At 38.9% G+C, this 121896-nt stretch overlaps 2 protein-coding genes across 3 annotated transcripts; one reads left to right on the top strand and one right to left on the bottom strand.

The window, feature by feature from the left end:
- Window positions 1–1308: 1308 nt before the first annotated feature.
- Window positions 1309–7902, bottom strand: ubl7b (ubiquitin-like 7b (bone marrow stromal cell-derived)). Of its 2 annotated transcripts, none has more exons than XM_063465326.1 (11): window positions 7840–7902; window positions 7237–7438; window positions 7031–7150; window positions 6853–6938; window positions 3358–3442; window positions 3212–3269; window positions 2991–3124; window positions 2771–2820; window positions 2483–2659; window positions 2185–2298; window positions 1309–2011 (listed from the first exon to the last, which is right to left on the bottom strand). In XM_063465326.1, the coding sequence occupies exons 2-11, from the start codon at window positions 7409–7411 to the stop codon at window positions 1871–1873; spliced, it is 1140 nt and encodes a 379-aa protein (XP_063321396.1). In that variant the 5' UTR covers window positions 7412–7438; window positions 7840–7902; the 3' UTR covers window positions 1309–1870. The 2 variants fall into 2 exon arrangements, with proteins under 2 accessions (XP_063321396.1, XP_063321335.1); XM_063465265.1 differs by lacking the exon at window positions 7840–7902 and adding an exon at window positions 7627–7736.
- Window positions 7903–11629: 3727 nt separating this feature from the next.
- Window positions 11630–78843, top strand: cd276 (CD276 molecule). Its single transcript, XM_063465142.1, has 8 exons — window positions 11630–11860; window positions 16791–16886; window positions 27551–27901; window positions 29383–29679; window positions 55004–55141; window positions 58629–58673; window positions 65801–65839; window positions 77941–78843. Exons 2-7 carry the CDS (start codon window positions 16841–16843, stop codon window positions 65821–65823), a joined length of 900 nt encoding a protein of 299 aa, XP_063321212.1. The 5' UTR covers window positions 11630–11860; window positions 16791–16840; the 3' UTR covers window positions 65824–65839; window positions 77941–78843.
- The last annotated feature ends 43053 nt before the right edge of the window (window positions 78844–121896 follow it).

Genomic DNA, 121896 nt, shown 5'->3' with positions numbered 1-121896 from the left:
TTTATTATACTTATACTATATATATATATATATTTATATATTTATATATATATATATATTTATATATATATATATTTAGATGGAAAGGTGAAAACAGAGTCGACAGGTACCAACAGTCTCTATAGTGTTTTATAATTTCAGGCAAGGTGCTAAGGGATTACACAGTCAATACTACTCTCACAGCTGCCAACAAAGGGGACTTAAATATGGTGTGTAATAACATGTTTTCCATACCGTATGTGTGGCAGCATTTCGCACACCATCGAGCATCTCCATGACAACTTCTCATAGTGCCATTTGCCACAGTAAACTGTTCAGAATAGTATGGCAGCTGTGCTTTAGATACAGTAGTATGCACTCAAAACACCAGTATATATAATATGAACTGAATTTATTCTGCAGCTAAAACACCAAAAAGCCACATCTACTCTGTTGGCTTCAAATTAAACAATTCTTTCTGAAAGACTGAAACTGTCTCCTTTTTAATATGCAAGAAAGGCAATGGCACTTTTATTCACCATTGTTCTTTTGAACCTGTGACACCATTTCCTTCAGCACAATAGAAATGCTTTATTTTTAAAATACCCTTGGAGGCAGTTGGAGGTGGAAATTGCCCGCAGGTGTGCGTGCATATAAAATGGTAATGGGGACAGACAGACACAAAGCGCTGTTTGGGTGCTGTGCTCATGAAAGGCCAATCCACTGATTGAGCTGTCACATTCACAGATGCCGTAATAAAACTAAGCAGGGCAATTACTGTAGATGGAGAACGGTAGGTAGCAGAAGAAGAGGGGGTGGAAGGGTGTATGTGTGTACGTGTTTGGGGGGGGTTAACAATATGTCCTCCCCTTAAATACCCCAACGGGAGACAACAAAACAAAGCAAATGTATCCGTCTGTAATAATGCTGGGGGAAAAAGGGGGCTTAACTAATGTAACAATTCTCCAACAAGCACAGGAACATCAGAGAATGCTAATAAAGCTTTCACCTTATCTGTGCAACTTTCTCTTTTATGCTGATGTCTGTCTAGGCGCATTGTGCTCCTTTGAAAGAAATGAAGGCACACAACTTCAAACACAAACCATTTACCAAGAAATGTTCAGCAAAAAACTGATCAAACCCAAGACTTTAAATTAATAGGGGGGGGGGTAAAGGGCAGCAAGTGTGCTAAGATGATAATCAGGCAACTCTCCACAGTACTAAACTACTGCATTGCCATCTAGTGTACACAAAGGGGAATAGCATATGCAGGCAGGATAATGTAAATACAGAATAAGTGTTACGTGCATTAAATGGAACTTCTGGAGCTGAAATAAAAGAAGATTTTATTTAACACATTTATATGAAACAACAACTTGAAAATTGATCTTTTATAGAGGTGTGGGAAATGTTAAAAATCTACAATGGGCCATATGCCTGTGCATACCTTCAAGTCATTAGGCAGAAAAGAAACCAAATAAAAAATTGTTAATTTTAGTCATTACAAAATTAAATCAACATTTAAACCTGACGAGTCAATTAATTCTATTAATGATGGTATATATGGTAGTAAAGAAAATATAGCCAATACCTTTTTAAATGAACTTTGAGTTGTATTCCTTAAGGTTTTAATACTGCAAACAACAAACTATAAATCTGGCATGGACAATGCTTGAATGGTAATTATGAATAAGTTTATTAGAAGATTTGTCTCATCAATAAGAAACAAAATGGCCTGTGGAGATGAGCTGAATTGCTTCTGTTCTGTATTGGGAAACGTTAAGAAATCCTTACACTGTCACTCATAATTTGCTCTATTGTTTCTGGGCAGCAGGGTGACCAGCTTTTTTAAGCTCTCTTTTCTATAAAAGGCTGTCCGTGGGGTATGGGCTCAGAGTCCTTGGCCTCCGGCAAATATGAGCTCGAGGGCAGCCTGGATGTCACCATCTGTGGCCTGTAGCGCCCTCAGCATCAGCTCCTCATCCTGGATCCCCATATCTCTGAGCTGCTGCATCTGGGACTGCCAGCGGCCCTAGCAAAACAAAAACATGTTCAAGGCCTAATCTTTTATCCACACATAGCCCTGTCTAAACAAGCTTGCAGCTGGACTACATACCTAAGCCAATACCCAATGAGGAAAATGGCAGTTATATTATTATTTTCTCCATAAACTGAACACATGTGGGATTTATTCAGTTAGTTCACCTGCAGAGCAGACATGTTGGTGGCTTGCAGAGCTTGCTGTAGTGCTTGGCTGAAAAGATCGTTACTGACTGGTGTCCCTGCTGGCATGGGGGCTATGCCACTGGAGGGGTCCGACTTAATCAAAGACAGGATGAGAAATAAAAGCAAGCAATGATGTAGGGAGTGTTGGGAATAATGCTTTTGTAATTTTTTTTTAATGTGTAACATTATAATCTTAAGTAAATTCTGCATAAATTTACTGTTTTAAAGATTTATGCATGTTTTTGAATATCTATCTCAAAATGGAAATAACCCTCACTTGGCTTGCCGTTGTCGGAGTGACAGCGCTGCTATCAGGAGTGCTAGCAAGGGCCAGTGCAGTTGCCAGCTCACTCTGTGTAATAGGTCTCGGTCCTGTTGCTCCACTATGGCTCAGGGACACTGGACGCATTCCTGCCGAGACTCCGCCTCTGTTAGAGGGGCCTGCTGGGCTACTCTGTCACACATATTTAGGCACACCAAGTGACGTTATGGCTATTAACAACATTAAACATCACACAGCATCAGTGTTTCTATACATGATCTTTGCAGTTTGGTATTGACGTACAGACTGGAATTCATCCTCATCATCTGACATGCCCTCAAACATGAAGCCTCCTGCCAAGAAACACAAAAAGATTTGTCTGATTAATAACCTGGACATTCACTTAAAAGAAGCACGCACAATATTGTTAAAAGGAAGAAAAAGCACAATGAATTTTAGATGATTTCGCAGTTGGAACTACTTTATCAATATGCTCCTCCTTCAGTTCAGTTGTATTGCTTACCCGGCATATCACTGTATGAACTGGTTGATACATTGCGAGAAGAGCTGGCACTGGACTGAGCGGGCATACTGCCTGCCACAGAATGCAGGACCAGGATGATGGCATTGACAAGGGCCGGATGTGAACTGATTAACCTATGAGAGACAGACAACCATCCACCGCACTGTACATGAATATTATGCGTCATAACAGAGCTGAAATCAGAGGAAAGCCATACTCACCCATCCAGCATGTTGGGGTCTGTAAACTGTACAAAGAGATCTTTATCCTGGAGCACTCCTGAGTGTGGATTTAAGGAAATTGTTACTATTTGCATGGTACAACAAAACCCGCTTAAAGATGTTCATCAAACTCAGAATGACCTTACCTAGAGCAACTGGATCTGACCTGAGTCCAGGTGTGGCTACAATAATCTGATCCAGAGACTCTTTGTTTGTCAGCATTTTATAGACCTATGAGAGGGGAAAAGACAATAAATATAGTAGCAAAAGAAGAAGAAGTGGTGATGTAGCAGCAGCTGCAGTAACAGCTGTGGTATTTACTAGTGTTTTCTTACGATAACATATGAAACTTCTGCCTCTCTGTTAGGGTTAGGGTTAGCTTTGTTTCTTTGATCGCAAACTCCTCGGAGACCATCAAGAGTTAAGTAACCAAACTTGGCACAAGGGTACATCTTACGACCCTCGAGTTTATAATCTATATCAGATATGATAAGATCATCCTGTTGCCTAGCAACCAACTAGCAAGCTAAAATGAGTAATTTGTAGTATTATTCATGATATATTATGATGCCATCAAGTGTCTTGGCAGCCACTGTTACGGGTTCGAAATTGAGGACGAGAGTAAAACAATGATGGTCCAGAAGAGGTCGGTCAAACAATTGATTTTAATGAATGCACGCAGCGTGGAGAGGTGCAAACTGCAAAACATCAGTTGTACATCTCTGCCCAAAATACACTCTAGATTGCTTTTATAACATCAGGGTATTGTAACGCCCCTTCTTGCGTTTACAAGCACATAATTTGCATGTAGAGAACATTCATGTATTTTAAGAGATAACTGCAGACACAGAAGTTCCCCTTGTGGCATACTCTTCCGAATATGGTGATGATCTAAGGCCTTTGAGGTCCCCATGGACTGGACATCCTTTCGTCACCTGTCACTAAGCAAACTCAAATACCACAAGAAGCTGAGTACATTCAGGCCTTTGCTCAGCTACTATTTTACTGTAACAATATACTCAGGCTCTGAGTTATGATATATATATATTAACTCAATCATTTTAAAGTAGTTATAACTGCACCTGTAATAAACATGTTAATATTTGATTATGATAACCCCTATAATATAACTTATAACATAATGCCAGCAGCTTCAATAAACACTTTGATGAAATGATAATTAATGTAATGTTAAGGATGATGGTTAGATACAGTTCAGCAGTGACCTAATTTCTTTAAATATTACACCACCAAGCAATGAGCTAAAATATCCTGTTTTTAGCCACATGAAAGCATCTTATTGTTTTATTTTCATGCCAGTAACATCTCATTTATAGCCTCAAAAGTTGAATTATACATGTCTAGCAACCAGTTAGCAATTGGCTAAAATGACCCATTTTTAGCATATAATAATAATAATAATGGATTGCATTTATATAGTGCTTTTCTAGGCACCCAAAGTGCTTTACAATTCCACTATTCATTCACTCTTAAATTCACACACTGGTGGAGGCAAGCTACAGTTGTAGCCACAGCTGCCCTGGGGCAGACTGACAGAAGCGAGGCTGCCATATCGTGCCATCGGCCCCTCTGGCCAACACCAGTAGGCGATAGGGTAAAGTGTCTTGCCCAAGGACACAACGACCAGGACAGAGAGCCCGGGGATCAAACCAGCAACCTTCCGGTTACAGATGAGTCGTAAAAAGTGAAATAAAAAAAAAAATCAGGTTAATAGATGTTAACCTAATTTTTTTTTTTTATTTCACTTTTCTCGTGGCAATGCAGTCTATCAGTATGCCAAAAAGTAAAAACAGGCCAAGCAATACTGTAGCATGGGCAAGTACTAGTTGTTCAAATACATTATATATAATGTAAATGACAAGTTGAGGATGATAGCAATGATGTTTGTGGGCCATAACACAGCACCCAAAGCATGTGAACTAACAAGTACCTCGGATTATATACATCTACAGGACCTGCTGTATCATCTGACCTGACTTTTATGAGCTACACTATATGGACCAAAGAACTGGGGTACACACTTCATAACTCTTTACTCCCTGAAAGGTTACTAGAAGTAACCCTTGAACTTGTTTTTCTGAAGTGAATGGCTTCTGCCATATGTCAGGCCTGCTTAAAGAACAAGATTACTGGGTTTGGTCTCTGCCTGTGCAGCTTGGAAAAACCCAGAAACAATTCCAATGGATGTTAAACAACATCTCTTTTAAAAAAAAAAAATTCTGGGGTGTCAAAAAACTCATCATTAAGGGTACAGGGAGGTCATCAAATGCCGTCTTTATGGGGGAAAGATTTAATAATTGAATAAGGTGCCCCTGGAGCTCCAGTAGACCAGGGCCAAGCAGCTCCTGTAATGCATATGTGGCACACTGGTTTTGTTCATATAGTGCACTATCAATAGCAGTGACTTATTTATACCAGTTTATGTAGAATCCACCTAGTCCAATCTTTTTTAAGCCAACATGCTGTAATGTTGCTGAGGTTGAATGCTGCAAAAGCTGCAACAGTTAAACTCATTTATGTTTAAAGCAGCTCCTAGTGGCCTGGGGTCTGTTTATTCATAGCTCCGACGTGCAACTAGGGTGATGCAGTCAGAGGTAAACACCACTGAACAAAGATGCATCCAAAGGACAGTGGAGAAGATTCCAGCTACTTGCGCCAAACTATCTCATGGTCAAGGACAAACACTTATTTGTTTACTTATTTATGTATTTATTTTAGTTTAAGGCATGACCAAAATAAAATTTAGTGCCTGTGTCAAATAACTTTATGCAAGCTGTGAAGCCACATGGCCTAAAAAGAAAAAAGAAAAATAAAGAGCTAAGCCAATGAATTATGAATGATTTTTGTTTTTCCATTCTTACAGCTGATTCATGTTTTCACTTGATAACTATTCCCTTAACTCAACACAAAACAGCATTTCGTTTCTGGAACTACACTGCTGTCTGTTCAAGGCATGTAATCACTGTAAAAATAATAATAATAATAAAAAAAGCACAAGAAGCAGCTGTGAAACCACCACAAAATATTTCCAGCTGAGTGGTTCATATTTAGGGCCAACTGTTTTAAGCATACTTGTCATTAATGAAAGAGTACGATGTCTTTCAAAAACACAAAATGTCAACACTTGTGTACTTTTCTCTGAAAGATGAACTGCCTTGTCTAATGGCAGGGCTCTGGAAAGTAAAGAAGCTAATGATAGCTTCAGGACAATACATGAAACTCAAAGTGACCTTCAGTAGTCCCATTCTACTGCATGCGTCAGTTGCAGGTGCTGAAATGAGTTTCTTATTCCGGTACTTTACTTCAAATAGAGTTAACACATCATGGACTAACACTGGAAAACCAATGTTAATTTATAACGTCATTAACTAATCTAATCTAACAGCATTCACGCCTGGCTGAAACAGCAGCTTGTTTACACATTTGCCTAACAAGCAAAAGATCTCTGATTCTTCTTTTCCTCAAACAAAATTTAGATATTAGCCAAAATGGCTGTTGTAGAGAGAGAGAAATCTCATAAGAAGTGAATGAAGGATCAAGTTCTTTTTAACACTCACTAAAATTAGCTGAAATCCTAAGCAGCTCAGGTAGCGTCAGTGTATTTCCTCTCCTCTACTCACCGAGTCCCTGTAGGCCGAGCTGAGAGAATGAAGAGCAGCATGAAACACCCTGAACTCCCTTGCTGCATTTACCCTGTTTACTGGCTCTGGAAAATACAAACACACATTCAGATTCACACGTTCAATGTCATTTACAGCTAAACACAGTTTTAAGCTTAAATGACGCATACACACAGACCTGGACTACTCTCTGGCTCTGGCCATGTCTTTTTGAGGATGTGTAAGGTGGATCCTGGCTGAATCCCACAGGCATCCAGTGTAAGGTCATCTTTAAGTTTGCGTCCACAGTGGACCAACTCTGGTAAACACAGAGAAGAGTGGTGAGATTTTCACACAGAGACATGCACAGATTTCACTGACAGCTAACGGATGATGGTGACGTACCTATTAGTTCAGGGTCTGGGATGGAGTCTGGGAACTGAGCTGCAACAAGCTGTTTCAGGGTGGCGACCCTGTATCCGCCAGGTGGAACATCACCTGGCATCATCTCCGGGAAGTGGAAGGTAGATTTGGGCTGATCAACCAGCTTCAAAGACAGATTCCATTCTGACGAGGCCATCTCTTCCTGTTTATTAACCCTACACACCTGCAATTAGTCCACAGAACACAAGCTTAACACGGTGGGGTAGACCACAACATATACACTGTTAGCTAACAATGTAATATTACAGCTTCACTCTGCTTCAGTGTGAAGATAAGGCAGGTCTTTTTGACACAAAATAAACCTTAGACCCATGATCCACAGGAGGAACTCACGACAAAATGCGCTATTACCTGACGATTACCTTTTCTACGAGGTTGTAATGAATCACGTTACCACTCAACCCGGTTAGCTGCCTAGCGTTTGCTCACGAAGCATGCCGATTTTCTAAATTAAACTTTTCATGCCGTTTAGTTTGGGTGATTTAAAACAATTCTTTAAAAATAACTGAGTCTTATAGAACTAAGAATAAAACTAAAACTCTGTATGAATAACTGCACACTCACCCTTTTGTTGTTGACACTGAATTCACTTCCTGGTTTTAGTCACGTGTCTAGGTTGCGTTTACGTCCACTGTCCAAACAAAGGAGCTTTCACTTTTCTGTGATATTCATAGATAGATATATTTTCGAAGATTTGTGATGACTCTTTAACACACACACACACACACACACACACACACACACACACACACACACACACATATATATAAAATCATTATTGGAATGGGAAATAAATGGAAAATAAATGCTAATCCAACTTAGCTCTCGGTCAGACTGTTACATCAGTATCTCTATCCCACGGCATCTGTGGGAATACGCTAATTGTAATTTCACAATTAGCGTATTCCCACATAGAATGACTTTCATATCCTACCTGTCCAAGATGGAATCAGTCCAAAATTCTCCATCCCTCAACCGATAAATCTTATATAAACCACTTTTTAAAACTACTTTGATCGCTGTAGTAGGGATTCACTTAATACCAAAATGGGCTTTCATGCTCTGAAATCAGTATTCAGAGAATTGGCATCACTTTTCATGATATGGAGATTACTAATTATAGAGATTATTAATGACTTTGTGTTAATAGCTGTGGATAGATTATATTTTATATTATATTTTCTTTGTTTTCTGATGATGCTGACTTAACTATATTGGACTGACTGTGTGTGTTAAAGTGCATACAGTATATACTGCACTGAATGGTTAATTAGTCCACTTTTACATGCAGTATTGAAAGAAGGTTTTACACAGAAACATGTAAAACTCTGAAGATTGTTTACAGGTGTGAGGAAAGTGTTTTGAGAGCCTTGCTGAGGGAACTGGTAGTGTTACCAATTGGAATAAACAATCATGCAAATATTCTAATATAAGGAATTATTAATATGTAAATTCATCGGTCACTATCTATGTCTGTTGCATAAAGCAGATTAATAATGACATTCTTCCATATCACAAAATCAGCATCAACAAAGAAAATAAAACATCTCACAAAACAGGGGTGGGCTATGGGCTATTATCACAAAGGTAAACAATACTATGAATAATAGATTATATTAAATGAGCCAATTATTTTCTATAAATCTTGATTTGATTGGTTAACATGTGCTACAACATTTAAAAGACTAGTCTGAATTACCAATAAACCGCTAGACAAGTGTAAGTGGCCACTTTGAATGAGCAATAAGTGCCCTTGGGTAGCTAATCAATTACTTTAGATGAGCAATTAACGAGTAAACATTTGTGAAAACCATAATTGACAGGAAATATGTCAGCCTGTTTCTCTGTAGCTGTACCTATCCATTACTAATCTGTCACTGAAGGAAAAGGAAGGAGGAAAGAACATGCTTTTTAAAGTTCATAAAATCAGGATTGTATTATAATGCAAATCAAATTTTGGGGAATAACTGAAAAAAAAAGTCCTACTGCTGCTACTACCATTAAATTATACACTTCTGTAATCGCCTTGTTCTCACCAGTTCTGCAATCAATGATAGACTTTATCAAAAAATTATACCCTTTATACAAAAAAAACAACCTTTATGTATTATCCCTTGCATTGCTTGTATTTGCTGCTAATATCCTACCAAATGACAATGTGCACAACTATCGACCCATTCTCAGCTTTCTTTCACTGCAGTTTCCCTCGTTGTTTAGCAGCTCTTAGGTGTCAGTGTGGGTATGGCCTATGTAGAAGTTTCTTTCTGTCTTATTTTGCTTGTTGTTTGTAGAGTTTTGTGTTTAGGTTTGCTTACACTCCTGTCTCATTGTCTTTATTTTTTAATCATCTGTGTGCTTACTCTGCTTTGTCCAATTCTCTTGGTTACCCTTATGTATATTAAAGTCTACTGTCTTCTCCTCAGCCTTTATCACCATGCATGTTTATCCTGCTAGTGTGTTTCCCACTCTTATTCTTGCATGTTTGTGGACTTTTTTCATTTCTGAATTGGATCGAAGCAACAAACAAAACATTACCTTTAGTAGCGAATGAGATCCATTCGCTACTAAAGGTGTGTTTTGTGTGTGTTTACTTTGCCTGCCTTCTCAGTCTGCATCTAGGCCCTAATTTCAAGCTTTTTGACAAATAATTTTGTTTTCTCCTGAAGGGTATACTATAAATGTAGTTCAACACAACCAAGCTTTCTTTGCCTTAGCTGGCTCGACAAAATTCAAAACCCAGCTGGATATGATGGGTATCATGACAGCGGTTATCAACTTTCTCAGTTAAGCTAGGCTTTTTGCTTCAGGCTCTGTGCTTGCTCACAAGAAAAAGTGCATTTCATGGGTTGCATAACTCTTCTTTCACACAAAATGATCCTTATGAGCGCTGACTGCTCCAATAAGAGACATGATTAGCAGATGATGATGATAAAATTGTGATGAAAAATCAATAAAGAACATCTAAAATATAACAGTAAAATACAATTCTGTTGCAAATGAGACAAAAGATTAATACTGTAGAAAATAGTTTATCTTGGGCTTTAACAATTTAACAATTTACATGAAGAGTGGTAAACATTTAATTCCAGTTTAAAAAAAAAATATATATATATATATATATATATATTTTTTTTTTTATCACTGAGCGCACTCTAAGTACCACTATCTTTTTTTTTTTTACATCTGCACATTAGAGCTCTGAAATGTCAAACTTTAATCAATTTAAAGATACATTTTCCCATCCCATAGCCCGCTGAAGAAGACGTGGAAATCACTTTAGTTTGTCAGCAGATCAAAGGGAAATTAATTTGCCAAGCCATTAATATCACTTTGTAGCACACCCCTCTGTTATTGTGTTGTTTTCTTCTGAATGTTGTGTTTTATGAAATACAGCAATGCTGTATGTGGAAAGAAAAGTCGATGACTGCATGTGGGGGGGAAAGTGTGCCAAATAATGCTTAAGTTATGGCACCATGATTGTGTCCATTTCCATATGTATTTGGCTATGGAGAAGGGTTTTCAATCAACCTAAAAGTGCTCCAGTGCAGTCCTCCACAATCTCAACTGCAGATTGCTGGATGTGGGTAGTGCTGTGTATTGGTCGAATGCTGACCTGTTCCCAGAACAGGGAAAAGAAAAAGAAGAAAACAGCAGAATCCACCAAGAATGGAAGAAGCACAAAAAACCCCATCAAAGATATTACAAAAAACTGAACATTTTATGAACATTGCAGACAGTGGCTGCAGTGGACAGTTTCCATTATTTTTATTTAGTTTTTGTCTCTGTGGCTGGCTGATGGACCAAGAACAGCAAAAGCAAGAGTATCATACTTTTGACACAACCCCTATCTGACAACAGACACTGTTTGTAGCTCTTCACAGACTGCCACAGACGCCCAGTGCACTAGCACTGCTGAACCATAATTTCCTGTTTAGGCGGCACATGGATGGTGCCAGTGTGTGGGGGGCTTTTTTCAGTGGCGTTGTTTTGAAATTGTAACCAAATTGCAAGCATCCAAAAATGATTTACAATAATTTGTGTTATCTCCGGATGAAAACAAAAACTTGCCAAGCACAATACAATTCATTCTTTCGTTATTTGTGTGTGTGTGTTTTATTTTATTTATCTATTAACCTATTAATTAAAAAAATGCACATTTTACCACATTAGGGCCACCATACCTTTTAGGACCATACGATCTGCACACACTTGGACTTGGAAGTACTCAGTCAAACCATGTATTTATCCTGAAATACGTGGCAAGAAAAGTCGATGAGTTCACGGAAAAAAGGTACGACACTAAATGGTTAACTGGGGGATGGGGGTCAGCATGACATCACTGCTGGACGAAGCAGCAAGGAGTGGTTTCTGTGAAGAGCTCCCCGTCCCAAATCAATGGAACATACCCAAACACTCAGGAAAAACGCCCTCTAGTTCTATCCAGCGTCAAAACAAAGTGTTATAGCCGTGCTTTGCTCTAAGAGGAATGAACTGCTCTGGAAAATCATACCGCCAGCGCTGAACAGAGAAAAGAGTCGCCTCCGCTGGAGGGTTGGTGGTTTTCAAGTTTCTCCCTCTTGTCATGGTAAGCATTTATACATAGTGTTTGGGGGCAAAAGCACCAGCTAACCGGCATGTTTTGTTTGTATCATAGTGAAAAAGCTAACGGGAAACTTAGGTTATTTTAAAAGACGAGCAACAGCTGGGGAGAAGGGAAACTCCACGAAGTCGGGCCAGGGAGGCGCTATGGCTGACTTACACAGGCTTAGTCTGCTCTGTTCACCGGGTCTAGAGACACGTCTAGTACAGATGTTTGTAGCTTACCTTTTAAACAAGTCGTGGGCCTACTAAGCTAGACAGTATACTCTATCAAAAATGGAGCTAAAAAGCTCATATTTATGAATTAAACGGACTGCGCCCTCGTTTGATAGAAAGTGAGCATTGCATTAAACGGTAGTTCTAAATAAAGTAACATTCATAAAGAAGCTGGTTACTACTGCAATATCTTCCTCCAGTTTCCTCATATTTTCTTTCTTTGTGTTTTTGATTGAGCTGTGGTGATGGAGGCCCGTGTTATATTACTGTTACCAGATTCAAACAAACTACATGTGGGGTAAATAGTACCCTGGTAGTACTAAAAAGTCCTACCAGACTGATAATTTGATATATCTAACCTAAAAAAAATCACACAAACAAGCGATGCAGGCTTAAGGTTTGAATATTAAGAACACATATACTTTATTTACTTTGAATACAGTTTAACACCCCTGTTATAAATTTAAATAAAGGCTAAAGTTTTTTTTGTGTGAGGTCTCTTTACACTCATATATTTCCTCCATTAACTGTTATAACTGTTACCTGCTGTTTCAGCTGCTGTTCTGGCTTCAGTACAGATCTCTTATGTGTTTTTTATGAGACTTGTATGTGTTTACTTTTGTAAACTAGAACCAAATCAGACAAATCAAATCTCAATATGTGGGGGATAAAAATAAGATAAAAACGCTTGCATGCATAAAGTGGCAAACCAGGTTATCCTAGATTACATTGGTCACCAATCTGTACTCTAAGACAGATTGGGGCTTCATATTTCTACATAGAAAGACAAGGCTTTCTCCTAATCTTTGCTTCTTAATGCAAAACTTGAAGGATAAGTTTTTCTCTAGAGTGAACTTCTTGGATGTCAAAGCAGGATGACAGTCAGGAAAGTGAGGTTGCAAGTCGGCATATTTGCTCTTTAAAGAAAACAAGCTAAGAAGGTTGGAAGCCACAAGAATGGTGCAAAGAGGATGTTGCCTGCCGTCATCCTGCAATTGTCACTTGATTGTGCAGCTGCGCTTAGCAGGCAGGTAGATCTACCCGTGGTATGCAGGAGGATGTAGAATTTATCATTCAGGATATTTCTCTATGAAAACTAATCACTGAAAAAAAAGCGAAGAGGTGGCTAGGGGATGAGCTCATTTTGTCTTTTTTACAGGTGCTCTACCTTTTTTTATTTCTTGTTTTGTTTTGTGAGAAATTATGACACTTCAAAGGTTATACTGGTATTCCTCCCCCGTGCCAATCCACATGCAGCATATATCAAGAATGCCGTAAGATAAATGTTACTCTAAACTTTGCAGGTTACTAAGAGCCAAATATTGATTTATACAGATGTATACACTTTTTTGATATTATCAGGACACCCCTGCCTCATAGCAGTCACTAAATTACATGTTGAACACTAGTATGAGACTCAAGGTGGCGCTGTAGTGAAAACTTTATATTTGGCATTTAGTAGTAAAAGTTAAACTTTCTTTACAGCTCTTTAGCCATAAGCCCCTTTTTTAAGTTTATTAAGATATGCTTTTCAGTTTGATGAGTGAATTATATATTATACTTTTATTAAATTATGCTGTAAATGATTTGACTAAAGGAATCCAGTCATTCCTAAGTGGACTCGGGTAAAATCTAGCTACTGCCTCTATATAAATTTTAGGGGCTCACTTTCTGTCTTTAAGGTTTAAAAAATGTCAGTATTGTGAGTGAGGTGAATGATGGTCCACATGATTTGAGGAGCTTGATAAAAATGCTTTATGCCAATCAGACATTTGAGTCAGAAAGGTGAGTCAAGATTTAATATCTTGGATTCAAGAGTGTAGTAGTAGTAGCAAAGAAAGAGGACCACTATAACTCAGATTACTTAAAAGAATAGAGTGATGGTACAATGAACAGGGCAAAATTGTTCATCTTAATGTTCTGTGACATCTCAAGAATCATTTCCCTTTCCCCTGACCTCAATAAGAACTTTAATAGTCCTTAACATATAATGTCAAAATGATATAAAAGGGCAATTATGACTCAAAAGCTTACAACTAATCACTAAGAGAAATTTGAGCCTTTTTTCACTGTCAAGCAAGCTTTTGAACCCCTTTCTTTTTTTCATTTATATGGTCTTATGACAGTGCTGTCAATTAACTATTATAATACCATGAAAATAATTTAAATGTCAAAACCTGAATAAAAAGCTGGCAGTACTTTTTATATATTGATGTAAGATGGTGATGGATAATATTCAACTGCAACTTCCTACAGCTAAGCTTTATTGTATTCTTATATATAGGTTGTGACATGCATGTTTAGTTAACTAAATCTTAAATTGAAAAAGGAAAGAAACAAAAGCTGGTAAGGGGTCAGCAATGTGACTCATTCAGTAAAATCTCTTTGATGGCTTCCTGATGTCTGGGCTGCACAGACTGAGTCAGACTGTGGTTTGGTGTGTTGGCAGACTACAGTTCATGCTACCATTAGGAATATATTTAGGTAAATCTGGAAAAATGCTGGCTACAATACACATCTGCTCTTTTATTCAATGAATATTTGTTCTCATTGTTGAGTCTCGCTGCTGTGAAGAATTCGGTGTCTCTAAGGTTAGAGAAATTCAGATTGTGATACAGAAAGTCTGGAGTGGAGAGCAGAGCTGTTGTGGAAAATGCGATGAAACAGCACTCTGGCCCACATCCTCTCTGCTGAAGCCATAAATGGAAACTCATGGAAAAAGCTTTGGCTAAGCCATGAGGTGGAGCTACATGATGAAATGATTCATAGCACTAAAACAAAACATTTGATCCATCAGCTGTTTTCCCATTTTGAGATGTGTTTGCACATGCAAAACATAACGCAAAGTTTCCAGAACTTCTAGATTTGTATGATCCACCAGAAACTTTTATCACTTGTGGTAAGTGGTAGGGAGTTGCCCAGCTTACAGTCATACCTGGATGTTCAGGGTTTTCATCAAAGCAGTGAATCACACTCAGTGATTGCTATAAATCCTGGATAATCCTCATTCATGTGGTATAAAAGAAAAAAACAAAGCTCTGAGCTAATTTTCTGTGTTTTCAAAGAAGTTGCATCGAGGTAGGACTACTCGGATGTGGCAAAACAGTGATGATTATTTTGGTTAGTAATTATCTAGATTATTTAAATACACCAACATTAACTTTAAAGGTTGTCTTTTTACAAGTGATTTATTCGATCTTTAAAAACTTTGGAGTGAACTTTTAATGAAAAAAGCGGATACTGTGGGAAACAGAGTCATTTGGCCCCTGCCAGCCCACAGTCTCTACTGGGATGTCAGCAGGTACAGAAAGGGGCAACAAAAGGCAGATTCGCATTGCTCAGGAGAGCTACACGATAGCCAGAGAGAAAGAGATGGAGAGCTGAGGTCAACAACTGATACTGTGGTCGTACACCTCCAAAACCAGACCAAATGAGAGACCATGGGAGACGAAAGCAGCTGCAGGCAACCGTTAAGGATCCTTCCACAGTTTCACCTACAGAAGCCTTTTAAAACTTTTGCTCCTTCTACCTAGATGTTTTTAACTCGAAGCAATGGGAGTTATCTACAGAATGTACAGTTGTGGTTAGAAGTTTACATATACTTATCATGGGCATACATTTTTTTTAAAGTAATTAAAGATGCATGCTGTGCAATCATTTCACTCTGGAAAAAGAATTGGTTCAACAAAATCATTAAAAGCCCCAAATAACCCTTATATTCATGCCCATGATAAGCACATGTAAACTTCTGACCACAAACATATATGAAAAGTTCAGTTTTCCTTGTCCAATTAAGTTATTTTTTTTAAATAATTGACTGTTTTATGTTATTAACATTGTTAACTATGTCAAAATTACTTAACGCATGTAGTATTATAATCCACAAAATACCAGTTTTCTTTCTGCTGTAATAGCCAAAATATTGTTCATCAATATTGTTTATCTCAAGAAAACATTACCTAGAGATTGTGTGTACAATAGTTGCAAAATGTAACAAAAAAATGTAACAAAGTGGTGCTTTCTAGCATCTGTGTGTTTGTGTGTTTTTTACACTGTTAACCACTAATTCATATTCTGTGGTGGTATCACATTGACTTTCTTTCTTTGGGAAAAAACAATAGAGTCTTCAGTTTTATCCAAGATGCAAAATCAGGGTTTTGTCTCAGCAAATACAGATACAAATAATGACCTTTACCAATCTAGCTGAGATAAGTATCTTATAAATATTTCATGCATGGGAGAGTGGAGGTAGACAAGGAGGAGATAGTTTTGTCTGGCTGTACTTACTCCTCACAAAGTGTTTCCCTCTGGGGAGTGGAGAGAATGATTTGGCTGTTTCCTGTCAACTTTGAAAGTCCCCATTTGTCATCACAGCTTTACTCGCTCTGAAAAGAAAGAAGCTTTCAGCAGGCCAGAGAAAGGACTGTCGTAGTCACCTTCACATGTAAGTTAGTTTGTCAGTAAAGTTTGTAAATGACAAAATTAATTTGAGACTTTCATATAGAATATATTGTCTTCTCATCTCAAATTCTCTTCACTTGGGAGAACAAGCTAAAGAACACCAAAACACATTAGTATAAGGCAACCCGTCTGGTTTCAGTAACCCTCCAATCAGCTCATCACCTTATGTTGCTATACTATTGTGTCCTTGTTATAAAAATCTTGGGGCTCCTCATATATCTGTGTCTTTTCCTCCGCAGCGCTGTGTCTGAAGAAGTTGACCTGCACTTTGAATCCATCCTGAAAGACCATGCTGTCCCTCCTGCTGTCCGCAGTGCTGGCTGTCCAAGCGATGGGTGGGTGTTGCTGCTCCCTCTGCCCTGCTATTAGATTCGAGTCACTGCGGTGGGAAATGTCACCGCTTGTTAAACAATACACCCTGCAGGGCCTATTAGTCTTTTGCCTTCAAAGGCTTCACTGGGAAAAACAACCTTTCAAATGAGGCTACTCCCAAAAAATAATGTGCCAATAGTTTAAAAGTTATAAACTGTCCCTGTTTAAACCCACATCAACTGAAATGAGTTGTCAGAGAGCAAATTCCTATTTAAACAGATGTCTGGCTAAATGAGAAAAGGGATATTTTTCACAGTAATTCTTTTGAGTTTAGTTTTAAAGGGTTACAACTTCATCATATGAGGTTATTTTGTATTTTCTTTATAATTCAGCTTGTAAAAGAGAACAGCTTTGACCTTTTCCACGCATGTGAGGAGTGGCGAGAGCTCTGGGCATAGGTAAGGTGCGCTGTGAAAAATGCTAGAAGTTGAGTTTTCCTGCCTTGACTCAAGAAGGGTGATGAGGAAGTCATCGTATTATATTTATAACACTGGGAAGCAGGGTGCTGGTGGTTGATGTTGCAACTGAGGATGCATGACTCGCATAATCAAAAGTTTCACTTCAGTAGAAATGACGCTCAAAGAAAACTTGTCATCATAAAAAAGAAACAAATAGCCTGGGCTGACGTGATGGCATCTCATGACAGTAAATAAAAGAAGGGAACGGCATATGCCGAAAGAAGTATCAACAGTGCATATATTTCAACATCAGCCCTTTCTCAGTTGGTGTGTGGCTGATGCCATGTAAATTTAAATCTCATATTGAGTACCATTCTTCTATATTAATATATAGCCTGAAGAAGAAGGACAAAATCAGATCGCAAATCCTCAAAGTTCACAAAGAACTTTTATCGTCCAAAACGCCATCATTTAAAGAGCTTTTTTTGCCTTTTCTGCTCTCCAGTTGAGCTGACACAACCTCCTATCGGCCATCAGTGGCACATTTCAATCTTGACTCAGTGGACCTAAGTGTCTTCAGTGGTTCATTAGGGACCTATTCTCTCCCAGCACAAATGGGCCTGCGGCCTGCTCATTACTGGCTGTGTAGCATCCACTGCCTAACTCGCTTCCCTCAGTGGGAGGGAAGAGGAGGAGGAGGTGTCGGGGACTGATGGAGCTCTTTAACTCACGGGTAATGGGCTATATTGTAGCTCACACAATGATTCACTTTCTGCTAACTGGAGCACTAAGTGAATTAGTTGGAGTCTAGTTTGATAGTATAGTCTGCCTATGTAACACCGTATCATATTACAAAAGTCTCATATTTTGTGGACATTATTTAAACTATTATTATCACCACTTCCTGTAGCTTTAGAGAGTTTCTGCTGGCACACACAGAAACCTACAGACTTGTGCATTTCACTGAGCATCTATTTGTATGTGTGGACGGCTGTGCTGATATGATCCAGGGTCTCCGAGGTCTCTAACTCCCTCGCTGGGATTACTTGCTGTAATCTTTGTTGTACTCAACCATGTCATTTCTTGATAATTCCTGCAAGTTCCCATATCAGCAGACGTGATTTTACTTTGTGGCCTTTGCCAAAACACTTTGTGAGAATGGTATGTTTTGGGGTAAAAAAAAGAAAAAGAAATAAGGCACATGACAGCACTGTCATCCCAGCATAGTAACATTGTCTCTGTAGCTCCCAGCTGTATCCTGACTCAGGAGTCAGATGATGGATTATTCTGAGTAAAATCTCTCCCTGATGTTACTCATACAGCACTGCACAGCTGTTGCCTCCAGAGCTAGGAAGAGCCTTGTCTGTAGGTGGATGTTGTTTTTCTCTATTTAGGAAGCAGGAGAGAGAAAAGATTGCCACCCTGCTCAGAAGTGGCTTTGACCCCTGACCTTACGTGTTACTTAGCCCAGATGAATTTTTTTTATCACGCTCATTATAACGTATTGTGGTTACAGGTGTCTGCAAATAGCAAAAAAATTGCAGATCCGTGTACAGTAATGCCTGAGCCACAACAGTTAGCTGAGTACAGTAACAGTCTTGGCTTGCAGCACACAGCAGTGTCAGCCTGTTGCAGAGCTAACAGGAGGCTGTCTAGCTAATTGCTTGTTGTTGTCATACTCTGTGTTCAGTTAGCACAGTCACTAGGCTGCCAGAGCTCGCTGTGGGCAGCTCTTAGAAACCAAACAATGAAAGAGAATCGCATCCATGCAAATGTAGAATTGAAAACCAGACACGATTTTTACTCTCAGTGATGGGAGCTGTAAGGTAATTCAAATTAACTAGCATAATTGGATAGATTGCATCTAGTAAAGTAGTCGCCAGGCACAGATTATGGCAGGGCCCCCAGAGCGTGAAAATAGCCCGCTCATGCCTTCATCTCTAGTGTACTTTTTAAAGGTCTGCTAACTATGAATACCCTCTTCCTTCCCTCCTTTTCTCTTCACAGCAATTGATTCTGCAGAGAGGGGACACTTTAGCCTGTGCACAAATTCAATTTAGGGTTATTACCCTGTATCAGTGATGTTTTTGCTAATTTGATTGTGTCCAGTAAAGTATCCTTTTAAAAACAATCGAGGACAGGCTCAACAAAGATTGGTTTCGCTGCAGTGCATACATAATGACGAGTCTCTGTTGGCTTGCCTCTGTCTCACTGTTTCCCAGCTCTTCTTTTCTTACAGTGCACTTATTGAAACAGAGTGCATTACCCAACAAGCACCTCATGATTATTTCAACAAGTCTTAAAAATGCTGGCTTGTGGATCGTTAAAAAATTGATACAGGTAATATGCCGAGATTGCAGTTCTGGAGGGGAAGAGTGGCCTGAAGCCATATGTGGGCCTGCTGTGTGTCTAGTAGGCTTTGATGAATGTGTTGAACGGATGCTGGTCTGTGCTTGGGAAGTGTCACAGCTACTACTGGCTTGCTGCGAAAGCATCCCAGCAGCTGACAGAGGGAGACCCCTGCTTGCCTGGTGTTGCGTCTGACACACGGCGGTGGTGACGTCGGGTGCTGTGGGGATAAAACTCTGCCTCTCTGTCTTTTGTCGTGATGTGTCGGATTGTTTCATGTTCAACTCCAACAACAAACACACATTAAACTGAATTTGCATGCATGATCTGCATTGTTTAGTTAAATTCTTTGGTCTGAAAAAACCAAACCACAATTGTGAGATATGCACAAGAAACTTCTTCTTTGGTAGATGTTGCACATTATAAATACTACAGCAAAATCTACTTCATAGTACATTTTAAGGTCTCATTACAATTATTGTTTTGTGGTAGGAGCCAATTTTGAGTTTCAGTTTCTTGGCTAACTGCGTGACATTTGAATCCCTTTCAGATACCTCGTAGTGACAAATATTTGAAATTATAGCCTTCCCCTGCTTTGGATTAATTTTCAGCTTCTTCAGTCACTGTTGGCGATACTAAAACATTTGAAGAGTATGAGAAATTATCAGCTCTAGATTCATCATCAAATAACAGTTCTTACTAACAATTTGTGACCTAGTGGAGCATTAACAAGTAAATGAATTAGTTTTTCACCTTTTGTAATTGGAAACAAACTGCAGCACTTATTTTTGTTAGGCTTTAAATATTAGAAATCATGTTCACTTTACTAATATCTGACCCCATGACCCTACTGCTACCTTCAGGCGCTCTCATGTACACCATCTCTTCACTAGTTTTTCTGTCTCCTGTTCATCAAAGGCTCTCTGTCCCTCCAGCTTGTAAGCCAGAGGCTTGCCTTTATCTGCCCACTGTTCTTTAGCCAACACCATCTGACTGCCGAAGTCCGTTAACGAGTTATTGACGGGATATGAGATGACATACTTCTATGAAGAAAGAAAGGCAGAAAAAACACAGGTAGAGAACAAGTAAGAGATGAATGAGAAAAAGGAAAATAGAGCAATGATAATTCCTGTTGTGATTTATGATATTTTTGAGAATAAGCTCTCGGTCCTCAGTGATTCCTATCCATATCATACTTAATATGCACATGCTCCCATCACTCAGTTAATGTTTTCCAAATGCATTTTTTTTCAAATAGGAGTGTTATGGACATGCACATCTGCTCTGACACCATGAAATCAAAAGCTAGTGTTCCCCTCAGACTTATACAGGGATTGGTAATATCATAAGAGTAATCGGTATGAAAGGGCTCGCAGATCCTTTGAGCAAAATCCTTTGATGTTCAGGTAGAGCGTAATGTGTAGAATAGAAATGTGCTGAGCTACAGTTACATTCATCAGCAGAGGGGGGCACTGTTGTAAAAGCATTTTTCTCCTGCGTCTCTCCCTGCCCAACCAAAACCCACTGTCGGTGCAGTCTGTTAGTATTGCACCTTACGTACCGGTTTGCTTTGCTGTGTCAATATTGCCCCAGCAATTTCCCCTCCAGTGCTTGTGCTTGATGTTCCTTATGTATTAAATCATATTAGCACTTGTTGTATCATGTTTCAGCAGGGCTGTACCTTTTAAACATGCACTTACTGTGTTAAACACTCATTGTGCAAATGGCTCCATTCCCTGTTACTGAATTGATGCCATTATTAGCTTTATGAAGTGGGACAGAATGGAATGAAATTAACTCTAATTGGAGCAAAGACACTTTTTTTGTAGTGCTAAAAAAATGATTATTGAACTGAGTGTTAAAATATTTTTTTTGTGGTGGACATTGATGATAAAGACTGGAGGTATCTTTGTAGATTACTGCAGAAACTCCTGATTTGAATAATGACGTGTGTGTGTGTGTGTGTGTGTGTGTGTGTGTGTCAAGGACAGTGCAAGGGGCCCAAGTAGTGATGTAGCACTGTGTATACATGTGTGTGTTTGTGTCTGTGGCTGATGGAACCTCTCTGCTCCAGAGCAACTTTGTAACAGTGTCTCCATTGTAGTGTCAGGGTACCTCATGTCCAAATCCTCTGACAGTGTGATGCTGTGGAGCTGTCAGCAGTCATACAGGTGTGGAATATCAATGTGCTGTCTGGCCTTTGGGTGTCTGTTTCTGCATGAAGTTGTCTCTCTGTCTCTATATGTGTATATGTCAGTAGGATTGTGTTTATGGACCTGGATTTTGTTTAAAACTGCATTCATACAGATAACACTGATACATTTCATCAATACTAACACTTTATGTAGCCTTTCCCTTTTCCAACAAAGCATAGTAGTGATCTACTGCAGTATACACATTTGTACAGCACTTGTTACTCCTACTGCACAATACTGTTTGTGCAAAACCTTTCAGCTCTTGTTGTTAAATCTTTGAAAGACAGCAGGAATGACATAACCATCTTTTTTTTTTTAATCTTGTAGTAACATCCATGCAAAACTGACCCTTTTTGGCATCAGCACAGTTTGTTTTTCCAAGCATTTTTTTTCCAGAAGGGATCAGATTTTGCAACGATCAACAGTTTGATTAAACTTAGGAACACTGGAACATGATGTGACTCTGAGAAGGCTAGAGATTAAAGCTAGGTGGCGTGGAGACTGAGCAGGTGGCTCATATGCCGTAAGGCTGTTGCAGATGCCTGGGTTTGAATCTGCCAAGAGCCATTTTCTGTGTGTCTTTCCTCTGTTTTCTTTCTAAGCTTTCTGGTCATAATAAAAGCTAAAACATCCCAAAAATACTTAAAGCTGATCAAAAGAGTGAATGCAACCTTTGAGACATAGTGTATTGTTGCTATTGGAAACTTTTCTCAAGTTTTCACTAATAAATTAGTTTATTTAAGTATCAAAAATTCTTCCATTTGTACATTTGAAATATAGTTGTAAAGAGATAGATTTCATGTCAGTTAGATTACAATTATGATGTGATTCACAGCAGGTAATAACAATCAACAACAATGCAAGATAAGAGTGTTATTGTCCAGGTCTTCATCTGTACTTCAGTATGTTCCAGAAAGAACATATGGTAGTAGCTTGTCCCTTGCACTCTTGCTCTACTTAAATTTTTGTTTACCTCTGTTTGTTGGAAAAGGCTTGGTTTTTATTTTAATTCTGCAGTACTATGATCTAGCAGCAGAAAACGAATGGATGCTTCGCTTTAGACCAGTAACCACTACCTAACTTGCCTCTTTTTCCTTCTCCCTGGATATATTCTGTATTGGTGCATGCTTGTCTGCAACAGGATATTCTTCTCATTTTTGCACCTTTTTAAACTGTCCTTGTCCCACACACATGTCCAAGCTCATTTGTAAGTCTGTCTTATCCTTTTCTCTCTTGCTGTATAGTGTATATGCATGGTCTTGTTTGCAGCTGAATGTGCTCGCACATTTTAGCCCTTTGTTGACTCACTTTTGGAGCTGTGGGGTAAAAAAAAATTGATGTTGAAATGAGTAAATTGCATGACGCATGTGAAGCATGTGAGTGAGTGACAGGAGGAAAGTGATGACAGGACATCTTTCCAGTTGTTGTTTTTTTTTTTTTTTAAATATATTTGGTTTTGAGCGTTTTACTTTAAATATTGCAAATTGTCTCTAATACAACTTTTTTGTCTGCTGTTTGGGCTGGACAGCTTGCCAGAGTACAAAGCTGCCAAAAGTATAAAGCTAACTCAAGCTCAATGGCACTATACTTTCCCTTCTTTCATGATATATAAAGCTGGTAGTATAAATTGTACATAGTCAGTTTTTTATTCACTCTATACAAGGAGTAAGGAGTATTTTCTGGTTTCACGAATGTCACAGCAGACTCTATTACTATATCAGTACCCTGGAAACATGGCTTTCCAATACTAGTTACTCATTCCACCGTTTAAGTATACTTGGTTAAGAGGCTCTTACTTGTTTCTTCTTATCTAATCTTCATATATCTGGTTATTTCTAACGTTAATCATTTAATCCAGATGTTGTTTGTACAGTTACATATACAGAAATACTTAAGTACATCAAGGTTAAAAAATAATTTGTTGAAAATTACACAAACTCAGCGACTGATTTTGTTTAACTGTAAATCCAGCACATAACATAACACAATAATTGAGGTGTGCACATCAGACTTGCCGAAATGAAAGCCTATTGTAATAACTAGATTGACTGTTGAAGGCCTACAGTCACAGCTCGGTAATCCAACGCGAACACATACTGCATCTGTAAATGCATGTGGGTGAACACATGCACACTCACCTGTCGGTATCTGTCAGTTTGATGCGAGGCATCTGTGGGTTTTATTTACCAACAGCCTCGTGCTTTACCCTGTGAGCAGCCCCAGTATAACAGTTCAGATTCACCTTTGCTGTCTTCTTGCATATCACACTGTCTCTCAGTCTCACAGTCAGCCTCCAAGCTCATCTCATGTGCCTAGTGAGCATGCTGTTCACTATATGAAAAACTCTGGGTAGAAGAAAACCCAGTAGCACCCATACCTTGCATGTCTCAGGAAAGCAGGATGGAAGGAGGTGTTGATAGTGACAAGGTAGTGGGTAGTCTTGAAAGTAGAGTGGAGAGCAGTGTGAAGATCACTTGCAGCCTTTTCTAGCCAGCCCTGTGCCTTGCTGCTAAGCGGGGCCCGTTGCCAGTGCTCGCAAAGGCTGTAATGAGTTTATTTCATGTCGGCTGTGAAAGTGCCCGTCTCTGTCTCGCAGGCACTCAAACAGAGCTGAGACCCATAAACACAAAGTGCAGTGTGTAAATCCCCACAGCCTGACATCTCCCAGCCTGCCCTCTATGGCTTCTGAGCATCTCTTTATCGAGAGAGAGAAGGGAGAGGTGAGATCCTCACTTACCCTCTGAGAAGACATGAATAGCCTGGAGACAATGTGCAGGGCAGCTTCCTCATGGAAGACCACAAGCACTGCAGTCTTTATCTTCTCCTGCTTATGCTTGTCTCTGCTCAGAAAGCGTGTTTTTTCGTGTCGGTAGCAGACCTCTGTGGAAACATATCAAAAAGTCAACTGTTGTACAGAAGATGATGTTTGTTGTGCAGCAGTGTTCCAAAAAGGTACAGCATCCTAGTGTAAAGTTGCATTCTCTTGGGGATGTTGTCTTTATGCTATATGAGTTGATTTCATTTAATGCATACAGCTTTATAAACCAAAGATTATTTAGGCACAGGTGAATAAAAAAACAAAACAACAATTTTGTGCTTTTGTATATGTTTTACATGCATTGCTGCCATTATATTCCAAATCATTTTTTTAGAGGGCAATCCAATATCTCTTTTTTTGTATTTAAATATATGTTGTCTTTCTGCTGTTTGCACGTAAACGTATAAATGATTTTGGTTGTAAGCAGCAGCAGATCAAAAACCGCGTGTGCTCATTCGCTTTGGCTTGTGGTGCTTCACCTCTGACGAATAGGACATCAGATGTGCGTTTTCCATGACGTCAACCGGCCTAGCTTGCCCTCCTCTCCTGTCCAATCCCCTCCCCTTGATGCAATGCAAAATTCCCCCCTTGTGTTCTCTTTCCAAACCCAAGTCGGTGTCTCTACACAAGGTCCCTGTGTAGAGCTGTGTCCTCACAGGGCCTTGGAGTGAGTGGTAGGTCACTGCTTAAAGAAGCAGTGAATGAAAGAGGTGGGAAGAGGTGGAGATGTAGAATGAGAGAGGGGAGTTTCTGTCTCTCTCTCTTCTCTGACATGGCTCTGGTCCGGGTTGAGGGATTAGTGTGTGAGGCTTCACCACAGCCTCTTCCTTGGCTTGTTTCCAGATATTATCTTTAAGTGTGAGCTCAACGCCAGCCTCTCTTTCTTATTCCCCTCTTCCCTTCCCCCTTCGTGTACGAACTCAGTGGTGTGAGTCATCCCAGGCTGCTTGGGGAGTGATTTAATTGCTCTCTCTCCTCCTCCTTCGACATGCATGTCTCGTAGAGGCCGTCACTGACCCTCTACTTATACAAAAAATACCATCAACCTGTTCATTGCCACAAAGGTTGGACTGTCTTCTAAGACAGTGCCGATACAAACTCTAGAAATTTGCTCAGTTATCCCCATTGGTGGCGACAGAATGCCGCTTGCTTCTGCCATGCTTTGGTGTGATAACTCTTCTGTATTGTGTAGCCCTGCTGAGTGAATGTGTGCACAGTATAGGGAGATAGAAAACACCCACAACAACAGTAGAGCTTTTGTAATCACAGAAAAAAAGCCTCCTGCCATTTTCACCTTGAGGATAAGAGAATTGTTGTGATTGGCACTTTGTTGGTGCAGACACTCTGAGGTAATACCAACTCATTAACCTATGACACAGATATGATGGTCTTCTGTAAGAGAAACTGTTTTGTGCTTTTGTTTTTATGTTACTGTTTTTACTTTATGCAGCGTGTCCTTCACTATAACTTTTTTACTTGGGTAAAAACACAGATAACTGCATTGTGTTTTCAGTTTTAGCCATTTATATGCAGTTGTATTCTGCTTACAAGAGATTCTACTAGCATAAATCGACGCTTTTTTCCTGTCCTCATCTGCAGTTGAGAGGTAATCCAGTAGGTGGCACTGTTCCTGCAGAGGAGCAGGGTATTGGGGGGTGTAATGTGGAGGCCACCTTGCTGGGATTGGCTGAATGTGATTGAAAATAGGTCTGCCTTGACTTAGCAATATCCATCCATATATGAACCCTCTCAGATGAAAGACTTGTTTGTTGTTAATAGGCAAAGTAATTACTGCACCTCTGCAGCAGTCAAATATCCTTCATAGCAAAGTGATTCAACATTGACATTGGCTGTGAGATAGACAGAGCTCAAAAAGGGGTGCTGAGGCTAAAATGACGCTGTGATTATAACAATTAGAGAGCCTGAGCATAGAGTGTATTGCTCCAGGGGCCGACTGGCTTTTTTCTCTCCTGTGATGCTGATGAGTGTCTCAGAGTTGTATAACAGCAGACAGGGATCAATGGAGAATGCTGACTCTTGAGAATACCATGGATGTACTTTAGACTGCCTGCAATGGCTACTAATCCACAATGATTATGCTGTGTCTTTGCGCTTGGCCTAGTCTAGACAGACAAAATGCATACATACAGATGCGCAGCCTCTGAGTACGAAGCACAGTCACTTTTTAGTCTCCGAAAACACACGTTCAATAGTTTTTCTGCATTTATCTTCCACCGCTATCACCACCAAAGTCTTTTTAGATTTAACTAACGATTAACCTAAAGCTATACAGATGTTGTTGCTTCCGTTGCTGAGTTTCAGCACACTGAGCCATCGCCAGGAGGCAAGGCCTATAGGAACACAAACAAAGTCCTAATGCTTACCTCCAGATCTCCACTCTTCATCCCCCTCTTGCCTTCATCCCGTCTCGCCTTTTCTATGCTACTGTGCTGCCCAAAGTGGATGTTTCAGTCACAGCATACATTTCAAAATGCAGCATTGATTTCATTTTCAAAGACATTCACATTTGAGTAGGTGTCAGTCTTTCACATTTGAACACTGAATTAATACTGTGATTCAGTGAATACTTTATGTTTATACTACACATGAGCCAAATAGTCTTTAATAATACTATTTATTGTTTATTTTAGGCTAGCCAAGGGACAAAGAAATGATGCTTGGCATGCATGATTGGCATAATAAAGGCTTCTGACTACAGATGTCTGCTGGAAAATGTCTAAAAGTATATTTAATAAATTAATTTTTTCTGTTGCTGACAGAATACAACATTTCTTTACAATACTGGTATTTTTTCCCCAGTGTTTTCTTTTTATTTATACTGATGTAATGTTTGTTCTTTCTTATAGCTGTGTTGGAACTGAATGTCCCAGAGCAGCCAGTTGTGGCGTTGCACTCCAGTGATGTGGTACTCAACTGCTCCTTTAACCACACCAACCCCTTCAACTCGTCCGAAATGAGTGTCTTCTGGCAGTTGACAGACACACAACGCAGTGTGCATAGGTACTTGGAGGGACACGACCAGCTGGCAGACCAGGCAGAGAGATTCGCCAACCGTACCAGACTGTTTCCCAACCAGCTGGGCCTGGGCAATGCTTCACTCCTACTAAGCAGGGTGGTGGTGGCTGATGAAGGCAGCTATACCTGCTTTGTGAGGGTGCAGGACTTTGGCAGCGCTGCTTTGCTGCTGCAGGTGGCTGGTAAGTCAAGCTGTGATGTCTGTGACACATTAAAATGCACAAAATGTGAAAAGTGTTTTTCAAGATCGATAAATGCTATATTCTACATTCGTGGTGTAATGGAATCATAATTTCCGTAGGGATTAATGAAGTATTCTCATTCTGATTCTTGAATTAGGCTAAAGAAATAGAGTTGCACATTTTTATGAATTCACCTTGATCTAGTATCGCTAACAACAACTACATAATGAGCATATATGCACCAGTTAAATATAATCAATTTAACTTTTGTACAATTAACTTCTTTGGGATAAATTCCTTTCTCAAGATGTAAACAGTTTCCTCTGGGCTGTTAAGCATTGATTTTGGTCAAGCATTGATTCTGTCATCATTATCTGATGACATTGATTATTAGCCGTTGTTATGGTCAATCAGCCATCGCTAACACCTTCTCTTCTGGGTAACTACACATCCCACTTTCACAGCAGGGATTCTTCTTTTTATTTGTAGTGGTACTTTGTGCCTTTCATCCCTTCTCACATTTCTGTATCTGTTGTGAGTTTGTTTCTGTTTTATGCATCAGGCAGTGCTAATGAATATGTTTCATATGCATTCTTTTTTCTTTTTTTCCCCTCTGCCGGGGAAAGGGACAGCACTGCCTCCAACGGTGACAAATTGGTTTCATTTTATGCATTAGAATGATAGGTATTCTATTTTTAGCCAGCATTTAAAGTAACACTGCAGATTTCCTTCAGCTGTGCTGAAAGAAAATGAATGGAACTCTCAACGGAAATCTGTCAGTCAAATGGACAGCTGGGGAAGTTAGTGTGTGCCACACTATATCCGTCTTTGTATTGAGAGTCCACTTTTCAAAAAGCAGTTCAAACTTATTTCATCTCGCCCTCAGCTCCACCCCATTGTTTGTTGTGCAATGATTGGTTCTGGGAATACAGCAGCCTCTTTCTTCGCCACCTCTGTACTCATGCTTCAGCTCAAGGGATTGGAAAAGCGTGATTCTAGCCGAGGCTGACGACTCACCCCTCACCTCCACCCCTCTACACTCTTTTCTGTGCCATAGGCTGAGTCGTCCCAAATCTCTCAGCATGGCAGTTTTCTCCCAGGCCTCCTCCTCACTCGCTTGCACTATATTTTTCTTTCTGGGAGTGGCTCAGTGCTTTGGGTCTCCAGAGAGAGTGGCGTTAGAGTGTTGAGATGCAGCATCAGGATGTGCCGCAGATGCTGTCTGTGGGATCTTAAGCACTGTGTTATGCTAAGCTCCCTAAATATAATTAAGAATTTAATGGGAATCATGTCAAACAGTTCCCAGGGTGACACTCACTGCAGAGAATCTAAAACTAGTGAATTCAGTATGACTCTGCTGCTCTCTTATCCCTATTCTCACCTGTCTTTACTCATCCTATTCCTCTTTTTTTCTTCACTCCCTCCTTCAGTCCTAACCCATCTCTTATCTTTCTTTGTGTGCACTTTTTTTTTTTTTCCAGCACCCTATTCCAAGCCCGTGGTGACTTTAGAGCCTCAATCCAACCTGCGGCCAGGTGATGAGGTTGCCCTGACTTGTGTGTCCTATGGTGGTTATCCTGAGGGCGATGTCATATGGCAGGACGCGGGCGGGCGCAACCTGACAGAGAATATCACCACTTCAGTTGTGGCCAATGAAGAAGGGCTGTTTACTGTGACCAGTGTATTAACAGTGGTGCTGGAGCCCAACAGTACCTACAGCTGCCGACTGATCAACCCAATACTTGGAGAGGAGGGCTACATCTCCGTTACAGTCACAGGTGGGATTTATAAAAGTGTTCTCATTCATGTGGAGAGCGAGCAAGCAAATTCTCGTTGGTTTCCAACGTTTTTTAACGTTACCAGCTTACACTGCATTTTTTTGTTCATTCATAAATATGTAGCATTTCTTATTAAAGTCTTGTAAGCTTTTGTTAATCAATCAATGAGTTGAATTTTCTGCTGTGGATGCTTAACTTTTTTCTCCCTTTCTAAGTCACAGTAATGATATAAAGAAATGAATGAGAAATAATGAAATGTCCAATTATGGTCCAATAAGCATAACCTATCAGTTCTTGTGCATTGTTAAATTAGATCAGTGAGTTATTATTTCCCTAAGCATAGTCAAATAGCTATTCAGCAGATAATGAAAGAATGTGCAGTTAGAAGCAATTGGCCTCCCAGCAGCTGTCTGCAGGAAGCATTTGCTAACCAGGGATCAGGGTGATGTGCTGTCCTGTCTTTCATTGTTTTATGTAATCTTTAGCAATATGTGTGACAGTACCTGTATGACAGGTCTAATAGTCTCCTACACCCACCCACCACCACCACCTACCATCCATGTCCCCCCCTGCGCTGCTGGTGTATTCTGTGTGTTAAGTGCAAGGAGAGTACCGTGTAAGGTGGGCCAAGGCTGGGTCTCTAATGGGAGCAGCACTGTGTGAAATGGCTCATAAATAAGTAGAGGTGGCCTGAGCCTGCTCTCTGGGCTGAAGCTGGTGCTGGAGCTTGGGTTGTTGAGGCGGAGGTCGAGGCAGAGGTCAGGGAGTGCTGCTCCACTGGGCTGGGAAATGACTGTGCTGTCTGGAAACAGGATGGCCGATTGGCAGGACTGGATGGCTGAGGGAAGGTGGCCTTTCTAACAATTTGGTTGGCCTCTTTTAAAACAGCACAGATAACCAGTCAGAAGTACCATTGGGGGAGTAGAAAGGTATTAAAAACACGGTGTGAATGAAATACGACTGAAGGGAAGTAAAGTAATTGTTAAAATAGTCTGTGGTGGCTATTACCCTTCTCCATTTGCTGGATTGATGGACTATTTCTGGTTTTGCTGAGATAGATATAATAGTGTTATTTTCTTTCACGTCAATTTTTTCACTCTTCTGTTTCCTCTCTACAAACAAAACTCTCCCATTTTGAAAAATGTTGATGAAGCCTTCTGGGCAAGTGATTTAAAAGGTCATGCAGTTGGTCATTTTTTTTTCTAGGAGAGGCAAGTCAATACTACAACAATATTTTTCTTATTTATTTGCATAGCTTTTATTAGTAATGCAGCCTGTACATGGGAATCCAGACATTTAAACATTACAGATTTGTTCCCTGATGGTAAAGCTATTCTTATATATCATTCTACGGTCTTGGTTTTTTCCCAAACTAAACATCAAAGAAAACCTGCGTCAAGAAACCCAATCAAAGAAGACAACAAAAACCAAAATAGTCCAAAAGACCGCGTTGAAACTTGTTGTAACAAAGGGAGACAACAAAAGAAGCAAATCCACAAATAAACTAGGGGAACCCTTAATTAAAGCAGTGGTGATTGCAATTTTCAGCAACTGGGTGCACATGAATAAGAGTAATTTCTCAGTAGGAGCGGCAGCACAGCTTGATGATGGCCCAAGTTGTAAGTAAACACACAGAAGATTTATAGTATTTTGTGTCACGATACAAGGGGGCTTGTTTGAAATGAAAATGTATTTGCATTTGTTTACAACAGCTGGTGTGTACTTAACAGTTTGTGTAATTAATTCTGACCTAGCAGAACTCTTCTGCTGGAGTAGCAGAGTGTGCCGAGCTTGAGTTGATATTGCGAACGCGCTTGCTGTATACACTTAGGAACAGCACACCACACTCAGGCAGGGATGAATCCTATTATAAGAATGGGTGAAATCTGCTTAAAATTCTAAATGGACTATGAATGTGGAAAAAAAAGAGTAAGAAATAAGAGAGTAAAGAGAGAGCGTGAGAGAGAGATGAGAAGAGGTAAAGTGTGAACAAGCATGTTCAAATTTCACACTCTCCCCAGTCTTTGATTGAAAAATTACAATAGTAATACAAATCTCCCCCAGGCAGAACACAAGTTTGACAAGGTTAATTTTGAGAAAATGAACCCTTTACCCAAACTGAGCCCAGCACTATGTAGTCTGGCATGAGCTACATGTTGAGAGTCTGTGTAAAGTGTTCCTTAACACATACTCATACCTCTTTTCCTGTTAGTACTATTTAAACTTCTGTACCATAAACATCTTAACTTCCAACAAAACATTCACACAGCATATGCAGATATCACCAGACATCTCTGAGACTGTTTTAGCAATGCCCTGCAGAGTGTTGGTCAGCTTTTAAGCTGAGGTCCTGGAGTAGAGAATGTTTTTTGTGTTGCTGGGATATTGATAAATTTGCAGATTGAAGCACAGATTAGGTGTGGGGAGACCCACAGGAATAGTTGGTATTAATGAACAGTTGAATGATGGAAAGGCGCAGCCTCTGTCCTCAAATGAACCGTTGCCTATTTGTTTGCCTGGACAGTGTGCCTGGGCACGAACCTCCCTCCCTTCCCCCTTCTCTTTTCTTGATGCCGTTCACTGTCTCACACTCGCAACCTATTCTGACCACTTTGTTCTTGTCAAAAACAATTATGTTTTGGGGATCAGCAGTTTGTCTCCTATCATTTTTTTCTGATTTCCAGATCCTTTTCTGAATGTAGAGCTTTAGCAGTGTATCCCATCTTCTGGAGCTGTGTGATTGCTGCAGTGTGTTGTCTGATGGCTGGGTTTCAGGACTGTCACTGAACACCCCCTCCAGCACCACCCCCACTCCGTCTGCTTGCTCTCTCAATGTGAAAGGCACCATTTCCCCGGCATTGCTCTGCTGGCACAGCATTTACAGTGAAAAGTGTGCCGATGGAGATCGAGTGAGGAAAGGAAGGAGATAGAGAGATGATGTAGGAAGATAGAGGGAGCAAGGGAGGCAGAGTTAGGAGGGGTATGAAGTAGATGACAGAAAGTAAGACGGAAAGAACAATGTTTGCTGAGCCCAGAGCTGTGGCATTTATGACCTGACACGCTGCAGATAGACTTGCAGATGGAATGTGAGGCCATCCCACCTAGCACGAAAAATTTCCTGCTGGATTTTACTATCTTTACACAATTTTCTAGGTTTCATTGGGTAGCAGAGTTAGTTAAAGGTTAGCACTGTTGTTTTGTACACTGCCTGAACAATCATTGGGAAAATGACTATTTTTAACCTCATCATTTTTGTATTTATTTTATTTTTTATTTTTTTACATTTTCCATCTCTTAATATTTTAGTCATGATTGGGTCTTTTTCAGATTTAATTCAGTAAGTACCCTTATTTGTGTAAAGAGGAATGGAGCAGCCTCTAAGGTGATTACCACCTTATGTTAAGACTTCCATGATCATTAGGCAGCTTCACCGGCTCAACTAAAATTGCCTCAAAACCAGCACCCTACTACATTATTGTGAAAATGTTGGTGTGATCCTAAAAAAATCAAAAGTTTTGCTGTGGAGCAAAAGTATTAAAGAAAAAACATTTTCTAGAATGTCCTATGTCAAGTGCTCAAAGGCACTGTGAAGTGCTTTGTAGACCCTAGTTAAGGAAGCTAGGTAAAAGGGCAATTTACAGTATCTTAAGTTATTTTATACTGATCCGTGTAGGGTAATTCTTTATTGGTATTTAAATAATCCTTAATATTAGGAGCAGTTAGTCCCTGGGGTCCACAGCTTGGTACTTGATCACTTTGATGAAAGACCTAGTGTGTCTTTGATGGTAGGAGAAACTCGATTCCTCTGTGGTTCCTTTGGAGCTCAAGAGAAAACCCACACAAGCACAGCGAGCATTTTAACTTCTCTGCCCTGACAGGGGTGGAAACCCAGAATCTTCTTGGTGTGAGACAATGTGCTGATGGCGCAAATGGTTGGGATTGGCTTTGTTTGTGTGTGTTTTGCTTGCTTTGCAACAATCACCAATCTTCTTGCTTGTAAGCAGTACGTGACATTTTTTACCATGCATGAACCCTAACTGTAACTAATATTAACCGTCCTTAAATCCCTTTCAGCTCATAATATCTGAAGGATTGCTCAACTCATTTGGCTTTATGAAAGACTCTTATGCAAATACATGCCTGATGGTGAACATTAATGTTTTATACCTTAACAGTTTCTTTCTGAGAGTCTTTTCTGAGCAGCCCATTCTCAAGGTACACCACAAACTTTTGCCTGCGGTGTATCCCCAAGGAGATTGTTTGTTACTGTATAATTGTGAAACAAATGCATTCATATTCAACCTTCGCTGGGTAAATCAAGGTTAAAAAATATTTTTAATTGCTATACAAACATTGACCTTTGTCAGGCAGACGGATTCTAACACAGGTGCTAATGGTAAGTGGGGTTTGTGAAAATATTCTGTATTCATTCCACTTAGAAGTATTATTTTACATCATTAGATGTGTGCCAGCTTGCTTCTTACAACTTTTTTCAGTTTGTGTCATTATGTTTTCAAAGCTTAATCCTGACATCATATTGCCATCTAAATAGCCACCTGCCAGACTCATTCAACCCATAAAACACCCAGCTCTCTGCTGTTTCTAAGACTTTCAATGACTGTTTTCTCAGAATGTTGTCATATACGTTATTTTTTTCTCCTAGAATCCCTGAAGAAAAAATTGTGCAGCAGTTTGAAACATTAATGTATCTTAAATTGAAGTAAAAGCATTGCTGTACTCCAGTTGCCAAAGGGCTAAACAGAAAGATGTGGTATCTGCTGCTTTAAAGTTTCTCTCATTAGAGTAGCTGTTGTGGTGAAATGTAGTAATTGCAATTATTCATGACATATTTTACAAGCATGTTTGCATCTTACTTCAGTAGGATCTCTTATCAAAAGCTCTGTCCGTCAACGTTGGGGGAATATTTCGCCCCAAATCAAGGTTTTGTTTCTAGATTCCACAACAAACCACTGTGTTGGCCCTGGTTCTCTGTTGAACAAAGTCTAATTTAAATGCAATTAACAGAGCCGTCAGAGAAACAGAAAAAAAACAGTATAAATGAATCTGTTGTCAGCAGAGCAGCAAGCAAGCAAGTTTCTCGACTGTATTAATTAGTGTCCAGTGCACAAACAGGCCTTCTTCCTCTTGCTGAATGTATGCTCTGTCTTATCTGCAGCCCAGCTAGGGAAAACAACCCAATAGACAGATGAAGTAATGTAGGCAATCTAAAATAAATTCAGGTAGGCAGCAATGCACCATTGTAAGCACATTAATTCCTATCAGGATTATTAACTCCAGGCCACTTGCTGCTGTCAGTGCTCTAAGACGTCCTCTTCTGGGCCTTCAGTATAGGAAATTTTATCCCTGTATTATGGCCCAGGCAATGTTATTTGTCATGGTCCCAGTACTGTTAGCAGCTCTGAGGGATTGTTGGGTTATATTCCGTTGTGGGCAGTTGCTGATCTGTGTGGTTTTGCAAAGCTTTTGGCATTGTCAGGTTGTCAGAATGTTTTTCTTTGCTACAATTAAAAGCAACACTGACATACAGTCAAGTTTCTGAGCTTTTGGGTAATAACACATTTGTTGTAATTGTGACTCTGGTCATCACCACAACTGATTTGAAGTGAAGCAGGCGAGATGATATTACAGTTACCCATTTTTACATTTTTCATAGGCTGAAAAATAATTGGAAACTTGACTGATATGCAGTACCGTGGCCATGTGTGACCTGGCTTTTTGTTATTTAATGACAAATTAAGGAAATAAACTGGTGTGAAATTAATTCACAGAAACTCTCAGTATGTTGACCAGAGAGATGCTACAAAAAAGCTGTCATTATGGCGAAAAGAAAACAGACCAATTTAGAGAGATGGCAAAAACTTTAGGAGAGGCCAAATCAACAATTTGGCACAGTCTTAAAAAAAGAAGAAATACTCTTTTCTATTTGATCAAGAAATACCCCTTTACAGACAAGTAAGGACGCTTGTTTAGGCATTTCATTGTCAAGTCCACAAACAGTGCATTCATGAATGTAATGAGGGTTTACCTATCAGTGGTAGCACTCAAGAACAGAAAGTAGACTTTGCTAGTAAACATCCAAAAGGATTCTTTAGACAAATGAAGCCAAGATGAACTTGTACCACCGTGATCACATGAAAATATTATGGGGATGGGAAGGAAGCATTCATAATTCAGAACGTATCAAATCACCTATCAAACATGGTAAAGGCAGACTTGGCTTTGTATTTCTGCAAATGTAAATGGCTCAGCGGTGTTAACTGTTGATAGAAGCTGAAGGATTTTTGCTTCTTTGGTTAAATGCTACAAAGCTAATAGACCAGCAATTCATTATGTATATTACTTCACTTTTTTATAGTGGTGATATAGAAAGGCAAAATTCTGAAAATTGTAAACTGTCCAAAAAGCTTAGGACCCTGGCTAGAGCATTTCTTACTACATAGGGAATTTTTCCTCTCTTTTATGTTCAGTATTTTATCTTCTAAGAACAGTTTCTGTCTATGTGTATTTACACACAGACTACATTAGTGAATGAATGTGTCTAGTTTCTACAAGACTACACCTCTCAGTTTTTATTTTGGTCTTCTGTATTTAATCAAAACGGGGTCCAGCTTTGGCGTTGTACCAGCACAGTATGATGTTAGCCTCTGCTGCCTTCCCACAAAGTAGAGGTTGACATCTTTATGTCTGTTCCCAGCCTGGTGGAAACCTGTCTCTCTATGTCTACCCTCACTTTTCTTTTCAGGACACTGTATTTATGATGGTAGTAAACACACAAAAGTCCTCTTTTGTTATTGATCGATTTCATTTTGATTCGGACTCATAGCATGGACTATCATTGGGACCAGTCGGGCCCTGCAGTGTACATTTCACACAGCTCCCTGTAAATCCTGTAAGAGGGATTGGTTTCGGGAGGTCTGGCATCTGTCTTGGCTTCACGATATGAAATCATATTAGTTTCAGCTTTTTAGAGTTGCTGGGAGAATAACCACCAACGAATAACTGGGCACACCTTCAAAGTTTGGTTATTTAATTATTCAGCCCATTTATTTGATGTTTAAACTCTGCACCTGATAACACTATGAATTATTGTCCTGCAAAGGATGTTTGCAACCTCAGTAAATTGCTTTGTTCTGTGCATGCAAGCAGTCCAAATTAGTGCCTGGCAACACACAAAAACCATTGTCTAGCGCTATAATGTGTTTTCAATTAGGAGTCGTTGAGAGATTTAGCTTATTCTCGGGATAGGTGACTCTTTTCTTCAATAGCTCTAGAGAGCAGTAATTGATTGCCAAGTGTGAAATGGAAGTTAAGAATGGACTGAGTGTGGCTGTGTCCCAAAGGAGAGTGGTTTTGAGCAAGCATAGTGCTGGACTTGCTCACCTCTCTTTGTACTGACAGCTCGACTTGAAAATACGTAAGCGCCCGCTGACTCACTGCATGAAAAGAAACGCACCTATTACAGAGCCCTTTATTTCAACCCCTAGTGTCAAATATCACAGTAATAACTGTGATTAAGCCATGCTGTGGCCGTGCTCCTTATGATACCAGTTTGAATGGACAGTAGTTCAGCATGACTTACATCCCCTTCACGTTGCATTAATATCTTCCTGCTGGCTTGGAGTTTGTAGCCATGCCTGTCTCCCTATTGCCTGACAACTTGCAGCTCATTAGAGACAAACTGTCCACAAGGAAGCAAACTCGCTCCACTTACCTTATTAATATTGTCAACTGTGTTTAATTTCATCACTTGGCCTTCTCATGTGTGATGCTGCAGTAAGTGCAACTCTTTGTCAGTGGCACAGACAGCTCAGTGACCCACACCACAAGAGTCTGTCATATCTATAATGTATCTGTCTCCACACTTTCAGTCAGGGACTCTCCCGGAATAAGAGTGATGCTATTTGTTGGGTTATTTTCCAGATGTGGCTGTTAGAGGGGTTAAGTGAATCCAAACAGGGTTTGGATCGTTCACTGTACTACGAGTGTGTTGTGGAACCAGGAACTTCCAAGCCATGTCCAAAGGTAGCAAAATCCACTGACAACTAAAATATTATTTGATAGTTATTTAACTTTAAAAGTGATTTTCTGATTGGACAGAGCTAGGATAAGGCTTTGTACAAAGACAAGCAGAATGGCCAAAACTGCAGCCATATCTGATTTTTATTTTACAGTTCAGACATGAGAGTGGTGTCTAGGCAAGATTAATTTAATACATCTAAGCTATCTGTATCATAACAATAGTAATATACATTACTGTAAAAATTTGGAATGCCAAAGTTTTCAAGTTTTTCATTTTATTTAATTTGGCTTGTGAAATGAAAAAACAAAAGCAAAATAAATAAGTCCTGCATACATTTTCAGTGTACTATCTTTATAAAAAAAAAATTAAACAGAACTCTAGCACGCTGTTTTGCTTACTACTGGTACAGTTAATTAGTCATGTTCCAGTCCATCCAACCTCTGTGGGCAACTTCTCATTTTCTCATATACAGTTAGAGGCTTAAGCTTTTGGACAGTTACATTTTCCTTTTCTCTGTCCACCACCACATGTCAAAAACATGGTTTTTGATGGTAGCCCTTAGAGGTAAAATACATTGCAACTTGAGGAAAAAACGGCAAATGCAAAAAGTGCTGCAAAAAACACAGTGGAAGTTGAATAAAACACAACTGAAGTAGAAAAATGCACAGCACAAGCTAAAAAAAAAGAAAATTACAAAACAAATTGGAAGTGCTTCTGGGGACACGATAAAATCGCAGAATAGCTGCGAAAGTCACAAGCTAACAGTAAACAGCTAATTCAAATGTGTATCTACAGTATAGTATAAATCATATGATCAAAACACATATTAACTTGCATCGGCACTGATGAACCCTCTGCTTCTTTTAAACGTGTCTAAGTTAAATCCACGCATGTTTTGGTTTCTTTCACAAATGTACCCGGTCCATCACGTTATTGTGTCCCTAGAAACATTTCCAATTTGTTTTGTGATTATTACAATGATTATTATTATTATTATTATTAGTATCATTATTATCTTTTGTGTCTTTTTTTTTATCTATTTATATTGTGTTTTATGTGTTTTTGCAGCATTTGTCTCGTTGCTGGCACTTTCTTAAGTTGCGGTTAATTTGGCCTCTCAGGGCCACTGTAGATTTTAAATTTCAAAATTTGATAGAGTTACAGCCATCTACTTTATTTCAAGCAGTTCAAAGAATACTAATGCATTAACTGTTTGTTCATTATAACTAATTTTATATTTTTCATATTTATATATTTCAGCTCAAAAGTAATTTTGACAAATGAACATAATTTTGTATACAAGGATTTACCACTAAATAAAAAGTTTCTGTCAGCCAGTGACTGCCTGAAACCCATGGGCGTCACCAAATGCTGCAACACTTAAATAAAATAAACTGCAGAATCTTATATGTGCATCATTTGTGATGAAAAAAACAGGTCTCACCTGGCCGTGATGTGATTTTCCAATTATTTTTGAGCGTTTTGTATATTTATAAAACATACAGACCTTGCAACATGTATGTTGGAACGACTGAGTTGTTTCCCAAGTGTGTATAAAGTTTGTGATTATTTTGCCCATGCCCGTAAATCTGATGAAGGTCGAATGGACGGAAACACAATTTAATAAATATGTAAATATATATACCAGCAGTAACTGAGACAATTGTTTTTATGAAGTTTTCTTTCATTAACTCACCTGTATCACATTCAGGTGTGCAGAGATTTTGTATCAGTGATATTACATTTCATATTATAGGATGTTGTTTATATACCTGCTAAAATACATTACAAGCACGCTGATGACTGATGTCCTTGGAATTCTTTATTCCGCCAATTCTGTGTAAAGTTATTTGACATAAAGTGATGACACTGTTGACCAGATAATGTAAGTGTTTATAGGTATGAAATATGTGCTGCTTCACCAACTATGACTTACTTCCAGAGATGAAAGTAAGTGTGTCCTGTTTTGTATTGTGAACCATGAGAAGAATTAGTGCCGGTACTCCAAAGCAGGAAAAGAAGCTGTCAAGGTTACAGAGTAAAATAGGATTCAAGTTGTAATCCTGAACATTGTAAACCTGCCATTGATTCTTCAACAGTGTCTTAAAATGTTTTCCCTGTATTTCCTTGTTATTTATCATGTGCTTCAAAGCGAGGGACAGACAACCTTAAAGACGACAGCGGTGTGCTTTGTAATGGATTCAAATACAATTTTAAAAAAAGGGGAAAACAAAGGACAAACTCATTTTAACATTTGCTTCAAGGTCTTTCTGTCGTTTAGGTGCAGTGATGGTGGGAGTTCAGGTTACATCCATTTGGTTTGCTGATATAATCTGTCAAGTAGCACGACTAATAGATAAGAAACTAATTTGTTCCTGTTGCGATTGTGCTTCTGAATAACATGATGCATTTTTTTTAAATTAATTTTTTATTTTGTTTTGTTTTGGGTTTTTTTGCATAAATTGTTTGTGTGTAGACGGTTGACGATGATTGTATTTGCTGCTGGCTGTTCAACAAATTGCTTAAAGAGGGTTAAAAAGATTATCTTGACCTTGACCTATAAAGATGTATTCTGTAACTGAAAAAAGAAGAATACAATCAAAAAGTCCTGGTAGAAGTAATCATCATCCTTTCTGCAGTACATGTGCCATCAAACCAGGTATACAGAATACATTGGATGCACTGACACATTACTGGCCTCATATAGTAGTTGTGACTCAATCCTTTCTCAGTGTTTTTGCACATCCCTGAGCAAATTATATATGAAGGTTCACCTGTAATTATAATTAAGCCCTAGTGTAAGTGCATCTTGTCAGACTGTTTGAAAACTTGCACCTATGGTTCTCAAGACATTCATTGTTCTACAGAAAGAACATTGTCTCAAAGTCATGCCCCAACTGAGTTTGTTTTTATTTATTAAGAAAATGCTTGCTTAGCATAGCTGCTGTTTATAGCAGTGACCTGGTTCACATAGTCACACCTGGGAATGACCAGTGTTCTCATATGCCAGTAACTGAGCTGGGATGAGCTTTAGGAGATAATACAGTGCTCAAGGACAGTTAAACATACTTTTATGTTTTCTGTTTTCTAACTTTTAAAAAATGAGCAAAACTTGCTGTTTATTCATTTTCATTTTTCTTTTATCATTGTCACGCTTTTCCTTGTCTTCTTTTCTATCTGTTGATAGAAAAAAAGGATTCATTGACATGTTAATTATGATCAGTCAGTTTCAGATTTAATCTGGTTTGACTCTGACTTTTTCAGAACTTACTTCAGTTGTTCTGTCCCTCCAGTGTAGATATTCTAAGGTGAATGAGAGAATAATTGTCCTCATTTGTGCATAAGAAGGCATTGTTTAGTTATAATATATTCGTTTTGTGGAAAGGCCACCCTTGTGGGACATTAGTATGAACATATTGTCCCTGACTCGTTTCTCAGCCAGAGGCTGAGCATTTTCTCAGGCTAAATAACTTAGCTACACACAAGTTGTGAGACTGTGATTAGCTAAATTCCACTGAGAGAGACAGATTTACAGAGCCATTTTTTTCAGTCTGTCCAAGATACCGTATTTTAAAAGTGCTGGAAGGAGACAAAGTATATTTAAGCAATAAGCCATGAGAAGCTGAACTTGACAGTGATTTTGGAACAGCTTAAAGGCATTGTTAGAGACTCTTCTAAAAGAACTGTCAAAGCAAAGCCTGGAGTAGCTTTTTGCTTTTGTCAAATGACTGCAGTAAAGAAAGAATGTAAGTGTGCCAAAATGTTATATTTTAATGTAATTTTAGTCATAAATAATGACACTCTTACCAATGTCAGTGCCGACTTTTGGCTACAAAGTATTTTACAAGAACTTCAAACACAGTCAATGAAAAGCGAATGAAGGGACTGTTTTATGATTTAGACTCAATAAATTGCTAGATTTTCTAAGATGAACTATATTGATTTATAAGAGCCCTTAATGGACATGGTGAAGCTGTTTTACTGTTAAACAGCCTAAAATATTTGAATTGTTTTCTTTTAATCATTTCCTGCCAGCTTCCACACTGCTTTATTATTTATTATTTATTATTTAAGCTATTTATTGCTGAGTTGTTGCATAAAACGGCTGGTGAGGTATTATCATCACCCTGTTGGTATGGCGGGAGAGCATCATGAACACCCAAGACTGTGAATGCAATAACTCGACAACAAAGCGACACAGGATTTTGAAAGCTACTAAAACTCTTGGACAATCTCAGTGACCTTGAACCTCTGACCTTGACCAAGGTCGGGTTTTCTGAAAATCCTATGAACGTGATAACTCATGAAACAAGTTGCCATAGGTGCCTGTGTAATCATCTCAAACAAGTTTAAATCCCAGTGACGTCAACATCAAGGTTAGAGGTCAAGTTTGACAAAAATCACAGAGGAAATTTTAAATTTATAGATGCATCTATTATGAGGCTGAATGAGCAACTGAGCAACGGGAAGATGGCAGCAAAGGACCTGGGCTGCATTCAAACCCTCTGTAATAGCATTACATAGAGGCCACGTGCTCCCTCCAAGACTAGGTGTCCTCTTTGCTGTCTGCTTTAACTAGTGGATGTTGAATAAATAAATATGTTGTTGTTCCTTTGAGGACACATGGGTTTTAAAAAGAAAATGTTAATGTTTAAAATGTGCTATCCCTCATAGCACCAGTGGTGTCATATATGTAGTACTCAGTAGCTAAATCTGACCTTTGACTTGCCTAAAAGCAACAACATTTGTTATATTTTTTCTAAACCAGGTAAAATGTAGTTTAATCACTGAAGGAATTTTGGTTGTTTTCATGAGATAAATGAATAACACAAATAAGCTGACCTGCATCAGCATCCGAGTCCAGCCTAGCTCGAGTGCTTTGAGAATATTCATCTGTCTCTTCAGTAACCACCAAAGACTGCAGCAGAGGAAAATGAGAAATGCTGTTTTATAATGAGAGCCCTAGGCAGAGACATACAGAGACATGTCTTTAAAAAAATCTATCATTATATATTCTCCTAGTAATACTGCAGTGGGAGAAGCATACTAAGAAGTTGTGCTCTTTGAAGAGGTCCAGGCAGTGCTTTAATGTTTTGGATAGAGCTTACGTTGCTTTGTGATACAGGGTTAAGCTTACATCCTGTCATTTTTTATTCAGAGATGTTGTCACGTAAGCAGAAACCGTTCCTGTTGGTTTGAACTATGGCTTTGTTTCATCATAAACAAACATTGATACTTTAAAATCTCTGCCTCACTTTTTCAAAGTCTAACCAGAGGATGCTAGACAGAATCAATGATGACTGAGTGAAAGTTTTCCAAGTGATATGGCATTTTTTTTCTTTCGTTTTTAGAACTTAAGCACACTAGATACAGGATGTAGTGTTCTACAGCTTCTTAACAGTCTAAAGAGACGAAAATCAAATGTGAAAAACTATTACAAAACTAGTGCAGCTACTGGGTATGTTTCTGGCATGAACACTTCGAATGGATGGTTCAATAAGTGTCATGTTGAGGTTCATATACTGAATTATATTTCTCTCCCACTTTGCACTATACTGATGCAACACAGGAGTTGTTTCAGCAATAGGTGTGCACTTTACAGAGTGTCTGCAGAGGGTTTCAGGCTGCAGCTTATTCTCGGAGCAGTGAGCCGCAGGAATGAGCATCAGGAATCTGGAAATATGGCTCATCCACCATGGAACTTTGACATTTCAGTATTTTGAAATGGAATATTTAATTTTTGTCTATGTGTCATGTATTATGCACGCAGACGTTCTTGTTATGGTTCCATCTGTTCACTTAATCATCGCTTTAAGTGTTTGTTTTTTTTTCAGTGTATATACAGAGAAAAACATTTCAGTAAGTTATGTATGTCTAAAGCTGCAGAAAACATGTTTTCATAGTGACAGTGGATTAAATTTAATTATGGGAAGAGGTACCATGTGATAACAAGGCATGTTTAAAGATTTGGTTTTATGGTCTGTTTTAGCTTAACGTCATAACTGTCATTAAAATTTTAGCTGGCGTTTTAAAAAAAAAAAAAAAAAAAAAAAAAAAAAAAAGTCACTGATTCTGATGTGTCCTAAAACGGCATTTCCAAAACATAAAATATGCACAAAATATCCCTAAAAATGTAATGTAATAATTTTTTTAAACTTTTTCAATTCCTTATTCATATAATTGAAAATCATACAAAGAAAACATGATGATTTTTATCACTTTTCAAAATACGTATAATCATTTGGATTTCTTTTTAAACAAACAAAGTTTATTATAAAAAAAAAAAGAGAGGGTCTATGTTGGTTCCAAAGACAGCCTCTATAAAGGTATCTGGTTTCATCAGTGCACACGGAATGGGAAAAGTTTCTTATCCTTGAGTGGGAACATTAAGACTGAACGTTATGCACAGGTAGCAACAACTAGAGAAGGCCATGCTCATTTCAGTAAGAAAATGCCAAAATCATATTCTGCAAGCAATACATCAACATGGCTCCATTGTAGAATAGTCTGTGTGCTAAAAGGGCCATCCCTGCTTTCCAAAGTGTTTATACATCTTTTCTTGAAAACTGTTTATACTAGGAACTTTTTTTCAAAAAATAAAAATGACTACTAACAGTCTCACATCTCTGTATTTAACGTTAGTTTAATAGGCTTTTGGACAGTGTCACGATTTTTGTCATTTTTATACATTTTCAGAGGCTTGAAAGTAATCGGAAGCTAACAGAATTTTAAATGTAATTGTTTTTAATACTTGGATGAAAATCCTGTACAGTTAGTGACTGCCTGTAGTATATAAACATAAACACAAACAAATGCTGTGTTTCTTCCCTTGGGATACTCTGCCAGGGCTTTTCTGCAGATGCCTTCAGTTTCTGTTTGTGTGCCGGTCTCTCTGGCTTCATCTTCAGTAACTAAAGCGTACCCTTTGTTGGGTTGAGATCAGGTGACTTAGCTGATGAAGAATGTGGCATTTCTTTGCTTTGAGAAACTCTTGAGTTGTTTTTGCAGTATGCTTTGGGTTGTTATCTATTTGTGCTGTGAAACACTGTGCAGAGAGAAAATGTTCATCCTCTTACTTCTATCAGCATTCACATCATCATCAAACGCTACCGATTTGGTTTCATTGGTGGCCATATATGCCCATGCCGTAGAGTTGCTTCCACTATGTATGATAGTTCTATTAAACATGGCAGTAGCTGTTCCTTTTCTCCTTCATACTTTCTGCTTCCTGTTGTTTTGGTATAACCCTACTTTGTTATAGACCCTCTGCATTTCAATTCAAAAATACATACCTCCAACAAAGTGCTCTTGACTTGGCTAGGTGTTTTGAATGGATTTTTCTAAACAAAAGAAAGAATCTGCAGTCATATTCAATCGTTGTCTTTTGTGGCCTTTTTGTATCAGTGAGCTGACCAGTGCATTCGTTGTTTTTAAGAATGTACCAAAGTGATGATTCGGCCAGTCACTTTTTGTTCTCTCTCAGATTTGTTTTCATTTTTTAGGCTAATGATGACATCCTTCACTTGCATTAACATCTCTTTGTGCTTCATATTAAGAAAGCCAGTGAAAAGCTACCAAATGCAAGTTCAGCACTTGGACTCAACCTCAAAACCTTTATTTGCTTGATTTCTCATGAAATAAGGAGGGAATTGGTCTCACATGCCAGTCAACTGCCCAAATAATTTTCGTTAAATCCCTTGAGGTAAAGCTCAATGCCTGCACCTCAAACACATCTTGATTGTTTGATTTAAATGTACTGTTGTGGGTGTACAGAGGCAAAATTTAATAAACCTTGTCACTGACCAATGATTTATGGACCTAACTGTATAATATAAGTGGCTACAGCTTGTTGACCTGCCACCATATAGCTAAAAAAAATAATATTGCTACCAAAGAAACAAGTTTCAGCTCTTGTTTCTCTTAGTGTTTTAAACCTATTTGCTCTTGTTTTTTTGTATTTTTGTAGCATAGCTTTTCTACTATTCCATTATCAACCAGCCAGATACGCTGCTTTGGTACAGATAGTTGTCACTAGTGATTATCTCCTACACATTCTCACCATCTTCAGAGACAGTGATTGTTTTATAGCTAATTAAAAATTTAGACAAGACAACATTGTAACCTGATTATTGCACTGACACTCAGGGACTGAATCGTGAAGATGGCCTTGTGAAGAAATGAAGCCCCCCACCCCACCCCAAAAAAAGGGGGAAAAAAAAAGAAAAAAGAAATCAATAGTCCACTCTGCCTCCAACATCTTAATGCCACTCTCAGAGGAGAGGGATGTGCGGAAGTGATGGACTCTCTGTCAGTTACTAGACATCAGAGGAGTTTTTAATTGAGGCCCCAGCGGGGCAGACAGGGAGACAGGAAATGCTGAGAAGAACGTTAGCCTGGCTCGTATTAGATGACATGGGAAGGCCGTTTGTGAGACAGTGTTCACACACTTTTGTTCCTCTGCCATGCTAAGGCTGCACACTATATTACAATTTTTATTATAGTACAGCAATGTGCAAAAGTCTTGAGCCCCCTCTCATTTCTTGCTCTCAAGGGCACTAGCTGCTTTTTCACTGATTTTTAGTCCAGTCCTTGAACTTGACCATTTTCAAAGGAATTTGTTTTTGTTTGTTTGTTAAAGGACTTAATGATCCATAGGGTAATTGTTCAAGCATACAAAATGCACCTAACTTAACACTGTTATGTTTACACGTAACGGATAACAAACTTATTTTGAATTATATTTCTAGGTACTTTGTTACTGGGAGCATGTCGAAAAAACACATTTGTTCCCATTTTCATAGTCAACTCTACCAAATGCCAAAGATAACTCAGTTTGATAGACATAAAATAGTATTAATGAGGTAATCCCTTAAGAACTGTTAGCTGGAAACTAGGTAAATCTAGCCATGGACCTGAGAGATGCGGTTAACTTTTCACTTGATCCATCTACTTTTTGCTGAAGCCTCATCCGAAATGGTTTCGGTGGAAAGATTGCTGTCAAGAATCAGTCAGGAGAGAGGCAAAACAGTGAGTGCCTACAGCCATTTGTATAACATGGTGCAGGGGCTGTGACAGTTCAGGGCTGATTTTTGTGTTTGGGATTTTATTAAAATTGATAAAAAGTGCCCTTAAATTTTTGTTCGACTTTGCAATACCATGTGGAAAACATCTAATCGGCGACAACGTCATTTTTCAGTGTGACAGTGATCTCAAACACTCAAACTGCAGTAAAAGTATATCTGGACAGAAAAACACACAATGGAGCACTGTCATAGATTGTCCTCCCCAGAACCTGAACCTCAACATTATTGAAGCAGCTGTGGTCTCTGTGCAAACATCTTGGCTCAAGATGTTTGCACAGAACTGTGTACCTTTTTAATAGTTCATGTTTTTAATTGAATAGGTTTCAAATGCAGGGTAGACAATGTGCACAGAATTGTTTGTATCAATTTATTAGCTAAAGTTTAACTTATCATCACATTAAACGTTGTTCTAGTTTACAGTAGTTGTGGAGGTTAGCTCCATGCTGGTTAAAATTAAGAGCTCATCGCATCCTGTAGCCAGTAGAGTGTGTGCGTGTGTTTATATCCATGCAGTGTGCTTCACAAAACCTCTGGTTTGGGATTTCATTTTGGGTAAAAGGCTTGCAAGTGTGTTTCATGTACCATGAATCCTGTTTTTTCACCATGTCCTTCCATGGCTGACTTGTCTTATCATTAGGACAGGGACTCGGTCAGCAGTGTCTTGTGCCTTGTGGTTTTTCTTTTTACACCAGTGCAAGGGTTGTTCATGTCACAGCTGGGTCACATTCTCAAACATCCCACACACTTACTGACATGCTACCTCATGGTTTGCATCTCTCTATTAAGCCGTCTGAATCCGTTTCTTCACCCACCATTTTCTTTGCATGCAAATGGTCATTTGTTTTATTGTAAAATGCAAGTGTATGCTTACTGGTTAACATCCAGTAAGCCATTTAAGATGCTCACTGTGCTCTTTGATGTGACATTTAAATTCCATTCTGGACCAGAACAAATAAGTGTATCCAAATCCACATCAGATAGTGTCTTTACCGTTCTGAAGTTTATTCTGGTTATACTGCGCACCTCTACCCCAGGCCATTGTTTATATATGCCAGCACAGAGCTATTACACATCCTCGCACCTCTCTGTCTGTAACGTACCCTCTGCATTACTAACACGACAGCCGTGCAGTTGGCTCTGAGCTGTATATTCAGTTAATTAGCCCCTCTACTGGGTATGGGATTACCTTCAGCTGTAAAGATGAGAAAATTCACGCTAACCTTGCCCCTGGCATATATGAGCAAGACTTGAAATCATTTCTTTGTAAATACCTGTGACTTAGTTTCCCCATGCTTTTCCCATCAGACAGTTCAGTAACATTCATTGTACTTTTGGCTGTGTGTACTGTGGTAAAACCCAAAAAAATTCTAACAGTTATGAATCTACCTTTTTCCCCTTTTGTTTATGTTATTGCCATTTTTTAAATGCATGTCATGTTGCTCTGTGCTTAGAGTTGTTTGTTTTTTTTTTTTCTTTTTTTTACTTAAAAACAGAACTGTATAAAGTTAGTCCATCTAACTAAAGACTTAAGTCACCTGCGCAAGCTGAAGTGTTTACTACAGCAATTACAATGTTGCCAAGATGCTGACTAAGTTCATTTTGATTCTTTGGCTAACCTTGTTTCCCACACAACCCACAGACCAACAGTATAAAACATGGATATCGCTTCTGGGTCACAAAAATGAAGCCAGTTCAGCCTAACAATTTTCATTCTGTCTGAAGGCCACCAGATGGCGATAGCTATGGTTGCAAAAAGACTTCTGGCATTATGGAAGTCTTTCAGAAAACAGCTTTCTGCAAACACTTTAGTCCTGAGTTTATGGGTTAGTCAATCTTTCGTGGTCACATTGAATAAAAACGTTAAGCATTTTTAATAAATCTGTCTCACACTATGCTTCAAATTGAATGGTTTTATGCGCACTGGCTAATAAGTTGTCTGCTAAAACCTATTAGCCAATCAGCATGCAGATTTACAGTCAGAGCCCCCTCTTCGTTATCAGGTCCACCTTTTTGCAACTGAGACATTGATACAGAATTGTTTGAGGCTTCAAAACATGACTTCAGAAACCAATGGGTGGGTCATGTTACAGTTGCTATATCCATCTTTTATACTCTGTATTCAGTTCAGTTTTATTTATATAGCACCAAATCACAACAAGTTGCTGCAAGGCACCTTATATTGTAAGGTAAAGACCCTACCTATGTTAATACAGAGAAAACCCCAACAATCAGACAACCCCCCATGAGCAAGCACTTGGTGACAGTAGGAAGGAAAAATTCCCTTTTAACAGGAAGAAATCTCTGGCAGAACCAGGCTGAGGGAGGGGCAGCCATCTGCTGTGGCAAGTAGGGGGCGAGGGGAGGGAGATGAGACAAAAGACACACTGTGGAAATGCAGAGTGGTGTATAAACACAAAGAGAGGGAAAAAAGGTGAATTCATACTATTAATTTAGTTTTTCATTCATACGGCTACACTGTCTTGTTTCATATGCAAAAGCTGCGATCATCGAAATCCATCTCTGGCTTTGACCTGCCAAATGAAACTCAAGTACACTCCATCTCCATGTCTCATTGTAACCTCTCTGTGCTGTGCGACTGTTGAGTGGCAGGGAATATTCACCTGTGGATCAATCAGATTAAAGTCTGACTCATTTTATGAGGGAGGTAACCTTAGCACACCATCTCATCATTCTAAATCCATAGCACTGTATTATAGGCAGACTACCTCCACACTTTGAGCCAACCTTCCACTGGAGAAAGGTCAGAAGCAGCCTGACATGTCTGAGAGATAGCTTACGAGTTGAGAGTAGACTAATACCACAGAGTTCATTGTGATTCAAGCCCAGTCCAGCATTCATGCAGTCACAGCCTCAGTCTCTGCTTGCTTATGAAGCAAAAACTAATTCATCCAGTTGTTTTTTCACCTACTCAGGTCACTTGGTCACTCCCCCGCTTGCCCCCATCGCTTCAACCTTCACTGACTCACTAACTCATCCACCTTGCTCTCCTGCATACTTTCCACTACTTTCTGCACCACCACCAGATGGCTTTTATAGTTCTCCCGCTGAGAAAAAAAGAGGGCTGTTAGAATCTTTATTCCTATAAATGCAGAGCCATTATTTTGTTTTAATGTGCACGTCTGCACATCATACACTCCTGCTTGCCTCAAACCCATAGCGTCAGGGGAAGGGCAATAATGTCAGACAAATTGTGTAAGTAAATGGGCGCTAGGTCGTCCTAGAGATGAGCACATTGCCTCTCTGCATGCCAATATGACAGTGAGGTAGCATCTCACTGAAAAGCTATTTATTGAAATGCAAAAAAGAGCAAAGGCTCCGAGCGAAGATGCTGACAGGACAAAAACCTGTCGCCATCCATCTCAGTTTGCCAAGTTTTCCCTCTACAAGTCAGCTCCTTGTCCTCTCTTGGTGAGGAGAGGTGTTCCTAGAAATATTGCAAGAACAGCTGGTGTGCCTGTGCGGTCACAAGCTTTTCAAGCTGGGGCTGAATGGGGGGTTCTGGGGTTTTGATGGACACCTTCGAGGTTGATAATAAAGGCTCATAATTGAAACTGAAGCTGAAACAAATTCAAAGTCATTCGTTCAATGTAATCCTAATATTCATGCTCATATTTTTCATTCTGGTTAATCCGTGTCCTCTGACACTGAGGCCATCTTTCCATTAGCACAGTTGTTATTGTTTCTGCCAATCTTTTCTTCCGTGGTCAGGTTGTGTTACGCAGGAAGTGCATGAAAAAAGTTGAAATCATCAATGCCTGTGCATCTATTTGCACTTTCTGAGGTAGTGTATATATATCAATCACTTCACTAGTTTACGGTGAGTATGATTTAATTCTGAGCTCCTGTTTTGTCTCATTGAGTTTTATATCTCATTCACTTTACTTTGTCTTCCCGCTCTTACTGTATTGTCAGAATAAATGTCTTTATCTCTACCTTATGACTCATTGTTAGAAAGCTATATAAGCCTGTTTCTAGTACTGGGCTTAGCTGTGCCTCTGTGGTCTCCAGGGCTGTATAGGCCCTCTAGCAGGGCTGGGCTCTGCTGCTGCTCAACCCTTGGGCTAGCCCCTAGTCCAGCTTGCTCTTCTGTGATCAATTCTCCTCTGTAACAGGTGCCCTTTCTCTCTACCTCCATCTTCACAACCAGCCAGGAAAAGGCCAAGTTGTTCATCCTGACAATGAAAGAAAAACCTAATTGACTCTTCCTCTCCTCTTCCTCATCCGTCCAGCTTGTCTACAATGAGCCTTGAGGCTCTTTTTAGCCTGAAGCCATCCTTCCGTCAAGAGACATTATTCTCCTTTGGTCACAGCTTAAGAGGCAAGGTGTCTTCTAGGAAGGTAAAACTGGGGTGACAGTTGGAGAGAAAGCAGCTTTGATCTCGACCGCCTTCACGTTGCAGAAGCAAGATGACAGGCAAGGGAGTCTTAGGAGCACTTTATTCCACCAGAGGTGCTGGAGAGAAAACACTCAGGCTTGTAAAAATGCCTGCATATCTTGGCTCTCACATTTACTGAAGCCCAAACAATACCTAAGCTGGGCCCTTGCAAGTCCTCTATAGTGTCTTCTAGAGACTAAGGGAGCCTCTTTTCTCCCTGGCGTTGCGCCCTATGTTAGAGGCTCCATATGGAGGTGGTATTTTATCATTCTCTTACCTGCCCCCGTTAAATATCTATTTTTATCTTAGTAGGCTCCTGTGGTCTTCTACAGTCCACAAAACGCCTACGGTGATGCACCCCCTTGTATAATAAGTATTACTTCAGGATAAGCCCTGGGTTAGGTGTGGTTGTTATAACATATAAAAATGCTGCAAAAATTGATTGATGGTATAATTGTAGCAACCTTCCATTATGGCGCTTTTTTTTTTTTTTTTTTTTTTTTTTTTTTGGAGAAACTTGATTATGCTCATAAAAAAATCTGCAAGGAAACAACATAGTGTGTTATATCCATGTGCAGCGTAATAGAAAATGACCGCTTTATAGCTTCTGCACCTGCCTTATATTTTACATATATATAGCCTCACACCAACACTTTGAGTGAAGTCACAACATAATCAGTAAGCTATGATATTGCACTGGTGTTACTACTGCCATGTCCTCACAATCTGTTTATCAGTAATGTACACAAAATATGTGATCTCTACATGAGCTGTGGATTATGTCCCTTCCTAGTGGCCACATCACAAGACAGAAATATCTAATAAACGAGTAACCAGAGGCTGCTTGTTTGGAATCACATGCCACAAGCAAGAAAATTCCTCAGAATTCAAATTGAGATTTCTGTTGATCTTCTTTCATATATGAAGTATGCTAAATGTAATTTTTAGAAGACTAAATATTATTTCAGGATAAAATATATTACTGTTACGCAAGACCAAATACATAAATGCTGTAAAGTTTAAATACGTTAAAAGTATCTAGATTGTTACTGTGCTTCAAGTTCTTTATGCGCCAGTATGACAACAAAAAAAAATCTACTCTGTAGATAACATGATTTTATATGTGCCCACAGTGCACATAATATTCATTTCATGTTTACTGGTAACACAACACTTTGTGTTGGCATCAGCAAAGGTGGAAGGATAATAAATACAGACAAGGAACCCTGATGAGAGTTTGGCATTTAGGTCTGTTATTATCATTGTCTGTCTCTATCAAATCAAATCAGCTTAATGTTAGGCACACATTACACTTCCAACAGTGTTGAGTACAAAGTTGGCTTGAAATTTATAATTGATTTTTCTAACAGACAACGTTTTAAGTGTGTATTCTGATTAGTGCTACACATTAACAGCATTGAGAAAATGCCAAGTGTATCAGTTAAGTTTGTCCTCTGTCTGCAGGCTCCAGGTAATGTGACAGTGCAGCCCAGAGCACTCCATCCTTACCCTTGCACAGAGGGAGTAGGGAAAAGGGGGGAAGAGAGGATAGGTAAACAGAGCCATTAGAGACAAATCTATTTCTGAAGAAAACAAAATCACATCATCAAACAAGAGAAAAAGAAAAATATGATCCTGCAGCCCTTTGGGCCCCAGCTTTGCAATGATAGCCGACTATGGCATTTGTCTTTATCAGCCTGCCTTGAGGGAGGAAAAGCATGGTGGGGAAGGTATGAGAATAAAAAGAGAATGAGAGACCATGGAAACAAAGAGCACTGCACCTTCTTTACTCGCCACAAAAAGCTAGACACATTTGTTACCTTTTTTTGCAATCACGACACGTGAACAGCTCTTGTACGATTAGTTCTTTCATACATGTGTTCGTTCCTGGTACGAAGTGGCTTTCGGATGGTCATTCTTTAAATATAGCAGAGCGAAGGGCTCAGTGGACAGCGGTCCACAGCATCATCACTCATGGCTAGCCTTGGGAGGCTTACACAGCTTCATCATAATGACAAGATTGACTTTCTCAGATTTTATCCTTTCTCTGACATTTCGTTCTTTATTCTGCTCTGCAGTTGCAGCACCAAGGAGTCTTTATAATGCCTTTTGTATTGAGAGACACTCTTGAAATGGATATAAACAGCTAAACAGGCCATGGCAACCTTAAAATTACAGTATAATCTTAACATACGTTTTTGTACGCAATTCTGCTCTCTTAATTTAGAGTGATATCAAAGCATGAATCTTCGTCGAGCAGAAATAACAAAGCAAGGTGTAAGTGAAACAGTGCACCGTGTTAGATGCTAACATCAGCATGCTAATATGTTCACAGTGAAGGTGAATAGTCATTTTGCAGGGTTTTTTTTGTCAATAAACAAATGTTGTACAAACTGAGAATTTGATGTGAGCGTGGCATTCACAAAAGAGTTAAAGGATGAATATGTGTACAGACTTAAAGAAATCCCTCCAGTTATTGTTGTAAAACGTCAACTGGCCTCTTTCCTGAAGTCATTAGGAGTCATTTTTGTACAATAAATGCCACACCACTTCATCTAATATTATGGTAAGCCAGCGAACTGACCAAATAATGTTGCCATATCAAATGAATCAATTTTTTAATATCAAGTACACTTGTTTTGCAGGATAATGTTTTTTTGTTTTGTTTTGTTTTGTTTTGGTGTTTACTTTTTTAATGGATTTCCTTCGGAGATTAAATGCCGGTATTAGCCTTCCATCTTGGCTGGTTTATATTTTAGCTTGCCTGTCTTCATTTCTGATGCCAAGTCTTTACACATGCTTCATCATTGCGTTTGTCCAATCCCAGTCATTTTTCAGCATTTGTTTTCTTTCTTTCTTTTTTTTTTTAGCCCAGAGTGGGCATTCTCTGAAGGAGGCTTGTTTGTGCTACAGCCAGGCTCGCAGCTATTTAGTGGCTCTGCTGTTTCCTTCTCCCTCTGTTCAGTTTGAATACCCCAGGGAAATTTGGCTGTGTCTGATATCTTTTTTTTGTCCCGTTGACCGGTTTTTTATTTGTCCTCATCAGTTTCCAGTTAGCCAGGATACTGTCACTAATTTTGATGGATAATTTCTGAAAAGTGATGTGAAGTGAGAGCATTTTATGGTTAGAAACCTGTATTTAACGTATGGGCATATGTATAGCAAAAAAAACAAAACAAACATGAACTAAATTTTGGCAACTACAATTGACAATCTTCTGGCTTGTTGTACATCTCAAAACTCAGAACTAGTCATTGACTGGATACATCAGGAAGTTATAGAGTATTAAAATCATCAAAACTTGTCACATCTGACCAATGTGTAGCAGAAGGTAGGGAGTGGGATAGTTAGTGCCAGCAACCTCTGAAAGCTGTGCCAGTGCTGTTTGAAATGACACAGTCTTGTGTGACTGGTAAACTATCTGCCATCTGGACTCAATTGAAAGGCTCAAGTGTCTTAATTGGACAGTAGTAAAGAAGCTCTTACTGTTCACATCAAGCAAATTTTCCCACTAATATCTATTTTCTCTGACAGTCCCAGTGTTTCTGAAAGTCAAACCTAATATGGAGTCAATGTGACAGTGTTGATGATGATGGCAATAATCATCATCTGTGTCATCGTGTTTTGCTTTAGTACTTCTGCAGGCTTGGTAATTCGGATTCTTTATGGCAAGGAACTCTAACAGCAAAATTGTCAAATAGCACGATAATGGTGATGGATACAGCAGTGACAGTTGCACTCTTATTTTAGCACTGCAAGAGTGAATAATGAGGCTCTTTCTCCCTCTGCCCTTTCTGCTTCAGGTCAGAACATTGCGTTCCCTCCGGTGGCTCTGTGGGTAACTGTTGGCCTGGCTGTATGTCTGCTGGTGCTGCTCATTGCCCTGGCTGCTGTCTGCCGCAGGAAGATCAAGGAGAGCTGCGAGGAGGCCAAGAGAGAAGGTGGGGGAAATGGAGAGGTGGCTGTGCACATGCAACACCAGTGTATATTCTCACATTTCATGGGTGATGACCTCTTGAAATTCTGTGTTGAGTCCTCAAGGTTGGATAAAAGAATGTTTTAGGGCTGCCTTGCTTTCATTAGGAAATATGAAATATTAATCTCAGAGCAGTGGCAGCTTTTATCCCCCACAAAAAATAAAATAAAGTCATGATATTATGTCCTCTATTTTGATATTTTAGTTTTTGGACTATGTTTGCCTACTACATACATAATCCAAGGGCTTACTGAATAATGGATGTTAACCAGTGGTGCTCTCAAGCATTTTCAAGCCTTCTCAGGGCCTTCATTAAAATGTTGGATGATTCATTAAACTCTTCACATATTGGCCCAGTGGATGATGCAGTACTCCAATGTGTCGCCTAGATCACGTGGGAGGCACAATGAGAGTGAGAGAGATAGAGGAGAAAGCACAGATGAGATGTTAACTGCTCAAGGAACTGTGAGAATCCAGAGGGAGTTCTGGTTAATGCATATAGGCAGGATCTCGGATGGTGGGACACATATCTTCAGCTGAGAGGAACATCATTACTAGGCTCTGGTAATTAGCGTTGCGGAATAGCCAAGGATCGCCGCAAGTGCACAGAGAAAAAGTTTTGAAATGAGATAGATAGTGCAAAGCCACCAGCTCTGCTGTAATGAGATCTGCTCAGAGTGGAGGAGACATTTAAATAAAGGTCAGCCAGTGTCTGCACCAAGGCCCAGAGGTTTAAAATAAATATGGAAGTGACACAGACTCAGAGGAAAGAGTAAATAGCTCCATGGAACATATGAAATCAAATGAAATGGAAAGAGAAAAATATAATGCAGTTCCTCCCACGGGCAAAGGCCTCCTAGGGGTTGTGGGACCCCTTTCTTCAGTGGGCTGGAAGATGATCTGCTTGTCTCGCCTGCAGCCTTACCACTGAAGGCAGGATTGATTATGTGGTCATCCACTGCCTACCTTATTAAAATGTATTTTTCCGAGCACCGATCTGAAAAGTGGGAATGCTGACTTATTCACATATCATGCAACGTTTTATACTCCTGATAAAGTGATACTCTGTGAATACAGATGTTGAGTGGCTTAAAATAGGATTGGTACGCATATATCCAGAGCTGTGGGGAGAATAGGAAGCAGGGATATGCAACTTAATTGTGGTTGTCTTATCTTTTAATGGTATTCCCGGATATGGTCAGATTGAAGTTGACACTCCTTTTCACTGTGTCTGGGTATCGAGGGTGGAAGGGTCAGTAAAAGTGGAGAAGTGAGCAAGTCATTTTTCTTCCCTGTCATAATGTATGTGGGGCACTAGAATATGTATCATAACAGAGCTGAGCTGCTTGTGGTATTGCAGCTGGAAGTGAAAGCTCCCTTCCAGAGGCAGAGTTGCCTCAACGCCAGCACGGCTCGGCCCTCTCCCATATTGTATTTTTCATTCATACTTCTCTTTGGCCTCTTTACATAATTACAATGACTATGTGTCTGAGATATGCTAGCAGGGGCCACTGATCCATTTCTCTAAAGCATAATTTACATTCACATAAGCGTGTGATTTAATCAAGCCTACACTTGGGATCATCTGTAAGGGACACGGGACAGAGCTCCCCCGTGTGAGAGATGAAAGTCAGAAGGGAGTCAGTGTTTTCCCTGTGGGGCTGTAGCACAGTGGTACACATGTTTTACTGGGGTTAACGGTTAGGCACAAAAAACAGGAATACCCCATGCCAAAAAGCTTTCAAGCTTTTGAAATAACAAAATTATTTTGTTCCAGGTGTATGTGAAAAGCACATTAAAACGGGCGTTCGTTAAATCTCTTACCAAAATACTAGCAAAATGGTTATTTTTTTTAAATGAGCAAAATAGCTTGATTTTTGTCATCCAGCACTCATTTTCAAAGGGAAATTTAAAACCTTACCAGCACAAAACGCAGCTGCCATTAAGTCTTGTGTGTTTTAATATGCACAAAGGGTTTATAAGAATAAGCCTCTGCTGCTTCTAGGGTCCAAGAATGAATTAATTAAGCCACTAATGAGTGTATTTCTAGTACTATAGGTTTCTAACTGTGGCCTTTCTCTTTTGCTTACATGTGAATCATTCATGATGGCACAGCAGTATTTAAAGAAATTCAGAAGCACAGGGACAGATGGCAGGTTGAAGAGGAACATTAACATTCTACTAGCTTCAATGAACAGCAATCTCTGTCCCCTGACTCTTTCTACTTTTATGTGTTTTCGGACAGCTTTTGCACTTAAGCCATAGCCGCCCTCTTTGTTACCCCCACGCATTTGGAATACTGCCAGTAGGGGTATAAAATTGTAACATTCAGTGTCCAAGGGAGACAGTTTTCACCCCTTCTCTGTGGTTGGCCTCGTCTTCACCCTGACGTTAAGGTGGCTTTTAAACGGACCTTACTCTCCTATCAAAGTCTTGTCCCTCAAGGTATTTCGACTGCTTCCATTTTTTAGGACTGGTCAAACTTGGAGGTGCTGAATAAAGACATGAATTTAAACTGGCTCATGTGGTAACATTATGGATTATATTGCTTTTTTAGTTTAAAGTTGCTAAAAATATGTCTGCTGATGGCACTAAACCCTTCCCAAAATCTTCAACTCAACTTTAAGCCCAAACCTGGTCCGACTAACGAAAATATGTGATAATATATGACACATGTGTCAATGAGTGTAATACGTTTCCAAATACATCATAACGCAGTGGAGGATAAACTAAGAAATATGGTGTGGGAAGACTTAGATACAGGCTGTTTGAATCTGGAAACTCAACACGTTCTGCTGCTGTAATAATACGGATTTTGCTTAATTTCCCTAGAGGATTATAGTCCCTGCTGTCAGAGTCCAGGAAGATCAGGCAAATGTGCTGGAATATAAACATCTGAATTGTGTTTCCTTGACATTTAGTTTTGTTCAACCAGCAGTTTAATCTCATGTATCGCACGCTAAAGAGTGGATCTGGAGTCTGATTGCAGTGAGAATGGTGTCACAGAATGCATATCTGGTGCTCGGATGCTCTGTCCCAGGCTATTTTTAGCCTGTGTGTGTGTGTGTGTGTGTGTGTGTGTGTGTGTGTACACGTATGCCACATGTGTAGAAAGTGTGACAGTCATCACTGGGCTCCCTAACTCCGTTGACAGTGGTTTTCAGAGAGCCCACAGCTAAAGCCTAATGTGATTACTGTCTTTGTGAGAGAGCTGGATAGGAGGTTAAGGGGTAGATATGACTCTTTGTGTGTGTGTCTGTGTGCGCGCTTGCGTGTGATGTAGTGGGGGTACTATTGTTTGGAGCGTCATCGTCATATAGCTCTGTCATCACAGCCTGTCCTTTGAGCTGGGAAGGATCAGCTCACCACAGGCTTATGATGAAGTGACTACATTGTGTGCCTGCCTTTGTACTGTTGCTTCCACTGATAATGGCTCCTCTGTCTTCCCACAGCTGAAGAAGCCAAGGTGCTGGAAGAAGAAGAGGAGTCAAAGACAGGTCAGCCAAATACACACCTGGTCAAGTTTCAGCTTTTCAAATGGTCAGAGAAGAGATGTGGTTGAAAATAGCTTTTTTAAAGCTTGGCATCTTTTAGCTTGTATCAAAATGTTTAAATATGTTTAAATACTTTAAATGTAATCATGCATGCATGCATGAAAACACTGTCAGTACCAGGCAAGGTAACAAAAAAAAAATAATTAGTTCTGTATTAATTGGATTAGTCAACCCAGCCAAGCTGGTAAACAAGGCAATCAATTCTTTACAAATGCAACACTTTGGATATGTGGTTTGATCTAGAAGTGTATGTTTTCCTGACATATGGGTTTCTTTACTTACAGTGCAGGGCTTTCAAGTTGCAAAAATATTAAATAATGCAAAAATCCCCCACAGTTTAGTCTAGCTTCTTTAACAAGAAGTGCAGGTGTCAGGTTTGTAGGGACTCAACAGAACAAGTAGCTGAATGTTAAGTTTGTTTACTGAAGTGTGAGTGAGCGCTGATGAAGCATGAGTGCGTGTGAGAAACGAGACCAGCTCCAAGCATCAAATCCATTCAACACAGCGACCCGGTGGCATAACTCTTCCACTGTGTGTGTGTGTGTGTGTGTGTGTGTGTGTGTGTGTGTGTGTGTGTGTGTGTGTGTGTGTGTGTGTGTGTGTAAGTGTGTGTGTGTAAGTGTTTGAGGCAGGGAGAGGGAGATGGGCACACTAATTTAGTGATGCCAACAAGCTGTTTTACATTATACATACCCCCCAAAGCTACAGCTATAAAAGTAAAATTTATCTTGTCTGTAAATTTAATGGTAACAAGTTCCGCAAGTTTCAAGTTTCTCAAAATGCCAACAATAGTGCTGCCGTGTCCTGCATTTAAATTATCCTTTTTATCAAGGCAAATTGATTTTGCAATTGAATCCTGGCTGAAATGTGTTGGGCATATTGTTGTCACTTGAAATAAGTTGCCTTGAATTTTATGATGTCTAGCAAAATAAATACACACTTCTAGCAGTCTCCACGCCACTATTTCTTTAAATGTATCCAATGGGCCAATAGCCTAAAGACGTTTACTTATTATTTAGAATTTTTCATGGAATAGGAGCTGGTCAGAGCTGTACCATCTACACACACACTAGCAGTTCTTTTGGGTAGTACTAAGGCAGAGAAAGATGCATGCTAATATGATAATAACATGCTTGCAATTGAAATGCTAATCAGCTTGCAAGCGGATGTGTCAAAAGAATAAAAAACATAAACTTCTTGCAGTTGTTTAAATAAGCTGCTCTGAGGTCTTCTTTTCCAGTAGAACATCATCTTACACTACCATTTACCAAATAAAAACAGTTACTGTTTACCACTATAGAATCACACACACCTTACTTTCACAAGTCTAGAGAACACATGCATTTGTATGTTTTACGACTTTACCACATTGCGTCATAAAGTAAAAGATTACAAATGTAAAACAGCTGTATAGAAACTTGTTTGGCTGTTGGCTCATTTTCATTGGTAATTATTTGCTGTTGTCATCAGTCACCCAAGACAGGCTCATCAGTGTTGAAGTGATTGCCAGTTTAGCTGATGATCTGACTGAAATGTGAGAGTTTTCAGTCAAAATTTCTGCCCTCAAATCTTCACATAGATTGGCCTCAGCACTACTGCTGGTAGCTATGTTGTTGGAACTGAAGCCAGCAGTAGTCATGCATTTCTCTATTATTGTTTACAGTCCATCACAGGTGGCACAGGCACTTCAGAGCACCCGTGTATTCTGAAACTCATGTCACATTCTTTAGCTGCGAACACCTTTTACTGAAAATGTGAATAGTGTGTTCTTGCACAGCACTGATGCTAATATACTAAAAATGTCACAATGTAGCTGTGTGGATTGTAGTGTGGAGGTGGAGGACTCAAATGCAGAACAAGGCAGAATAGGAAGGGCAAGCTTTATCGAGGTTTATCAAAATTAGAAACATGACACAGAAAAGCAAAACAAAACCAAAAACTGAAGAGCTGGGAGGTACCAGAAAACACGAGGGATAAACGGCAGGACAACGCACACTAACGCAGGAATTATTCTACAAGTTGGGTCGACACATACCACGAAGGCTGCGGTGTAGCGATAAAAGGAGTTTCCAGATACTACATAAATTAGCACATAGATATCCAGCAGAAGCCTAAATTAAGCTTACGGGTTACACAGAAGGGTTAAACAGATGCTATGACGTAGGACACGGGGAGGACTGAGTCCCTATACTATAAAGCCAGTTCAACAAATTCAGGGTATCTTTACATTATCCAAATGTACTTGTGCTAACATTTGCAGTCGGGGTAAGCAGTCACACGAATCTAGCTATTAACTCAATTGACTCGATAATTCAACTTAATTATTTTATTGCTGAGTGCGCTCTCTATGTTACTGTTTATTTCTAGCATGACATCTGCACATTAGAGCTTTGAAACTTTAAACGGGATACATTTAAACATTAAAGATTACTATCCCTAAGTAAGGAAATGTGGAAATCACTTTAATTTAAATACAGATTAAAATAAAATGAATTTCGAACGGGGATTCTTGGCATGTGTCCTGTTTTCTAGTAGGTGCAACTCCAGCAGTTTAAAAGAGATTTAGCAGCAGATTAATATCAAGTAGAACAGAATTTATACATTTTCTAAATCTTCACATTTTATAAACCATTCCTGATATTCACGAATGATGCTCATGAGGGAAATGCAAAAACCTTCTCACCCCGCAGAGGTCCAAGGGATCTTCCAGGAATGGTGACGCTATTTTCTGGAGAACTGATGGGTCAGTAGGCGGTTACCATGGCAATATACCATGGTAACTAAAGGTCAGCATACTAGAATACCAATGAAAATAGGATTCAAAACACAGGATCACAAAATTTAAAATTATTACCTATTAAGTTAAAAACCTAAAACTTATAAAAAGATCAAATCAGAAATTCAAAACTTTAGACAATAGAAATTCTTATGAAAACTCAAATATATTAACTAACAATGCAGGACAGTAAGCACCAATCAAAACTAGAAACAGTGACAAAAATTAGACAATTAAAAAAAAGACTTGTGCATATTTGCAACACTGTCTGTGTCCACAGAATCTTTTCTTTCTTCTTTTTTTGCACTCACTGCTTTCTATACAAATCATGTAAAATTCAGCACTGACAGCAGTGAACATCCAGAGCGGTACGAGAGTCATTTTCTACTATTTCTAGAGACCACTCTGACATGGTTGTTGCTGGGAAGACACTTTTTTATTTTCCTCCTTGTATTGAGGATCTTCACTGTCTTAGTTTAGCATATTAGCATGTTATGTTAATATTTGCTCATTAGCAGTAAATGTAAAGTACAGTTGAAGTTAGAGTCTCAGAAGTGGGAAGAAGTAGTGGCACAAACACTGTAAAACTTCAGACTTGTTTACATGTCGTGTTAATTAGTAAACTTTCGAGATGTACCATCACATTGAGCCAGAGCTGCAGGTTTCTTCAGTATTTATACTTGCCTTTTCTAGTGCGCTAGTGAACGAAAATAAAATACTGTCATGTTTGCCTTTTTTTCCCTTGATTAGAGTGGTGTGATATTTTGCTTAGTATTAATATGACCTTCTGAGTTCAGAATTAATTTTGCCATTAGCAAGCAGAGCAAGTTTCTTCTGGCTGCCTAGCCTCAGTAACTACCCCTCACAGCCCTGAGCAGTTCTCCCTCAAGCGTTAATGTCATTAGAGTTATTCATTTGACTCCTTCTTTATTCTGATTGAATTATTTAGCCTTTCTGTGAACACCCAAGTCTAATACCATGTGATTTTAATAAGCTGAGAGGTGAAGGAGAGTCTTTGAGTGAAGAGGGACAATGGCTTTTATTCTCTACTGCCTCTCTCATGAATGTTTCAGAGATCTGTGCAGCCAGGAGCAGGGTCAGCCATCCCGCAACTAGCGAGACTTAATAGCTCAGCTTTAGCTAAAGGGCCTGGGTAAAGGATAGCAGAGTTGAGAGACTGTAGTATGCATGCATGTATTGCAGTGACAAGAGCACAACTTGAGGCCACCCTTGGTCTTACTGCTTCTCGTCATCGTCTGCACACCTGGTTGATCCAGGTGGACATAGTAGGCGGTGAGCTTGTGAAGTCAAGCTAATGGCTCTGTCTTCAGAGATAGCTCTCTAAGCAATCCAGACAGCCAGCTTTGTTTTGCCATCTGGCTCCAATTGCGCTGACAAAGGCAGAGGTTCTTGCATGAGACAAAGGAGCTGAAATGAGGCCCACTTTAATAAACCCAGGATGATGGGGAGCCACGTTTGTGTGTTATCTTAATGAGCTGTCCAAAGGAAAGCGCGCCTCCCCTTTCAAAGCCAGCCTGATTGGAACAATAACCAGCGATAACTAGAGACCTGGACTCATTCATTTGCAGTGGGATAGAATCCCTTTGTTGCCTTTACAGCAGAGGCAAATAATGTTTAACAAACAGTGGAGCTCAAATTCTGGATGTATTTCTAGGGGCTAAAGCCAGCAGCAACCTTTTCACACACAAACACACAGTCAGACGCAAAGGAACACACCCGCAGCACACAGACAGAAGCAGTGGTTTACACCAGTGCCCATTCACATGCAGATACGTGCAGTGCATACAGTTCTAGCTGTCTTCATCCCTTACCTCCGCTCAGAAATGTGTTCAGTAATCTGAGCATGATGTGCTATTTAGAGAAGGCCGCAGTCATGCAAGTGCAACTCCTCCTGTCAGAACCTGACTTCAGTTTGTGTGCACTACCCTGTCTCCATAAGCCTGGACTCTAAGGAGTCAGGCCTTAGCAACAAGGCCCTGAAAGAGAGTGCCAGTCAGTGACCCAGTTCTTTCACGGACAAAGAATCATTGGAAAATAACAATTTGACATACTCCTTTAAAAGGAATCAGAATTTGGAAAAGGGTTTTATTGACCCCTTTTAACTGAGGCAAGGTTCTGTGAAGGTGTAAGGTTAGGGAATAGCAACTCCTGTAAAGGTGATGACAGAGGGAAGTCCCACCATCTTTTCTCACTCACTCTTCTCTTAGCAACTTTGTGCCAAGACCACCACTGAAAGAAGAATGACAGTTACTGAACTCAGGTTAAAGATTCAATCCCAGCAATTGGTCACCTTAGATATTGTGATAATTTGAAACAGCTGACTGACTAAGGCTACAAGATGGTGACGCCACGCTTTATGGATTACCTTAACGTCTTGTCTATTGAGTAAGCAAGTAGTTTTTAATCAATCTTAATTTGCAATGTAAAAAATTAGATAATCGCAACCAGTAATATTTTTTTGATTGGTTGTTTTTTGGGGCGGATAAAAAAAAAAAATCAGGTGTTCTTATTTGTGTGGATTTTCTTACCCACATGGTTTGATGCTGTTCTCTTGAGCTGCTCTCTGTGATATTAACCGACCAGCAAACTTAGCAAGACACCAACAAGAGGTTTAGTGGAAGGCTAGTTGCAAGAAAATATTGATGTAAACAAAAATAAATATTTTAGGTGCTTTCTGAGATATGGGCTTTTCAATGTTTTATGAGGAAGTAAAAGATCTGCTGGGCCTCACTAGTTTTGCCAGTGTGTGTATTGTGACACAATAATTGTAATGGTCTAAATTAATAAGCCCAAACCAGAACTGCATATTGCGGTGGAGGGGGGCTTTTGGAATTGACTTCTTGGACTACATGGTATTACAAGTCGAAGCCTTATTTAAAAGTTGCACACAGTTTCCTTATAACATAACCCTCTTTGACAGACCTGCAGGCCGCTAACATACCATTTCACATTGCTGCAGTTCAAATTGAGAAGGCCTTGGAAGGTAGCCTCAGGCAGCTCTGCTTGACATGCCCTCCCTTTTCATTGGCACCAGAATCTCCACCACTGAGCTCTCCCAACGGTCACACATTACTGAGTAAAGATATGTAAATAGAACATTCATGTTGCCTTCATTATTAGATGTGGGTCACTGAATGTCTTCAAGAGCGCTAATTAAAAGAGCTCCCTGCACACCACTGCTTAGTAGTTGCGCACAATTATACAAGTACTGCATTCATGTTCTTTGCTGTTTCAGCAACATACAGTAACCTACATGTTTACAGTTGTGTTTTCAGCAAGGGTAAATCCTGAGGCAGCTCTTCAGGGTTAAAGGCCAAGTAACACTGATTCGATGATAATGGAATTATAAACCTCACACCACATGAATCATGTAGTCCTCACATCACATATAATCTTCTAATTATATACAAATGGTTGCATTATTTCCTGTATGCTTACTCATTATTTTATATATTCAGTACATGTAAGTTGAAAAATCAGCATTTACAAAAGTGAATTGCAAGTTGTTTGAGTTTAGAAATTCACCAAGAATGCATTTCACAACAAACAACTTCTGCAGTGTCTTAGAGGTTATCTGTTGGTCTGTAAGGAAAAGGCCACCTGAACATTGTCAGAAGAGTAAGAAGGAACAGGTCCTAAATCATTTGGAATAATGAGCGTTGTCACAGTTAATAAGAGCAGCCAAACCGCTCACTGTTGTGCATCACAAAAACAGATCCCTAGTTCCACGGCTTAGATAAATGTAACAGTACATGTAAGTAAGAGTTTATGTTTTGTGTTTTTTGTGAAAGAATAAGACTGCTTTAGGAGTGACAGCAATCTTCTTCTTTTTTTCTGGGATGAATCCCCCTGTACAAGTGCCATTTACATCCTCCTGCCATACCCACCCACCTTATACCAATCCCTCTTCTGTCATGTAATCTGCGTTCTTCTGACAGCACAGCCAAGACCCAGTGGGAGAGTGCCTATCCATCTCACTACCCCAATCTGCCTCCCCTGTTTGGTTCCACATGAGCACTCAGCTGCTGTGACTAATTAAATAAAGCGCTGTGCCCTCTGCTTCCTGTTAGCCATGGCAAGGTTGGTGCACAAAGATGGAGCAGAGGGGTGCTACTGAAGAAGGGAACAGGATAACAACTACTAAGCTTATGATAATGCTTTGGTCTATAAGACAATGGACAAGAAAGTAACTAAAGTGACCACTGTACAGTTGTCATACAGTTGTTTCATATTTTGTGCAGAATTGTTAACTGTTTCCTTCTCTTACCTTCAGGAATGATATCGCTGAAAAGCTAAGGTCGAGCGAATAAAGGTGAGTATATGTGTCTTTAAGTAGATCTGTTTTTTTATGTGTTGCTCAGTTGTCACACTTTTTTTTTTCTTCTCCTTATCACAATTGTCTGGTAGTCTTACTCAGTAGTAATGCTCTGGAGGATACGGGTAAGTGCAGCTGTAATGAGGCTAGGATGCATTAATTCAGCAGAAAGTCTGGAATATGACAAGTCTTGACATTTTGATTTTTGGAATCACAGGGTCACTGATTGATGTGATGAATCTATTTAATTTCATCTGCCATGCAGACAGATTTCCTGGACTCCTTAAAACCACAGTGAAAGTCTTAATAATGGTAAACAATTAAGCTGTGAGCTATGCAGGGTCTCTTCCTTTTTGATGTCGTCTGAAACGTACTCAGTGTCATCCTTATAAAGCATTTAAACTGCTAGCTGCACCCTGAACATAGCTATAACAGACTGCACTGATTTTTTAGAATCAGAGCCTTAAGGTTAATAAGACAATTTTAAAATGTTGATGCTTTCTTTATAGATATTTGGATAATCTAGAATGTAATGTGTTTAGAAGAGTGCACCCAGTGTTGCAGGATAAAAGAAGCTTCTTTTCTTACAAACCCAAACTAACCACATCTACTTTAATCAGCATACAGTGGACACTTTGGTACCATCATGCTGGCTTTCTGGACATCCTTGTCACCATTAAAGATACACATGATTGCTAGTCACTTTCTCTGTTTTTCAAGTGTTGGCACTTTGGCTGACACTTGTTGTCTTTTAAATGTGCTATACAAATAAAGCTGACTTGACTAGACTTGGGATTGGTAGATCTGACAACATTAGTGTATTTACAAAAAATGAAGAATCAGTAAAAAGGCACAGGATTCATGATATACTAAGTACAGCAGGGCTCGTGAGAATTTAGTCTTCACATTAGAAAATAGATTTCATCCATAATATGAAAATTAAAAGTCTAAAAATAAAGTGCAACAATTTATCCCCAAGTAGCAATATAAAAGAAAACATTTATAGCATAGAATAATAGACAGTTGTCTTTCAATTTCTTAAAGCTTATATAAAAGAAATAAACTAGAAGTTTATTAAGTGTTGCATAACCAAAGGCCACTATTTATGCAAGGAAGAGGAGAAAAGGATTTCAGCACCATGGACAGCAACACTTTTACCCCCAAATGAAGACGGTGCAGATGGCTGAAGATCTGCATATCTTGGTATTGCTTTTTGAATGGGATTGCTTCCTTAATAGTGGTGATGTACCTGGCCAGTCTGAACTGTGGTCTCTTGTGAATTAGTGAATGACTCAGATATACCCCTCTGGAAAAGGCAAGAGTTGGTAAACATAAAAGCAGAGTAGTGAACTAGATTATTGAGGGGATTCTCCCTGGAGAGCGTGTGGGGAATTGTTACATAACTGTCAAGGGAATATTGTGACCATACTGAGAGGAACCTCATCAGTACAGACGCATTATACAGAGTCACAAAGAAGTGGCCCAACAAGTAAACAGATAACTCACGGAGTTCTCTGGCTGTCTGTATGATATCCATATTGTCTGGAATGCAGGAAACTGCTTTTTTTTTTCTTTCTCTTTTTTTTTTCTTTTTCTGCATTGTAGATACATTCCCCTGTGAGCACCTTCTAGCTGGGCTGTCCTCCCTGTTTTAGCTGCCATTCTCCAACCCAAAAGATGCTCTCTGGATATTTATACTTTTGGACTGAATCCATTCATGTTCTCTATCTACCCTGAGGGACTTTGGCAGTCGTTTGTCATCTGGGTATTATCACAAGGGCATTGTTCTTGTATATCTTTTTCCTTAGTACTTGAATTGCAGTGTTTAAATTGCTGGGTAACTAGGCACTTCTCTATATGGCTATATAAGCCTTCTCCCTCCGAACCCAGCACATGGCCAGGAAAGCCCAGAACCTTAGAGCTATTTTGGGAAAGCTTCAGTACTGTAACCAAAAAAGGACAGAAGTTGTTATGAGGAAAAAATATATTTTTGTCTTCAAAGCTTTCTTTTGTAAGTGAAAAGATATATTTTCCCCTTTGGTTTGACATAGATCTTTTGATATTAGGTGCTGATATGTTGGGAGACATTTTAGAAGGTAGTCCATTCATTTTGATTTGACAAATACTGAAGTATTTTGTCACTGAGGTGCTGGGGAGATAAGAGTCTGTCTTTTGCCAGAAAATGAAACACAGCTTCATACTTTTGCTGTTGTTTTTTTTTTTCCAGAGTATTCCACAGTAAGTTTGCCGTTATCTACAATTCAAGTTCTAATGCATTTAATTGTTATCCAGGTCTGTATGTGTGTACAGAATTACATACATACAGACCTGGAGGTCTCTGTACAGATACAGTATGCACATGGACCTCGAGCAGTTATACTAGCAATAAAGAGATCAGTATGAAAGGTTAACAACCCTGTCCTGAATTAAGTGTATATAATTGTTCAGTACAGACACACTGAAGTATGGGGTGAAAAACCAGCAGGCGTAGGGATAGGATGCAATATAATTTAAATATGCGGATAATGGCTAATTTTCAAACCATCTCCACAAGATGACATTCACAGTGTTGTACTCTGTTGTACTCATAAAAGTGTGACAAACAGTTGGCGGGATGTTTTCTAAGCTATCCCACCATCTGACAAGCCGTTCCAGTGGAGTTTGTTGGCTCGTTTACTTACTACTATCACACATTAGCAAAGTATAGATCACAATGTTCTTCGCTGGGCCTCTAACTCGTACTTTAATAACCAGCAGTTTGGTGTCGATTGTGTGAATACTTTTATTATAAAGCCGGACAGTTACAGCTTGTTTTTATTATACCCTGATTGGTCATTGCCATAAAGCAGCAGCACCATGCAGAGTGAGTAGAAGATGATGGAGGGTGCAGAAAGTAATTTCCTGTAACTAGCCAAAATAAAGTCTGGCCAGAAGGAGTCAAAGAGAGGACATTTGTCATTACTGTAGCATCTACTGACTTTCATCAAGACTGTTATTGCAAGGTAATATCCTGCAAACCTCTAGACCTCCCCACTGCTGAATCATCCTGGATCAATTATTCTAATATTTGTGTGGCAGCTTTGCTATCGATTAATGCATTTATGCAGAGTGCAGCATATTCTATTTAATAAAGCGAGGCTCTGGATTTAATTAAGTCGTTTTCGAGTCAGGGGGCACTTTGTTTTCATAAACCTTTGCCTTACATGTGTTCATTTGTGACTTTTATTTATCAACTCAAACTTTTAGTGTTTTATTTCTAGCAGCAATACACACAGACTGTAGAGATAATTACTATCTGTAGAACACTCAACATTTTGTAGATTGTAAACACTGTAAATATAAGGTGCTGATCATTATGGTAACTTATTGGTCCTTGAAAATTACAGAAGATGTTTTCTGTTAATAAAAGTTCAATTCTATATGTAGGATATTTTCAGCATTGAAAGGTGTCAGATACAATTGATGGGGAACAACAGTTCTTTCTTTAAAGTGAGAATTAAAAGAGAGGTTTTTTCATTTATTCCCCCAACAAGGAGCTCCTTAAAGTTATTAAACGTTTAACAAAATCTCCTTGTTGTCCACAGAACACAGTGAGTCCAGTTTTTCATAATTGTCATTTTAGTTTAAAATCCCCCTTTTGTATTTCTGCCTATGGAAGGATATTCACTGAATAATGATGCTCCCAGCAAAGCTTCGAGGAAAAAGTTGAACATCGATGCATTGTTCTTAGAGAGTTGGAGTTAATGTATCACATCGTACAATGGACTCGTCTGACATAAAAGAGCGAATATCTTAGAAGTAACATTATCTAGAGAAACCTTAGAGCTTCCCAGGTGAAATTCTGCATTTCATTGCTTGCTCTCTCTGTTCATAATTTGAAATGATATTTAAAGTCTTTTATTCTTTGTGCATGTTAAGGGGGGATGAGCACTGGTACTGTGCAGAACCTTGGCCTAGCCAGAGATAGCTGCAAATGAGATGAGAATAAATATTCAAAGGGAGACATGAAGGGAATAAAGAAAACTCAGTGAAATAAGGAGCAGCACGGACGATCCCGGTCATCTACCTGAGGACTTTCGATGAATTCCAATGAGAGTGCAGATTACATTTTTTAAAGATAGGCCCTATAGGTGCAATTAGTGCTACATAATGGCCCTTTTGCAGCTCCTTCGGCGGAGTTGTGAAATATTGATTTAATTCACCCCTATATATTCACTTAAACTCTGCACTGTCATGCGAATAATACATCTCATTGTTGTATTTCTATGCTGTAGTAGCTCCGGCTTGACTCTATCATGGATTTTTAACTACATACTGTGCTGCAAATAGGGAGTTCTTTTTCAAAGATATGAAAAGATGAAAAGGGGGGAGATGTGGTGAAATTTGAAAACAGAAAACTAGCCTGAGTGTATTTTAAAAGCTAGCTGCAGCCAGGTGTACTCTAGAAGATGGGATGTGAGTTCTCTGATGTTGTGTTTTTTGGAGCAAGGGGTAGTAAAGGGCAAAGGGAGCCAGAGAGGAGGTTCTCGAATTCCGTGTTGTACGTGGCAGGTGAAGCCCAGCAGACACTGATCATGTCAGACAGGACACTTACATTGGACTCACTCCAGGGAGGTGTGGGGTATCTTGAAGTAGAGTTTGACTCACTATTCCAGTATCTCTGATCGCTGCATTATTTATGCTTTTGTCTCAGCCATTTATCAGCATTTTTATACCTCGCAGCCTCATTCTACAGTACATCTCCTGTGATGGAGTAGGTTGCAGCGATGATAGCCTCTGAGGGAAGCCAATAACTGAATATAGTAGCTCATATTGATATCAGAAAACTGTGGAATGGACAAGTGTGCTGCGTAGCAATCTCTGCATGCTGTTGAAAACCTTGGCAAACATCCATCCACATCAAAATAGTGCTGTGAAAAATAAAAAAATAAAAAAAGACAAGAAGGAAAATGCTGTGCTGGCTTCGCTCTCTTACCTTTATATTAATTTTTAGGAGATGAAACTGGTAATATGTGAGCTATGGTAGGAGTTGCACAGCAACTGAATCACTGATCAATGACAGCTAATGAACACGGCAGGAGTTCTGCTCTGTTTGCCACTCGACAGAGAGCTGCCTTCTCCAGAGAGTTACTTCTCTACTGTTTTTGCCAGGAAAGCACAGGAGCCTTCATTGAAACCAACTGCCTCTGGGCTCAATTAACTACCATAGATTACTCATAATGCAGATGAAAGACTGCATACGGCAGCGTGTTGATGTTGGAAAAACGTGCGAACACAAAGTGGATGCATTCGTGGATACAGACCAAATGGACACTGATTGTGAGATATGGGATCAATGCATAGATTATAAAAAAAACCTCCACACAAATAGCAGCAACAATAACAACAAAGTTATTATGCTGATAATGATAATAGACACTGTTGTGTGCACATGTTTGTATCTTGTGAGATTATTTTATTAGGCTCTGTGCACTACGGTAAGGACAGAATGACTAAAACTGAATTATAATAAGCTATAGCATTGGTTAATATTCCTCAACTGTCTTTTCACATTGAAAATGTTCAGTTCATATCAAGCAACACTGGCTGGCACCTACTTTTCATACATAAATTACTCATCACTTGTAAAAACTGGTATTTTTAAATGGATCCCAGCGTATTGTTTATGATGCTGCTGGTTATCAAAGTGAATATGCTAAGCGCTAGAGAATTTACAGATGGCATAAACCTAAACACTGAACAAACCCCCCACTGTGAAGGGAATATGTTAACCATATTGCTCGGAGAGATGGCGAGATGACTTTCATGGATAGCTTTCAGAAGTGTGCACATTATTGTGAAACTACAGGAGAAATTGCATGATTAGACAGCGGAAGCTTAAACATGCACGTCCCGGCACGCTAACTGCTTCAGTAATGCAGAAGAGTAGTTAATGAGATAAGAAGGACCATGATCAAATGCGAAGAGCAAGCTATTCAGAATCAAGTGCACAGAAGAGATGTTGTTGAAATGCACTTGTTAACACGGTTGTAAGAATGTTCTAGATTTTCTTTTCTTCTAATGGAACCATTAATTCTTTTACTATCGCATCCAGCATAGTAGTGCATGAGTAAATATTCAATCTGTCAGTCAGTTAGAAGTGATCATTTTGCTCTTATCCTCAGAAATGACCTGTGTGTTCAGACCATTGTTTATCACGTACAGGCTTTATTGCTTGTTTTTTTAAGCAATTACCCGATTACCCGTGTCATTTCCATCCTTCCACTTAACAGTCTGTGACACCGCCAGCAAAACAGTGCAGGAACGCACTGGCATATAAGTAATTGTGCATCAGGCAGCAATGGATTGTTGCTATAAAATGAGTACCAAACTATTTTTACACATCACAAAACACTTATTCTACATTAATAAAAGTCATTTAAAGAGCCAAAAAGATACCCGGAAACCTACTGAAATGGGAAATATGAATCTTCCATGAAAACATTTGGAATTGACCTTTATGCACAACTGTAATGGACTAAAGTGTGCAATGAAATGGAGCTGAATCTAAAATCTTTGACGTAAACATGTCACAGCCCTTTAGCTGTCTCTCAGCTCGCCTCAGTTCAGCTTGTAAGGTGACAGTCACCTTCATGCTGCATCAGGGAACAAATGAATCACAACACAGGTAAGAGACTCTTGGCATGTCATCCTGTATGAAACTGAATACTCCTCGAAGTTAACATACTGAGAATACAAGTGGTTAGGGTAAATGATCGACTTGCCTGTTGAGGTAGCCAGCGTCCCAGTGTGCGCCCAGAATAAACTAGGGCAGTTTCTTTACCCCTTTTTGTACCTTTCTCCTGGTACTGAGTCACCTCACCTTTGGGGCTTACCACAGGAGTCTCTTCAAATGATCCTTTAGACTGAAGTGAAGAATCAAGATTAATGCACTTCCACGTCTTGCCCAGACTCTGAGGGGGAAAGTCTTATAATTAACACCAGGGGGGCTGCAGACTGCTTTTGGAAAGAGGTTAAGGGTGGGGTACCGTGACCATAGGAAAAAGAGCTGATAAAGGTGTAAGATTTTTAGTGTGATATATGCTGCTGCTTTGGAACAACAGTGTGGTAACAGAATGACCTGTCAGACACCTCACTCTGGCTTATTGTTATTGGGATAAAGTGGAAAAGCCCATAGCAAGAGCTGCTGCGTTACTCCATCATTCATAGTGATCATTGTTATATGTTCTGATCTATTGAATTATCTCTGCACGGGACCAGGGCTCCCCTCCCCCTTAAATCCCAGCACAGGCCTGTGCCCGCAACTCTTTTTAACACAGTTTCCAGTTAAGTAACTGTCTGCGCCGATTTCCAGAGAATATGACACGTATGTAATCCTTTATCGCTTATTGTTTTCTTGACAAGAACCAGAGGAGAAGATTGATAGCATTCTTTCATCTGTAAGTATGAAGCTATGGCCAGCTTGCTTCCCAGTTCTTCTAGAGCTCACTTTAGAGCACTTATATTTAAAGTATGGGTTTTGTGCAGGTCTACCAAAGACAACATAAGGTGTTAATAGATGCTAGTAGGCAGATTTTGTTACTGCCACTCTTTCTTTCCAACCCTTTTTTTCCCTTATTTTCTTGTCCTATAAGGTGCTCTAATGCGGGACTTACAGTATTTAGTAATTATTTTTAAATTAAGAATAGAAATTTTTAATGTTAATGGTGCTTCTTTTTAGTTCAGGCAGGGCCACACTCATAAGCCCAACCATGTAGCTTGCTTTATAAGTCCTTTATTCCTCCTGCTCTGTGCTCACCTCATCACACTACATTGCCCAGATACACTGAAACTCATCTCCTTCCTCCTCATTGTACATATTGTATTTCTTTCATTCAAATGGTTTAAATCTCAGTCTCTGGGATGTGATCTCAGGGACAGTCAATAATAATGTATGTCAGGGGTCGGCAACCCTAGGCACGCGTGCCACAGTTGGCACGCGAAGGGTTAACTGATGGCACGACCATAGCTGCTCAGTGGCCCGATGATTTTTTTTTTTTAATTTATTTATTTTTTTTGTAACGGTATAAACAATGAAAGGTGGTGGATTGGCCAGATGTTGGCCGGTGTGTAAAAATAACTCAATTGTTTGGTGGTGGCTATGGCGGAGCTTCCACAGATTCAGTAACATTAGCAAGTGGTGGAGGCCAGCAGGTGGATGAGGGAGAAGGGAGGCAGGAGGAGGAGAGACCCGAGGCGGGGCGGTCCGAGTATCAGGTGAACTGAACTTCAGGTAAGAAGTTATGACTTGCAGTCTGTCTGGGTCAGATATAAACCAAGTTTAGGTGGAGTTTATTTTCGTTGTGCTGACTTTTTACAGTCAGTTACTAACTCGTAATAACTCGTACTGTGAGCTAGCTAGCATGACGGAGTTTCTATGCAGCTGGGTCGGTGCTATGATGTTACTGATAGTACTTGATAGTTATTTTATTCATAAGGTTAGTTAGTAGAGTTGCCAACCGTCCTGTAAAAAGACGGAATCGTCCCGCATTCAGAGAAATTATTAAGCGTTTCGTGTTGAGCTGAGAAGGGACACAGTTTGGCTCGGACTTCAGCTAGGATCAGTGATCAGCTGATCGGCTTTTCTCTCTTGTTTGTTTATCGCCCACTTTGCGCCAGAAAAAGGAAACCGCCGGATGTCGCGCTAAACAACAGCAGCACGTTTAAGCTTGATCAGCTGTTGTTAGAATTAATTTAATATTAATTTCTAGTATCAGCTGATGTTTGCTGGAGCCACAGCTGTAAAACCTGCTGGTCATGATATCGGTTTGTATATCTGGTGAGAGTGAAACATGAAGGTGAAACCAGGAGATGTCCTTACTGAATCATCAGAGCTGAACAGGTGATGGAGAAACAGGTTTACCTTTTAGGTGACATGAATGAGTTGAAGAGAAGTTATGAACTGTTTCTGAGAGACAAATAACACCAGGATCCTTTTCTAAGTAGCTGACAGCTGGTAACTGTGCAGGGGCGGGTCTAGCAAAGTTTTGCCAGGGGGCCAGGTAGGGCATTAACAGGGAAAGGGAGGCACAAAGAAATACTTTCTTTGTGCCTCCCTTTGTGCCTGGCTGTTTTTAAATAATTATCTGAAGCTTACAACCAAAGTTTTTATCTGATGTAAAATGTATAGAAATCATAAATATACCAACAAGACAGTGTACATCACTGTCACAACAGTGTTTGTTTTCATTCAAAGGCTTTATGGCTTTAATACCTGGTGGGCCGGTCTTTAGTCAAAATGCTGGCTGAGTTAATGCCAGTTAATGCAACATCGAAGCAGCTGGAATCCACAGCTGTGTGTGTTCATGGAGCTTGCATTTTCACCTGCTGGACATCATTACCTGACAAGTTTAACTGTCTTCAGAACATTGCAGAGGCCTTATTGACAGTATTTGGCTCTACATATCTGTGTGAGCAGATTTTCTCTCACATGAGTGTCCTCAGGTAGCCGTCTGAATGCTGGACACTCGGAGACCTGTGTCTCTGAGTGGGAGACCAGTGATCACATTAACATGTGTGTGTCTCTGTATTAACAGACATGCCATATTGGCCCAGTTTATTTTTCTTATCATTGTTGTGAGGAGACCATAAATAGCATTTGTATTTTCTGTTGTACAGTCCATTTGCTGTTAGGGAGTTCTTGTTATGGATAAAAAGTGTCTTTTTTGTTTCAAAATAGCTGATAACTATTCGCTGATAGCTGCCAACATCTGCAAACAAATATAATTCTAAAAAGTGGTTCTATATATTGTGTAACTGTTCATATAGAGCGTTATTAAATTTATTGCTAATGCAATCATATGGCACTCTGACTTCTGAGGAAATTTTAAATGGCACTCGCCATCAGAAAGGTTGCCTACCCCTGATGTATGTCATTCTAAAATAAATGGTGAAATCTGACTTAAGTGTTCTGCCTCAAGTATTGCTTATGACACTAACTCTACGACTTATTTTTAAAAGAAGGTGCTGCAAAAAAAAAGAGAGGTAATAAAACACTTAACTTTTTTAGTACCTTATTTAGAGTCACATTCCTCATACTTTACTTGAAGGCAGTGCATTTACATGCATGGTTAAGCCTAATAATAACAGCCTTTTGTGGGTCTTCCCACACTGATGATAGTAACTGCTATTTAAATATATTTCACAGCATACAATTTTTGTCCTGCCGTAACCCTGGCATCATCTTTACATTATAAGCTTCTAGGGTATCTACTTAAAAATAAATGTAAATGTATTTTTAAAGGCAGAGATGTCTAACCTATCATAATTATTCATTCTTGTGCAAAGAAAGCGTCGTGATGTGTTTATCATCCGGTAACATCTTTTAAGTATCACCAAGGTTTAGCTGCTTCCTCATTATTCCAAATTCGTCTCCAAGGTTATTCTCAGTCGTTTTCTTCCACAGCGCTATGCCTGATCTTTGTCTTTGATAGATATTCCGATTGTTGTTGTGTTGCTTGTTATTAACTTGAAGTTTCATGTTATTCTTTTAGGGAGAAGTTACCAATGACAAAAATGAAATGGAGCTAATTTTACTGTAAATGAGGAATGAAATGGGCACAGTGTGGATTTAATCAATCATTAGATTGAACCCCTCTGCAGCTGTATCATTCAAGTGAATATCCTCCTGTAGCCCCAGTAAATCTGTGGTTCCTGTTGTAAATGAATCTGTCCATTGCCTTGTGTCACAGGTTTTGGGTTGCAGGAGTGGTTCTGCCTTGCCAGAAAGGCAGAAGCTGTTAATTAAACATTTAAAGTGGATCTTACTTTTTGATTACCGGTGGACAGCTTGTTATTTTGTAAGATTCTACATTACTGTGGTGTAGCTGTATATTCACTGAACAAAGGGTGCTTTTATTTCACCTCTGAGCTCTGGGCTCAACAGCTTTGATGACTTTGAAAAACACATCTTCAGAGAATGTGTATGTCAGACTCTAAGGGCAGATTTGAATCAGTTGAAAAATCTGTTGTTCATTTGGTTGATGGATATGTTAGCAAGTCAGATTACACTCTGACAGGGAGCAAATAAAATGGATCTTCTTGTGGCAAGCTTTACAATTTGCAGAGATTCCTATCATTCATAATGACAGTCTCTATAACTGTATCAGCTTTGCTCTGACATTTTGGAGCTGTTAGCAATACCCTTAGGGCTTTCATTTAGGATTTATCCACATCACACCAGCTGTCATGTGTAAAATATAATAAAAGGATGATAATAAGCATTAATTAGGAGGTAGGAGCAGCTTGCTAATAGGACTATTTTTGTACTTCCTGTGATGAAATTTATAGTGAGGGCTTCAAACACCACAATACATCTGCTTATTGAGTGCACAGAGTCAAAGCTTTTCAAGTTATATTCTATCTGAAACAAAAGTAGATTCATGATGGGTTTAGACAGCCAAAATCTTAGTGGTACAGAGAGCACACAAGTCAGATTATTAGACCCTCTCAGAGTACATTCATCTTAGCAGGAAACATAAATGAAAATATCTGTCTTCAGTATGTTTATTTAGGAGTCCAGCAGATGTGGCTAAATTTACTATTGGATCTAAAAACTGAACCTCTAAGCGTGTAGGCAACTATACTGCCTGTAAAAGCTTCAAGTAGAAGAGCGTCATGTGTGACATAATTAAATTCCTCCCAAGTTAATTCATACTGTTTAATGATGCAGGGAGAACAATTTCTTTCGCTGCGCTAGCAGTGGGATGGTCCACAGGGGCCACGAGTAAGGGGAAGTTCAGGAAGACACAGAGAGGAGGATAGAGAGAGACTTGTAGGTTGTAACAGTGTTGAAAAGACTAATTCTTACTGGTGTAACTGTTTATTTAATAATGTGAAATCCACTTGGGTTCTTTTGACTCTTTCTTTGCAATTTTTAAATTATTACTACCACTAATAATAATAATGACAACAGTGCTTTGAAAATTGTTATTTTCTTGGTGTGAAGCTGACTCATCACTATTTGCATTAGTTATTTAGTTTCTGTGTTCTGCTGTGATCGTCACCTTTTCCGCACTGAGCAGGCTGATGCTGATTTTCTTTTTGTGCCTTTTTTTCAGGAGTCAGGGCCAGATGGGGGGGAGGAGATGAGTCTGGCGGGTGATCCCACTCCACCTATCCATCAACCTGGAGACTATTTCCAGCATCCCCTACAGAATGTCAAAGCCTCGCTGAGCAGAAGACGAGTCCATCATCTTCTTTCGAAGACTTTCCCTCGAGTTTCCATCAAAACACATAAACACATCATGTGCCATTATTTTCTATTGCCCGTCCTCCCTTTCTGTCGACGGAGGGCCACGCGAGTGAGTGAATGCAGTTGAGTGGGTTGTGTTCTATGCAAAAGAGAAGCTCTATTTGAGAGCTAGAGGATGTGACAGGATCCTTTCTCTGTCGCTGAGATCACTCTGTATGGGTAGTGATGGGGCATGTGCCAGAGATCTCCTGTCTAATAGGAAGTGAGACACTTAAAGAGATGACCCTGCCTCAGTTGCTATCACTGTCTCTTGGCCAGGGAGAGAACTTGGCTCTCCCATTACTCCTGCACTTGCTAATTAGCGTCTGTCACTGGAGTAACTTGTACCTGTCAGTGTGTGCTGCTCTCCTATGTTCAGTAAGTTGAGGGAATTGAAATTGAATGCCAGCTAAGCTCCAACAAACTGCAAATGGTGCATGGGATACACCCTGATTTCCTCACTGACCTGACTGCCTTGTATGTAAGAAATTTTTTTTTAATGAAGTCAGACTATCACAGCTAGCTTCTACAGCTGGTGTTGAAAGTTTTATCTTGCCCAGGCCAGGGGTTGTGCAGGTTGTTTTATTGCAGTTTTTTTTAAAGTACTTAAGTAGATTCCTGTGCAGTACAGGTATGTCCATGTATGAATGTCAAAGCCATTTGTGTTTGATAACCGAATGCCTATTTACATTAAAGAGACAAGGTGAAACTGGCTGGTCATTGGTAATTATTGGTCCAGTTCCCAGGGCCGCTGTGTGTTCGTTCAGGCAGAACAAGGTCGCGTTTATTACAGACATTTCTTCTCTTCACCCACAGGATTAGCCACGCTGTTCAAATTCGTCCTTCCACTTTTCTATTAGTTGATATGTCTGCCGACTACCCTATTCTACATAATGAGTAAAACATGAATTATGGTCAAAGTAACACAAATATTTCATTTACATGCAGATCAACACTGACATGTTGAATTGTTCCCAGTTAGACGCAGTCCTATTTTGGGCCTAATCCCTCTCTGTTTGCAGATGCTCAGTCATCCCAAACATTTTACTTGTTTTGAATAATGGATTTTCTCTGTGATTGTTTGTTGCTGTCATATATAAAATAGCTACCTTGTATCAAGTCTGACTTGTAGAAGTGTTGCAGAAATACCTTCCCAGCACACCTAATCATACTGATACCCATACGGCATTCACAGGAACATGCGCACACACACTGTGTCCTTTGCTTAAGCTGGCTGAGACTGTTGACCAAACCCCAGGTTGTGCCCAAATGCGCAGATCTCTCTGTACAGTAGCCCTTGACCTTGCTGTGTGTCCTCATAGCCCAGACACCCGCCTGAAATTAAATTACAGATTAGTGGCTCCAGGCCCAAAGAGGGGTTTATTTGGTTGGCCCTTCAGTGAAGCGCTCATTTTCTCATTCACAAACTGGAAAAGATGTTGTGGGGTTTAAGGGAGAAAATTCCAGTCTTGAAGATATTTTCTTTCTTGTGACAGCGAGTGCTGCAGCCAGTGGTCACATAAAATTGAATTGTCTGCAAAGATTTCTAAATCTTACATTATAGGAGGAAGTGACAGAAGCTCAGCTGAACTCTGATGAAGCGTCGTCTCAGTAGGTCATAGTTACTTTTTGACCATCCTGAATAGGATTTTTAAAAAATTATTATTATTTTAGGGAAAACAAGAAAGGCAAATGTTACGCTAATTAAAAATTATATTCACTACAAACTGCATTCACATACAGTTTGTTTGAAGGCAGAAAAAGAAAGTGTGTTAATTATTTTAATTAATTAATTTATTTATTTTATTAGAAAACTGCCTCATCTGGCTAAATTAGATGACCGAGGCTCTATATTACCTTTACTTACACAAAACTGATTTTTGTTCCCCATCTTCTACTACTTCTAGTACTGTTGCAGTAGTGCTAATGCTTATTACAAAAAGATGATAAACCAATGATGCATCACATCAAAATTTAGACTCTTTTTCAATCTAAAGCGAAACTGTGAGACCTAAATCTCTTCTGGTGCATAGACTCATGAATATGACCAATAATAATAATATGGAACCTTTGTATAGTAAGTAGCATCTGTGAGTTCAAGCAAAACATCCCTGCTCGTGCCAGCTTCTCATTTGGCAGTGCAGTCCAGTTGGCATACTCAGTCATTTTAAAATTCTTTGTACTTGTTTTTTCCTTTGAAATATAATCTTTTTTTTAAGAGTTGAACGCTCCCTTTCATCTGTGGTGATGATTACATGTTACAGTTACCATGCTTGGAATACTTCAGAGGTGACACAAGTGTTTATAAAGTCACTCAAACACGAAATGAGGCACACTGATTTAGACGAATTCTGAATTGGGACAAATTCAGCATACTTTTAGATGACCTAACAGTTGCAGGTATTCTACGTTTCTACTTTGTCAATCTGCAAAGGTATAGGAGAAACAGCTGAAGTTCTAGTACATAAGGTTTAAATAGTTGTGACACAGGCACACTTCACACCTTGTATATACTTATATGTTGGCTGTTTGTCAAGTCAAAAAGGAAAAGAAAACTTCACAATGAAAATTCAGTGAAAAATGTAAAAATGTTGCTGTCAGTGCAGACAAGATGAAACCGTAACTTATTTAAAATAGTATCTATTTTTCAAAAAGCTCTCCAGAGCTCTCCTTACTTTCCAGAGTACAGCGTGCCTCAGATTGTGGTCCAACCCCACAATATATTTATGTAAGCACTTCTGCTACTCAGCATTTAACTTAATTTGAACATGAGGTTCTAGGAAAGTAGTCATTTAAATGGGGACAGCTGTGCTCTTTAAATTTTAGTACATGGTAAATGCTCTTTAGGAAATGTACTTTCTATCCCTTTTGTTTAACAGATTCTTCTGTGTAAGCATCCTTTCATTACAACATGAATAATTTCTGTCACATCTATTAAAAGTAATGAGTCTAATAGGAAGAGGCAAATGGCAAATTCACCCTTTCATACTTACTGGTGATTTGTATTCTGTTTGTGATGAAACACCTGAGGCCAGTGACTCCCAGTCCAAGTACTCTGGATCTAGAGTTCGGCTGATTTCAGTCTAATCATGGACTGATTCACACCAGGGACTGCAAGTGACTGCAATTAAGTTGGCTGTAGTAAAGAAAACCAGCTCCGCAACCAGGATTGAAGACTGCTGTTTAATTGGTTTATTCATGGAACCATGGGACAGGCCACTTCATCACAAGTTATCAAGATGCATGTAAATAATTTGTGCTCTAGCCATCGGTCAGCTACCCAGAATTTAAGCATAGCGTGTAAACGCCTACTAAGAATTCAGCTCACTGCGAGCGTCCTTGCATCATTTTTACGATCTGCTTGGTTTGTTCACCACTTAAGAAGAAAACACTGCCAGCATTTTACACTGTGTTTTATTTCTCCTGAGAAGGTTCAGCAGTGCATTTTGTATGCAGAGGTTGGAGCAAAACATTAAACAGGCAACTGCTGTGGTGTTTTACCAATATGCACTCTTGCAAGCTAAGACCAGCACTTCAGGAACAAAGCTGCTAATGGCTGTGATGTTTGATGAATTTTTGAGACGGCATTCAAACCATCGGCCTCCATCAAAATCCACAAAAGCAGGCTTAGTATCGTGTCAACTTCTATTAAAAGAGGCTTTGTGTTTATGTTAAATAGTAATCGAAGTCCAATACATTGCACAACCAGACCAAACCTAGAAAGTACTTGAAGTTAACCTGAGCATAATGCATAATATATAATGTGTAGTGTAAGTGTAATGTTCTGTCAAAAGGCTCAACATGTTACTGCAGCTTTAAAAACTGGTACAACAGATAGGTTATTTAATTAATAACATCAATGGATTTTAGAGAATTTGAATGTAAAATACTGACATTTTTATTATATAAGTCAGTATGCTGTGTACACAAACCCAGCTGAACCATCTTGTTAGATATTTGTTAGAAAACAAACTCTTCAGGTCATAGTTTGTGTTGTGGATTTTCAAAGATGCATACCCATGCAAGCTCCGTCCTCAAGGACAAAAGAGTTTTGAGTTGAGGTTTTGAGGTTAGATCAAAATTCCTTGAATGGATCATGATGTGAAAGTGGAAGAGGAAACACACAAACAAAATAAATTACTTGAAAGTAGCTGAATAACACTCCTCCGTGAATGACAAACAACCTTACTGGGCATGAAATGCCGGTGCAAGGATTTAATGGAGTCAGAAAATCAAGGTTTTCTATTGGGGGGGCAGACAAGCCAAGCTACAATGAAGGAGAAAAAAAAGAAGCTTAGGTTGTTAGAAGTAAAGCTGTATTCCGAATTTTTCAAGAATACCAGCTGTGAATATGTACTGTGAAATCTTTGAAGGGATTTTTACACAGCTTTTCATAGTTTTCATAGCTTTACTGTTCAAAATATGACTAATATTTACAGAAAGGAATCAAATCAGGGATTTATACAGCACTTATTGTGTTCATTGTACCAGGGGTCTGTGGTAAGATTGAAATGAGCCTGAAGGCAAAGCTCTTGATTTAACTTGGATAGAAAATAAATTTGAAGATTCAAGACCAAAAGAAAGAAAAGGTATAAGGGGGGATAGGCTGAGGATATCGGATTTGAGTTGCACCACTGGGCTTTTGTTTTAAAATGAGCCAATTGAGGCCTCCAGTCAGTGGCCTCTACTGAATTCTTCCCTGTGGAGTCATCCTGAGGATATCCAGCTGGGAGGAAACCCACCTGGGCAGACCAAGAGCATGTTAACCTGGGATGGTCTTTGGATCTCCCTAGGTTCTGGGGTACGTGGCTGAGGATAAACACCACTTAACTACTAGAAGTAGATAAGCAGTAAAAATGGATGAACAATGGAGCCACACACTCAAGCCTTTGTGTTATCCTCTGTTGTCAGAATTGTGTTATCGGCTGCATATGTACACTGCTCAAAAATAAATAAATAAGGGAATACTTTTGGCATTAATAAAATTAACAACATGTGCACTAGAGGGGCAACAATGAGAAAACCCCCAAAATAGAAAAGGTTTTGCAGGTGAAGGCCACTGGCAGTTTTTCCCTACTTATCTTCTCTGACTGACCTCCAGGATGGCACATTAATATGTGCTGGTGCCAGAAGTTTTGCTGTGTCTCCCAGCACAGGCTCAAGATCGTGGAGAAGATTCCAAAAGACTGGCAGTTACTCTTGGAGAGCTGGATAGCTAGCCATAAAAGGTCCCTAACCATCAGTAGGACTGGTATATGCTTCTTTGTGCGAGGAGGAACAGGATGAGCACTGCAAGGATCCTACAAATAGCCTGGTATGAATATGAATGTCACTGGTATGAATATTTCTGACCAAATAATCAGAAACTTCATTAGGGTGGCCTCATTTGGGCCAGTTGCCCAGCACTGTGGAGTCCAACTGGCTTTTGACATAGAATACCAGAATTGGCAGGTCCACCACTGGAGACCTGTGCTTTTCAAAGATGAGAGCAGGTTCACCCTGAGCCTTTGTGACAGACGTGAAAGGGTCTGGAGAAGCTGTGGAAAATGCATGACCAGGTTAGTGGTGGATCAGCGATGATGTGGGAGACACACCCACACCATCGCTGATTCACATGCAAAGACATCTACAAGCTAGCCAATTCAATCCTGACTTTCATTAGGTATCAGGATGAAATCACTGGACCCACTGTCAGACCCTATACTGGAGCAGTCGGTCCTGGGTTCCCCCTGATGCACAATATGCAGGCAGTTCCTAGAGCAGGGGTCCCCAACTCCAGGCCTTAAAGGCCGGTGTCCTGCAGGTTTTAGATCTCACCCTGGGTCCACACACCTGAATCAAATGATTAGTTCGTTACCAGGCCTCTGGAGAACTGCAAGACATGTTAAGGAGGTAATTTAGCCATTTGAATCAGCTGTGTTGGATCAAGGACACATCTAAAAACTGCAGGACACCGGCCCTCAAGGCCTGGAGTTGGGGACCCCTGTCCTAGAGGATGAAGGAAGTGATCTTGTTGACTGGTCCCCAGACTTGCCTGACCTGAATCCAGTAGAACACCTCTAAGACATTATGTTCATCTGACACCATCAGGTTGCACCTGAGACTGTGCGGGAGCTCAGTCATACCCTGTTCCAGATGTGGGAGGAGATCCCCAGGACACTATCCATCGTCTCATTAGGAGCATGCTCCAGTGCTGTCAAGCACGCATGCAAGCAAGTGGGTGTTATAGAAACTGAGCACTATTTTGCCTAGCCTGACATATCTTTTTTTTCACTTGGATTTTACAGTTGCTTTTGAATTCAGCCCTGTGTAGGTTGGTCATTTTCATTTCCATGGTTCCTAAAACAAACAAAAGTGTTTTTTGAATTTGAATTTGAATTTTGAATTGAACATATTACCCAGTCCATATCAATATATATCCAGTATGGTCCCCCACCCGCAATGACATCTCAAAGTGTTTAAAGCGTTTCTTTAAACACTTGTAGTGTACTTTTCCCCGCTATGATGTAGTGTATGTTAATCTTTTGCTCAGTTATTTCCATAACATGGCTCTTGACAAGTTCATTGTCTTTATCAATGACATAACAGATATTTTTGTAAGGAGTTTTGCAGTATCAAACATGAAGTGACAGCAAAGAACATTTTTGTGATTTTTTTTTTTTTTTTTTCACGTAATCAGCAACAGTGAAAAGTCTAATACCTGACATGATGGTGAGTTTCGATGTTTTTGCTCTTCCAAGAAGCATTGTGTGCCCCATTTTCTGCATGCAATTAATAGTATTTGACTGAACCTCTACTTCCCTGAAACACACTTTCACATCCAAGTTATTTTTTGTTGAGGTAAATACTTAGACAGGTCAGCATATAGACACATTTAACAGGTGCAAACTGCACCTGACCATATTTCATGTTTGGTACTTGTTTGGTTGAAATCTTGGCCACTGAATCTGGAAGCGAGCCAACCTTTGGATCCTCCAAAACAGAATGAAATGGCTAAATCCCCCCTGCTAACTGAACTCGACATGCCAGTTCATCAAAATGCTGTCATTTGCCAAACAAATGTGTGAGTCAGGGAAACATGCCGTCTACACCAACATGAATGTGCCTTTTTCCCCCACTCACTGTGATTTCAGCAAGCTGCTGATCAGTGAAAATGTACTGTGGTTTAAGCAATGCAGCTTGGGTCTCTGAAGTAACCAATAAAAAGGAAAGGTGAGTTTTTGTTATTGTTTGTTTGCTTTATTTTGGTTTTCAGTCCTTATACATTACATAATACACTACACATTAAAAACATGCTAATAATCAGTTAGTAAAGGCGGTAATACAGTGACCACGGAGAGATAGAACATACATTTTATACATAATCACAAAACAACAGACATTTAACTATACCCATGACTGACTCTGACACATAAGTAGGATGACCTCTGACTCAAACTGTTCTGTGTATTTGGTCGAGTGGTTTTAGATAAAATAGACTGCTGAATACAAATCAATAAAGATCCAACATGAGGTGCCAGAAAACACTGAGTTTTCTGGCACCTCACACAGCACTCAGTGTGGTCAGAACTGCGTTGGTTCAATTAACGCCCTTTATCCAGTTCTCCCTGTATTGGTTCCAGTGAAATAAACAGGTCTTCTCGTAACATCATTAAACATTTAATCACACTTCTCTGTATCACATCATGTTAGAACACGAGATGAAATTAGTTTAGGTTGATATCTGTCTGGTTTATTTTTAACTTTACCAAAGTGTATAAGAAGGAGGACACACATTTTATGAGGTATACCTTTCTAGTACTCGGGTGGATTCCCTTTTCGTTCAAAACTACCTCAATTCTTTGTAGCATAGATTCAACAAGGTCCTAAAAACATTCCTCAGAGATGTTGGTCCATAATCAATAGCATGAACAGAATGGATAGTATCGCACAGTTACTGCAGATTTATCAGCTTTGTCACGATGCTAATCTCACTTTCCACAACATCCCGAACCAAAGATGCTCTACTGGATTCAGATCTGGGGATCATTTGAGTACACTGAACTTATATTAAAAACTACAAATCAAGATGTTTGTGACATGGTGCATTATCCTGCTAGACACAGCATTCAGAATATGGGTGTACTGTGGTAATCAAGGGAGGTCAGTGTTTGGAGATATATAGAGAGATTTATATTGGAGCTATAAAAGAAAAATCTTTCATTAGGTTTACTTCAGGGTTTTATGAGTTTACTATAAGGTCCTTTTTATAATTTGGTTTAGCAATGTACCAAAGCACATGTAAATATAAATTAATTGTTGATTAAAATAATGACATCACTTTTAAGGGTATCTATAAGATAGGCTGAGGTAGCTTCAGCTGTTGCCTAAACTTTGTCAGGTTCAAATGTCGCAAATCAGAGTCTGTTTTACATATGGTATTTGTGTCATTGCAAAAGCCTCTTCACATTTGTCTAACATCTCTCTTGTGAATACTGGCATTCCGATTTTTTTTTCATGAGGGTCTGCAAATGTGGCTCTAAAGAGTGTCCCCACTAACTTCAATAACCTACTAATTAACATAAATGGAGATGCTTTACCCAATAACCTTTGTCAGTATTGTACAATAAATGCACTCAGTCAGTGTTTCCTTTTCTCTACTGTGTGCAGAATTGAATATAAACAATTTAGATTTTAGTTGTATTTCAGTTGTACTCTACTGTGTCTCCTCTGGGTAAAAGTATTTGATAAATAATGATCAATCATCAAGTGTGCTGAACAGCAAATAAGTAATGACACCCTTGTGGTCGGCCTATTGAAACTGCAGCTTTGACTGACTCCATATTGCATATTTGATTTTCCTCCTAAATTCTATTTAGAATTTCATTACCTTTAATAAGAATGAAGTGATATCATGCTAGATTCTATTCCCTTTCTAAAACAACTTCTTCAAATGTGCTGAAGTAAATCACTTGCCCAAACTTGGGAAAACAAAAGACACTGCATAGGCAGAGGCTTATTTTAGTAACTGGAACGTGTGCTTTGTCAGACTCATTCTGTTGTGCTGGGCTAGGCCGTCCCTAATTAAAGTGTTCTGCTCTGTAGAGCCCCATACTGGTCCTGAGCATGCAGAAGCTGTCTTATTCTTTCCATCCATCACATCTACTGTAATTACTTTTGTTTACAGTGGAGGAAACGGCAGCTGTCTGATTAGAAGTTATTGGGGAGATAACTCATAGGTAATTTAGAAAGAGCGCTTAGCTTCTCTTCTGGATGCAGATGAATCATCATACGAAGTGTGGGGACGATGTTGAGACAATCTTGGAGAATGACCCTGACAAACTACCACAGTGCTGTCAAATCTCCAAACCATTTTCCTCTGGAGTTGTACCTTGTTGTGTTCTTCCAGTAGTAGTCATGATGGCTTCTCTTTTCCTGAGGCAGGAATAAAATCTTTGCAAAGTGCAATTAGTTGTGCTCATTCATGGGGGTTTTTTCCCCTCAGAGAGTGAAAGTTTTTTTTTATATTGTTTTGAGGGGCAATCTTAGTTCTAAGAATTTTATGATTTTACTGAGATAGAAATGATGATGGAGGATAACAATAATCAGTTTAAACTGTGAACTGAATGCATATCAACAAACAAAACACCCAGCACAGTGCAGCACTTGTTTTTAGTATGGAATGCCACTTGCTCTTTTTGAAATATGCACTGCATGGGTATGTATTACAACAGATTTATCAGAAAAACATACCTTTGGGTCAACAGACACTGAGATTTCCATTACTGATATCGAAAATCAATGTGCAGTATCAAAATGGAAAATTGATACTGTAATATCTACTTCCAATACGGGAAAAACGATACTGCAACAGCATTATCTTATTGGATTTTTTTTTTTTAGATCCTGCTGCAAGTTTAGAAAATGCCAAATACCTCCAATAGATATTTTTGCATCTTTCACTCGTGCATTACATATATCAGATAGATGATGATGATTACAAAACAAAACAAAACATGAAGTGCGGATGATCTGGCACGAATTATCAGTGATGTAACCTGGAGTCAGCAAATGTTTTTTCAGCATCATACATTCTCTCCCAGGTAACCCAGACGAGAATCATCCTACTCCAGCTTACATCCCAGTAACAGTTGTTCACAGATTTGCCCTCTTGATCCATAGCCATCTAGTGGCTTTCGCTGCAGCTTCAGTACATGATTTAATGACCCTCCTTTTATCTTGACCAGTGATGCCTATAGAATCACCTTGCAGAGCAAATGTGCAAATGCTTGACAGCCCATTGCCACATTCTTGCAGGGGTTCACCACCCTTTCCTTAACAATGCATCAACAAGTTCCTGACACTTTTTCTGGGGTACTGTTAATTCCATTCTTTGGTGGATTCAGATACAGTGATCATGACTGGATTAACTTCAGCTGCTTCCCTAGGGTCACTGCACTGAGGACCTAATCTTGACACAAATGATAACAACTGTCTCTAAGGCCTTCTGGGCAGCTGCTCAGAAGGGGTTCTGAGGAGCTCTTTCCAGAGCCGATGAGAGGAAGGTGTCTCATTCCTGCCCCAGACTGATTGGTCTGGAGGATCTGATAGTGCATCATATACATGCTGGATCAGGAAACTTATACAGCAGTAGTTAGATGTTAGAACATGAGATTTTCTGCTGCACCTTTCCATCTTGTCCAAGCTCATTGTTGTCCCACCCCAATCATCTTGTTTGTTTGACCTTTATCTATGCTGAGTCACTCTTTGCCCTGAAAAAGCTGTCACTGGTTTTTGCCCATAGGTACTTCTGGTTTTAGTGAAGTAGCACATTACAATGGACCCCACCTAAGCCTTCTGTCTCAGCCATGACTTTGCCACGTCCAGAGATTTGCTTGTGTTCCACTTCCTGCCTGTTTAAATGTGGATACCCGTGGTTGCCATTTTTAGGTTTCTGGGTTCCCTGCACTATAAGCCTTCCTACATCTGTGACACCATGAACTCTGTGGTAAAGTCACTGAAACCTTCAAGATGCTGATCTTGCTCTCCACAGAGACTGTGGTAATGGGCGCCTCAAACACTTAGAGGCCACAAACTCTAGGGTAGTATGAAGTGCTGGTAAATTCAGGTCTTGAATCTCCTGGGAAGGTCTGATTTGTCCATCTTGGTGAACCAGGCCCCAAGTTATTCTTCAACTTAACTTAAACTTACCCTAGCCCAGGTTATGAGCTTCACTAGTCCTTGAAGGATCCATCTGCTGCTTGGGACTGATCTAATGACCATAAGGTAGGCCATGAAGGCTGTCATGGCCTACCTTGAGAGAGAGAGTTGCAGTCTGTATTGACGCCTTTTTCGAACTGATGGTAGTCTGACGTTCCTGACAGTGACTGTTAGTCTGAAATTGTTATAATAATCAAGGATGAGGTTTTTGATTTCACTGGGAATATGGTGTCAGTGTGGAGCTAGCTCAAGACGTTTGCAGGGTATGGATCTATACGGGTTTGCCAGATCCAGCCACAATACAGTTAAGTCCCCTTTTCCTTTTCATGCCACCCGACAACTCCCGTACTATTTTTAACAGAGAAGAGACTGAGCCTGACTCTGTTGTGATAGGATACTTTCGAACGCACAGTTCTTGATGTACCATGGGTGCTGTATGACCAACAATATCAGGTACAACCAAAAACGTTTTTCCTCAGTGGCAAATATACTGTAATTATTAATTTTCAGCCTCTAATAACTAATGATTAACAAATATGGATCTTTAGTCATACTGCATTTTGGGATTGACTGTACATCTGCTTATCAGTGTTATTTTTTTTTCTTTTCTAGAAGCAGTGTACTGCTACAGCTTCTAAATTTGACAAAAGTGGACTCTTAGGAGTCCCCGTTGTCCTTGAGAACTGGCTAGATTCGCCCAGTTAATGGCTATAACTGGACTATTAGCACAGCTAACATTGCTTTCACAGTGATTTAATCCGATATGCTAATCAGGCATCAATATAGCTAGGACAGACACTTATATGTTAACAAGGGATATAACATTCATACTAAAAGCAGGCAAATGTATATTACACAAGGTATTATGTATGATCATAATATACTTACACTTTGTTTATTGCTCTTTTTATCTGTTGTGCCAGGAGTGCTGTGTTGACCAATGGGACCAGAAAATAAAAAGAACTGTCTGAAGAAGGCTTCTGATAAACTATTGTGTTCTATACATCACATGAGTATTTTCACTTCTTTGTACTGCCTCAGTTTCGTCCTTGTTTGGACCATTAATTTGTTGTTCACTGTCTCTTCATGTGTAAATATTATAGCTCAAAACCAGTTTCAATGAACTTGCTGTTTGTACAGCAGATCCCCTCCCTTGCCAAAGTGTTAGATTAATTACTTTGCTTTAATGGGCCCCACTACTGGGTACTAGTAATTAAAAGATAATGATTGGTCCCTTTGAATGTTACAAATAAAGATGCACGAACTCATTTGTGTTATTCAGGTTGTTCAATAAAAGATTAAGCTCAGTGTGGGGGAGTGGAAGCTGTGGTGGGGGTGTTGGAGCTACTTGCTATTTCAGCCAAATTATCCAAGCCTTCCTCTGTTGTCTTTGCTCTCAGGAATCCATATCTGATAAACTTTGGATTGTCACACTTGATAAGAATAATGAATGAACACTGCTGTTCATTGGCATTCATTTTCATGACCCGCTATGCTTTAAATAGCTGGAGGAAAATAAAAGTGAGGTCATTTGACTTTTATATTGGGCACTGTATCTCTTTCCCCTACTTTTTTATTGGAAGTTGACAGCTGTGTTTGGTCATGAAAATTAGTCCAGTTTCCCTCAGGAGGATTGTTAAAACTCCCCATGACCCTGCTTTAAATATGAAAGTGTGGCATATCACAGTGAAGCCACTACATGTTTTTTTTTTATTCATGTTTTATTTGCTTATAAATGAAAGCTGGCAGTTTGAGCTACACAACAACAATTGGCAGACTACACATAAGGATCATATGGAGCATGTTTCTATACGCAAAAAAGGTGTGGCATACTCTACTCCTTAAAGAAGTAACCAGAATGAATTTAAGGTGTTTGGATAGATGTTTTAATGCCATTGCTTTTTTCTTCTGTTATAATCTCTTATATACCCGGATGTTTTTTCTTTGAATTGAAAAGAAGATTTTTGTGTGAGGTCACATTTAGGGTTGTTTTCACATCAATACTGCAAAGTTGAAAATCCACCAATCCCGTGACAGCTCTTTGCAAGGTTGACATTTTCTAAGCATGGTCTAAACTGATATACTGTAGTTTTGATGTAATGTTTTTTTTTTATAGACTTATAGACCTTGCTTTGAAGGCTTCATTTAGCTCAGTTCTCAGATTCTGCTCAGCTGCTCAGGGGAACCCTAGATGTTGAGGGTCCATCCATCCATCCATCCATCCATCCACCCTCTTCTGCTAATCAGGTTGCAGGAGGGCTGGAGCCTATCCCAGCTACCATAGGGTGAGAGGCAGGATACACTCTTGACAATGTACCATTCTAATGGAGGGCTAAGACAGAGAGATGGACAACCATTCACACTCACTTTCACACTCATGGGCAATTTAGAATCACCAGTTAACCTAACCCCACTTATTGTATGCCTCTGGATATTGGGAGGAAGCAGGAGTACTCAGTGTGGAGTTGGCATAAAGCAACTAAATACATAAAACTTCAAGACAGCCTCTTTGTGAAAGTTGTGAAATTCCCCAAAGTCAAAGGCAGCTGGGAAATCTTCAGTAAGCATACACTTAATTTGTGATCAGTCAACATGGCTCTCAACGTTTCTCAGGGGCTCATTTTATTTTGAATCAGACATCCCTGTCATTGTCTTGATTAACTAGAGGAGAAACTGTTTGTCAAGTAGCTGCTTTATGGAAAAAAAAATAAAATAAAAAATAATGCTTAAGAATGGAACCTTTTATCTCAGTTTCACGGCCTTTGTTGCATTTACAAACCAGTTAGTATGATGAACTGTGCTTTGGTTGATACAGTGCATTTTCTTCCACTGCTCAGTCATGTATTGTCCAGCACAAAATATGGTGGCTAAATGAGACAGATTTAAGAGTACAGAAAGGAAGGAAAGGAAAGGAAACATCAAAATGTGTTTTTACTCTATGTGGTCATATATTACTGTAGTATAAGAAATACTTTCTGCAATCCTCATGGGAAGCTATAGGGTATGTATTTACCAGAAACAATATATACACATGCCTGAGATTGGTACTGATTTAACTTTTGCACAAAAAAACTAAACAGAACAACTTTTTAATAACTGTGTGTGTGCTGGGGGGTGGAGGGGGGGCTCATTTTTCCTCTGAGCAAGTCTAGCACATTAGCTGGACACTTTTTCCTTCAGTTATATCCATATTAAGCCTGAATAAATCCAGATTTAATGTCTTCTTTTGTCATCTAGAATGATAACTGAAGTCATATATCATGCATCAGCAGAACTATGTGGATTTCATTTGCGAGTTTTCCTCAAGTCCTAAAAGCAGCATATTTTTATTGTATTTTATTTTTATCATAAATGATAAATAGGTTAAAGGCATAAAATTTGACGTCAAGAAGTGCATCTGTTAAAGGAAATGACATTTGATTTTCATAATTCTTAATACAACACACATAATGCTCAGTACTTTAAACAGGAAATGTAATTTCTTGCCCACAGAGTTCATGTATTACTCCCACTAGCCAACTGCAACAAGCCATAGACAGATGGCTAGATTTGCCATTTGTGAGTAGTGTGCATCATGTGACTTTGAGTTTTTGGTAATTGAACACCAGATTTTAAAAAAGAGACCAAAGGACTGCTCACGACTGATTGGGCAACGATCCACTGTCAGGTGCCACAAAAAATGAGACGCAATGGAAGGACTCACAAACAAAACAAGTAATTAATGCCTGCACCTGAAAGGCACCGTTTTATACGTAAACTAGCACACTTGTACTTGCATCTCAGCAGGAGAAGAGACATGAGGCAATGGAAAAGCACTGCTGTGTTCAGTCCTTCTTCCTACTGTTTGTCATCACCGGACACACTGGGAGCGTGAAAGAAATGCTTCCCAGCCATATGACAGCATGTACCTCTGTGATGTCGAAATATGCTCATTAATTTTTTCGCGCTGTCATATCTGGCCAAATAATTATTTTTCCTTTTATCTAAATTTGCATGTTTACAGCCAAAGTTAGGATCTTATTTTTACATGTTATTTATATTATTAATTTGTAAGTTCCATATTTTTGTGATTAATACGAATGTGCAGTAACACTAATTGATTTCTTGAGTGAGTACCACTCAAAGTCAACAAGTGTTCCTTGTTTGCCTTTAAATATTCATTAATGCTCGTAAATTTACAACACCATGTGAAAGAACAGACGGATAACTAAAAACTTAAGCAACTTTTAAGGGTTTCAGCTCTTTTTAAAACAACAAAAACAACATTCCAGCCAGTAGCTGAAGTGGTGAAAAAATATATGTGTATGAAACTGAATACTGAAACAACCTGCTGATTTTTAAGTTCTTTATGAAATGCTGAGATAAGTGTTTTTGCTGCTGCTACCTAGGTGTTTTTTTTAAATGAATCAATCAAGAAGCATTAGTAAATGAACATATCATTTAAGACACTTGGAATAACCAAAGTTTACAAAAGAGAGTTCATATTCTACTTAACATTTAAAAGGAGTGACTGAGCCCATCAACTGGCCAGGAAAGTGTTTTAATAAGGTCAGCATTGATGCATTTTCCCATAGAGTTCTATAGGATTGGAAGCCTTTTTGCACACACTGGGGTTGCCCCCTGCTGGCCACTAAATAGCATGCAGATATGAGGTTGATTTGGCTTCACCTTTCAGACTAGCAATTTAGTCTGAAAGGTGAAAGGTTAGCACAGGTTAGCACAAAAACACAGGAGATTTGTGCTTGGTCTATTTGTTTCTTTGTTGTAACAATACTTCTTGGCAATAAATCTTATACCCTTGCAAAGCCTGTTTATTTCCTCTTACTTTTCTCTAGATTTTTCGTGCTTTGAACTCTCGGCATGAACCCCCGAAAAAGAAATGAAGTTCCTCTAATGACCACTTGAGGCTGGCTCTAAAAGCGAGTCAGTCTCAGCAGATTCATGTGTTAAAATTCTCAGGTTTTGAAAGCGTGCTGTTACAGACTAGTAAAAAAACTTTGGGCGTCCTAATTATTATTTTATTTTTTCAAATGAGAAATCCATCGTGATACTGGGCTTCGTGAGGTGGCAACTTTCCTTCTTGTCTGTTATGGCCCACCTCGCTAGTTTGACTTTTGTGACTTATGTGGCGTTTTTGGAGGATTTTAATGGAATTATCTGACATTTATATTATGGCTTTCTGTATGTTACAGCCTGACGAAGAAGCGGGAGGTGAGCTTTCAGCTGTCTAATTATGTATCTCGGTGCACCTGTGCATTTATCGATGCAGCTTGCTGACCAAATTAGCTAGCACACACGAGCAGCACCCTGTAAAATATATTTTTTTCTAGCTAAAAAGAGAACCAAATTATTAAATTAATAAAGAAAACACTAAAATTATACTTAAAAAATTAGCTAATGTGTATTGAAGAAAAAGTAAACTAACCCATGAAAGGGACACTTGTCATTTTTTTTTCTTTTTGTTTCTATTTGAAACCATTTAAGACTGTGTTCTTGCAACTTTTTGGTTAAGTAAAATCCATATTCTTCTACATTATTTGTGAATTTTTGTAAACAGGAAATGCGCACAGGATGTGGGATCTCATTCTGTAGGACTTTTCAGAGGTTTGGTTCAGTTCAGTCTAGTCTGGTCAGGTAGGCACTTTTTTCTTGCATCTTTCTGTGAATATTGTGTCTGAGAAATTGATTGATTTTCTGACACTGATGTGTATATTTTGTAACACGATAACCATATCTGTTGTAATGTGTGCATCAAGCAGACTCGTGATGGATGGTAGACAAGCACATTTTTGAAAGATCCTGTTTTTAGTGTGACGGATACAAGATTGCCAACCATTACGCCAAGATGGGATATTGTCATTGTACTTTTAATTCAAAGTCTTCTGAGATTTAAAAAAAAGTGTTAGAAAAGTGGTTTTGAAAACACTGAACAGGTAATTGCAGATAGCACTCTCAAGTGCCTCCATAAATGGCTTTTGATTTCAACTCCAGGCAAACGAACAGGAGCTTTCCATTAACAGCATTTGGCAAATCAACATCTTGAGGTATAATTATAAACATGTTTCCAAGAGAAAATGCTGTAATGGTGGCTAGACAGCATGTGTTGATAATTACATAGTGGATAATGGACAGAGGATAGTAGCACATTGCAGGCGGTGCTGGACCCAATGGGCCATGATAATTAACCAAAATCTTAATGACATCGGGAAAAATGATTCCTCCCCGGCTCGTATATGATAAATATTTAATGTTTCATTACAATAATGATGGGAATGCAAAATGCCAAACCACTGAATGTCAAACTTTTGTCACTGTTGTCTTGTAATTAGAGAAAGCTCCAACTGTCTTAACAATTTCCCAGAGCAGCCTCAGCCAGCATTTAGCGCACTCATGAAGACGTGGTGACAGGGAAGGGAATTGTATGGAGAGCATAGCCAGTTGCAGAGTCTAACAGTAATTTAGCGCTTGTGTCCACTGTGTGAATCTTAATCCTTTTGACAATTAAACAGTTAAAAATAATAGATCTTTTTGCAGCATGCTCTCCTTTGTGTATATGTGTTTCTTGTCATCTGCAACTTAGCCTGCTGGAAAGATAGCACTTTGTCTATTGTAGTATATTGTAGAAGTGACAAAGTGAACCACAGTTGTCTTGTAGAAATGCATTAGTCAGGTTATTTTGACCATGCCGCCTCTCTGTAAGATTGCTCTACACAGTCGAGAAATCCCTGTTCAATTTCCGAGCTGGCTGTTTTAACCCACATAGACTCCAGTGGGAGATGTGATCAATACACTGTACTTGACTATCATTATCAAGACTTATATCTCCTTCAGTTCAGGGCCCATTAAATCAGAGGACCACATTTTTCTGCCCAGTGTCTCACCAAGGCTCTTGAGTCACATTAAGGTCTGATTTACGCGCCTTTAATGATGGGCCACTCTTAATTAGCTGGTGGCACAAAAACGCAGCCGCTTCTGAAAAGGATGACCATCTAAGGCTCAGGAAGATGTTTGCTTCAGGCCACGCTCAATCTGTCATCCGTATCAAATCGTGCTCACTTTGCAAAAACAGCTTCCACTGGTGACTGTGGCCATACCTCATATGTTGAGAGATGCCAGAGGCAATAATGAATCCTTGCTGAGATTCCTCCTTCCCTTGCATCAATTCAGAGTGCCAGTTAAGCAAGGCTTTTGGTCTGCAGCAAGGTCTCTAACTTCTCTTTCCTGAAGTATCTGCTGTCAAACAGAGGACACTGATGAGTTCTTCGCTCCTTGTTTTGGTCACAATCCATTGGCTCCAGCCTGAGAGGCTTTCTATATCATTAGCAAAAAAATAATTTAGTTAGTTTAATGGAGTGACTTAGACTAACAAGTTGTTGCAACAAGAGTACCCTGAAGTGACTTGAGATATATTACCACAGTAGTAGTGGTTGCTCATTAGCTCCTTGCAGTGTTATTGCAGTTTGGCTCATGAGAAACCTGCATAATATTCATGCACGGCTGTAAAAGAGAGACGGCTGATAAATTGCATAATAACCAGATTAGCAATATGTCACACTAAGCCTCTGGCAAACGGCAAGGGAATTGGGAAGATTCTACCCTTCCTGTGAGATGAGAAAGATATAAATAGAAACCTTGAAGCACAATTTGTCAAGTTACATGAGCAGAAATGCATTCCCCTTTCTGCACCACCCAAAATATGTACGCACCCTTTGAAGCAGATTTCATCAAGTTGTAATGAAAATGTTGATGTATCTGTGAAAGCATTGACAAATATCTTGTTAAAGGTCACATTCATTTCATAACCTTTATTTTGTGATCCTTGGCACATTGGGTGACTTGAAACAATCTTTTATAAGATGAAATAAACTCTGGTCATTGTAGCGTGATAATGTGTTCCATTAGGCCAAATTATCTGTGGCTGTTCAAAATGATAATTCTGCCTGTTTGGAAGCCTAGAAGTGGAATTGTATTGTGCAATTTAGTCAAGGTTGATGGCCAGGCACTTTGTTCCCAATGAAGTTCCAATTGTCACAGAATCTGATGTAAGGCTTCCAAAACGACTTTTTTTTTTTTTTTTTTAAATCTAAGAAGAGAGTACACGAATAAAAGAAAGAACATTTCACTCTTTGAAACGCTCCATTCTCCAAAACACAATGAAAACAGTACATTGCTGACTTAAGGGAAAAACCAAAGATTTTTTTCAATGTCTTGTTTCTTTTACGAAATGACTCAGAAATAATTTGCTGGGGTTTTACTCTCTTTCCTAAAGATGAGTTGTAATTCCCTTGTGATCTCTGATCTGAAGCTGTTTTCTAGTGTTTTGTTGGAAAAACACTTTTGTATTTAGTTACAGTTTGTGATCACTGCTAATTAGTAACTCCTAACATGCTAAAAAAAAGTTCTTACAGTATTGTGGTACTGTAGCAGCAGGACCGATGCTAAAGCACAGGCTAGCAAACCTAGTAGTATGACTTTAGACTCTTGGTAAGATGCTTCAGTTTCCAGTGAGTATGAAATATGTACAGAGCTTATTAAAAAATAAACTTTAAACTCATTTGAAATAAACATACACTTCAATCTTTATGTGATATTTAGGAAAGTCTTTTTTGTTATCAGTTTGGTTTCAACAAATTATGAGAAGATTTCAGTAATGCATATACTCATTCTGTTATGAAAACAAACAATTTCATTAAAAAGCGACTAGAGCAATTCTGAAGCACTGTTAAAAAAAGGGCAGATGACACTCTGTACCTGTAGATCTAGTCTCTGTTTGCTTTGGAGTCTCTTTATGAAGCTCATTCAAGACTACTTGGTCATTAAAAGACCAAGTTAGGTAGTTGTTCCTTTTTCTGAGATGAGCTGCATCCCTACCTTCCCTTCCTTTACATTTCACCCTCACAAAGTTTAAAACTTTGCCAAACACTTTTCTCCCACTTTTTAATTATATGTAGCTGTTTTCTGGTGTACCATCAGACTCTGCAATTCACCTGTTTAATGTCTGTCATAGTACTATTAAATATTTGCGGGTCCTCTCCCTGGTGGAAGTGGAACTGCACTGTGGTTTTTAGAAGGCAACAAATGAAAAACGTGTGTGTTCCAGTGACGTTGTGAACAAGTCAAGCCATGAATTTAGAACAGGATATGGGCTCGAGGGTAGCTGTTTGGAAAGTAATTACATCAAAGGCTGTTGAGGGAATATTTGCGACACAAAAATTGCTGCTGATGATAAGCAGGGCCCCACAAGGCAGTAGTTATGGACTCCTTGTGGCCAGTGCACTGTTGTGCTTTCTCTTACAAAATAATAATTTATCATACAATGATGAGCCCACCTGTCTATAGCTACTATCCTGAGGAGTGAAAGTGTTAGGTTGCTTCTTGTGCTTCTGAATGACTACATGTTACTGTCCCAGGTACCCAGATGCATAAATTTGTCTATGTGTGGGTTGTGAGGGTTTTTATTTATTTATTTTTTAAGAATGGCAGCACTGATATACTATACAGTGTATGTGTTATATATGTTTCTTCATATCATCTGGCAGAACAACAGGCAGAAAAGATCGTTAGGGTAAATGAAAAGAGTAGTGTTGCTCTGATTCTGCTGTTATACCCTTAGCACTATCTGCTTTATGTTCCAGTTTGCATCAGAGTAGCTGGTGGTGGAGAGCCATGCAGTGTCTAAATTGTATGTAAGTTGGACACTGAAATGATAAAAAAAAAAAACCCCATTAATGAATAAATATATATCAGATTTTTTAAAAACTCCTTAAAAATGGCTATTGGCATTAGCCGTGAAAATCCAGTATCACTGATTATTTTAATCAGGATTTTGTTCTTATCTTGAATAAAACTCTAATGTTCTGCTTGATTACTATCTCAGGAGATTTCTGGATTCTTACTCCTCGCTTAATCTTATTGTTGTCAGTTGAGATGAAGTAAGGTGTATGACGTTGTTGCGTCCTCCTCTTCGATGTTGCTGTATTACTGGATTAGTTCTTAGACGTTCATGACCTCTTTCTGTACATTTACTGACTGGGTTTCGCCTTTAATAGTTGAGGTGTGTGTGTGTCTGCTTCTGTAATGTGCAGTAACACCCTCCAAGCATTAGAGCTTGTCAGACGGTGCTGACCTACATAGTCACTGTTGAGTCATGGATGCAGAGGTTGGTTTTGACAACCTTGCATAGTTTTGGTTGGCAAGAAATTGTTGCCCATTCTGGGTGGCCGTCAGTGTGCTGTGTAGGGGAGTAATGAAATCTGTTAAACTTGTTACAGAGGCAGTCAGAAATTCCATCATCATCATTTCCGTCATCCTTTGTTTGCCCACACACATTATACAAGCCATTATGAGTTCAGACAGAACAGAGTTAGCAGTGAGTGATGACAATCAAAAGATTTTAGCTAAGACAAACAACTGTTCATTTAGTATGCAAGTTATATTTATTATATTGCAATCGTTTGCAATTCCACTGCACCCCTTCAAGTTTCAATGATAGGAAATATAATATTCTCTGTTTGGTGGGATATAGGAAGTCCTAAAGCACAAACACTGCAAAACCTATAATATAAATGACCATCACTGCAAATATGTCCCTTTTCTATATAAACTCTGTAGGCAACATTAAGTAGTAGCATATCTGCAATATTGTTATCTACGATTACAAGACATTGTTCTCTTGATCGTACTTGGGTAATTATAACTGAGTGAAATAATGCCAGTGTTGCAAATTCTTTAAAATTGAAATAGAGCCTGGTCAAAGAATTTACAGTACATGGTTCCAGAAACTGAAAAACCTCTGCCATAAACTCATTTGCAAAATTTAAAATGTGATTTTCATTAACCAGAGAATATGTCTGGAATTTTGTTTCAGGAAAATTGGTGTGAGATCTTAAAGGGGGCTCAGTGTGCATTTAGGGCTGTTCGATATAACGATATATATCGGATGACGATAGAAAAACGTCTATCGTTTCATTTTACGCTATCGTTTGTTTCGTGGTGTCGCAAAATAAACTGTTTATGGCAATATTTTTTCATCATTTTGATGGTCACTGTAGTGGCTATATTAATTTCTTAAAGTTCTCTCTTTCTCTTATATTTAATATAACCACACTACGGACGGACAAGCGCTTGTTTTTTATGCGTTTTCGTTAGCAACAACGACGGTAAAACCACGGCGTGTCCGTTTGTTTATTTTCCACATAAACCTTTCACAATAAAGCTCAAGATCCTGTTGAGGCTTTTCAAAATAAAACGAGTCACGTGAAAGATGCAGAGTATTTACGGATGAGAAGCAAAAAAGAGCCGCCAGGTGCTAAAAAATAAACCTTAGACTCAAACGTTAGAACAGACTTTTCTCCGCAGCATGCTGTGTAATAAATACTTACAAAGAAAACAGTGGCCGTTACAACTTATGTCTAAAAATGTATAGTTCCATGCATCAGCTAAAACACTCGACTCCAGGTACACGACGCCCAGCTGGAAACACTTCACGCAAGTCGAGATGCCCGAGATTCACAGAATTTACAGGAAATGTTACATTTTTGCAATTTATATCGTTATATCGACGATAGATTTCTTAATATCGGGATATGAGATTTTTGTCATATCGCACAGCCCTATGTGCATTGATCCTTTACATTATCTGAGAGACTGTAATTTTGGAGTACAAACTGCCTAGAATAGCCCAACAGTTTGATGTACAGCACAGTACAGGAGGTCATCTTGTTATTCTACCAGAACTTGTTGCAGAGTTGAAAGTTTTAATTGAGGCTACTTTCTTTGTGAGTTGAGATTGGAAAACTTGAAGCACAAACCTCAAATTAGACCGTGCAGATGGATCACATATATTATTCCTGCTTTAACCAACTTAAATGAACGACCCCTAATACATCTCCTGGGAAATGGTGAAGAACAGATTATCAGTATATTGCCTGGGACACCTGAGGCCCAATGTGAAATCATATCTATGAAAACACACAGGTGTGGTTCATCTTGTGTAAGGAGACAGTTCTTGATTGGTATAGATTACATATTGCTTAATGCGTATCAGGATAGTGAAAGTGTATGTTTTTGAGGCATTTAAGTATAAGACAGTCAGTCAGTGCTATTTAGGTGGCCATTAAAGCATGGTAATATTCTTTAAATGCTACGTGTGTGTGTGTGTGTGTTCCTGTCTAGCTATCTTTGTGAGGACCGAAATCTGCATTCTACTATACTTGTGAGAACTAACAGTCAACAGTCACTCACTGGTCCTCACAAGTTTGAAGGCATTTTTGAGGCTCAAAATGTGGTTTTAGTGTCAGGCTTACAATTAGGTTATGGTTAGGTTTAGGGTCAGGGTTAGGCATTCATTTCTGATGGTTAGGGTTAGGGTAAGGGGCTAGGGAAAGCATCATGTCAATGAAGGTCCTCACTAAGATAGCTGAACGAGGTTGTGTGTGTGTCTGTGTTTATGAGAGACAGACCTGTCAGTTCACCATAAAGGATGATGTGGCCAAACCTCAGGTTTTTATCAAAATACTACTAATACTAAAATCAGATTTTACTGTAAATAAGAAATTATTTATGGAAGAATATCAAAAGGTTATAAGGCCAAGAATCAATGTATGTGGGCATAACAGGCTCAATTTTTGTACAGCTACTGGAGGTACTGGTGCGCACGAACACACACACACACACACACACACACACACACACACACACACACAGCTAAATATATGTATGTATATGTGTGCATCTTCTTTAATCTAGTTACTACAGTATATCTGTGCTGTGTTTTTATTGATGTATTTAGCATTTGATTTACTGCTTAAAATCTTGATTGAACTTAATGTTAACAAGACCTCTGACAGTCACTAGATTTCACTGAAAAGAGCAGCTGGCATGTTGTGTGTGTGTGTGTGTGTGTGTGTGTGTGTGTGTGTGTGTGGTTTTTTTGTTTTTTTTTTCTCCCAGTTTCTATCTACAGACTTTAATTTCTCAGGAGAGTGATGCATGTTGGTCACATGTTAGTCTAATCTTAAATCATGGACAGAAAAGTTGTGAAAAATTTTAGAAAATGGTTTGTTCATTTTTATGAAAAGAAAAATGATGAGAAAGATTAAAGAATTATTATTTTAGTACTTTTGAAACAAATTTTAATTTCACAGTCAGTGAGCATTTGGATAATGGCAAAACAGATATGAATTACAATTATATTTTATTCTGATGGAATGAAATTAAACGTGCTTTCTTATTTTAAAAAAGTTCATTTATTGTTATTTGGAATTTATATTGTTTTGTGTGTGTGCGTGTGCACCAGAGTACATGTGTATGTGGGAGTAGAAATGGGATCGGTGTACAGAAGCAGATGTTTTCTCAGGGGGTGTGTGGCACTCTCAGCAGTGTTTGGAATGGGATACACGCTGTGCTCACTGTAATTGGTGCATGTGTTAAAGCCAAACCTTCCTAAGGTCCCTTGTGAAGTTTGTTATCCTGCTTCCCCACCTTCTTCCCAGTGGATTGGAATCCAGGTCGTTGCACTGCAGACACTGAAACTTGCACATACTGGCTGAAGGAAAAACAAGAAGGCAGATGATACTGAAAGGCACTGATATTCCCAAAGCAGTTGTTTGTTTTGAATTCACCATATATCTTCTCTATGTGCTGATCGCATCACTGTTGGATTATTTTTTTAAACCCATTATTTAAATGATCTAGTAACAGTTTCATGAACAATTTATATACTGAAGTGTTTCTGTCCTCCTCTCCTTCATCTTTCTTTTGATTAGCTGCAACTATCTCTTCCTGACCCAATCTTGCCCCTCTCTGCTGCCACAGCAGCACTGGTTGATGCCTGACAATGTCTGAAACAGTTTAATTGGATAGATAATCATTCTGACCAGACTATTCAGCTTTCCCATGCGGGTTTTCTTAAGTTTTTAGGTACCGTGTAAGTGAAAAAGATTAAGCTTTTTACATGATAAGCTGTGTTTTTGAAATGATCCCACACTTTTTGAGTTTGTTCTCATTATAATTACTTGCCTATTATCAAATAATACCAGGACCTGCTGTGTCTGTGAGTTTTGACTTTTTCTTCTTTGGTCAATTGCTTTCAGAGTGGAACAATCAACCAAGGAGTCAGATTGACTTATGTTTGCATGGCTGTGACTACAACCCTACTTTCTGCATCTGAAATATTTTCTCTTAGCAGTTGCAGTTTGGACTCTGAGACCTTCACAATAGACTTGTACACTAGACTGCTGGCTCTCTTAACAATAATTATATGCACGATTATTTGAAAAATAAACTGCTTGTGCAACAGAAAAGTGAGTTTTTAGCAGTCATCACCTTTCCCTTAGCCATCCATAAATTTTGTGGATAAGCTGAGGCTGCAGTATATTTATTACTAAGTAGAGACTGTTGACAATATTGTCATAGTCTTATTTTTAACAAGCTTTTAATTTTTCTAATTATCGTGGTTATCATCAGTATGAGTGTATGTCCCTTTCAGATGCCCTAAGATATTCTATGATTTCACAAATGTGATGATTTTCTTTAGAATGAGAAATAATTTTGTTATTTTAAAAACAGATATTACAGTAGAGCAGTGGTTGGCACCGTCACAGCAAGAATGCCCTGTGTTCAAATCCACCTGCCGGCTGATGTCTTTCTATGTTGAATACTCTGTGGAAGTTCTTCCACAGTCCAAGGACATGGTTATTAGGATAACTGGTGATTCTAAATTGGCCATAAGTGTTAACATTTGTCAGTCTTTATGCTTTAGCCCTGGTGACCTGTCCAGGGTGTACCCTGCTTCTCACCCAATGACAGCTGGAATAGGCTGTCACCAGACAAGAGGCTATTTTCAGAGTATTGCCACTACTGATTAGTGATACAGTCGATAAGATCCCTCTTACTTGGAAAAACTGAGGTTTTTGTCAGAGCCAAGATAAAACCCCCAATATCATAATAAAATGTATGTGTAACTATTTTTGTTAGTTTCCTGTACCCAAATAATAGACATTTTTGTTTATCGTGACTAGAAATAAGTATCAAATGCTTTACTGTCAAATAACATAACAAAGACTCATTTAAAGACTGCCTTTATTCTCTGCGCCCTTTCTGAGCCAGAGAAAAACACTGACTCAAGTGTGCCAACGCTCCACTAATTTAGCTCCAAGCCATTGTTTTGCAGAGTACAACTGTCAGAAAATATGCCAGCAATGATTTGATGTTAACTGATGAATTGATAATTTTAAAGTTTTAATATTCAAAGTTATTAATTCTCATAACGACTGTTTATAATACATGTGAACTGCTGTTCTTAACATAACAGTAACAACATTTCTGTAAGAATAATGAGTGGATAAAGGCTGGGTTTTATAAAGAGCACCAATGAACATTGATACAAAGAGTGCAATGACAAAAGACAAATGTTTTTTTTTTTTTTGTTTGTTTGTTTTTTTTTAAAGACAGACCACAAAGTGAATAAATGGGGGGGGAAAGCAAGCTATATCGGGAGGCTAACTGTAAATGTACAGCAATGTGATCTCATAAGTTTCTGAGAAATGGCAAATGATTTCAAGCATTTGTCTTGAAAAAACAGTTAGGAAAGCAGTACTGTGGTTATATAAAGTGTGACATGAGACAAGCTGTGGAGGTCCTCTCATTTTGTTCTGGCAGTGTTAACGATCACCAAGAAATTTTTCCTAACAACTTCTGATATTCCATAGAAGAGTTATAATTTAATGCCCTTATTCCTAATGATTTTCAGTGAAGCTCTGGCAGCTGGCTGGTCATGACACTCGCTCTGTGCTTGCCAGATTACAGACAGGATACACCCTGTAAATGGGAGAATATTTTTAGAAAGCTGAAAAGAATTAATTTAAAACGGTGCCTTCAACTGAAACAATATGTCAAGTGAAAAATACCTTCAGGGAAAAACATTACTGAGAAACATGGGCAAAATGTTATCCATCCATTCTGCAGGGGAGCTATCCCAGCTGTCTTAGTGCGAGAGGTGGGGTACACCCTGGACAGGTTGCCAGTCTGTCGCAGTAACACATAGACACAGACAACCATTCGCAAGAACATGTAAACTCCACACCGAAAAACCCTGGCCTGATAATGGAATTGAACTCAGGACCTTGTTGCTGTGAGGCAACAGTGCCCAGCAAAATTATAAATTATTCTAATTTTTTTTTTTACTACATAAAAATTGAGAGTTTAAAAAGGATCATCTATTACTTGTAGCCTCATGTGAAACATTAATGTCTTGCTGTGGTTTTCAGTCATATCACACTGAACTACAGCAACTGTAAGTGTCTATTGTATCAAATAAATATTTCAAGCTTCAACATGATAAGGCCCTCTTCCTCTGTGTCGCCTCTCCAAGGCAGCTCTTTGATAACAGATTCCTCTCTGCTCAGAGACGTCATGATCTGTCTTTGACCCAAAAGCATCATCCAGATGCACTGCAGTTTCACACGCTGCGGACGGCTGTCATATGAAGTTCAAAAAAACACATCTGAAGCATGCAATATTTATTGCAATATCCACAGAGGGGCTTCCAAAGACACAACTGTTGCAAATAGCACTTATGCTTTCACAATAACCCTAAGCCATTTCTAACAGACGTCGTTATACCCAACTGAGTGCCCTTGTCTCACTGGTTTAAAGGGATAGAGCTACAGTAGAAATATGACACATGTACTTCCAAGCATCAACAAGAAAAGTAAAGTTTAAATCACAATTTGATAAATGGATGGCTCTTTACTTATGCTTCTGTGCCAATTTACTAGTAGTGTGACAAGTAACTGTTTCCTTCATAAGCCTTTGGCTAAAATTACTTGAAGATTAGCTTTTTAGTTTACACTAACCATTTCTGATTTAAAAAAAAAAAATCACAGCTGATTTTTGTGGAAGGGGAGAGAAGACAAAAAGGAGGGTCATAAACAGGCAGGTAAAAATGCGTAAAGTAATGGCTAGAATGCAATAGCATGAATCCGAGGCAGCAGTCTATTTTAGATAAAGTTAGGTAGCACATGTAATGAGGGAATAATGACTAGTGTGACTGGTGTGAAGAGACATCACTGGATGAACAAAATGTTGGAAAGATAAATAAAACAAGTAAAACTGTGTCTACACTGCTGTTTGAATGTGATTTAAATATTAATTAGGCATTTTTAGTTGACAGTTGTCGTTGTAAGTTGCTTTGATATAATGCTGATAAGGATTGAAGTGTCAGCAGCTGTTAAGTTCAAAGTATACCCTTGTTATCATGTCAGTTTAATTGTCATTTGCAGCCTGAACAGTGAATGCAAGAGTTATAGCAATGGGACACTAAAATAATAGAAGAAATTTAATTAACTGAGCAAGAGAGATATGATAAAGTAGATGAATAGTGAAGGATCTGAATTTAAAAAAAATATGAGAGTGATCTTAAATACATTTTTAGATATTTTTGCAACCTCATTGGGTATACAGAGATAAATCTTGCAAAGTCAAAGAAGCAAAAAAAACGGGGAGGGAGGATCAGAGCTTTTCAGTAGTGTCAGCTTGCAGTTAAACTACTGCAAACATCCTAGTAAAATGTTTTTGGAATAGCTAGAGTGACAAAGAGACTCAGAAAACCCCAGTGAATTGGAGATTTCAGAGCTTGTTAATTTCCCCTAGAAGTGAGAAAACTGCAAATGAGCTTCTGGTGGCCAAGCCTGTGTCCATGGGGCTTAGTTGGGCCCAGCCCAAAAAAATAACATGGATCCTCAGTTTGTGGGCCCACCACCAGTGGGGACAAGTGGGTCAGGTGTAGTACTAGCTGGGCGGTAGGCAGGGGCTTGGACAAGTGGAACCTCAGCATCGTAGACTGGGTTTTGGGACATCGAATGTCACCTTGCTGGTGGGGAGGAAACTAAAGCTAGTGTAGGAGATGGACTGTTATTGACTAGATATAGTAAGGCTCACCTCCAAATGTTGCAAGGGTTCTGGAGTGGAGCATGGTGAGAGCAGTATGGCAGTTTTTCCCAAAAAGTGAGAGGGTCGTCACTGTGAAACTTCAAGTTGTGGAGAGTAGGGTTCAGACTGCTGTCTGTGCATGTGTGCTAAATGGCAGTTTAAAATACCCAGTGTTTCTGGATTCTATGGGTGGACTCTTGGAAATGGTTTCGCCTTGGGACTCCATAGTTTTCCCAGGAAACTTGAACGCTCATTTGGGCAATGCTGGAGACACCTGGTAAGGGGTGACTGAGAGAAACAACAGTGGTGTTTTGTTGGTTGACTTCTGTGCTAGACATAGGCTGACCTGAATCAAACCATGTTCAAGTATAAGGTGGCTCGCATGTAGTTGTTACCAGACCACAAGTCAATAATTGATTTTATGGTATTATCTGAGCTGATTCTGTAATGCCTTGGACCCTCGATGGAAAATAGGAGCAGAGCTGTAGAGCTGCAATGATAGATATATCTTGATGGAGAATAAACTCTACAAGTCTCTGTTTTTCCCTTATAAGGAATATCTAGTATGGTGAAGTTAAGTGCTAAGGTAGTTGATGTGTCTCAAATAAGCTCTAGATGCATAAAACAAAAAGACTGATGTCTCCAAAAAGTTAAAAAAAAAAAAAAGACTGATGCTACAATAATTGGCACATCTCAGAACAATAGCTCCAGTGCTTTTTTTGTTTACTAATTATATGAATCCTAGAAGGATTATTACACAGCTGTCCTGAATTATTTTCATCTGGCTTTGTACTTTTTGTAGGGGGGGGGACATGGCACTGTGCCATAACTTCACCTTCAAGTGCTTTAACATCAGTTGGATGGCTCGCTGTCATGCTTAAAACCAGCCTTCAGGAAATGTAGCTGTAGAAAAAAAAAAGAACAGTTGCCATGGTGACGCAGTGGCAGATGGGTCAGGAGAGCTGGATTTTGGTTTCTATGGGCCACAAGACTTCAGATGGGGTGTGGAGTGGCTAGAGCTGTAATGAGTGTTGTTAGGTATGTTGACAAACCTGCTGTTAGGCCTCAGTACTAAAAGTAGGCGTGGGAACTTACTCTACAGCACCCTTTATCTCATTAATCTTTTGGAAAGGATATTTCAGAACAGGGACAAGGTTTGCATGGAGTCAGCGCTGATTCAACATACTTTTCCTCATATGCAGATGGGTGTCTTTAATTGTTGCGCCTTTCACAATTTCTAATGCAAAGAGGAATTGCATACGAAGATGGGCATTCAAATGAAATATTCAAGACTTGTAATGAAATATTCTGTCAGTTTGGAGTTTCTATCGGTGACTCTGCCAATAGAAATGCTTTCAAGAAGAGAGGCAGGCTGCTTTAATGAGCCTCTGGGCAACCACAGCCAGCCCTCTAAACTCTGCCTGTTTGTTTAGTGGCCTTTATTTTTTGTCTGCTGTGGACTTTCATAGCAGGATGATAGACCAGATATTGAATTAATAGGTTGTTGAAATTCTGTGTGCCCCTTTTCTGTCCTGACGGCATGCAGGAAGATCATCATCATCATCATTTTTTATACCAAATTCTCTGTCTTGATCTGTACTTCTGATATGCACAGTAACAAAGATAATCATGTCTTGGGGGCATATAATGTATTGCATTTTATCTCTAAAACACATTTTCAATTAATAGGGAGATGGGAAATTGATACTCCATCAAATTTGATAAAAAAAAAAAACAAGCAACAATGTTCTTCTGGGGTTTTTTTTTTAATTTTTTAATCCACATTGCTTAATTAGAGACACACTGGATATGTTAATTATGCCAAGAGGAAAGGAACTGGATGTTAAATTAAATCACAATGCAATGGCTCATCTACAAAAAACAAGAGCCCTTTTCAAGGTTTGAAATGTAATCACAAGAGTTCAAAGAGAAGTTGAATTACAGTGACCTTGATTGTATCTGGAGGTGAAACTGCAGAGAGGAAGAGCAGCTTTTTCTACTCTTGGGATATCCTTATCAATGTTGGCTATAAAACATTACCCGTTAAGAAACTACTTAAGTTCGCCTACTAAAAAAACACACACAATAAAGAATTTATTCTACAAAGCAGATAAACTTTTGATATATTACGTAATCAAAACTCTTTGTTAAAAATCTATTGGTAGTATTTAAATTCCCTTTAGAACAATTACGTTTAGTAAATTACCTCCTAATCACCAATTTTCTTGCAGTGACCTTGATGAAAGTTGTTTTACTTTGCAATTTCTTTGTTAAAATATGGACATTTTTTCAGTGCACGACAAGACAAATGATGTTGCCTCTAGCTTTGTCTTTTAAAAAATAAAATGAATAAAGAAATAAATAAGAAAAAAAAATACGTAAATAATTACAGATTTAACTTGATATACAGTCTAGAATTTTTATTCAGGGACAGCATACAATCTTCCCTTGGTAAGGACAGGGATTACATAGCTGATAAGTGAACAGTTGCATATAAGATACTGGCTGGTATGTGGTAGTAGGTAAGGCATGAGACAGGTGAGACAACTTTCACAATGGTGTCTGTCTCTGTGTGGAGCTACAGTTGCTTCTGACAGTCTGCGTTGAAGATTTGTGTTGTTGCACACTGAACCAGAAGTGTTTATTCAGAACAATTCAAGCCTAGGATTTTTTTTTATTTTTGGCAAACATGGGTCAAAAAGTCAGCGAAAGAGAAAAGGAAAAAGCCAATGCCCTGGATAATAAAGTAGATAATAAATCTACTGTGCAATATAAAGCGCCTTGAGGCGACTGTTGTTGTGATTTGGCGCTATATAAATAAAATTGAATTGAATTGACAAGACGTACCTTTTGTGAACCATAATGAACTAATAAACCCTGAATGGTTATTTAAAGCCACATGTTACGTAGTTCCTCTTTATTTGTTCTGCATTACATTAATTTTGAATTTCAACAGTGTTGAAATAAAAATTTATTAAAAAATGTGTATTAGACAATTACAGCGATGTTGTCTGCATTTGAGTCCAACCTAACTCTCTTTAAGGTCTGCTAAAAATTCTTGTATGAAAGAAAACCTCTGTGTCTGGGTTGAATTGTGAAAAGCATAAAACCTGGCTTACAAGTTCGAGGAGATGGGTAATTAGGTCGGGCCACCTAAACATCAGTGAAACACTGGAAAAGTTTTTCAAGTGTTTTGCTTTAAGTTCTCTGGTCTAATTTATCTAAGGGCAAAGATGCAAACACACGTACATGTTTGAATCTGTAATACAATATTATTATTTAAGCAACATGGGCCATAATAAATCATTGCAGAAAAGAACCCGATCGTATATATAGTGTAATGTAATTGGCTTGTCTGCATGCACAGAATGAAATTAAGGTTACTTACATTGGCTGTTTAGTGATTACAGATGATTTATTGGGACTGTTTAATAAGTAAACTAAAACAATAACTAATTTACTGAACATCCTACTTTTTCATCCCAAGAACATCCCAAGTCTTTTAGCTTTAACTGCTCCTCTCCAATATTCAAGCCCTCCATTTGGCCTTAATAGGATCAGTGATGTAACACATGTACCTTAGAATCCTGTGTGTGTGGAAAATTGATAGTTCTGAGGTGCAGTGTTTTCCATGATGCTTTTACAAGTTAACAAATATTTAATATGCCGTTGTGAGGAGAGAAAATATATGAATAATGCATGGATCCAAACTACTGTGTTTTGCTAGCTAGATATTTAAAGTAGGACTTTAGTCAGTGCTTGAAATGATCAAACCTTTTCTCTCAGATGTGAGGGATACATCTCTTTGGAATGTGTGAAAATGGGTGTGTTTTATAACTGGCTTGTCAGCATTAATGTAAGGGCCTGTATGCACTAAAAACCCACTGAGTGGGGCCCAAATCTTGTCAATCAAATCTTGACTAAGAATTTTAGCTTTATGTCACCACTATTACTACTAGTATACTTTGGGCCAATAGTATTACTGGTGGTCCTTTGGTCATAGTGTGTTCCTGCATAATTTTTGCATTGCACAGGCAAATTTGAACACTGATAATGGAAACAAGATAATTGTTTAATTTTGTTCAAATAAAACATTGTAATTGTGGGGTTTTTTGTTTTACTATTATATTTTTTTTTTCTCAGTTTACTTGAGAGTTGATTTATTGTCAGTTTAAAATGTTTCAAAATTTTCATTTCCCTGCTTTTCAGCATAGTTTGCATTTACTGTACTAGCAACATTTCATTAGGGCTGGAGTCTATCACACCTGTCACAGGGTAAGAGGCAGGGTACACCTGGGACAAGTTGCCTACTCACAACAGGTAAAAAAAAAAAAGCATGCCTTATATTTTTTTAATGTAACTATTACTATTGGATAGTTCCCTTTTGGATGGATTCCCTTTTTATTGTGACTGAATTTGAAAAAATACTTTTACATTTTAAAATTCCTTACTGTGTTGTTTGTTTTTAGTTTTTTTTAGCTCTGTTTAATCTGGATATTGGCAAAAGCACTACAAAAGAAACCTTCATCTGTAAGATAATTCACCCTGCCTTTTAATCTCTAACTGCAAAACAACTTCCCTTGTGATTTCAGTATCTGTTCTTTACCTGCCCCTCATTTTACCTGCTTCTTTGTGTTTCTCAGGTGCAGCTACCTCTCAGCATCCCAGCAGAGGAGACATAGTTGCTGCATTGGAATGAAGACTTCTATTTGACATTGATGCACCTTTGTGGTATTATATGCAAATTGACTGGGATAAAGGCGGAGGCTGTTTGATGTGCAAATGATGAATTTGGGGCACTGAAAATGTGCATACCACTGCTTTTCTGTTAATTGCCTTCCCCGTGGAGTCCTGAAAGTTTATTAGAAAAAGAATGAATGTTAGCATACAGAGAACAGTTTTTGGATATCACACTTTAAACCAGTGAAGGATGTAGTTTATTCAATATCACAACTCTGAATAAAATCATACGCTGTAATTTCAGAGTTTTCCTTTTTTTTTTTTTTTCTTTTCTTTTCTTTTTTTCAACCAGAGTCCATGTCTTACAGTCACATAGGGGGAAGGCTTTTAGCCTTTTTTGTGTACTGTTACAGTAAATGTAGCCAGTGTTAAAAGAAACGAGTTTGTTTGAGAGGTCTGCTTACAGGCCTCTATGCAAATCCTTTTTGATATTACTTTGGAGGCAAAAGAACATGGCTTCCAATGCATAGAAATGGATCGATTCATCCATTGCTTTATTCATTTTCTGCTGCTTCTTATCTGAGCCTGGGTGATAGTCATGGGGACAGCAGTCTAAACAGAGAAGCCCAGACCTACCTCTCTCCAGTCACCTCCCCCAAATCATATGGGGACACGTAGGTATTCCCAATCCAGCAGATAAATGTATATCGTTCCTGCCTCTCCTAGGTTTGCCCAGGACCTCTTGATTGGTAGCTAAACTCTATAAACAGATATCTACAAATCGATATATTCAACCTGTGCACAAGAGACAAGTTCATTTGAAACTTCGTAGTGTTAAAATGTTTGATCTATTAGCATTAAACAGTAAGTGGTGGATGTTACACAAAGTCAGGCCCAAATAGAATCGTAACTAGATAACCAGAAATTTATAGCACCATCTTTTATTCGTTGAGTAAAGTAAGTCTTTCAGTGTGTGTGTGTGTGTGTGTGTGTGTGTTTTTTTTTTTTTTCCCCCTCCTCCAAAAAACCCCCCAAAAAAACCCAAAACAAAATCATGGCGTTCACTGATGATTGAGATCCTTAGAGCTATCAGCAATTGTTCTGTGCTGAAAGCATAAAATTTTCTTTGAAATCAGGGTTTGCTTTAATCCAATATGACATGTATAGTGAAATGAAAATGTATATGGACTATTGTGTGCCTTTTTTATAGTCATGTCTAATAAAAAGATGGTTCGATTAGTCAAACACAACTGTAACTAACAGGATTAATAGTAGCTATATTCCATTTTCTATTCCTGGTGCCAGGGCCCTGAATGCTGTCTCACTGGAGCACTTGCGTGGAGCTGAGACAGCATTCATGCTATTTTCTTTCTTTCTCTTTTCTTTTCTCGCTACATGTAACATTTTTTTTTACATTTAATTTTCTTTTTATTGGACTTTTGTATAGGTGGGTTTCAATCACATTTTAAAGGATGAATGATCAAGAAAGTTAATCTTGTTACAATATACTTAGAACAAATAATCGATCCGTATAATTTCTAAAATTCAGGGTATACAAGAGATTATGCACTTTTTAAAGGATTAATTTAGGATTATACTTTATTTTTGGTATTTAAAAAAAGAAAAAGGAAAAAAAAGAAAAGAAAATCCAGTGATAAGGTCAAAACCAAAATAGGTATTCAGTCCATCACTCAGCACACTTGACTGTTTGTTATGCTCAGTTGCTTGCAGAGGTGTTTCTATTTTGTTACGTTTTGGTTCCTTTTTTTTGGAGGTAGTGTATAAGTTGACAGACATCCACTTGAACAAGTTTAGTTTTCCCAAAAAAGTTAATTATCCTGCCAAAATTATTCCACAGTTTGGCTTGTAGCAAGCATTTACAGTGGTCTGTTTGTATTTAGTTTTTTCCAGAACCAAACAGTTCTGAGAACATGCTGAGGGTAACTACCCAGCTGTGGGCTGCTCAGAGAAATAATGCTTCAGGGGCTTTTTTTGGTTCACATTTGCACCACCAATGGAGTGCCAAAATGATTTAACATGCAGCCAGGAGTTGGTACAGGAGTATATAGGCTTGATAAAGCTGGCTTTCACAGTAAGTCCAATAGTCTTTATTCTGTTCCATTTTTAAGACTGATGTCAAGAGCTGTTGCTTGGCTAAGGTTTTACTTATGTTTATACAGTTTTTTTTGTTTGTTTTTTGTTCAAAAGGGAATCATTATGCAGCAAAGTTTCCTCTCTGACTTAGTGAGAAGTAAAACCTAAAAATGATAATTGTACTCTTGGCCTACAGTGAGGAATCAAAAAGGGCATCTTTGGAAGAGATATAAAAAGTATTAAAAGCTCCTCGTCTAGAAGGGTACTGTCTGGTCAAGTATACCAACTGATATAAAATGGTGCTATTTTTTTTTTAAGTCAAAGGGTGGACACAGAAAATATTAGATTGATGTTGTTTACGTCTGTTTATTTACCAAAAGTGCAATAAAGAATCTGGCAATTAATTAATGTTTCATTTTCTATTAAGGCTCAAATAAGAGGCAGAAATGGATGAATGGATATTTGGAAGGATGGGTGAATTTTATTTATTCATTTATTTATTTATTTATTTTAAGTTCAATAATGCATTTCTAGGAGCAATTGTGTTAAATATTCATGATTTCAGTTATGATCAAAATAATTGTGATTATGAATTTTAATCAAGCCCAAGAGCAGCTCTAGATATAGTATATAGTGAAGTTCTTGTTTAATTATTACTTTAAATCATTATTTTTAGGAATTTACTGTGTAAGTAACGCCCAAGAGTACTGCATATGAACTGACACGCAGTCTTGAATCATACAGTACATAACCACTGTCATATTGTTCCAGTTGTTCAATCTTTTATGTCTGGAAAAACTGATTTATTTTGAGTGAGAGTGCCCCAACAGCAGATTGTCAGATAGGAAAACAGGCAACTTGTGAATTCTCAATGGCTTTTGATGTTCTTGCACTGTGCTGTTGGTCCATTGCTCCAGCCCCGCTGTGATTTACTTTCTTGCTGCATTGGGATTGTTTACTGGCAATATGTTGAAGACACCAACTCTGTTCTTGTAACATTGCATGCTAAGTTGCTTGGTTGTCAGATCTGATGATAGATTAAGGTATTGTCTATTAACCTACAAGCCTATAAAGAAAAAAATAGGCTTGGTATGTTGAAATCTGTATTCGTTTTAAAGTTGCACATATGTCTCTTATCAAGATTTATCTAGTATTTCCATTCAAAGCAGGAGAGTGCACTGTCTCCTCAGTGCTGAGAAATTCAATGCATCACAGGCCAAGTTGCAGTGTACTGAGGAACTAAATCATTTGCTCTCTTAACACGCTCACAGCTGCCTGTAGATAAGGGTTTGTCTTGTGTTTTTAAGCAGATATTTGACGAAAGATGGGTGTTTTCTGTGCCCACTGAGGAGTGAGCAGTAAAAGGAATGCAGTAAAAATTACCAAGGTTGACTAAGGACAGATAAGAGTCACAAATTTATTATAATTAAGTAGGCTGCCCCTGCCTCTCAAGCTGTTGTACTCTCTACTTCCATTAACAAAATAGCAGACATGAAGAGTAAGAAGAAAAAGAGAAGAGTAAGGAGAGATAAATAAATATTGATCAGTTATTCACTGCTAAATCTAAATAACAGGAATGTGCCACGGTGAATCCTAGCAGTTTGAGTTTCAATTTTACTTGAAATACAATGGAAAGATTACTTGTTTGACAGCTATACTATACTATACTATCTTTTTAGTATGTATAGGGACAAGGTTGCTCACTGACGCTTACAAGGACATATATTGAAAGCAAACCCATACCCTAACACCTAAGGATAATGCCAGTGATGCTTTTTTGTAGCCTAACCTCTGTAGCTAGCCAGGGAATTGCAGCTCATATAAACAAATCCAGCTTCACTAACCCCTCAAAACATTGCTTGTATTTCTGTTTCCATCGTAACAGCAGTGTACTTTTCAGTCAGAACATTCCATATCATCTTTAGTGAAAAGAAATCTGTGTACAACTGTTTGTTTGTTTGTTTTTTTGTCCTGAGTAGACTGGTTCATGTATCCGAACTTGCCTCCAGCATTTTACATGTTGTTACTGTTCAGTTTCTGTGGTAGCTACATCATCTTTGATACTATAGAAACAGTACGTGTCTTGTTTTTAGAAATTTGACATCAACTTAATTTTCTTATGACATACATAGTCTCTGTACATGAGCTAAACCTTTTTGCCTGAATGAAATAAATCACAAAAATGGCATTAAATGTGATTGTGTGCATGCCTGCTTGCAGGTGTGTGTATTAGTGCAGTGGGGGTGTAGTTATGTGTACAGAACAGGTGACAACACAACCCCTCCCAGAAAGAGGTTTCTGCAAACTGACCCTGCAGTATGGTGGGCTTTGTGATTAATGGGGGGGATGGAGTGCAGGAGGGCTGAAGCATGATTAATTGAGCTCAAGACCTCATCTGCAATATTTTGATGAAAATGAAGAGAGGAAGTAGGGTTGTTTTGTGTGCAAGTGACAGTTGTGTGTGTTCATGTTTTAGGGGGATGGGGGGGTTCTATGGTAAGGACAAAGTGTCCTTTTGATTGCATGTGTTCATATACAGGAGTATACCTAAGTAAGTGGTCTTGTGTGCGTGCTTATGCATGATGATTCTTTTTTTTTTCTTCTCCCTTTTCCATATTTTGTAAAACTCAACAGTAACAGGCATTCATTCTTCTCCTTACAAGTGTACAAATCATTTAACCTTGCCAAGAACAAAACTACAGTTTACAGTTGAGCTTTTGATAAAGTTTAAGTTACCCTTGCCTGAGGGGAATGACATTGTGCTCCAGTAACTTTTATCTTATTCTGTTTCACGACTTCCTCAAGCCGTGCAGAGTTACGAAACCGATCCAAAATGGTGAGGATACACCTTGAGAGAGAGCATTAAAACAGCCTTTACAGATGAGCTGCAATTATCACTCAGCATGTTAAGGGCTGAATTGTGCTCAAGAGGAAAGTCACTCTACTGCATTTGCCTGATTGAAAATCAGTTCTCATAAACACCGCAATCACCTTTATAGTCTGCCCCAGACAGTTTGATCCTCAGGGGCTGTAATAAACACCCATGGGAATATGAGGTGACAACACAGTTGCCGTTATGTGATAAGTGAGAAGTGATAGCTTACATTGCCATGAGTGTATTTCCTTCAATTGATAGACTGAAGGATCTAATTAGTATGTAAGCTGCAGTGGGTACTGGTTAAGTTTTCGTACAGTATATATATAAACATACAAATTTTTCTGCTCTTTCAACCACTAAATTGCCCTTTTGAAAGCTGATGAGTACATGTCACCTCCTTGTTTTTATATAAATAAACTGTAGTAAAATAAAATTTCATGTACAATGATTTGCATAGTGTAGTTACTATTTATGTCTCATCTGTCATTTACTCAAGAATACAAGAAGCCTAATGGCAGTGCAGTGCTCAGCTTGGCTCAGTCCAGTATGATTCCATACGACGATGATGTATCTGACTGCATCCTTTCCTCTTGTTCTCAGTGATAATATTATTAGATGATCACAAACATAAGATTTATGAGACTGAAAATATAGTTTTTATGCTATACTACGCCTGTCTTGAAATTGCTGCCGATCAGGCCTGGCACAAGAACAACTTGCTGTTGTAATCCAACCTCCATCTATCCATTCTTTTTTTGTCAAATGCTTAATACCTCTCTTGAGAAGCAATTAATGCTCAAAATAAAACTCACAACATATGCAGTGTTTTGCATCATATTGTGCCATCAGTCAAAATTCTCCAGACGGGGCTAATAATATGAGTTACCTTTCGTTTCCTGTAAAAAAACGAACAAAAAAAACAAAGTATAAATAGAAACTGAAAGAATTATTGAGATTTAGAATGACATGTTGCATCTGTGCTCTACAACTCAGTGTGACAGGACTAACTGCAATGCTGTTTTGTTTTTCTTCCAGGCCAGTCTAAATGCAAAAGAGATGCAGACTGAGAAAGGATGATGAATTCTCTTCTTAGGGTTGCTCTGACTGTATATCTCAAAGAAGCGGGCTTTAAACCCCCTAAAATGGATCCAATTACGAAGAGGGCTTTTTGGTGATGCTTGTGGAACTGTGTGTAATTGTGTAACCCTAATTTTCCTGGCACGGAGGCTCTGACAGAGGCCTGTCATCTCCTCTAAGGCTCTTCTTTCAGGCACGATGCTGAAATGAGATCTCGTCTTAGCTGCAGAAATGCTGAAAGTAATATAACGGACACCAAGAGAACAAAATCACCTTCTTACAGAGAAATCCCTTAGAAAAAGGGCTTTAGCTTCCAAATCTACACTGGTCTCTCAGCTGACATGATGCAGTGAAGAGGGCTGTGTGATATCTACTTATAGTGCAGTCTTACAGATGAGAAGAAATTTTTCATCTCCTAAAGCACTGAGAAATTTAATGTTGTTGCTTTAAAAGAAAAACAACTATATTCAGTGCATAGTTGTGTAAATATATGCTCTTGAAAAAAGCAAAATTTATAAAAGCCTAATGATGGAAAAGGACCAGACGGGCTTTGGTGGCTGTCTAAATTCACCTTTGTGCACCCATTCCACCTGCCTGTGTCTCTCAGACCTCATAATCGGCAGCAGCATCCTCTGGCATGGCAATCTAATGGCTCATAAATGTTTTATAGCAGTGCATGATCTAGCTGTTCTGTATCTACCTCTGCTATTATGTGTTCTTTGAGAGAAAGAGATGAAAAACAGTCAGTTCCTTATGAATGAATGGATTTCAGTAATATTTTTTTAAGTCATATATAATAATGAAACTCTTTCATTTTTTTTTCTGTCACTGAGAAACAAGAGCCATGTTAACCATACTGATATTCTTCTGATGATAATGAATTGTTTTGAATAGTTGGTTAAAGAAAACGGGATTGTTTGTGTGGGTGTGTGTAAATTACTGCAGATAGTAGTAGCAAATCTTCTGCCTTTGATCTTTGCAACCATCAAAGAGATCCGACCTCCCAAAGTCAGACAGCCAGCAACATGCAGTGCTGAATTTCATATGCTTTGAGAGAACGTCAAACAGCATCTCTTCATTTCTCCCTTGCTGGTCAGTAATCTCTGTAAAAGAAATACTATGAGACTGCATAGATAATAAACTGTCAGCTGCTAGCACATACTTAGCACAATAACAAATGTAAAGGCGAACTACTACATGTAGCAGTGAGTGTAAAAAAACAAACAAACAAAAAAAAACAATTCAGTTATTGTATGGCCCAGTTTGATCTTTTCTTACACTCTTATGACAGTAAATCCATTGTAGTAAAAATACCCATTTGCTTTAATTGAATGGAGTAGAATGGAATGCTTGATCAAACTACCATAGCTTTTTGCTTCACATTAGTAATTACTGCTTTTACATCTCTGTGATTGAGATGGTTAGATTTGTGTTTTTTCTTTGGTGTCGTCTGACAAGGTGTGCTAAGAATTTGGCACTTACAAATCAAAAACTCCAGTGCAAGTTCAGTTTTTAGAATTATAAATGTTAAAGTATTATGATCATGTCTATATTTTCATCAAACTAAACATAGATAGTAGTCATCAACTGTCTCGGAAACTCACTCCATTTTCATTTGGTAAATCACCACTGGTGGTAAAAGTGAGGTCTCTGGCTGTGATCCACCAGTTTTCAGCTTCTGTTCTCAAAAACATTCACAAGGATGTGCAACTTTATTTCATCCTCCAAGGTCAAACTGTCAACTTAAACATGTAATATCCTAACGTATCTGAGGAAAGACCTTATCTGTGACACATGCTATTGTGTGCCAGCACACTGTGCATTGGAAGAACATTTTTTTTTTGGTCATACCAACACAGTGTTTGCTAACCACCAGCCCACTTGGCTGTTAGCAAGTTCTTTCACTTCTCCAGAATAAAAGTCAAGCTGATGGTTCACTGTTTTGACATACTGGAGGAAATCTAGTGCACACAACAGAGGCACAAGTGCAAGGGGACAGAACAAGACCTACTCTGAGTGATCTAAATATAGCCACCGTGCTGGAAGCCCTCTCTGAACATGCTCATGAAGATGAACTTCAAAGGTAGATGGACCACATTTAAATCCAAGTATACGTTTCATTTTTATTGGCTAATTCTTGTAACTTTTTGGTCACACATTGTTTTTACAAGTTACTGCTCGAACACCGTATTTTCCCAGTGGAGACCATGAAGATTATACTTCATCATATTGTGTAAATATTCAGCCAAACTAAGCCAATGTGTTGTGTCCTGGTGTATGATTTTCTTGTGTATGTCTAACTTGTTAGATTTATGCAAGATCCACACTTGTTCTGCTTTTCTGTGGTGCAGGCCTTGACCAAAACAGACAAAGTAAACCCCTAAAACAATCACTCAAATATGATTTCTGTACATATGCTGCACCAATCACAAATATTTGTGCACACAATTTTCAAGTAGGAATACAATTAAATGTATGATAAAGATAAGTCTCTTCACTGTAGGTAAAGATAAGTTTTCCTTATCCATTTAAACTTCATTTGCATTAATGCGGTGTGCTGTTTGCCTTTGCCAAGCAAATTGAAAAGCTGTTCCTTCAAACAAACACGTTCTGTAAATAGTCAGGGAAAAAAAGGTCTCAATCCTAAATTAACCAATTTTTCATTATGCTCTAATAGCAATGGCTTTTAATTAAACATGCCTTTCCCAAAATAAAAATGCATTAAACAGGCGTGTGCACTATTAAATTGTTATTTTCCCCACTACTAATTTGCTGGACTGGAGGCTGGTGGTTGTAAGTTATTTTTGTCTTGTCAAAGTGACAAAAGTATTTAAACTTTTCTTTACCTTCACCCGAGCATATTTTTCCACACATAAGCTTTTTAGGGTCAGAACAATATTTACACTTTTGCCACCAGGGAGCTGTTAATCTGTGGCTTGCACTCCTTGCTGCTGAAATGACTCCTTCCCTGCGATTGCTCCAGGAAATTAAGCTTATTTGACTGTTTCCCATACAGTGATTCACTCAGAGGAGCAGTATCTGTAAACATAAACTTAAAAGTTATTATGCCTTTAGATACTGTGTGTGGGATTTATGCAACTTCTTCTTAATTTGTCTCTGCAGCTTATTTTAATGTGGGGCGTCTGAAGAGCAAGTTTAAAATTAGTATTTTTCTGCCACATTTCATCCCCTGCGTTGATCTTCATTTAGCTGAATTGCAGGCAGTCATTGAAATTCTGAAGACAATGGGTAACCCTTTAGCTCAACCAAGATTTGTAATTTACCACAGTGAAGTTCAACATCCACAATACAATCTCTGAGCACCCACGACAACCATCGACCTGTCTTCTGTTTGTGAGATTTATTCAAATGTTGTTTTGCAGCTTTCTCAAGATATTTGCTACAGGCGGCTGGTAATTGTACACAGTATGAATTGTAGACACTGATTACTTGTTTGTTTTATAACCGGGAAGAGACAACAAAGTGAAAAGACATTTACAATTGATCTGTTTGCAGAGCCACTGCAGGATTCAATTTGTTAACTTTGTTAATGTGTTGATAGTTAAGCTAAGCTTTTACCATTCACCTATGTGTCATTTTGACCTATTTAAATATTTATTTATTGCTTTTTACATAATGTAATTTTCAGGTTATTGTTTTGATCATTCACAATTCCTGATGGTGAAGCTACAAAATGTAGTGGCTGTCATACTTCTCTTTTTGAAGAATGGGCTAAAATGTGAATGGGCAGATTCATTCACAGACTTCTGAAGACCCACCAGAGACCACAGTAGCATCTTTACATTCACTCGCATTTTAGGGTTACCAGTTAACCTAACCCCATGTCTCTGGACTGGGGGCAGAAGCCAGAGTACCCAGAGAGAACTCACGCAAACAGGGAGAACATGCAAACTGCACGCAGAA

Source organism: Pelmatolapia mariae, linkage group LG1, assembly GCF_036321145.2.
Source record: "Pelmatolapia mariae isolate MD_Pm_ZW linkage group LG1, Pm_UMD_F_2, whole genome shotgun sequence".
NCBI classification, from domain to species: Eukaryota; Metazoa; Chordata; class Actinopteri; order Cichliformes; family Cichlidae; genus Pelmatolapia; species Pelmatolapia mariae.
The sequence above is the reverse complement of the archived record's forward strand: the minus strand, read 5'-3'. Positions and strand labels throughout refer to the sequence as shown.

Bases quoted from the DNA above. Each gene is read 5' to 3' on its own strand.
- ubl7b (XM_063465326.1), bottom strand. From the start codon at position 7,411: ATGGCCTCGTCAGAATGGAATCTGTCTTTGAAGCTGGTTGATCAGCCC. The intron at 3,443-6,852 runs GTGAGTAGAGGA...CCCCTCTCATAG, and splicing joins GCTCGGCCTACAGGGACTCG to GTCTATAAAATGCTGACAAA. The intron at 2,012-2,184 runs GTGAACTAACTG...TTGTTTTGCTAG, and splicing joins CCAACATGTCTGCTCTGCAG to GGCCGCTGGCAGTCCCAGAT.
- cd276 (XM_063465142.1), top strand. From the start codon at position 16,841: ATGCTGTCCCTCCTGCTGTCCGCAGTGCTGGCTGTCCAAGCGATGG. The intron at 27,902-29,382 runs GTAAGTCAAGCT...TTTTTTTTCCAG, and splicing joins TTTGCTGCTGCAGGTGGCTG to CACCCTATTCCAAGCCCGTG. The intron at 55,142-58,628 runs GTGGGGGAAATG...GTCTTCCCACAG, and splicing joins CGAGGAGGCCAAGAGAGAAG to CTGAAGAAGCCAAGGTGCTG.